At 55.0% G+C, this 138,909-nt stretch overlaps 4 protein-coding genes, 1 long non-coding RNA gene and 1 pseudogene across 13 annotated transcripts in view; 4 read left to right on the forward strand and 2 right to left on the reverse strand.

Annotated features, from left to right (window-relative positions):
• Positions 1–11,607: 11,607 nt before the first annotated feature.
• LOC137458108 (zinc finger protein 721-like) lies at positions 11,608–40,442 on the reverse strand. 2 transcript variants are annotated; one of them, XM_068169784.1, is made up of 2 exons: positions 31,296–36,390; positions 11,608–12,813 (listed from the first exon to the last, which is right to left on the reverse strand). In XM_068169784.1, exons 1-2 carry the CDS (start codon positions 34,499–34,501, stop codon positions 11,700–11,702), a joined length of 4,320 nt encoding a protein of 1,439 aa, XP_068025885.1. In that variant the 5' UTR covers positions 34,502–36,390; the 3' UTR covers positions 11,608–11,699. The 2 variants fall into 2 exon arrangements, with proteins under 2 accessions (XP_068025885.1, XP_068025884.1); XM_068169783.1 differs by lacking the exon at positions 11,608–12,813 and adding an exon at positions 40,345–40,442 and having other exon boundaries at positions 30,805–35,068.
• A 3,181-nt stretch (positions 40,443–43,623) lies between these two features.
• LOC137458114 (zinc finger protein 91-like) lies at positions 43,624–69,122 on the forward strand (annotated as a pseudogene).
• A 7,994-nt stretch (positions 69,123–77,116) lies between these two features.
• Positions 77,117–112,836, forward strand: LOC137458109 (zinc finger protein 850-like). Of its 7 annotated transcripts, none has more exons than XM_068169792.1 (4): positions 77,117–77,241; positions 83,014–83,257; positions 86,841–90,040; positions 108,317–112,835. In XM_068169792.1, the coding sequence occupies exons 3-4, from the start codon at positions 87,537–87,539 to the stop codon at positions 110,568–110,570; spliced, it is 4,758 nt and encodes a 1,585-aa protein (XP_068025893.1). In that variant the 5' UTR covers positions 77,117–77,241; positions 83,014–83,257; positions 86,841–87,536; the 3' UTR covers positions 110,571–112,835. The 7 variants fall into 7 exon arrangements, with proteins under 7 accessions (XP_068025893.1, XP_068025892.1, XP_068025891.1 ...); XM_068169790.1 differs by lacking the exon at positions 108,317–112,835 and having other exon boundaries at positions 77,118–77,241; positions 86,841–87,094; positions 87,455–91,339; XM_068169789.1 differs by lacking the exon at positions 108,317–112,835 and having other exon boundaries at positions 77,118–77,241; positions 86,841–86,928; positions 87,455–91,339.
• A 7,833-nt stretch (positions 112,837–120,669) lies between these two features.
• LOC137458111 (zinc finger protein 160-like) lies at positions 120,670–123,790 on the forward strand. The gene has a single exon (XM_068169794.1). It carries the CDS (start codon positions 120,670–120,672, stop codon positions 122,539–122,541), a length of 1,872 nt encoding a protein of 623 aa, XP_068025895.1. The 3' UTR covers positions 122,542–123,790.
• An 87-nt stretch (positions 123,791–123,877) lies between these two features.
• LOC137458115 (uncharacterized) lies at positions 123,878–137,340 on the reverse strand. 2 transcript variants are annotated; one of them, XR_010991572.1, is made up of 4 exons: positions 137,201–137,340; positions 131,828–131,977; positions 125,214–125,333; positions 123,878–124,031 (listed from the first exon to the last, which is right to left on the reverse strand). It is a non-coding gene; the product is annotated as an uncharacterized lncRNA (long non-coding RNA). The 2 variants fall into 2 exon arrangements; XR_010991573.1 differs by lacking the exon at positions 125,214–125,333.
• Positions 137,341–138,184: 844 nt separating this feature from the next.
• IER3 (immediate early response 3) overlaps positions 138,185–138,909 on the forward strand; it is a 1,953-nt gene continuing 1,228 nt past the window's right edge. The window contains exon 1 of the mRNA XM_068169796.1: positions 138,185–138,663. Coding sequence (XP_068025897.1) covers positions 138,400–138,663 — 264 coding nt within the window. The 5' untranslated portion in view covers positions 138,185–138,399. The remainder of the gene's footprint in view (positions 138,664–138,909) is intronic.

Below are 138,909 nucleotides of genomic sequence, written 5' to 3' on the forward strand. Positions count from 1 at the left end.
TCTCTCTCTTTCTGTTCCTTTGCTTTTTTATTTGTTTTTGTTTTCTCACACTCCCCTCCCCCCCCAATCCCCTCCCCCCCATCCCCTCCCCCCAATCCCCTCCCCCCCAATCCCCTCCCCCCAATCCCCTCCCCCCAAATCCCCTCCCCCCCATCCCCCTCCCCCCCATCCCCTCCCCCCAATCCCCTCCCCCAATCCCCTCCCCCAATCCCCTCCCCCAATCCCCTCCCCCCAATCCCCTCCCCCCTTTGCCCCACCCCCCTTTGCCCCTCCCCCTCTTCAGGCTCTCAGGGGACCCCCCCACCGCCCCCCCCCGACCCCCAACCCCCTGGGACCTTGGTGTGACCCCCGCCCCTCCCCCGCCACTCTCCTCCCTTTTTCTGGGTGGGGGTCTCAAGGTTTTTAGGGGGGGGAGGTCCCTGGTTTGTTGCAGGGGGGGGGTCCGTGGTTTGGGGTGGGGGGTCCCTGATGTGTTGGGGGGGGGTCCGTGGTCCGGTGGGGGGAGTCCCAGCCCCACATTTCCTCCCTCCCTCTCCCCCTGCTTCTAGCAGCTCCTGGTGAGTGGCTGGATTTGGGGGGGGGGCCTCAATGCGGGGGGGGAGGGGAAGGGTTTCAATACAAACCCTGCAGCCAGTCCCTGCCTGGAGCCTTTTTGGGGCTGGGGGAGAGGGGGCTGGGGGGGGGGGGGGGGGCTCTATAGAGCCCTGGAGAGAGTCTGTTTGGGGCCGGGTGGAGGGGGCTCTGGGGTTGGGGGGGGGGGTCTGTAGGGGTCTGGGGAGGGGTCTGTGGGGGAGGGGGGGTCTGGGGAGGGGGGTATGTGGGGTCGGGGGGGGGGTCTGTAGGGGTTCTGGGGAGGAGTCTGTGGGGGAGGGGGGGGTCTGGGGAGGGGGTATGTGGGGGTCGGGGAGGGGGTCTGTGGGGCCGGGGGGGGTCTGTGGGGGTCGGGGGGGGGTCTGTAGGGGTCTGAGGAGGGCTCTGTAGGGGTCTGTGGGGCCGGGGGGGGGGTCTGGAGGGGGTCTGGGGAGGGGGTCTGTGGGGTCTGTGGGGGTCTGTAGGGGTCTGGGGAGGGGTCTGTGGGGTCGGGGGGGGTCTGTAGGGGTCTGGGGAGGGGTCTGTGGGGCCGGGGGGGGTCTGTGGGGGTCTGGGGAGGGGTCTGTGGGGCCGGGGGGGGGTCTGTAGGGGTCTGGGGAGGGGTCTGTGGGGGCCGGGGGGGGGTCTGTGGGGGTCTGGGGGAGTTCCCAGCCCTCGAGAGCAGAGCTGTGGCTGCTGGACAGGGCCCCTAGGCCCCGCCCACTGGGTACCAGCTCCGCCCCCAGCTCCGCCCCCGGCCGCTGCCGATTGGTTCAGAGTGGGGGGGGGGCGTGCTCCCTATTGGCTGCGAGTTGCAGAACGACGGCGATTGGCTGCGCCCCCTAGCCCCGCCCCCGGGCCCGGCTCCCCCCGCGGCGGCAGTTGGGGGCCGGGGGACATCCGCAGAAGGGCAGTCCCAGAGCCGGGGGGGGCTCGGATCCCCCAGGTGACTCCCCCCAGGGGTCTGCACCCCCACAGAAGTGACCCAGAGCTTGGGCTCACCCCTAGGGGGGGTCTCAAATCCCTGTACTGAGGACCCTCCCCCTGCGGGGGGGGGAGGCTGGAGACCCCTGCCCCACGGAGAGCCTGGACCCCCCCGAAGGGACCACAGACCCTTGGGGGTGGGGAAGGACCCAGCGCTGGAGTCACCCTGGGGCGGGGGGGGTGGTCCCATAGCCCCAGGAGGGGTCTGCAAATCCTTGGGGGGGACACTCAGACACCCCCAAATGCTGCCTCCCCCCCACCCCAGCCCAGGAACCTCCCCCAGGGGTCTGCACCCCCCCCGGGAGGGGACCCAGGGCTGGGCTCCCCCTTGGGGGGGGTCTCAAATCCCCGAGCACACTCCTGCCGGGGTGTCTGAAGGCTCCCCTCAAAACCTGGACCCCCCCCAGCAGAGACCCCACACCCTTTGGGGGTGGGGAAGGATCCAGCCCTGGGGAGGGTCTCTGATCCCTGAGGGGGGTCCCATAGCCCCAGCAAGGGGGCATCAAATTCCTTGGGGGGGGGGGGGGGGCTTGGCTCAGACACCCCCTAGTGGACCCTTCCCCAGGGACCCTTCCCCTGGAGGGGGGGCCTCAAATTCCTCTGCTGAGACCCCCTCGGAACTTGGGACCCCCCCAGCAGGGACCCCAGACCCTTTGTGGTGAGGAAGGACCCAGACTGGGGGTCACCCTGGGGGGGGGGTCTCATAGCCCGGGGGGGGGTCACACAGTGCTGAGGGGGCTCCCAGTGGCAGAGACCCCCTGCCACCCCAGAAGGAGTCTGCACCCCCCAGAATCACCCAGAACCCCCCTTGGGGGTGGGGAGGGGCCTCGGTGCTGGCGTTGGGTCTTACACCTGGGGGAGTCCCATAACCTGGGGGGGCCTCCCAGTGACCCCCCCCTTGCTCCCCCACCCACCTCCCCCCCTCCTGGAGGGGGTCTGCACCCCCCCTGGAAGGAGCTCAGGATTCAGCACTGGGGGGCACCCTCGGGTGGGATTCACCCCTGGGTGGGGGGTCCCAGCACCCTGTGGGGGGCTTCAAATCCCTTCCCCTCCCCTCCAGAGTTTTGAGGGACCCCCCCCTCCCCAAAACCTGCACCCCCCCAAAAGGGGACCCCAGACCCAGCTCTGAGCCCATGGGACAGGTCCGAGGGGGGCAGGAGGGTGCCACCAAGGTGGTGTCCCTGTGGTGTCCCCAAGAGTGCCACTTGCAGCTGTGTCCTCTGCAAGGCCCTCGGTGTCCCCCCCCAGCCCTCCCATTGCCCCTCGCAGTGTTCTGGGTGCTCTGTGTGCAGTCTGTGCGCAGCTGGGGAGGGGTCTCTGGTGTTGGAGGTGGTCTGGGCAGGTCTGGGGGTGGGTGTCTGTGATTCTGGCAAACCTCTGTTGGGCTGTGGGTAGCTTGGAGGGGGGTCTCTGTTGTTGGAGGTGGTCTGGGCAGTTTGGGGGGGGGTCTGGGGTGGCTCTAGGGGGTGGCTGTGGGGCACAGGGGAGGTGCGTAGGGTCAGTGGGTGGTGTCTGCGCTGTTGTGGGAGGGGTCTGTGCGGTTCTGGGGCCATCGGTGGGACACAGGAGGGGTGGGTGTGTTTGGAGGTTGCTTGTGCTGCTGAATCCCCCTGCTAGGGGCAGCTGCAGGCCCCCCTGGCTGCTGCTCTGTTAGCAACCGGAGCCATTGGTGCCCTGCAGGGCCTGGCCCGGCCCCAGCCCCCTCTGCTGGCTGCATCAATCCCTGTGTGCCCTCCAATCTCTTTTGGTATAAATACTCCCTAATGGTTTCCTGACTCATTTCCAATTCCTCTCAGGGTTTGCTGAACACAGAAAGGCTCAGGGCAGGAGGAGCTTTTGCTCTCTGCCTGCAGGCTGAGAGCTGTGCAGAGCTTTTGTCAGCTCTGCTGGCAGGAAGCAAGGGTCAGAAGTAGACTGCTCTGCTTCAGCTGCTCTGACTCTGGAGAAATGCTTGCTGGAAGGAAAGCAAATCAGGCTGAGACGTTCAGTGTCTGCTTCTGGCTGAGGAACTGCACTGTATTGGACTGAAAGGTTTGAATTACCCCACCTGGAGTACTGCCTCCAGTTCTGGAGCCCCTATTACAAGAGGGATGTGGAGGTGCTGGAAGGTGTCCAGAGAAGGGCCACAAGGATGATCAGAGGGCTGGAGCACCTCTCCTATGAGGGACAGACTGAAGGAGTTGGGGCTGTTCAGTCTGCAGAAGAGAAGGCTCCGAGGTGACCTAATTGTGGCCTTCCAGTATCTGAAGGGGGCTACAGGAAGGCTGGGGAGGGACTGCTCAGGATCTCAGGTAGTGACAGGACTAGGGGGAATGGAATGAAGCTGGAGGTGGGGAGATTCAGGCTGGAGGTGAGGAGGAAGTTCTTCCCTATGAGAGTGGTGAGACCCCTGGAATGGGTTGTCCAGGGAGGTGGTTGAGGCCCTGTCCCTGGAGGTGTTTAAGGCCAGGCTGGATGAGGCTCTGTCCAGCCTGATCTAGTGTGGGGTTGTCCCTGCCCATGGCAGGGGGGGGTTGGAACTAGATGATCCTTGTGGTCCCTTCCAACCCTGAATGAAACTATGAAACTATGAATTTCACTGAGAAGTCCTGGGGGAAGGAGCTCAGAGAAGCGAAACCCTGCAGGGTCCTGTCTTGTGTTGAACACAGGGAGCACAGCTCCTCATGCCTGCAGTCTCTGGGTCACACCAGACAGGCCAAGACTGCATCAGAAATGGTCTTGAATGATGACATGTCTGTGGTGTGGTTGGTGGACACTACCCCCCAGCTAATTGGAATTTACCCCTGGAGTAAATTGCCAACAAAAAAACCAAACCCAACCCCCAAACTCAGAACTTGGAAGCAAACTGAAAGTTCTACTTCCAAGGGGTAAGCAAAATGCTAGAAGTATAAAATGCAGTGAAGATGTACAAAATGACCCCAACCTGGGGGCAGGAGTTGACCTGTTAGAGGGCAGGAGAGCTCTGCAGAGGGACCTTGCCAGGCTGGGCAGATGGGCAGAGTCCAACAGGATGGCATTCAGTAAGTCCAAGTGCCAGGTGCTGCACTTAGGCCACATCAACCCCATGCAGTGCTACAGGCTGGGGTCAGAGTGGCTGAGAGCAGCCAGGCAGAGAGGGACCTGGGGATAGTGGTTGATAGTAGGCTGAACATCAGCCAGCAGTGTGCCCACGTGGCCAAGGCAGCCAGTGGCATCCTGGCCTGCATCAGGAAGAGTGTGGCCAGCAGGAGCAGGGAGGTCATTGTGCCCTGTGCTCAGCACTGGTTAGGCCACACCTTGAGTCCTGTGTCCAGTTCTGGGCCCCTCAGTTTAAGAAGGACATTGAGAGACTTGAAGGTGTCCAGAGAAGGGCAACAAAGCTGGGGAGAGGCCTTGAGCACAGCCCTGTGAGGAGAGGCTGAGGGAGCTGGGGTTGCTTAGCCTGGAGATGAGGAAGCTCAGGAGAGACCTCATTGCTCTCTACAACTCCCTGAAGGGAGGTTGTAGCCAGGTCGGGGTTGGTCTCTTCTCCCAGGCACCCAGCACCAGAACAAGAGGTCACAGTCTCAAGCTGTGCCAGGGATGGTTTAGGCTGGATGCTCGGAAGAAGTTCTTCCCAGCAAGAGAGATTGGCCATTGGGATGTGCTGCCCAGGGAGGTGGTGGAGTCACCATCCCTGGAGGTGTTTAGGAAGAGACTGGATGAGGCACTTGGTGCCATGGTTTAGTTGCTCAGATGGTGCTGGGTGAGAGGTTGGACTGGATGAGCTCAAAGGTCTTTTCCAACCTGGTTCATTCTGTTCTGTTCTAAAATTAAAAAGTATCTATTCAACAATTCAGAAACACGTTGGAACAAGATTTTGCAGTATTTGGGGCATAATTCTGGGCATGTGGTGCCTTCAGCACCTTTCTCCCAAGCATTCCCAGTCAAGCTTATCTCAGCCTCCAGTATAGGCAACTCCTGGGACCCTCCAGTAGCTCCTGATACGGTTATGGGTTCTGCCCCTGTACAATTCCAGGCTATCAGACTCTGTTGTCTCTGTTGTCCCTCTCCCCTGCCTGGCTGGAGGCAGGGCCCCTCTAATTCTGAGCACAATGTCTGCACCTTTCACACAGACCTGAGTTATTGGCAGTTTCCCTGGGAAACTGAGGCAGCCACTCTCCTGGGAGAATTTCCTCTGTGTCTGCTACCTTGCTGTTCCCATACTCTTGCCAAGTGGGCAGAACTGGGCTGGCCATGCCACTCGTCCGTGTTCTCACCTTGGTCATGCAGAATTCTCCACAGAGCCCCCTGTGATTGCTCCTGCCTAGCTTGAGCTGGACTCCTGGGAGGATGTCTGTTTCTGGTGGCTGAAGCATGGCTCCACCCAGAAGGGAGAGGGCAGGTCTTATTCCCCTTCTCCAATCTGGACACGGATGTCTTAAGATCCTTTGCCTCTCCTGCCAACTCTTTTATATCTTCAGCCAGAGTTTCAGTCTTCTCCAGCTTCTTCATGTTTTCAGCCATAGCTTCCATGGCTGAGACCAATGCCTCATGAGGGAGACTGTGTGTGAATTGCCTCATTTGGTTAGCAAATTCACTGACAGGGGGAGGAGGCCCCCCCCCCCCCATCTCCTCCTCCCATGACTCTACCTGCCAATGTAGGAGCATTAGGATGGAGGAGCAAGCTGAGTCAGCTTCTTTAAGAGAGACCTCTCCACAGGTACCTCACAAGGGTCCAAAGTATGGACATCTCCACAAAGTATTTCTCTCACTGCCATCTCTCACAAACACTTAATACCCTGCTCTGTGCTGCCTCACCTTGGTGGATGCCACGCAAGATCATCTCTGCAAGGATACAGAAACTAAGAGACATTGCCAGAGGGGATGGACCCCTCCATCAAGTCTTCCTAGAGTCTTATCCCCTCATGTTTGGATAGGGATCCCAACTGCTGAGCCTCCCTGCCCGAGATTTCGAGGGTATTTGTGCCACCATCCCAACATCTGACTTACAAAGTCATTAAAGTTTCCCTGCCCTTACGGGCAGAATCCTGCAGAATATGCACCGAGTCCTTCCCAGGCACAGCTTGGCTCGCTCTCTGTGCACCAGCGCCACCTGCTGGCTCTGAAAAGTGCCTGGCAATGTGCCCTCGCCCTCTGTCCACAGCTGGAGGCCAGGCAGATCCTCTCTTGACTCCCACTGGGGCAGAAAAATGAGACTCACACAAATGGATTGCAGAAGTGATGGAAAATTTAAATGGAAAAGCAGTAAAGTGTTTTACAGAAGCTACATCACAGTGACAAACCCAAAGCATGCTGAGTCCCTTACAGCATACCCAGAAGCCTCCCAGCATTTCCCTTTCTCCCACCCCAAGGGTACACCCAAAATCCCCAGGGCTCGCTCTTCCCCCCCCCCTCCACTGCTAGGCTAATCTCAGCTGGACAGATCTGAGACTGCCCCTCCCTTTTCTCCTCCTGGCATTAGGCCTAGCCAGGCCCAAGAGGCCTTGAGGTAACTGCCCTTCCGTTACCAGATAGGGAGCATCTCCCACGGGAGCAGCAAGGGAAGAAAGAGGAAGTGTGAGACCTTGCAGATGGATTTATAGGGAGCAGGATATTATGGGTATGAAACACACAGCTCCCCATGTCCACCCACTGGGCTGGACCCTTGGGGCACTGGAGATGTATCTTGTGTGGCAGCAACAGGAGGCACCCAGCCTAAACTGCCATACCCTCCCTGCCTCCTGTAGGAACGCCTTCCTTGCCCTTCTCATCATCTGCAATGGTGTTTTGGTCTCGTTTCCTGCCTCTGACTGGAGCAAGGCAGACTACGACCGAAGCGGATACAGCAAAAGGCAGGTCCAGCCGGCGTGCGCGGGGCCGGACCCGCTGCAGGATGGGTGCTGCTCGCCAAGACGTGGGCACAGGTGCACTGCCCACACAAGCTGCGGTCACAGACAGCTGCCTCAGTGTCTTCATTTTTAGAAGTGAGACAGCTGCCCCTGCCCCCTTCCCACAGGAGCAAAGGAAACTCCACACTGGATTGGAAAGAATTGGAAGTTTCAATGGAAGTATTACTCACAGCTCCATACAGCAGTACAAAAGCAAGTCAAATGCACAAATTGTAAGTCCATCTTGGCCATGGTACTCAAAAAAACCCACCTTAGGCCAAAGCTTTCCACACTCTCATTCCAATCCTGGCTAAAAAAAAAAAGGCCTCAAATGAACCCCAACCATGTCTCTCTACCCACCCCCATAACAAACCCAAGTGATGCAGTGGAAAATAACTTCCAGGCAGCAAAGCCTCCTCCATGTTGCAAGCCAAAGGGAAAGCTACGTGCCTGGAGCAGACAGCTGACCGGAATGTCTGCTCCTTATATCATAGTATCATAGTATCATTCAGGGTTGGAAGGGACCACAAGGATCATCTAGTTCCAACCCCCCTGCCATGGGCAGGGACACCCCACACTAGATCAGGCTGGCCAGAGCCTCATCCAGCCTGGTCTTAAACACCCCCAGGGACGGGGCCTCGACCACCTCCCTGGACAACCCATTCCAGGGTCTCACCACTCTCATGGTGAAGAACCTCCTCCTCACATCTAGCCTGAATCTCCCCACCTCCAGCTTCATTCCATTCCCCCTAGTCCTATCACTACCTGAGATCCTGAGAAGTCCTTCCCCAGCCTTCCTGTAGGCCCCCTTCAGATACTGGAAGGCCACAATTAGGTCACCTCGGAGCCTTCTCTTCTGCAGACTGAACAGCCCCAACTCCTTCAGTCTGTCCTCACAGGAGAGGTGCTCCAGCCCTCTGCTCATCCTTGTGGCCCTTCCCTGGACACGTTCCAGCACCTCCACATCCCTCTTGTAATAGGGGCTCCAGAACTGGACACAGTACTCCAGGTGGGGTCTCACCAGGGCTGAGCAGAGGGGGAGGATCACCTCCCTTGACCTGCTGGCCACACTTCTCCTGATGCAGCCCAGGATCTGATTGGCTTTGCGGGCTGCAAGTGCACATTGAGAGCTCATGTTGAGCTTTTCGTCCACCAGCACCCCCAAGTCTCTCTCCTCAGGGCTACAATCCAGCCAGTCACTGCCCAGCCTGTATTGGTGCCTGGGATTGCCTTGACCCAGATGCAGGACCCTACACTTGCTCTTATTGAACTTCATGAGGTAGGGATAATGCAGGAAAGGGAATGGGATAACATATTGCAATATCCTCTGCCTCCCACTTGGCACCTTCTAGTCCCTCGGGGGAGTTCCATCTCTGTGATAGAACAGTTAATCCCTAACCTACAACACTGTCAGAGGTCCTCCACCTGACTTGCCTCTAGCTCACAGGCAGCCTTGACCTCTCCCAGGTCAACGTGTCCAGAGAAGGGCAACAAAGCTGGGGAGGGGTTTGGAGCACAGCCCTGTAAGGAGAGGCTGAGGGAGCTGGGGTTGCTTAGCCTGGAGAAGGGGAGGCTCAGGGGAGACCTTCTTGCTCTCTACAGCTACCTGAAGGGAGGTTGTAGCCAGGTGGGGGTTGGTCTCTTCTCCCAGGCAACCACCAACACGAGGACACAGTCTCAAGCTGTGCCAGGGGAGGTTCAGACTCTTCACAACAAGAGGGATTGGCCATTGGAATGTGCTGCCCAGGGAGGTGGTGGAGTCACCATCACTAGAGGTGTTTGGGAAGAGCCTGGATGAAGCACTTGGTGCCATGGTTTAGTTGATTAGATGGTGTTGGGTGATAGGTTGGACTCGATGATCTCAAAGGTCTTTTCCAACCTGGCTAATTCTATCCTATCCTATCCTATCCTATCCTATCCTATCCTATCCTATCCTATCCCTAATATTCCCTAGCTCTGGCAGTGCCACAGTTCATCAGGTCATCCCAAGGGAACTCCAGAACACCAATCAGATCATAGTGTGGTGTCAATAGAACCATCCCTGAGCCACTCAGCTCTCTGACAAACAGCACCCAGAGCAGGAGCTGTCACAGTGACCTCCTGCCAGGGGCCTGCCTGCTCATTCACAGGCAATCAACCTCAGATCAGTTCTGTTGGTCTCAATTCAGCAGGGCAGTCATCATGAAAAGGCTTAGGTCAGGAGTTAGCCTTCATTTGGCTGTGGTGTTCCTAGTGGTGTTTCACCTCTGCATTGATTCCTGCTTTGGCAGCTGAGGTGTTTTCAGTACAGAGTCATAGAACTGAGCTTTCCAGGTCATGACAGGGCTAGACTTTCCTTGCTGCTATCCACTGAGGACCTGTAGGTGATAAAACACAAGCACATCCCTTTCCTACACTAAAAAAACTCCTGGCCTTTCCTAGGCCAAAGCTCTCCCTGGGATGCACCAGAGAATTCCACTCCTTCTCTTCTCATTTTGCCCCCAGCATAATCCTTATCTTAAAGCACTATTACTAATACAAAGAAAAGACCAAAACCATTCTGTAATACACTTGTTCTAAATCCTAGACTTAAGCTAACACCAAAAAACAATGTTAAAATCAAACTGGGAGTTTTAGGCTATGCCTTTAAATTTTTTTCATAGATCTTGAGCAGAAAGTAGTAAAAAGGTCAATAAATCATTATTGGGTGTAAAAAGGAAAAGCATGATTATTCCAAACAATTCCATTGGAGAGATATCTACCATAAGATTTTGGTTCCCCAAAAAATTTATCTTTTCACTTCTTTGCTTGGGGAAATATTAACTTGCTTCTACTTAACCTTGGCTGCATTATTTTGGCTAACCCTAATATCTCTGCTTCTGTCTCTTGTCCCTTGATACAGGGTGTAGGAGAGGAGGCAGGGAAGGGAGAAGCTGTTGCAGGGTGCTAGTGCTGTTGGTCAATTGTAAATACTTGTAAATATTGTCAATGCTGTCCATTTGTACATAGTCCTTGCATCCCATTGTAGACTGTAGATTTGCTTGTAAATACAGCTTTCATTTGCTTCCAAATTGAGCTGGCCTAGCAAAGTTAATGTGGGGGGGGGGGGCAGAATTTGCAAGCCACCACAAACCATTGAATTAACCTCTGGAGAAAAGCAAGAAAGAGTTTATGTTACACAGAGCTCTTCTGAAATGTCTGCACACAGAAAAAGTCCCAAATCATTCAAATGGGAAGAGAACCACTGACCTCTGAACTTCCAAACACCTTCTTCAAAGGAAAATGCCTCCAAACTTCTTTTATTACAATTCCTCCACCCTGATAACTTCTTATTTGTTCAGTACCAGTACCACTATTTCACTCTGATCAGCTGCTATCACCTTTATTATTGCCAGGACCACTCCTGGCACTATTGCCATTACCTACTCTTATGATTAAAAGCATTTATCCTGTATTATCCACTCCACCCCATATCACTCCTTCCAGGATTTATTACTTAGATCTCATTATAATTATTAATTACCATACTGTATGCTAATTAATGACCAATTACCCTATTCTATCATAATTACTGTCTGCTTATAACATTTGATTAGAATTACTTATTACTTAAAATATTTTATTATAATGAACTAACAAATGCCCCCAGCATTTGGGCTTGTCTGAAACAAAAGCAAACAATACAGGAGTTTGGGAACTTTGGTTGTTTATTGACTCAGCTGGGCAATGGACAGGTTTTTGTTTAGCCCAGGGAGACCCAAAGCATTGGGGAAGAGACAAACCCTGGCAAAGCTCAGCCCAGCTCCAATGGCAGTTCTGGCAGTGCCAACTCATCACTGTAATTATTCTTATCACCACTAACTGGTATTTAGAAGGGCAGGAGGGTTTTGTTCCTGCTGGAGCCCCCAGACTTGGATAAATTCAGTCAAGAAAAGGAGATTTTGGTTCAGACTGTTGCAAAGCCCCTCTCAGAAGTCACGACTGCCCCAACAGAATGAGTGTGGCACTATTTGTGCCTGTCCCCCAGTGTGGGCCTGTCACTGGCATGAGTACAGCAGTGCTTGGTAAGATTACACTTCTGGGTGAACCTCTTGCCGCAGTCACGGCAGGTGAAGGGCTTCTCACCAGTGTAGGTGCGGTGGTGAATGCTCAGGTTGCTGCTTGTGGTGAGGCTCTTGCCACAGTCGGCACAGGGGAACAGCCTCTCTCCAGTATGGATGTGGCAGTGAATGTTCAGGTTGGATCTGCTGTTGGAACTCTTGCCGCAGTCGGCACAGCTGTACGGCTTCTCTGAAGTGTGGATGTGGCGGTGAATGTTCAGCTTGGAACTCCATTTGAAACTCTTGCCGCAGGTGGTGCAGGGGAACAGCCTCCCGCCAGTGTGGATACGACAGTGAATGTTAAGCTTGGAGCTGCTGTTGAAACTATTGCCACAGTCGGCGCAGGAGAACAGACTATCACCGGTGTGGATATGACAGTGAATGTTAAGCTTGGAGCTGCTGTTGAAACTCTTGCCGCAGTCGGCCCAGCTGTACGGTTTCCACTGCTGTGCTCGAGTTGGTGCTGGATGAGTCTGGATCTGTGAAAGAAACCCTTGCCACAGTTGGCACAGCTGTACGGTTTCTCTCCGGTGTGGATACGGCGGTGAGCATTCAGGCTGGAGCGGCTGTTGAAAGTCTTGCCGCAGTCGGCACAGCCGTACGGCTTCTCACCGCTGTGGATGAGTTGATGATGGATGAACTGGTAGCTTGTGGTGAAGCTCTTGCCACAGTCAGCACAGGGGAACAAGTTCTCTCCAGTGTGGATACGGCGGTGGATGGCAAGGGTGGAGCTGTGCTTGAAGCTCTTGCCACAGTCGGTGCAGGGGAACAGCCTCTCACCAGTGTGAGTACGGCGGTGAACGTTCAGTTCAGACCTGTAGATGAAGGTCTTGCCACAGTCGGCACAGCTGTACGGCACCTCTCCATTGTGCACACGACGGTGACTATACAGGGAGGTCCTGTAGATGAAACTCTTGCCACAGTCGGCGCAGCTGTACGGCGCCTCTCCATTGTGCACACGACGGTGACTATTCAGGGAGGTCATGTAGATGAAACTCTTGCCACAGTCAGCACAGCTGTATGGCTCCCCTCCAGCGTGGATGCGGCGGTGACACTTCAGGCCGGAACTGCTGTTGAAACTCTTACCGCAGTCGGCACAGCTGTACGGCTTCTCTCCAGTGTGGATGCGGCGGTGAACATTCAGGTGGGAGCTGTGGTTGAAAGTCTTGCCGCAGTCGGCACAGCTGAATGGCTTCTCACCACTGTGGATGAGTTGGTGACGGATGAATTGGGAGCTTGTGGTGAAGCTCTTGCCACACTCTGCACAGGGGAACAGCTTCTCTCCGGTGTGGATACGGCGGTGGATGGTGAGGGCGGAGCTGGTTTTAAAGCTCTTGCCACAATCACCACAGATGAGGGGCCAGGTGCCAGGGTGGGGGCAGTAATGCTGCAGTGGCTCTGAGCCAGATGGGAAGCTCTGCCCACACTCCGGGCACTGATTCAGCTGCTTGGGTGGCACTGATGGGGCTGCAGGTGTTTTCTCCTCATATACCTTCTCCTCCTCCTCTTTGTCATCCTGGTCATTTTCATTTTCATGCCCATCATCATCATCGTTGTCATAGTCATTGTCCTCATAGGCATCATCCTCCATCTTGTCCTCCTCCTCCTCTTCCTTGGGGCTAAGATATGGCTGCTCCATTTTGGTCTCTGGGTTGTTCTCCTCTCAGCTCTTGTCTGGGTCCTTCTCTGAGGCTATGCTGGTTGGGGAAGAGGTCACTTCCCTAGGGAAGATGGAAGCACCTGACTGCAGGAGCTCAAACCCTGAGATCCTGCCCTGCTCAGAACAGCCCTCAACAGTCAACACCTCCCAGCACCCAGTATTTGGCTATGGCAAGCAATAGACAGGAACACTGAAGGCCCAGCCCCAGCTATGGTGGGGGAGTCAAACCTCTACTACCTGTGCTGAGACCCTGGCTTCCCGGGCTGGGAGTGATGAGACACCCCAGGACATACACAGCAGTCTCATCCTCCCTGTTCCCAAGCCTGCTAGCACTGGCAGAGTGGTTTCTGGCCCAGACTGTGCCTTTCAATCTCTCCTGCTTCAGACAACAGAGGCAGCAGTGCTGACCCTCACAGCAGACCCTGCTCAGCCTGGTGGTGCTCCAGACTCCCATCACAGCTGACATCAGTCAGAGCTCCCAGTGAGTGAGATGTGGTAGGTAGAAAGCTCTGGAGGAGGTTGGGAGGTGCCACAGGAGTCAGTCGGGGGCTGGGGTCCCTCTGTTGTCCCAGTCTGAGTTGTTTTACCTGCTGGGCTGTCCCAAGGAGCAGATCTGCAAACTCTGCTGTTGCCCAGCCCAGAGGTGCACATGTGATGGACAGAAGGACACTGACCCTGTAAGAGAGAAGCAAAGGGCTCAGAGAAGAAGATTGACCTCCAAGGGATGGCTCAGCACTGCCCGTGGCCGGAGCTGGGCCTTGCTGAGGGCGCAGATGGACAGGACTTCAGGCCAGACTCAGCTCCTTGCCCAGCACACAGAAATCTGCAGGGTGGCACCACAAGAGAGCTGCCTCCAGCCAGCCACTCCCAGGCCTCTGCTGCAGCTGTGTCTTACAGCAGCTCTTGATTTGGACTCAGCTCTCCTTTGTGGCCCTGACCACAGACCCCACTCCAGCCCACTCTGTATTTGGTTCTGCCCTGCAGGCACCTCCTGCCACCAGGACCCTGTCCAGGGCCACCTCTGTGCTGACCACTCCTCAACAGAAGGTCAGTGAAGCCCTGAGGACATGTCGTGGGGTGGGAAGGGTAAGGCCAAGAAGTCTCTTCCCTCCCCTCGTAAAGTAAAGGGAAAGAAAATTGAAGGGAAAGGGAAAAAAAAAGGTCACAGCTGAATTAGCAAAGCAGTGGAGCTGTGTATTTACAAAGCAATGTAGGATATGCAGGGGAATATATACAAATTTACAATATTTACAATATATACAAAGATATACAATAAAGTAACACAGAAATGAGAGTTCCCCCCTGGCAGAGGTGTTTCCCCCGCTCCACTCTCCCCTCTCTCCCCCCCCTTTCCCCAGAGTAGGTCAGAAAAGAGAGAGAAAGAGAAAGAAAGAAGTTAAAAGCAGTTTTGTGTTAATTGGAAAGCAGTTAATACAGGCCTTATATCTTATCGGTTTCAAGGCCGAAGTCTTGGCAGAAAGCCCAGCACAGAAAGCTGCTGCCCAAAGAAGAGGCGGAAGCAAGACTGAAGAAAAGTGCTGGAGAGCCCAGGATACTCCTCCTGCACTCCCAGTTCAGGAAGGTGCTTCCTCACACTTCACCAATGAAATAGTTTAGATCCGTTCTTTTCGTTTATCAACTTCCGTCCACCATATTCCCTTTCTTAAAGGCACAGCCTCAAACGGTCACAGGACACAAAGAAAGGGATGTTCATGATTCCTGCAGGTGCAGGAAAGGGGAAAGGACTTGGTCAGCTTCTTGCTCAGCCCTCACTGTGATGCAGGAGGAGTCTCCTTTTATCTCCTGAAATACTGCCTGATTCTGGTATTTCCTGCACACATTCACCACGTGGGCCCTTGATCCTGCCCCTTTCTGTGGGGGACAAGGCCTTGTGGCACATTAAAGGCCAATCCCCACAAAGCCTAATTCCTGCCTGACCATTCCCAGCCCATCCATGTCCCTGGTGGCTTTGCCATCCCATGGCCCTGTGTCCCACAGCTCCACTGCCACTGCAGCTGGAAGGGTGGAGTGGAGAATGTTGTGGCTGAGGAAGCATCTAAAGAAGTGGACTGAAAGCAGGAGAATGGAAGGTCCCTGAGACTAAAGGCTGGAATGAGCTGGAGGACTGAAAGAACATCAAGCCCAGGGGGAAGGGTTACAGAACAGGGGTGGGTAGGGACCCTGCAGCCACCTCATGCAGGAATTGTTGAAATGGGACAAGAGAGAGAGACCTCAGGTGACTCCTGACATGGGGTATGGGGTGGGGTGTCTGGGTAAGATCCCCAAGTGCCTGCTTGCGCTGTGCTGGATGTCAGGAGACTGTCCTGATCCAGGCAGGATTTGGGGTGTTTCAGCTTCCAGGATCAGCTGCTGCCAGTACCATTGTAGGGAGGAGTCAGGCAGAGCCTCGCAGCTGCTGAACTAATCCCTCCCACCCCCCCTGCTGACTTCAAACTCTATCTGTCCATCTGCTCCATCTACACTCAGATTGTGTCCTCTGAGAGGCCCCAAAGCCCCACCAAGGGACACAAAAATGATCAGGGGGTTGGAACAGCCCTGCTACAAGGACAAGCTGAGGGAGCTGGTGGGTGTTCAGCCTGGAGAAGAGAAGGCTCTGGGGAGACCTAATAGTGACCTTCCAGTACCTGAAGGGACTACAAGAAGGATGGAGAGAGACTGTTTCCAAAGGCCTGCAGGGACAGGACCAGGGCCAATGGCTTCAAAGAGAGCAGAGCACATTGAGATTGGATGTGAGGAGCAAGTTCTGCACCAGGAGGCTGCTGGAACACTGCAACAAGTTGCCCAGGGAGGTGGTTGTGGCCCCACCCCTGGAGATCTTCAAGGTGAGGCTGGACAGAGCTCAGGGCAACCTGATCTAGTGGACGATGTCACTGCTGAGTGCAGGGGGGCTTGGAGTGGATGAACATTGGAGGTCACTTCCAACCCAAACCAGTGTGATTCTAGGAGGAGGAGGAGCTGCCCCAGCCCCCTGGCAATCTGAGCCTTCAAACTGTGCAGTGTAGGGGAATCCACCACTGCCCTTGGGAGTTACAAAATGAAGACAGAACTTGGGAAGCACAGAGGGGGCCACCATTACTTCATCCTCCTCCTCATACTCCTTCACCTTCTCCTCTTCCTCAGCGTGGTCATCTTCGTTTTCATCCTACTCCACCTCATACTCATCATTGTCATAGTAATCATTGTCACAGTCATCACGCTCCATACTGTCCTCTTTCTCCTCCTCTTCCTTAGGGCAACTATATGGCTGCTCCAATTTGTTCTCTGGGTGCTGCTTCTCTTCCCAGCTCTTGTCTGGGTCTTTCTCTGAGGCTATGCTGGTGGGGGAAGAGGTCACTGCTGTGGCCAATGGAAAATGGAAGCACCTGACTGCAGGAGCTCAAACCTGGAGATCCTGCCCTGCTTAGGACAGCCCCAACAGCCAACACCTCCCAACACCCAATTTTTGGCTACAACAAGGAATGAGGAGGGACCCTCAATGCCCCACTTACTGCCATGGTGGTGCAGTCAGACCTCTACTACCTGTGCTGAGATCCTGGGTTCCTGTACTAGGGCTGCTGACACCCCAGCACTTACAGAGCAGTCTCATCCCCCTTGTCCCAAGCCTGGCAGCACTGGTAGAGTGGTTCCTGGCCCAGGCTGTGCCTTTCAATCTCTCCTGCTTCAGACAGAGACAGGAGTGCAGGCCCTCACAAACGACCCTCACCTGCCTGGGGGGTGGGGGCAGACTCCAAGAACTGCTGATGTCATTCAGACTTCCCAGAGTGAAACATGGTAGGCAGAAGGCTCTGGAAGAGATTGGGAGGTGCCACAGGAGTCAGTGGGGGACTGGGGTCCGACTGTTGCCCCAGTCTGAGTATTTTATCTGCTGGGCTGTCCAAAGGGGCAGATCTGCAAATTGCGTTTCCTCAGCCCAGAGGTGCAGATGTGATGGAGAGAGGACACCAGCCCTGCAAGAGAGAAGCAAAGGGCTCAGGAGAGCACTGACTCAGCACTGCCCATGTCCCCACACCAAAGCTGGGCTCTGATAGGGGCACAGCAGATGGACAGGGCTTCAGGAGATGGGAGAGGTTCAGGAGAAGGATCCTTAAAAAGGTTTAAAACTGCTTGAGAAAAAGTCATCAAAATCCCTTCAAAAGTCATCAAAACCTCTGCCAAATTCATTGAAAGCTCATAAAGCTCTGAAGAGTTCATCCTAAAGAGAGATGAGTGAGTTTCTAGGCTTAGCTGTGTCTTTGGCACTCTTCAAAAATGCTTAAGGTGGTATTCAACTGCCCTAAAAACCATCAACACAGCTCTGTCAGCACAGAATGCCAGGCTGGAAGGGACCACAAGGGTCATCTGCTCCAACCTTTCTAGGTGACAGTGGAGTTGAGATGAGCTGCCCCAAACCCCTGGCAAGCTGAGCCTTCAAACTGTGCAGTGCAGGGGAATCCACCACTGCCCTATGGAGATACAAAATGAAGACAGAATAAATGCTCTCTTCTAACAAATCATAGTTGATATCAGAGAGAAAATTCACCTGCACCAGAGCACCTCTGGGACTACAAACTGTGGATTAGACTCAACCATCACAGCTCTGAAATTAACTTACAGAAACCCCATGTTAGTTAGTGTGGGGTTTAAACCTGTGAAAATATGCTGTCCTCCTTAGACTGACTTGAGGGCACCCTCAGCCAGTTTGCCAACAACACCAGGCTGTGTGGGGCAGCAGACACACTGGAGAGAAGGGATCCATCCAGAGGGACCTGGACAGGCTGCCCAGCTGGGCCCAAGCCAACCTCATGACGTTCAACAAGACCAAGTGCAAGGTCCTGCAGCTGGGTCAGGGCAATCCCAGGCACTGATATAGGCTGGGCAGGGACTGGCTGGATAGCAGCCCTGAAGAAAAGGACCTGGAGGTGCTGCTGGAAGAGAAGCTCAACAGGAGCCAGCAGTGAGCACTTGCAGCCCAGACAGCCAATCACAGCCTGGGCTGCAGCCAGAGAAGGGTGGCCAGCAGCGCCAGGGAGGTGATTCTGCCCCTCTGCCCCACTCTGGTGAGACCACACCTGGAGCTCTGTGTCCAGTTCTGGAGCCCCAAAGCAGTTTCACAGCTTTGCTTATTTCAAGTTTCATTCATTGAAGCTCTGCTAAGTGTGCAAATCCAAGAATTCAGAGAATGGTTTGGGCTGGAAGGGACCCCAAACATCAGCCAGCTCCACCCCCCTGCCATGGGCAGGGACACCTTCCACCAGACCAAGCTGCTCAAGGCCTCATCCAACCTGCCCCTCAACACCTCCAGGGAGGGGGCAGCCAGCACCTCCCTGGGCAACCTGCTCCAGGGTCTCACCACCCCCACTCCAAACAATTTCCTCTCAAGCTCCACTCCAAATCTGCCCTCCTCAAGCTTCAATCCATTCCCCCTTGTCCCATCACTACAAGCCCCTGACAAAAGTCCCTCCCCAGCTCTCCCACAGCCCCCAGCAGGTACCACAAGGCTGCTCCAAGCTCTCCCAGGAGCCTTCTCCTCTCCAGTCTCAACAGCCACAACTCTTCCAGCCCACCCCTAGAGGGGAGGTGCCCCAGCCCTCCCACCACCCCTGTGGCCTCCTCTGAATTCCCTCCAACAGCTCAAAATCTTGGGGGCACCAGAACTGGACACAGCACTCCAGGAGGGAACACAGAATGCTGGCAGGAGAGAAACCATTGGAGCAAAAGCTTCAAAGTGTGGTCAGATTCTGAAACTCAAGGGTGAAAAGAGGAAGGACCAAACTGATCCAGGAGACAGAGGCAACACCTGGGGCTGCACAAAACAACCATCAGGACCTTCAAGCAACAGCAGACCTGGAGCTGGGCTGCAAAGCTCTAGAGAAGAACACCAGCCCAGAGGGTGCCCAGTGCCCCAGGGATTGAAAAGCCCAGGCTGTCACTCTCCTACTGCAGAAGGAAAGGCTGAGTTGGCCACAAGAAGACAAACATTTCCCCCCACAAATCCATGCACAGGAGTTGAGTTTTAACCTACTTGAAACCCTCTTCTGGGAGCAGGAGTTCCTCTCTCCACATCTCCATCAAGAGAACAAGGCCCTGAAGGCTCTCCTACACTCCACAGCTCGGATCCACACCCAGACAGCTTTGCCACCCAGGAGCCCTGAAGCTTCCTTCTCAGCACTTCTCTTTCCAAGTCTCACCTCCGTTGTGCGCTCTCAGGACACCGCAAACTAACCCAAAAAGGCTCCATGTGACAGCACTGCTGGGAGTAATCCCAGGGAATTCCAAGTGAAAGCTATAACCCCAGAGGGGAAAAGCCCTCTCAACAGGACTCTCTCCCATTTGTAGCAGGGGAGAATTAATTGGGGTTTCATTAGAAACAGCCAGCTGCCAAGGGCTGCCTGGGAACAATTGGTGTTTGTGCCCCGCTGCCCAGGGGTGCCAGGCAACGCTTGGTGGGAGCCCAGAAGCTCCCAGCTGCATGCTAAGGGGAAGGGACAACCTCTGTCTGTAGCCCCTTTGGCTATGAAACCGAGGGGGGACAGGAAGGTGTTGACATCCTGGGATGGTCGCAAAAGACCTTCAAGCTCTCGCTGGACCGCTAACAGAGCTGAGGGAGATGAAGTTGAGGAAGGCTATTGCTGGGCAGGGGGCGTGCGAGCCCCTGAGCGGGGTGTGTGCATGGGCAGCAGGGGGAGGAGTTACAGAACACGACTGAGAAATAGGGGAGGGGCTCTGGGTCCACGCCCCAGGCTGCTGCGACGCCCTGGCCCCACGGCTTCTGACCTTGCTTCCTGCCAGCAGAGCTGACAAAAGCTCTGCACAGCTCTCAGCCTGCAGGCAGAGAGCAAAAGCTGCTCCTGCCCTGAGCCTTTCTGTGTTCAGCAAACCCTGAGAGGAATTGGAAATGAGTCAGGAAACCATTAGGGAGTATTTATGCCAAAAGAGATTGGAGGGCACACAGGGGTTTGAAGCAGCCAGCAGAGGGGGTCGGGGCCGGGGCCAGGCCCTGCAGGGCACCAATGGCTCCGGTTGCTAACAGAGCAGCAGCCATAGGGGGCCTGCAGCTGCCCCTAGCAGCACAGACACCAGCCACCGACCCTACACACCTCCCCTGTGCCCCACAGCCACCCCTACAGCCACCCAGACCTCTCCCGAACTGCCCAGACCACCTCCAACACCAGAGACCCCCTCCCCAGCTACCCACAGCCCAACAGAGGTTGCCTGAATCACACAGACCCCTCCAGACCTGCACAGAGCCCCTCTCGGAAGCCCAGGACTCCCCACTCCAAACCTCATGCCCCCTCCCCACACAACAGCCACACAGAGGCTCCCCCAGCACCACCAGCTCCTACTGCTACAGGCATTGGATCACATAGGTAAGCCTATGCACATGGCTAGGCATTAGGAGGAGGAGAGGTGTAGGAAAGCAGAAAGTATCTATGGAAGGTTTCAGGACAAGAAAGAACAACAGGCCACTGATACTGGAAGGATGGCTTGATGATAAAGAAGAGCTGACCGTGGTAAACAACCTGATGTGCCAGACAAGAGGATGCTTGTCTCCATGCTGGAGAAGACCAACCTGATATGGGATGAAGATAACAATGGACAGCTGCATATCAAAGGAGAAAACCCAATTAGCAGCAGTGGTGCAAGAATGTCAGGGAATTGCTTACCCCGCTCGATTTTTCCTATATAAGCTGCTTGTTCTGTACCAATAAACGATTCCTGCCTCACCAACATGGGAGTCCGTGCATGCTTTCCGAAAGAGAGGTACCAGGTATATGTATCAGAGTCAGTGTGAGGAGCCAAGTGTGTACTGCAGAACAGAGCAGCAAAGTCATTTCTGAACCTGACCTTGCAGCTCTGGTAAACTCTTCCAAGCATTTCAGAACCGGCAGCAGTAGGCCAGAGGAAGCAGCTCATCATCAGGATGATAAAGGAGCTCCTTAGCAAGCACCACATAAAGGAAAGAATCTGTTCAAGGCTAGGGCCTATGACACCTGGCAAGAAGGCAACTGAAGGCCAAGCAGCCAAAGCAGTTCAGAGGTACAAGGTGAAGAGCACAGCTGTGAGGAAGACAACTTGCTTCGTCCCAGCACCCCTACTCCCCACCACCAGATGGCTTCCCGCAGGCACAGAAGGAAGGAACGCTGGGGAGGGACAATGCAAATGGCTTCTGAGAACTAATTGTCCTAACCCCCCATTGAGTGGGATGGGAATGACCCTGTGTGGTTGGCTGGACACTACACAAACCCCTCAGTGGCACTGCACGGTGTGCAGGCTCGGGGCAGCAATGCCTCAGCCCCCCAGGGCCCCCATCCCCCCCTCAGGATCCCCCCTCAGCCAGACACACTCCCTCACCCCCCGGCAGCCGGCACCAAGGGGACACAGAGCAAGAGGAGAGCTCGGGGCAGCCCCTGGGGCTTGGCTCAGGAGCTGCTGGGGTACAGCAGTGCTCCATGAGGCTATGGGATGGGGGCTGGGATAGGGGAGGGGAAGGTCGTGGGGCAGGGGAGGGGCAGTCTGGAGGGGCTCTGCTGGGGGCTGTGGGGTTGGGATCCCTTGGGGCTGGGGGTTGCAGTCAGGACCCTTTGGGGCTCAGGGGGGAAATCCTGTGGCAGGGGCTGGGGGGGTCTGGAGCATTTGGGGCTTGCATGGGGCCTGGCTGACCCTGGCACTCTGGGTGGGGCAGGAGCCACCCGGGCACCACAGGCCCCTGATGTGTCCCCAGCTGTGCCCCCACCCAGCAGCAGCTGCAGGAGGGGCTGGGGGTGCATCCTCCCCCTCCAGCCAGGACAACAAAGGCTCAAGGCCGAGGGAGAGAAGCAGAAGCTGGCAGCCAGCAAAGACAGGCTGGGGGGGCTGGGAGGGGGACTCGGGGGGGGCTGTGGGTCTGGGGTGAGGCTGACACCTCCTTAACCTCCCTGCCCAGCTCTGCAGAAGGCCCAGCACGAGGGGCAGGTACAGTGCTGCCAGCCCAAGGGCTGAGGCAGGAGCACCCCTGGCTGCTGGCCCAGCACAGCCAGCTGCAGGCACTGGCAGGCTGGGGGGGGATAAAGCCCTGAGCCCCCCGGACAGCCTCCCCCAACTCCCTGTGCCCCCCCAGGCAGCCCACGCTGCACCCTGCCACAAGCAGGAGGAGCCAGGGCCCAGCACAAAATGCCCCCAGGGAAGGCACAGCAGCAGCCTGAGAGCTCCAAATGCCTCCCTGGGACCCTCAGTTACCCTCCTGCACCCCAAGACTATCCCCAAGGAACCCAGGATGTCCCCAGAGGAGTCCCCAGGTGGAGCTGAGGGAAGAACAGGAGGCTACTAAAACGCTGCTGCCCCATCTCTCTTCCTCACCCCTAGACAGGAAGGGCTCAAAACAGTGCTGCTATGGCCCTGCTGCTCAGAACCCCTCCAGACCCCCCCGGCCTGGGCTGGGGTCCTTTCCCACCAGCTACAGCTTGGAGACCATTTTCAGTGCCTCTGGGACACTTTTGGGGTGCCAGGAGTATACCTGAGGGTCCCAGGCAGCATTTTGGGGTCCTAGGCTGGTTCTGGTTCCCGGGAGGGCAGCTCAGGCTCCTGGCTTCTCACTTTGCTGTGCTGGGGGAACATTCTGAGCTGCAGGGGGCATTCTGGGCTGTGCCTTTGCTCCTCCTGCTTGGGGCAGGGGCCAGCCTGGGCTGCCCAGGGGGGCACAGGGGGTGCGGGGAGGCTGTTCGGGGCTTCAGGGCCGGAACTCCCCCCACACTCTCCCGCTCCCCGCAGCTGGCCGTGCTGGGGCAGCAGGGAAAGCAGCAAAGTCTCCGGGAGCCTGCCCGGGGCCTGCTTGCTGCCCTCCATGCAGCGCCCCCGGGGGGGGCCTGGCCGCGCCCTGCCGCCTGCTGCCCGAGGCCTGGCCGGAGGCGCCCAGCGCGGCCTGCGGCCACACAGCCTCAGCAGCGCCGCAGGAGGCTGCGGCAGCCAGGGGCAGCCGGGCCCCACCGACCCCCACCCGGCCCCAGGGGATCCTGAGCCCGGCCACAGCTTTCCCCCGAGCGTCCCAAAGCATCCAGGCTGCAGCCCTCAGCCCCAGGGGATCGCAACCCCGAGCCCAGACTGCCTGCCTCCGCCCCAGGGCTGCCCCCCGCCCCGGGCAGACAAAGGCGACGCAGAGCAGGAGGCCGAGGGACGGCTCGCAGCTCAGGAAGCTGCCGACCGCCGGCCCCGGCAGGCTCCCGGGGCCCGGGCCAGCAGAGGCCGCAGCGGCCGAGGCTCCCCCCCGGCCCCCACAAGGCTCCAAGGCCTCAGCTCCCGCCGCGGCCCCGGGGCTCAACCATCTCGCAGCGCGCTCCGGGGCCCGCCCAGCCCCTGCCCCTGCCCCTGCCCCGCGCCGCTCCGCTCCCGCCGCCCTCAGCGCTCCCCGGCCCCTGCCGCAGCTCACCAGCCGGCAGCTGCCGCTCGCCCGCCAGCACCTCCGGCGCTTCTCCCGCGCTGCGGCACCGCTGCCGCTCCCCACGGGGCAGCACCAATGGCGGCCGCGGCCGGCAGCGGCAGCTCCTCGCTGTGCCTCGGCAGCGCCCAGGGGGAGGAGCTGCCGCGCTCCCGGCGCCTCCGATTGGCTGTTGCGCCCAGCTGTGGGCGGAACTTCCTGACACGCGGCCGCCGCATGCGGAACGGCCGGCCCGGGGGCTCCAGCGCAGCGCTCTCTGCTCGCCCAGGCCCCAGGAGCCTGCCCGGGCCGGCGCTCGGCAGCTTCCTCTGCTCCCAGCTCGGCTTCGGCCTCCTGCTCTGCGTCCCCGTTGTCTCGGCTGCCAGCTGGGGTGGGGTGAGGGGAGGTGAGGGAGTCTCTGGGGCTGAGCTGCGGATCCTGGGGGTGCAGTGGGGATTGCCTGGGGCTGGCGCGGGGCTCCTTGAGTTGGGATCGAGATCCCCTGGAGCTGAGGAGGGGATCCCGAGGTGGGGATCGGAATGGCCGGGGGCTGAGGGTTGTGTCGCGGCGTGGGGATCAGGGAGCGGGGTGTGCGGGCTCGGGCTGGTGAAGGGTTTGTGGGGTAGGGGTGGGTGGGGCTCGGGGGAGCCTCTGTGGGGTTCCAGGGGGAATCATCGGTGGGGGTTGGCCTGGGGGCTCCTGGGGACATGCGAGGGGCTGTGTGGGGCACGGGGGAGGTGTGTAGGGGGAGTGGGTGGCGTCTGTGCTGTTGTGGGAGGGGTGTGCGCGGCTGTGGGGCCATCGGTGGGGCTGGGGAGGGCCGGGTGTGTTTGGGGGTTCCTTGTGCTGCTGTGCTGCTGAATCCCCCTGCTAGGGGCAGCTGCAGGCCCCCTTTGGCTGCTGCTGTGTTGCAGGCGGAGCCAGTGGTGGGCTGCAGGGGGCTGGCCCTGTGTCCCTCTGCTCCCTGCTGCCCTAGCAGCAGAGCTGAGCTGCAGCGGCGCTGTGGGGGCTGCTGTGGCCAGGAGAGGTGGTGGGCAGCGTGGGGGCTGGCTCGCAGCAGAGGCTCCCGTGGGGGGGTGTGGGGGAGCCCTGGGGGCTTGGAGCCTTTGTGCCGGCAGCTGCCGCGCGGCTGCTGTGCTCCAGGGCAGCGCCTTGCTTCCCTGCAGGAGCTGCTGCAGCAGCTGGCAGAATTGCAGCAGCTGCTGGCCTGGCTCCTCCTGCCCCATAGCCCCTGCCTCCTCACCTCTGTGCCTGCACACAAGTTGTACACAGTTAGTGCACACTCAGCTGCTCCATCCTCATTCTGGTTCCTGCTCGTTTACATTCAGCTGCTCTTGTCCACACCTGGCAGTGTCTTCTGGCAGTAGGCTTGGGAGGCTCTTCCTCGTGGTTGCATTCTTCCTTTCCACCTCTGCTCTACTGGTTGTTGTTTTCCTGTTCCTCTGCTCTCACCTGCAGGAAGGAGCTGGGCTGCCCCTGGCCTGTTTCCTGTTATGTGTACATGGTCTTAGATAAACATTGCCTGCCCCTCAGCATTGCATCGTCCCCTCTTTCAGTTCACAATTGAGAAGCACATCTGGATCCAAGCCCTGTACCTGAGATCTCTTGGTTTCCATAAATTCCTTTAGTTCCTGGTACTGTGGCTCCCCTCCCTGGGTTCAGTTCCTGTCGTGCTGCTTCCCTCCCTTGGTTCAGTTCCTGTCGTGCTGCTTCCCTCCCTTGGTTCAGTTCCTGTCGTGCTGCTTCCCTCCCTTGGTTCAGTTCCTGTGGTGCTGCTTCCCTCCCTTGGTTCAGTGCCTGTCGTGCTGCTTCCCTCCCTTGGTTCAGCTGCTGTGGTGCTGCTTCCCTCCCTTGTTTCAGCTGCTGTGGTGCTGCTTCCCTCCCTTGGTTCAGTTCCTGTTGGGCTGCTTCCCTCCCTTGGTTCAGTTCCTGTTGGGCTGCTTCCCTCCCTTGGTTCAGTTCCTGTTGGGCTGCTTCCCTCCCTTGGTTCAGTTCCTGTTGTGCTGTTTCCCTCCCTTGGTTCATCTGCTGTGGTGCTGCTTCCCTCCCTTGGTTCAGCTGCCCAAGGAGGTGCTGCTTCCCTCCCTTGGTTCAGCTGCCCAAGGAGGTGCTGCTTCCCTTCCTTGGTTCAGCTGCCCAAGGAGGTGCTGATTCCCTCCCTTGATTCTTTTCCTGTCCTGATCAGTGCACCAGAATGCCATTGAATTATCAGGAATCTGAGCATATAACTATTCTGGGAGTCACTGGTGGATCTCAAGAGTTAGCTAAGGTAGAAGATGATACAAGTTTAACCGATAAACAGTGGCAGAAGCCTCCTGTGGTGACCAGACCTGACACACCTTGTATTTTGGGAATTGATTTTCTGAGAGAAGGGCATTTCAAAGACCCTAATGGTTACTAATGGGCTTTGGGAGTAGCTTCTGTAGAAATTGATGGACAAAACCTGAAGCTATCTGCTAGACCTGAGCTTTCTGATGAATCTGCAGTTGTGGGACAACACAAGATAACAGACATTAAATTGCCGGTTGCTTCTCAGACTGTGCATCACAGAGAATACAGAACCAACCGTGACTCTTTGTTGCCCATTCAGAATCTGATTCATCAGTTGGAGAGTCAGAAAGTCGTCAGCAAAACTCATTCACCTTTCAACAGTCCAGTGTGGCCTGTGTGGAAGCAGAATGGAGACTGGCGTCTGATGGTAGACTACCGAGCCCTGAATGAAGTGACACCACCTATGAGTGCAGCAGTACCAGACATGATGGAGCTACAGTATGAGCTGGAATCCAAAGAGGCCAAGTGGTGTGCTACCAGAGACATTGCTAATGCATTTTTCTCTATTCCCATAGCAGAGGAATGCAGGCCTCAGTTTGCTTTCACCTGGAGAGGAATCCAGTACACCTTCAACAGATTGCCAGTGGGCTGGATCCACAGCTCCAGCATCTGTCATGCAGTGATCCACGATGCTCTGGAGAAAGGCGGTGCTCCAGAACACATCCAGTTCATCGATGATATCATCGTCTGGGGTAAAACTGCTGAGGAAGTCTTCGAGAAAGGTAACAAAATCATTGACATTCTTCTGAATGCAGGTTTTGCCATCAAGTGAGACAAGGTGAAAGGACCTACCACAGAGATTCAGTTTCTGGGAGTGAAGTGGCAGGATGGACGCCGACACATTCCAGTGGATGTGGTAAATAGAGTCCCTACCATGGCAAATCCCTCAAACAAGCAAGAGACCCTACGGTTCTTGGGGATAGTGGGATTTTGGAGACTGCACATTCCTGGATACAGTCAGATTGGGAAACCTCTGTATGATGTGACTTGAAAGAGAAACCATTTCCACTGGGGACCTGAACAACAAGCAGCCTTTGACCAGATAAAGCAAGAGGTGATTCAGGCAATGGGTCTGGGACCTGTCCGAGATGGTCCAGACATTAGGAACATTTTGTACATGGCTGCAAGTGACAATGGTCCAACCTGGTGCTTGTGGCAAAGAGCTCCAGGTGAGACACGTGGACGACCTCTTGGTTTCTGGAGTCGAGGTTACAGAGGTTCAGAGGCTAATTATACTCCAACAGAGAAAGAGATACTAGCTGCCTATGAAGCAGTAAAAGCATCTTCTGAAGTGATTGGAACTGAATCACAACTTCTCTTAGCTCCCAGACTACCAGTTTTGAATTGGATGTTCAAAGGCAAAGGCTCCACACCACATCATGCCACAGACTCAACATGGTCTAAGTGGATGACTCTGATAACACAGAGAGCTCGAATGGGAAATCTCGAAAGACCTGGTCTAGTGGAGGTGATCTCAAGTTGGCCTGAAGGTATCAACTGTGCTAAACCTCCAGAGGAGAAAGTAACTCATGCTGAGGAAGCTCCTCCTTACAATGACCTTTCTGATGATGAAAAGAAATATGCTTTGTTCACAGACGGTTCCTGTCGTCTTGTTGGAAACAAGCGAAGGTGGAAGTCTGCAGTGTGGAGTCCAACACGCCGAGTTGCAGAGGCGAAAGATGGAGAAGGAGAATCCAGTCAGTTCGCAGAGGTAAAAGCTGTCCAGCTAGCTCTCGACATGGCTGAACGTGAGAGATGGCCAAAGCTTTATCTCTGCACTGACTCATGGATGGTAGCCAATGCTCTATGGGGTTGGCTAAAGAACTGGAAGAAGAGTGGTTGGCAGAGAAAAGGAAAACCCATTTGGGCAGCCAACCTGTGGCAGGACATTGCTGATCGAATCGAGAGAATTCCAGTGAAAGTGAGACACATCGATGCTCACATTCCTAAGAGCAAAGCTACTGAGGAACAGCAACACAACCATCAGGCAGATCTAGCTGCAAGAGTTTCTCAAGTAGACATGGACTCTGTTCTTGATCTCGACTGGAAACACCGAGGTGAGATATTCTTAGCTCGGTGGGCTCATGATTCGTCAGGACATCAAGGCAGAGATGCAACCTACCAATGGGCTCGTGACAGATCCATAGACATTTCCATGGATGCTATCACACAAGTCATCCATGAATGTGACATTTGTGCTGCTATTAAGCAGGCAAAGCAAATGAAGCCCTTGTGGTATGGTGACAGATGGTCCAAGTATAAGTATGGTGAAGCTTGGCAGATTGACTACATCACTCTACCACGTTCTCGTTCTGGTAAGCAATACGTGCTTACTATGGTAGAGGCAAACAATGGATGGTTGGAATCTTATACAGTTCCACATGCAACTGCACGCAACACCATTCTTGGTCTGGAGAGACAAATCCTGTGGAGACACGGAACTCCAGAGAGGATTGAGTCAGACAATGGAAATAATTTCAAAATCAATCTTGTAAAGAACTGGGCCATAGAGCATGGCATGAGTGGATATTCCATATCCCTACTATGCACCAGTTGCAGGGAAAATTGAATGCTACAATGGTTTGTTGAAGACCACTCTTAAAGCCATGGGGGGTGGATCTTTGAAAAACTGGGAAAAACATTTAGCCCAAGCAACCTGGCTGGTAAATAGTAGAGGTTCAGTGAATCGAGCTGGACCTGCACACTCAGATCTGCTACAAAAAGTAGAAGGTGATAGAGTTCGTGTTGTTAGAGAAAAGAATCTGTTAGGTAAAACTGTTTGGGTATTTTCTCCCTCAGGAGAGGCTAAACCTGTCCGAGGGGTGGTTTCAGCTGAAGGTCCGGGTCACACTTATTGGGTAACACAAGAGAATGGTGAAATTCAGTGCATTCCACAAAGAAATTTAACTTTAGCTGAGAGAGTTTAATTTCAGAGTGTTGTACAGATACATCGTGCCCAAAGGAAGAATCCATGAGGAATCTACGGCACACGAACCCTGAGAAACCTGAGAGCAGCCCTGAGTCAGCTGAGAGTCCCTGATTCCTTTCTTCACTTCATCTGCGAGGAGACAGACTGTTTTCTGGTTTCTTGTTTCCTAATTTTCTTGGACTTCTGAATCATCTACATCTGAGGATAGCCGGAATGGGCTACGAACTTTACTTATGAATTGCAGATATTGTTTTAAATTAGATGGACAGTGCTAACAGCCAGTGAAATTGTTTAAAAGGGGTGGATTGTGACAGTTTTAGGCTGTGCCTTTAAGAGAAAGGACAGCTACAGACGTCTGTAGATGAAATGTTTAGATGAAAAAAGGAAAACAAAGATAATTCTAAACAAATTTCATTGGCAGATCTGTAGCCTGTAACTTTTAAGAACTTACAGTCTGTGTTCAGTCTTCCGAGTTGGGTCTGGTTGCCTCTCCCCTCTCTCTCTCATTTCTCTTCTAAACATCTCAGCAGAGCATGGAGCTAGATGATACTGATGCAGGTGCCTTGCACCTCCCACTCTGAGTATAAGGTTCTGGTGCCTTCTGGGAAACTGTTGCAAGCTTTTGGAGCTCAACCTGTGGGGCAGGTTACATGAAAAAGGCTTCCTGCTTGGGGGAGAAGTCTTGCTGCCACGGTTAACAGGGCACGGCAAAATGCCTTCTCTGTGAGGCAGGAGTGTGACTAGCTCTGAGGCTCACAAGGTTCAGCCACGATGGCTGCTGGTCTGGATGAAGCGATGTCCCCACTCAGGGGCTGTAGCAGCCCAGGACAGGTGGTCTACATGGGCTACATCGATTCCCTCATTAGGCGACAGGTCACGTGATGGCTGGCTCTGTCCTTGGGACATGGGGTATGGTTTGTGGGGCTGTCACACAGTGTGGCATCGTCCATAGCTAGGCAATAGCTATGTGCCAGGCAAGTGGCAGCAGTCGGCAGCAAAGCGCTCGGGAACGCTGGTTCTAGCCCTGAGCAAAGCAGGCCTTTGGCAACACAGTGCATGGGGCAAACACGAGCATGAATATGGGACGTGGGCACAGGCACTTGCTTACCAAAACAACCCCTACTGAACATTTGCTACAATGAATACTGGTTCATTGAACAACTTTGTAAACAGAGTAATTAACCAATGGTGTGGTGTTTTACAAAACACAGTATAAGCATGCGTTGTGAACGAGGCAAGCACGAGTAAATCGTGTGAACTTTGTTTACCACAGAGCTGGCAAACGTGCCCAGGCAGGTTGTTTATCTGGACTCACGGTTACCATGTCCTGTTGTTAATTTGGCACCAAAATCCCCTCACTCCAGAAGGGAGGGCGAAGAGGAGGTTTGAGCAGACATGTAATGACAATACTGGGGACATAATTTTGGACATAAGCATCATTCACCACACCAGTTCAGGACAGGACTTGACATTCCCTGCTGCTATCCGCTGAGGATCCATAGGTGATAAAACACAACCACATCCCTTTCCTACACTTACAAATCTCCTGGCCTTTCATAGGCCAAAGCTCTCTCTGGGATACACCAGAAAATTATCCAACCTCTTTTGGATTTTCCTGGAACATAATCCTTATCTTAAAGCACTATTACTAACACAAAGACCAAAAGCATTCTGCAGTATACTTGTTCTAAATTTTTATGCTAACACCCAGAACCTATGTTCAAATCAAGCCATTGAATTAACCTCTGAAGAAAAGCAAGAATGAGTTTATGTTACACAGAGCTCTTCTGAAATGTCTACACACAGAAAAAGTGCCAAATCATTCAAATGAGAAGAGAACCATTGATCTCTGAACTTCCAAACAACTTTGAAGGAAGATGTCTCCAAACTTCTTTTATTACAATTCCTCCACCCCGATATAATTATTAATTACCATATTGTATGCTAATTAATGACCAATTACCCTATTCTATCATAATTACTGCCTGCTTATAACATTTGATTAGAATTACTTATTGCTTAAAATATTTTATTATAATTAAGTAACAAATGCCCCCAGCATTTGGGCTTGTCTGAAACAAAAGCAAACAGTACAGGAGTTTGGGAACTTTGGTTGCTTATTGACTCAACTGGGCAATGGACAGGCTTTTGTTCAGCCCAGGGAGACCCAAAGCATTAGGGAAGAGACAGACAAACCCTGGCAAAGCTCAGCCCAGCTCCAGTAGCAGTTCTGGCAGTGCCAACTCATCACTGTAATTATCCTCATCACCACTAAATGGTGTTTAGAAGGGCAGGAGGTTTTGGTTCCTGCTGGAGCCTCCAGACTTGGAGAAATTCAGTCAAGAAAAGGGAGATTTTGGTTCAGTCTGTTGTAAAGGCCCTCTCAGGGGTCACGACTGCCCCAACAGAATGAGTGTGGCACTATTTGCGCCTGTCCTCCAGTGTGGGCCTGTCACTGGCATGAGTACGGCAGTGCTTGGTAAGATGAGACTTCTGGGTGAACCTCTTGCCACAGTCACAGCAGGTGAAGGGCTTCTCACCAGTGTGGGTGCGGCGGTGCACAGCCAGGTTGGAGCTTGTGTGGAAACTCTTGCCACAGTCGGCACAGCCATATGGCTTCTCACCACTGTGGATGAGTTGGTGCTTGATGAGTCTGGATCTCTGGGTGAAGCTCTTGCCACACTCTGCACAAGGGAACAGTTTCTCTCCGGTGTGGATACGGCGATGGATGATGAGGGTAGAGCTGTTTTTGAAGTTCTTGCCGCAGTCATCACAAGTGAAGGCTTTCTTGCTGGTGCAGGCACGACGGTGCCTTGTGAGGGAGGACCTGGCAGCAAATCTCTTCTCGAAGTCCCCACGCACAAAGCGTTTCTCTCCAGTATGAGTCTGGCGGTGCTTGTTCAGGGAGGAGCAGAAGCTAAAACTCTTGCCACAGTCAGCACAGGAGAAGGGCTTCTCTCCAGTATGGACACGGCGGTGAATGTTCAGGTTGGAGCTGTGGTTGAAGGTCTTGCCACAGATGGCACAGCTGTACGGTTTCTCTCCAGTGTGGATGAGGCGGTGACTGATGAGAGCAGAGCTGAAGCTGAAGCTCTTGCCACAGTCAGCACAGGGGAACAACTTCTCTCCAGTGTGGATACGGCGATGGATGGCGAGGGTGGAGCTGCTTTTGTAGCTCTTGCCGCAGTCGTCACAGCTGTAGGGCTTCTCACTACTGTGGATGAGTTGGTGACGGATGAGAGTGGAGCTGAAGATGAACCTCTTGCCACACTCTGCACAGGTGAAGAGCTTCTCACCAGTGTGGATGCGGCGGTGAATATTCAGGTTGGAGCTGCGATTGAAACTCTTGCCGCAGTCAGCACAGCTGTATGGTTTCTCACTGCTATGGATGAGTTTGTGCCGGATAAATGTGGAGCTTGTGGTGAAGCTCTTGCCGCACTCTGCACAGGGGAACAGCTTCTCTCCAGTATGGATACGGCGATGAATGTTCAGGTTGGAGCTGCGGTTGAAGGTCTTGCCACAGTCGGCGCAGCTGTATGGCTTCTCACCGCTGTGGATGAGGCGGTGACGGATGAGAGTGGAGGTGAAGCTGAAGCTCTTGCCGCAATCAGCACAGGGGAACAACTTCTCTCCTGTGTGGATACGACGGTGGATGGCGAGGGTGGAGCTGCGTTTGTAGCTCTTGCCACAGTCGGCACAGCTGTATGGCTTCTCACTGCTGTGGATGAGTTGATGCTGTATGAATGTGGAGCGCTGGGTAAAGCTCTTTCCGCACTCTGCACAGGGAAACAACTTCTCTCTGGTGTGGACATGGTGGTCCTCAGTGAAGCTAGAACTGTATTTGAAGCTCTTGCCACAGGCATCAGAAGTGAAGAGCTTCTCACCAGTGTGCACACGAAGATGCATCCTGAGAGACGACTTGGCTGCAAATCTCTTATTGCAGTCACCACACACAAAGGGCTTCTCTCCACTGTGGGTGCGGCGGTGCAGTGACAGGTTGGAGCTTGTGTGGAAGTTCTTGCCACAGTCGGCACAGCTGTACGGCTTCTCACCACTGTGGATGAGTTGATGTTGGATGAATTGAGAGCTTGTGGTGAAACTCTTGCTACACTCTGCACAAGGGAACAGTTTCTCTTCGGTGTGGATACGGCGGTGGATGGCAAGGGTGGACTTGTTTTTAAAGCTCTTGCCACAGTCGTTACAAGTGAAGGGCTTCTCGCTGGTGTGCACACGAAGGTGCTTCCTGAGAGAGGACTTGTCAACAAATCTCTTATTGCAATCACCACACACAAAGGGCTTCTCACCAGTGTGGATACGGCGGTGGATGGTGAGGGTGGAGCTGCTTTTGTAGCTGTTTCCACAGTCGGCGCAGCTGTATGGCTTCTCACCAGTGTGGATGAGGCGATGACGGATGAGAGCGGAGCTGAAGCTGAAGCTCTTTCCACAGTCAGTACATGGGAAAAACTTCTCTCCAGTGTGGATACGGCGGTGGATGTCGAGGGTGGAGCTGCTTTTGTAGCTCTTGCCACAGTCAGCACAGCTGTACGGCTTCTCACTGCTGTGGATGAGTTGGTGACGGATGAATGTGGAGCGCTGGTTGAAGCTCTTGCTACAGTCAGTGCAGCTGTACGGCTTCTCACCAGTGTGGATGAAGCGATGACGGATGAGAGCAGACCTGAAGCAGAAGCTCTGGCCACAATCAGCACAGGGGAACAACATCTCTCCAGTGTGGATACGGCGGTGGATGGCAAGGGTGGAGCTGCTTTTATAGCTCTTGCCACAGTCAGCACAGCTGTACGGCTTCTCACTGCTGTGGATGAGTTGGTGCCGGGTGAATGTGGAGTGCTGGGTAAAACTCTTACCACACTCTGAACAGGGGAACAACTTCTCTCTGGTGTGGACATTGGCACCCTTGGTGAAGCTAGAGCTGCATTTGAAACTCCTGCCACAGGCATCAGAAGTGAAGAGCTTCTCACCAGTGTGCACACGAAGATGCATCCTCAGAGATGACTTGGCTGCAAATCGCTTATTGCAGTCACCACACACAAAGGGCTTCTCTCCACTGTGGGTGCGGTGGTGCCGGGCAAGATGAGCTCTCTGGGTGAAACTCTTGCCGCAGTCGGCACAGCCGTATGGCTTCTCACCACTGTGGATGAGTTGGTGCTGGATGAATTGGGAGCTTGTGGTGAAGCTCTTGCCGCACTCTGCACAGGGGAACAGATTCTCTCCGGTGTGGATACGGCGGTGGATGGTGAGGGTGGAGCTGGTTTTGAAGCTCTTGCCACAATCACCACAGATGAGGGGCCAGGTGCCAGGGTGGGGGCAGCAGTGCTGCACTGGCTCTGAGCCAGATGGGAAGCTCTGCCCACACTCTGGGCACTGATTCAGCTGCTTGGGTGGCACTGATGGGGCTGCAGGTGTTTTCTCCTCATATACTTTCTCCTCCTCCTCTTTGTCATCCTGGTCATTTTCATTTTCATGCCCATCATCATCATCATTGTCATTGCCCTCATAGGCATCATCCTCGATCTTGTTCTCTTCCTCCTCTTCCTTGAGGATGCGATATGGCTGCTCCATTTTGATCTCTGGGTTGTTCTTCTCCTCCCAGCTCTTGTCTGGGTCTTTCTCTGAGACTATGCTGGTTGGGGAAGAGGTCACTTCCCTAGGGAAGATGGAAGCACCTGACTGCAGGAGCTCAAACCCTGACATCCTGCCCTGCTCAGAACAGCCCTCAACAGTCAACACCTCCCAGCACCCAATATTTGGCTATGGCAAGCAATAGACAGGAACACTGAAGGCCCAACCCCAGCCATGGTGGGGGAGTCAGACCTCTACTACCTGTACTGAGACCCTGGCTTCCCGGGCTGGGAGTGATGAGACACCCCAGGACTTACACAGCAGTCTCATCCTCCCTGTTCCCAAGCCTGCTAGCACTGGCAGAGTGGTTTCTGGCCCAGGCTGTGCCTTTCAATCTCTCCTGCTTCAGACAACAGAGGCAGCAGTGCTGACTCTCACAACAGACCCTGCTCAGCCTGGTGGGGCTCCAGACTCCCACCACAGCTGACATCAGTCAGAGCTCCCAGTGAGTGAGATGTGGTAGGTAGAAAGCTCTGGAGGAGGTTGGGAGGTGCCACAGGAGTCAGTCGGGGGCTGGGGTCCCTCTGTTGTCCCAGTCTGAGTTGTTTTACCTGCTGGGCTGTCCCAAGGAGCAGATCTGCAAACTCTGCTGTTGCCCAGCCCAGAGGTGCAGATGTGATGGACAGAAGGACACTGACCCTGTAAGAGAGAAGCAAAGGGCTCAGAGAAGAAGATTGACCTCCAAGGGATGGCTCAGCACTGCCCGTGGCCGGAGCTGGGCCTTGCTGAGGGCACAGATGGACTGGACTTCAGGCCAGACTCAGCTCCTTGCCCAGCACACAGAAATCTGCAGGGCGGCACCACAAGAGAGCTGCCTCCAGCCAGCCACTCCCAGGCCTCTGCTGCAGCTGTGTCTTACAGCAGCTCTTGCTTTGGACTCAGCTCTCCTTCCTGGCCCTGACCACAGACCCCACTCCAGCCCACTCTGTATTTGGTTCTGCCCTGCAGGCACCTCCTGCCACCAGGACCCTGTCCAGGGCCACCTCTGTGCTGACCACTCCTCAACAGAAGGTCAGTGAAGCCCTGAGGACACAAAGAAAGGGATGTTCATGATTCCTGCAGCTGCAGGAAAGGGGAAAGGACTTGGTCAGCTTCTTGCAAAATCTGCTCAGCCCTCACTGTGATGCAGGAGGAGTCTCCTTTTATCTCCTGAAATGCTGCCTGATTCTGGTATTTCCTGCACACATTCACCACGTGGGCCCTTGATCCTGCCCCTTTCTGTGGGGGACAAGGCCTTGTGGCACATTAAAGGCCAATCCCCACAAGGCCTAATTCCTGCCTGACCATTCCCAGCCCATCCATGTCCCCGGTGGCTTTGCCATCCCATGGCCCTGTGTCCCACAGCTCCACTGCCACTGCAGCTGGAAGGGTGGAGTGGAAAATGTTGTGGCTGAGGAAGCATCTAAAGAAGTGGACTGAAAGCAGGAGAATGGAAGGTCCCTGAGACTAAAGGCTGGAATGAGCTGGAGGACTGAAAGAACATCAAGCCCGGGGGAAGGGTTACAGAACAGGGGTGGGTAGGGACCCTGCAGCCACCTCATGCAGGAATTGTTGAAATGGGACAAGAGAGAGAGACCTCAGGTGACTCCTGACATGGGGTATGGGGCGGGGTGTCTGGGTAAGATCCCCAAGTGCCTGCTTGCGCTGTGCTGGATGTCAGGAGACTGTCCTGATCCAGGCAGGATTTGGGGTGTTTCAGCTTCCAGGATCAGCTGCTGCCAGTACCATTGTAGGGAGGAGTCAGGCAGAGCCTCGCAGCAGCTGAACTAATCCCTCCCTCACACCTGCTGACTTCAAACTCTATCTGTCCATCTGCCCCACCAAGGGACACAAAAATGATCGGGGGGTTGTGAGGAACAAGTTCTGCACCAGGAGGCTGCTGGAACACTGCAACAAGTTGCCCAGGGAGGTGGTTGTGGGCCCACCCCTGGAGATCTTCAAGGTGAGGCTGGACAGGGCTCTGGGCAACCTTGTGGCAATGCCAGCGACGAGCAGTGTGAGCAATCTGGCAGTGCAGGCCTAGAGCCTGACATGATGGCAGGCCATGCTCAGCATAAATGCCGAGTCAGCTAGCAGTGGAGCGAAACAGTGCTGTGCCTGCAGCATGTAACTAAAACAAGACACTGGTAGCTATAAACATGGATAGTTATCTTGGGACAACAAGACATGCACCTGCATCAACAACCTCATTGTGTCATTAGTAGTTGGACCAATAATCCGTAATAGCGCAATGTGTGGTCACTCATATGGAACCAATGGAGCTGTGCCAACGAGGCATTCCGAGCTTATATAAGCTGTAGCAGTTGCCTTGCTACGCACTTCTTCTGCCTTTCCTGTCTCCTGTTTCTTCTACACTTTACAGTGCTATACTTGCACTACAGGCCTACTCCATAGGCCTGCACCTCAGGCCTGCACCATAGGCCTGCAACACTGGAACGATAAAGGAACAATACTCGATCACATTGGTCAGCCGTATTGATTCCCAATCTCCGTCGTCTACACAACCTGATCTAGTGGATGATGTCCCTGATGAGTGCAGGGGGGCTTGGAGTGGATGAACTTTGGAGATCACTTCCAACCCAAACCAGTGTGATTCTAGGAGGAGGAGGAGCTGCCCCAGCCCCCTGGCAAGCTGAGCCTTCAAACTGCAGTATAGGGGAATCACCACTGCCCTTGGGAGTTACAAAATGAAGACAGAACAAAATGCTCTCTTCTAACAAATCATAGTTGATATCAGAGACAAAAGTCACCTGTACCAGAACACCTTTGGGACATACAAACTGTGGATTAGACTCAACCATCACAGCTCTAATATTAACTTACAGAAACCCCATGTTGGTTAGTGTGGGTTTTAAACCTGTGAAAATATGCTGTCCTTCCTAGACTGACTTGAGGGCACCCTCAGCCAGTTTACCACAGAAATAAGGGAGGGGCTTTGGCTCCATGCCCCAGGCTTCTGCGACGCCCTGGCCCCACGGCTTCTGACCTTGCTTCCTGCCAGCAGAGCTGACGAAAGCTCTGCACAGCTCTCAGCCTGCAGGCAGAGAGCAAAAGCTCCTCCTGCCCTGAGCCTTTCTGTGTTCAGGGAACCCTGAGAGGAATTGGAAATGAGTCAGGAAACCATTAGGGAGTATTTATGCCAAAAGAGATTGGAGGGCACACAGGGGTTTGATGCAGCCAGCAGAGGGGGTCGGGGCCGGGGCCAGGCCCTGCAGGGCACCAATGGCTGCGGTTGCTAACAGAGCAGCAGCCGGGGGGCCTGCAGCTGCCCCTAGCAGGGGGATTCAGCAGCACAAGCAACCTCGAAACACACCCACCCCTCCTGTGCCCCACCAATGGCCCCAGAACCATACAGACCCCTCCCACAACAGCGCAGACACCACCCACAGACCCTACGCACCTCCCCTGTGCCCCACAGCCACCCCTAGAGCCACCCAGACCCCCCCCAAACTGTCCAGACCACCTCCAACAACAGAGACCCCCTCCCCAGCTACCCACAGCCCAACAGAGGTTGCCAGAATCACACAGAGCCATCCAGACCTGCACAGAGCCCCTCTCAGAAGCCCAGGACTCCCCACTCCAAACCTCATGCCCCCTCCCCACACAACAGCCACACAGAGGCTCCCCCAGCACCACCAACTCCTACTGCTACAGGCATTGGATCACATAGGTAAGTCTATGGACAAGACTAGGCATTAGGAGGAGGAGAGGTACCAGGTATATGTATCAGAGTCAGTGTGAGGAGCCAAGTGTGTACTGCAGAACAGAGCAGCAAAGTCATTTTGAACCTGACCTTGCAGCTCTGGTAAACTCTTCCAAGCATTTCAGAACAGGCAGCAGTAGGCCAGAGGAAGCAGCTCATCATCAGGATGATAAAGGAGCTCCTTAGCAAGCACCACATAAAGGAAAGAATCTGTTCAAGGCTAGGGCCTATGACACCTGCCAAGAAGGCAACTGAAGGCCAAGCAGCCAAAGCAGTTCAGAGGTACAAGGTGAAGAGCACAGCTATGAGGAAGACAACTTGCTTCGTCCCAGCACCCCTACTCCCCACCACCAGATGGCTTCCCGCAGGCACAGAAGGAAGGAACGCTGGGGAGGGACAATGCAAATGGCTTCTGAGAACTAATTGTCCTAACCAACATTGAGTGGGATGGGAATGACCCTGTGTGGTTGGTTGGACACTACACAAACCCCTCAGTGGCACTGCGCGGTGTGCAGGCTCGGGGCAGCAATGCCTGAGCTCCCAGGGACCCCCATCCCCCCCTCAGGATCCCCCCTCAGCCAGACACACTCCCTCACCCCCCGGCAGCCGGCACCAAGGGGACACAGAGCAGGAGGAGAGCTCGGGGCAGCCCCTGGGGCTTGGCTCAGGAGCTGCTGGGGTACAGCAGTGCTCCATGAGGCTATGGGATGGGGGCTGGGATAGGGGAGGGGAAGGTTGTGGGGCTGGGGAGGGGCAGTCTGGGGGGGCTCTGCTGGGGGCTGTGGGGTTGGGATCCCTTGGGGCTGGGGGTTGCAGTCAGGATCCTTTGGGGCTCAGGGGGGAAACCCTGTGGCAGGGGCTGGGGGGGTCTGGAGCATTTGGGGCCTCCCCCAACTCCCTGTGGCCCCCCCAGGCAGCCCACGCTGGAGCCTGCCACAAGCAGGAGGAGCCAGGGCCCAGCCCAAAATGCCCCCAGGGAAAGCACACCAGCAGCCTGAGAGCTCCAAATCCTCCCTGGGACCCTCAGTTACCCTCCTGCACCCCAAAACTATCCCCAAGGAACCCAGGATGTCCCCAGAGGAGTCCCCAGGTGGAGCTGAGGGAAGAACAGGAGGCTACTAAAACGCTGCTGCCCCATCTCTCTTCCTCACCCCTAGACAGGAAGGGCTCAAAACAGTGCTGCTATGGCCCTGCTGCTCAGAACCCCTCCAGACCCCCCCGGCCTGGGCTGGGGTCCTTTCCCACCAGCTGCAGCTTGGAGACCATTTTCAGTGCCTCTGGGACACTTTTGGGGTGCCAGGGGTGCGCCTGAGGGTCCCAGGCAGCATTTTGGGGTCCTAGGCTGGTTCTGGTTCCCGGGAGGGCAGCTCAGGCTCCTGGCTTCTCACTTTGCTGTGCTGGGGGAACATTCTGAGCTGCAGGGGGCATTCTGGGCTGTGCCTTTGCTCCTCCTGCTTGGGGCAGGGGCCAGCCTGGGCTGCCCAGGGGGGCACAGGGGGTGCGGGGAGGCTGTTCGGGGCTTCAGGGCCGGAACTCCCCCCACACTCTCCCGCTCCCCGCAGCTGGCCGTGCTGGGGCAGCAGGGAAAGCAGCAAAGTCTCCTGGAGCCTGCCCGGGGCCTGCTTGCTGCCCTCCATGCAGCGCCCCCGGGGGGGGGCCTGGCCGCGCCCTGCCGCCTGCTGCCCGAGGCCTGGCCGGAGGCGCCCAGCGCGGCCTGCGGCCACACAGCCTCAGCAGCGCCGCAGGAGGCTGCGGCAGCCAGGGGCAGCCGGGCCCCACCGACCCCCACCCGGCCCCAGGGGATCCTGAGCCCGGCCACAGCTTTCCCCCGAGCGTCCCAAAGCATCCAGGCTGCAGCCCTCAGCCCCAGGGGATCGCAACCCCGAGCCCAGGCTGCCTGCCTCCGCCCCAGGGCTGCCCCCCGCCCCGGGCAGACAAAGGCGACGCAGAGCAGGAGGCCGAGGGACGGCTCGCAGCTCAGGAAGCTGCCGACCGCCGGCCCCGGCAGGCTCCCGGGGCCCGGGCCAGCAGAGGCCGCAGCGGCCGACGCTCCCCCCCGGCCCCCACAAGGCTCCAAGGCCTCAGCTCCCGCCGCGGCCCCGGGGCTCAACCATCTCGCAGCGCGCTCCGGGGCCCGCCCAGCCCCTGCCCCTGCCCCGCGCCGCTCCGCTCCCGCCGCCCTCAGCGCTCCCCGGCCCCTGCCGCAGCTCACCAGCCGGCAGCTGCCGCTCGCCCGCCAGCACCTCCGGCGCTTCTCCCGCGCTGCGGCACCGCTGCCGCTCCCCACGGGGCAGCACCAATGGCGGCCGCGGCCGGCAGCGGCAGCTCCTCGCTGTGCCTCGGCAGCGCCCAGGGGGAGGAGCTGCCGCGCTCCCGGCGCCTCCGATTGGCTGTTGCGCCCAGCTGTGGGCGGAACTTCCTGACACGCGGCCGCCGCATGCGGAACGGCCGGCCCGGGGGCTCCAGCGCAGCGCTCTCTGCTCGCCCAGGCCCCAGGAGCCTGCCCGGGCCGGCGCTCGGCAGCTTCCTCTGCTCCCAGCTCGGCTTCGGCCTCCTGCTCTGCGTCCCCGTTGTCTCGGCTGCCAGCTGGGGTGGGGTGAGGGGAGGTGAGGGAGTCTCTGGGGCTGAGCTGCGGATCCTGGGGGTGCAGTGGGGATTGCCTGGGGCTGGCTCGGGGCTCCTTGAGTTGGGATCGAGATCCCCTGGAGCTGAGGAGGGGATCCCGAGGTGGGGATCGGAATGGCCGGGGGCTGAGGGCTGTGTCGCGGCGTGGGGATCAGGGAGCGGGGTGTGCGGGCTCGGGCTGGTGAAGGGTTTGTGGGGTAGGGGTCGGTGGGGCTCGGGGGAGCCTCTGTGGGGTTCCAGGGGGAATCATCGGTGGGGGTTGGCCTGGGGGCTCCTGGGGACATGCGAGGGGCTGTGTGGGGCACGGGGGAGGTGTGTAGGGGGAGTGGGTGGCGTCTGTGCTGTTGTGGGAGGGGTGTACGCGGCTGTGGGGCCATCTGTGGGGCTGGGGAGGGCTGGGTGTGTTTGGGGGTTCCTTGTGCTGCTGTGCTGCTGAATCCCCCTGCTAGGGGCAGCTGCAGGCCCCCTTTGGCTGCTGCTGTGTTGCAGGCGGAGCCAGTGGTGGGCTGCAGGGGGCTGGCCCTGTGTCCCTCTGCTCCCTGCTGCCCTGGCAGCAGAGCTGAGCTGCAGCGGCGCTGTGGGGGCTGCTGTGGCCAGGAGAGGTGGTGGGCAGCGTGGGGGCTGGCTCGCAGCAGAGGCTCCCGTGGGGGGGTGTGGGGGAGCCCTGGGGGCTTGGAGCCTTTGTGCCGGCAGCTGCTGGCCTCGGCCTTAGCCTGTGAGCAGGGCTGGAGGTGCCCCCTGGGCACAGCCCCGTGTGGGGCAGGCTGGAGGTGCAGCAGTGCTGGGGGGAGGGGCAGGCTGCAGGCTGCTGTGCTCTGGCACAGCCTTTGCCCCATCTGGGCGCTGCCCCAGCCAGGATTGGTCCCTTTTGCTGTCCTGGCAGAGGAGAGGGCCCCAGTGGCAGCCTGCAGCAGAGCAGAGAGGGTTCAGGGGGTGCTGGGTGGGCTCTGGCAGCACCAGGCCTGGCTCCTCCTGCCCCACAGCCCCTGCCAGAGCTGTGCCCATGCACAGAAGGGCTCTGCTCAGGTGCCCTCCCCTGTGCAGGTGAAGTCCTTTGCGAGGGCTTGGCTGTGCCAGTCCTTGTGCCAGGGCTTCCTCGGCCTGCCCTCAGGCAAAGGGCTGGGCACAGCTCTTTGCAGGTCTCTGTGTGCCCAGCTGGGGTCTGGCTTTGTCCCTGCCCTCGGGAAGCCCAAGCCCTGTGCCTAGCTTGCCCTGAGCACCGCAGTGCCCTTTTCGTTCCTTGGGGATAGTCTTGGGGTGCAGGAGGGTAACTGAGGGTCCCAGGGAGGCATTTGGAGCTCTCAGGCTGCTGCTGTGCCTTCCCTGGGGGCATTTTGGGCTGGGCCCTGGCTCCTCCTGCTTGTGGCAGGATCCAGCGTGGGCTGCCTGGGGGAGCACAGGGAGTTGGGGGAGGCTGTCCGGGGGGCTCAGGGCTTTATCCCCCCCCAGCCTGCCAGTGCCTGCAGCTGGCTGTGCTGGGCCAGCAGCCAGGGGTGCTCCTGCCTCAGCCCTTGGGCTGGCAGCACTGTACCTGCCCCTGGTGCTGGGCCTTCTGCAGAGCTGAGCAGGGAGGTTAAGGAGGTGTCAGCCTCACCCCAAACCCACAGCCCCCCCTGAGCTCCCAGCCCCCCCAGCCTGACTTTGCTGGCTGCCAGCTTCTGCTTCTCTTCCTTGGCCTTGAGCCTTTGTTGTCCTGGCTGGAGGGGGAGGATGCACCCCCAGCCCCTCCTGCAGCTGCTGCTGGGTGGGGGCACAGCTGGGGACACATCAAGGGCCTGTGGTGCCCGGGTGGCTCCTGCCCCACCCAGAGTGCCAGGGTCAGCCAGGCCCCATGCAAGCCCCAAATGCTCCAGACCCCCCCAGCCCCTGCCACAGGATTTCCCCCCTGAGCCCCAAAGGATCCTGACTGCAACCCCCAGCCCTCAGCAGACCCCCCAGGCTCGAGCAGGGCAGGGCAGTGTCTGGGCAACCCCCGGGGCATGCTGAGAGCCTTTCCCTGCTGGGCCCCAGGGCTACTTGGGGTACTGCCAGGAGGTGGAGTTCGCCAGGGTAGTGCCAGCTTGGCTCTGGCTGCAGGGCAGGGCCAGGGCTTGGACAAAGAACTCCTTAAAATCTCTTCCCAGTGAGCTTTTGAGAGCTTTCAAGAGATCTTGAGGACTTTTGCAAAGTCTTTAACAGGCTTTGCGGAATGTGAAAAGGTTTTGATGATTTTTCAGGGATCTTGGAAGAGCTTTGGGAACCCTAAGTGATGAAAGACTCTGCAGTAACATCAGGGAAGAGATCTGAATGCATCTTGGGGTGGTTGGAGGAAGTTGTAAGAGTTGTGAATGGTTTTGATGAGTTTGTTGAAGGCTGGGAGAGTTTTAAAGAGGTGCTGATGATTTGTAAGGCTGTTTGAATGCTCTTGAAGTGGTTTTGAAGCCTGCCAACTAGATCAGTCAGCCGAGAGACTCACTGAGATCTCTCCAGAATTAGTTGTTGAGAGTTTGTCAGAGATTTTCATGGTGAGGAAGGCTCAAAGAAGCTCAGAGAGTCGTTAAAATCTCCACACAATGAGTAGTCTCAGAATTTAATGACTTTTGGAGAGTATTTGAAGAGGTTTTGGTGAATTTTTTTTCAGGTCGTTGTGAGACTTGTGCAGCATTTTTAAAAAGTGTGGAACACCTAAAGTAGTCTGTGGGCAGGGCCAAGGAAGAGACCTGGGCCTACAGTGAGAGTGCTGTAAGAGAGAGCTGCAGTAGAAGCCTGGGAGTGGCTGGCTGGAGGCAGCTCTCTTGTGATGCTGCCCTGCAGATTTCTGTGTGCTGGGGAAGGAGCTGAGTCTGGCCTGAAGCCCTCCCATCTCCAGGAGCCCTGTCCATCTACTGTGCCCTCATCAAGGCCCAGCTCTGGTGTAGGGCCATGGTGATGATCCATCCCTCGGAGGTCAGTCTTCTGCTCTGAGCCCTTTGCTTCTCTCTTGCAGGGTCCATGTCATTTTCTCTCCATCACATCTGCACCCCTGGGCTGGGCAACATCAGAGTTTGCACATCTGCTCCTTGGGACAGCCCAGCAGGTGAAAAACTCAGACCGGGACAATAGCGGGACCCCGGCCCCCAAGTGACTCCTCTGGCACCTCCCAACCTCCTCCAGAGCCTCCTGCCCAACACATTTCAGCCTTCTAGGGACCCTGAGTGCCATCATCTGTGGTGGGAGTCTAGGGCCTCCCAGGCAGGTGAGGTTTGTTTGTGAGAGTCAGCACTGCTGCCTCTGTTGTCTGAAGCAGGAGAGATTGAAAGGCACAGCCTGGGCCAGGAACCACACTGCCAGTGCTGCCAGGCCTGGGAACAGGGAGGATGAGACTAATCTGTTAGTCCCAGGGTGTCTCAGCACCCCCAGCCCAGGAAACCAGGGTCTCAGCCTAGGTAGTAGAGGTTTGACTCCCCCACCATGGCAATAACTGTGGCTTTAAAGGTCCCTCCTCATTGCATGTCATAGCCAAAACCTGAGTGTTGGGAGGTGTTTGCTGTTGGGGGCTGTTATGAGCAGGGCAGGATCTCAGCACCTGAGCTCTTGGGCTGAAGTGTTTCCATCTTCCATAGGGCACTGAGGTGATTCCTTTGCCCACCAGCATGGCCTCACAGAAGGACCCAGACAAAAGTTGAGAAGAGAAGCAGCACCCAGAAAACAAGATGGAGCAGACATATGGCAGCCCTGAGGAAGAGGAGAAGGAGAAAGAGAACAACATGGAGGGTGATGAGGGGAATGATGACTATGATGATGAGTGTGTGGAGAATGACTATGAAGATGACCAGGATGAGGGAGAGGAAGAGGAGGATGAAGCCATGGCATCCCACTCTGTGCTACCCAAGCAGCTGAATCAGTGCCCTGAGTGTGGGCAGAGCTTCCCACCTGGCTCAGAGCCAGGGAAGCACCACTGCCCTCACCCTGGCACCTGGTCCTTCATCTGTTGTGACTGTGGCCAGAGCTTCAGCTGGAGCTCAAACCTCACCAGGCACAATTTGATCCACACTGGTGAGAAGTCTTTCACCTGCAGTGACTGCAACCAGAGTGTTAACAGCAGCTCCACCCTAACCAACCACCCCCACACCCACACTTGTGAGAAGTCCTTTGTGTGTGGTGACTGTAATAAGAGATTTCCTGACAAATCCTCTCTCAGGAAGCACCTGCACATGCACAACAGTGAGAAGTCCTTCACTTGTGATGACTGTGGCAAAAGCTTCAAATCCAGCTCCACCCTCACCATCCACCGCCGTATCCACACTGGAGAGAAACTGTTCCCCTGTGCAGAGTGCGGCAAGAGCTTCACCAACAGCTCCACATTTATCCGTCACCAACTCATCCACAGCGGTGAGAAGCCGTACGGCTGTGCCAACTGTGGCAAGAGTTTCAACCGCAGCACTCACCTTGCCCGGCACCACCGCACCCACAGTGGAGAGAAGCCCTTTGAGTGTGGTGACTGCAATAAGAGATTCGCTGACAAGTCGTCTCTCAGGATGCATCTTCGTGTGCACACTGGTGAGAAGCTCTTCACTTCTGATGCCTGTGGCAAGAGTTTCAAACGCAGCTCCAGCTTCACCGAGGGTGCCCATGTCCACAACAGAGAGAAGCTGTTCCCCTGTGCAGAGTGTGGTAAGAGTTTTACCCAGCGCTCCACATTCATCCGGCACCAACTCATCCACAGCAGTGAGAAGCCGTACAGCTGTGCCGACTGTGGCAAGAGCTACAAAAGCAGCTCCACCCTCGCCATCCATCACCGTATCCACACTGGAGAGAAGTTGTTCCCCTGTGCTGACTGTGGCAAGAGCTTCAGCTTCAGCTCCACTCTCATCCGTCACCGCCTCATCCACACTGGAGAGAAGCCGTACAGCTGCGCTGACTGTGGCAAGACCTTCAACCGCAGCTCCAACCTGAACATTCACCGCCGTATCCATACTGGAGAGAAGCCCTTCACCTGTGCTGACTGTGGCAAGAGCTTCAGCTTCAGCTCCACCCTGAACAACCACCGCCGCACTCATACTGGAGAGAAACGTTTTGTGCGTGGGGACTTCAAGAAAAGATTTGCTGCTGGGTCCTCCCTCACAAGGCACCGTCGTGTCTGCACCAGCAAGAAAGCCTTCACTTGTGATGACTGTGGCAAGAACTTCAAAAACAGCTCTACCCTCACCATCCACCGGCGTATCCACACTGGAGAGAAGCTGTTCCCTTGTGCAGAGTGTGGCAAGAGCTTCACCACAAGCTCCCAATTCATCCAGCACCAACTCATCCACAGTGGTGAGAAGCCGTATGGCTGTGCCAACTGTGGCAAGAGTTTCCACACAAGCTCCAACCTGACCAGGCATCACCGCACCCACACTGGCGAGAAGCCCTTCACCTGCTGTGACTGCGGCAAGAGGTTCACCCAGAAGTCTCATCTTACCAAGCACTGCCGTACTCATGCCAGTGACAGGCCCACACTGGAGGACAGGCACAAATAGTGCCACACTCATTCTGTTGGGGCAGTCATGACCCCCGAGAGGGGCTTTGCAACAGACTGAACCAAAATCTCCCTTTTCTTGACTGAATTTCTCCAAGGCTGGGGGCTCCAGCAGGAACAAAAACCTCCTGCCCTTCTAAACACCAGTTAGTGGTGATGAGAATAATTACAGTGATGAGTTGGCACTGCCAGAACTGCCACTGGAGCTGGGCTGAGTTTTGCCAGGGTTTGTCTGTCTCTTCCCCAATGCTTTGGGTCTCCCTGGGCTAAACAAAAGCCTGTCCATTGCCCAGTTGAGTCAATAAGCAACCAAAATTCCCAAACTCCTGTATTGTTTGCTTTTGTTTCAGACAAGCCCAAATGCTGGGGGCATTTGTTAGTTCATTATAATAAAATATTTTAAGTAATAAGTAATTCTAATCAGATGTTATAAGCAGGCAGTAATTATGATAGAATAAGGTAATTGGTCATTAATTAGCATACAATATGGTAACTAATAATTATAATGAGATCTAAGTAATAATAAATCCTGAAAGGAGTGATATGGGGTGGAGTGGATAATACATGATAAATGCTTTAAAGTCATAAGAGTAGATAATGGCAATAGTGCCAGGAGTGATCCTGGCAACAATAAAGGTGATAGCAGCTGATCAGAGTGAAATAGTGGTACTGGTGGTACTGGACAAATAAGAAGTTATCAGGGAGGAGGAATTGTAATAAAAGAAGTTTGGAGACATCTTCCTTCAAAGTTGTTTGGAAGTTCAGAGGTCAGTGGTTCTCTTCTCATTTGAATGATTTGGGACTTTTTCTGTGTGCAGACATTTCAGAAGAGCTCTGTGTAACATAAACATAAATGAGAAGCTGTATTTTACAAGCAGAATGAAATGCAATGAATATATACACAATATGCAGTATTTACAGTATATACACAAACATACAGGAAAGAACGTAACACAGATTCTCCTGTGGAGAATCGCCCCCCCCAGGTTCCTCCAAAACCCCTCTCTCCCCCCCTTACTTGTTAAGCTAATGTGGTAGGTTAACACCTTTTTCTGATTACAAAAGAACAAAGCAGGCTGGAGGGCTTGTGGGTACTTTACCCTCCCTGCAGGGCGTTTCCCCTGGGAAAGCTGAATCTGTTCCACTCCCCCCTCCCTGCCCAGCTAGGGTATAAAAAGCAGGACATCATAGCTGTTGGATCTCCTTTTGGCTCCTGCTTCTGCTGGATGAGAGCTACTGCAGCTCGCCTCCTGCTCCTCAGCCACGTGGCAGGACCTCATCCTTTTCCCTACTTCCTCTGCGCCTCCTGAGAGAAAGACTGGTTTTGTATTATTCATTTCTGTCCCATTCCCATCCACTCTTGTTGCTTGCCTTTGTGAGCTTTTCCTGTTATTGTCATATATATATATATAATTTAAAGAAAAAATTTTTGCCTCTCTATTTCCAAACTGACTCCAGATTGTTGTTTAGTGGATTTGCTCCTTACCCCGTTTTCTTTCCCTCTCTGTTTGGAAGGAGGAGGTGGGGGGAGAGGGAGTGGGGAAGAGATTGTCAGCCTTTTCCCAATTTGGGCTTTTAATGCCCAGGTAAGACTCAAACCACTACAGCTAACTAGACAGAAAAACGGGGGAAGAAAGAAATGGGTATTAAGGGAAATTTTGTTAGTGCAAAGCTTTGTTAGGGAAGTTAGGTTCTTATCTCATCGGTCCAAGGTCAGCGACATGCACTCCAGCCAAGAACAGAAGAAAAAGACTGAACACAGACTGTAAGTTCTTAAAAGTTACAGGCTACAGATCTGCCAATGAAATTTGTTTAGAATTATCTTTGTTTTCCTTTTTACACCTAAAGATTTCAGCTACAGAATTCTGTAGCTGTCCTTTTTCTTAAAGGCACAGCCTAAAACTGTCACAATCCACCCCTTCTAAACAATTTCATTGGCTGTTAGCACTGTCCATCTAATTGAAAGCAATATCTGCAATTCATAAGTAAACTTCGTAGCCCGTTCCGGCTATCCTCAGATGTACATGATTCAGAAGTCCAAGAAAATTAGGAAACAAGAAACGAGAAAACAGTTTGTCTCCTCGCAGATGAAGTGAAGAAAGGAATCAGGGACTCTCAGCTGACTCAGGTTTCTCAGGGTTCGTGTGCCGTAGATTCCTCATGGATTCTTCCTTTGGGCACAATGTATCTGTACAACACTCTGAAATTAAACTCTCTCAGCTAAAGTTAAATTTCTTTGTGGAATGCACTGAATTTCACCATTCTCTTGCGTTACCCAATAAGTGTGACCCGGACCTTCAGCTGAAACCACCCCTCGGACAGGTTTAGCCTCTCCTGAGGGAGAAAATACCCAAACAGTTTTACCTAACAGATTCTTTTCTCTGACAACACGAACTCTATCACCTTCTACATTCTGTAGCAGATCTGAGTGTGCAGGTCCAGCTCGATTCACTGAACCTCTACTATTTACCAGCCAGGTTGCTTGGGCTAAATGTTTTTCCCAGTTTTTCAAAGATCCACCCCCCATGGCTTTAAGAGTGGTCTTCAACAAACCATTGTAGCATTCAATCTTCTCTGCAGCTGGTGCATAGTAGGGATATGGAATATCCACTCAATACCATGCTCTATGGCCCAGTTCTTTACAAGGTTGATTTTGAAATTATTTCCATTGTCTGACTCAATCCTCTCTGGAGTTCCATGTCTCCACAGGATTTGTCTCTCCAGACCAAGAATGGTGTTGCGTGCAGTTGCATGTGGAACTGGATAAGATTCCAACCATCGTTTGCCTCTACCATAGTAAGCACGTATTGCTTACCAGAACGAGAACGTGGTAGAGTGATGTAGTCAATCTGCCAAGCTTCACCATACTTGTACTTGGACCATCTGTCACCATACCACAAGGGCTTCATTTGCTTTGCCTGCTTAATAGCAGCACAAATGTCACAGTCATGGATGACTTGTGTGATAGCATCCATGGAAATGTCTATGGATCTGTCACGAGCCCGTTGGTATGTTGCAACTCTGCCTTGATGTCCTGACGAATCATGAGCCCACTGAGCTAAAAATATCTCACCTCGGTGTTTCCAGTTGAGATCAAGAACAGAGTCCATGTCTACTTGAGAAACTCTTGCAGCTAGATCTGCCTGATGGTTGTGTTGTTATTCCTCAGTAGCTTTGCTCTTAGGAATGTGAGCATCGATGTCTCACCTTCACTGCAATTCTCTCAACTCCATCAGCAATGTCCTGCCACAGGTCAGCTACCCGAATCAGTTTCCTTTTCTCTGCCAACCATTCTTTTTCCAGTTCTTTAGCCAACCCCACAGAGCATTGGCTACCATCCATGAGTCGGTGTAGAGATAAAGCTTTCGCCATCTCTCACATTCAGCTACGTCGAGCTAGCTGGACAGCTTTTACCTCTGCGAACTGACTGGATTCTCCTTCTCCATCTTTCGCCTCTGCAACTCGGCGTGTTGGACTCCACACTGCAGACTTCCACCTTCGCTTGTTTCCAACAAGACGACAGGAACCGTCTGTGAACAAAGCATATTCCTTTTCATCATCAGAAAGGTTGTTGTAAGGAGGAGCTTCCTCAGCACGAGTTACTCTCTCCTCTGGAGGTTTAGCACAGTTGGTACCTTCAGGCCAACTTGAGATCACCTCCACCAGACCAGGTCTCTCAAAATTTCCCATTTCAGCTCTCTGTGTTATCAGAGTCATCCGCTTGGCCCAGGTGGAATCTGTGGCATGATGTAGTGTGGAACATTTGCCTTTGAACATCCAATTCAAAACTGGTAGTCTGGGAGCTAAGAGAAATTGTGATTCAGTTCCAATCACTTCAGAAGCTGCTTTTACTCCTTCATAGGCAGCTGGAATCTCTTTCTCTCTTGGAGTATAATTAGCCTCTGAATCTCTGTAACCTCGACTCCAGAAACCAAGAGGTCATCCACGTGTCTCACCTGGAGCTCTTTGCCACAAGCACCACGTTGGACCATTGTCACTTGCAGCCATGTACAAAATGTTCTTAATGTCTGGACCATCTCGGACAGGTCCCAGACCCATTGCTTGAATCGCCTCTTGCTTTATCTGGTGAAAGGCTGCTTGTGGTTCAGGTCCCCGCTGGAAACTGTTTCTCTTTCAAGTCACATCATACAGAGGTTTCCCAATCTGACTGTATCCAGGAATGTGCAGTCTCCAAAATCCCACTATCCCCAAGAAATGTAGGGTCTCTTGCTTGTTCGTGGGATTTGCCATGGTAGGGACTCTATTTACCACATCCACTGGAATGTGTCAGCATCCATCCTGCCGCCGCACTGCCAGAAACTGAATTTCTGTGGTAGGTCCTTTCACCTTGTCTCACTTGATGGCAAAACCTGCATTCAGAAGAATGTCAATGATTTTGTTACTTTTCTCGAAGACTTCCTCAGCAGTTTTATCCCAGACGATATCATCGATGAACTGGATGTGTTCTGGAGCACCACCTTTCTCCAGAGCATCATGGATTACTGCATGACAGATGCTTGAGCTGTGGATCCAGCCCACTGGCAGTCTGTTGAAGGTGTACTGGATTCCTCTCCAGGTGAAGTCAAACTGAGGCCTGCATTCCTCTGCTATGGGAATAGAGAAAAATGCATTAGCAATGTTTATGGTAGCATACCACTTGGCCTCTTTGGATTCCAGCTCATACTGTAGTTCCATCATGTCTGGTATTGCTGCACTCATAGGCGGAGTTACTTCATTCAGGGCTCGGAAATCGACTGTCAGACGCCAGTCTCCATTCTGCTTTTGCACAGGCCACACTGGACTGTTGAAAGGTGAATGAGTTTTGCTGACGACTTTCTGACTCTCCAACTGACGAATCAGATTCTGAATGGGCAACAAAGAGTCACGGTTGGTTCTGTATTGTCTGTGATGCACAGTCTGAGAAGCAACCGGCAATTTAATGTCTGTTATCTTGTGTTGTCCCACAACTGCAGATTCATCAGAAAGCTCAGGTCTAGCAGATAGCTTCAGGTTTTGTCCATCAATTTCTACAGAAGCTACTCCCAAAGCCCATTGGTAACCATTAGGGTCTTTGAAACGCCCTTCTCTCAGAAAATCAATTCCCAAAATACAAGGTGTGTCAGGTCTGGTCACCACAGGAGGCTTCTGCCACTGTTTATCAGTTAAACTTGTATCATCTTCTACCTTAGCTAACTCTTGAGATCCACCAGTGACTCTCAGAATAGTTATATGCTCAGATCCCTGATAATTCAATGGCATTCTGGTGCACTGAGCAGGACAGGAAAAGAATCAAGGGAGGGAAGCAGCACCTCCTTGGGCAGCTGAACCAAGGGAGGGAAGCAGCACCTCCTTGGGCAGCTGAACCAAGGGAGGGAAGCAGCACAATAGGAACTGAACCAAGGGAGGGAAGCAGCACAATAGGAGCTGAACCAAGGGAGGGAAGCAGCACCACAGCACCTGAACAATGGGAGGGAAGCAGCACCACAGCAACTGAACCAAGGGAGGGAAGCAGCACCACAGCAGCTGAAACAAGGGAGGGAAGCTGTAGACGACAGTGATAGGAATCAATACGGCTGACCAATGTGATCGAGTATTGTTCCTTTATTGTTCCAGTGTTGCAGGCCGATGGTGCAGGCCTGAGGTGCAGGCCTATGGAGCAGGCCTGTAGTGCAAGTATAGCACTGTAAAGTGTAGAAGAAACAGGAGACAGGAAAGGCAGAAGAAGTGCGTAGCAAGGCAACTGCTACAACTTATATAAGCTCGGAATGCCTCGTTGGCACAGCTCCATTGGTTCCTGTGAGTGACCACACATTGCACTATTACAGATTATTGATCCAACTACTAATGACACAACGAGGTTGTTGATGCAGGTGCATATCCTGTTGTCCCAAGATAACTGTCCATGTTTATAGCTACCAGTGTCTTGTTTTAGTTACATGCTGCAGGCACAGCACTGTTTTGCTACACTGCTAGCTAACTCTGCATTTATGGCCTACCACCATGTCAGGCTCTAGGCCTGCACTGCCAGATTACTCACACTGCTCGCCGCTGGCATTGCCACAGGAAGCAGCACCACAGCAGCTGAACCATGGGAGGGAAGCAGCACCACAGCAGCTGAACCAAGGGAGGGAAGCAGCACCACAGCAGCTGAACCAAGGGAGGGAAGCAGCACCACAGCAGCTGAACCAAGGGAGGGAAGCAGCACCACAGCAGCTGAAACAAGGGAGGGAAGCAGCACCACAGCAGCTGAACCAAGGGAGGGAAGCAGCACCACAGGAACTGAACCAAGGGAGGGAAGCAGCACCACAGGAACTGAACCAAGGGAGGGAAGCAGCATGATAGGAACTGAACCCAGGGAGGGGAGCCACAGTACCAGGAACTAAAGGAATTTAAGGAAACCAAGAGATCTCAGGTACAGGGCTTGGATCCAGATGTGCTTCTCAATTGTGAACTGAAAGAGGGGACAATGCAATGCTGAGGGGCAGGCAATGCTTATCTAAGACCAAGTACACATAACAGGAAACAGGCCAGGGGCAGCCCAGCTCCTTCCTGCAGGTGAGAGCAGAAGAACAGGAAAACAACAACCAGAAGAGCAGAGGTGGAAAGGAAGAATGCAACCACGAGGAAGAGCCTCCCAAGCCTACTGCCAGAAGACACTGCCAGGTGTGGACAAGAGCAGCTGAATGTAAACGAGCAGGAACCAGCATGAGGATGGAGCAGCTCAGTGTGCACTAACTGTGTACAACTTGTGTGCAGGCACAGAGGTGAGGAGGCAGGGACTGTGGGGCAGGAGGAGCCAGGCCAGCAGCTGCTGCAATTCTGCCAGCTGCTGCAGCAGCTCCTGCAGGGAAGCAAGGCGCTGCCCTGGAGCACAGCAGCCGCCCGGCAGCTGCCGGCACAAAGGCTCCAAGCCCCCAGGGCTCCCCCACACCCCCCCACGGGAGCCTCTGCTGCGAGCCAGCCCCCACGCTGCCCACCACCTCTCCTGGCCACAGCAGGAACCCCCAAACACACCCAGCCCTCCCCAGCCCCACCGATGGCCCCACAGCCGCGCACACCCCTCCCACAACAGCACAGACGCCACCCACTCCCCCTACACACCTCCCCCGTGCCCCACACAGCCCCTCGCATGTCCCCAGGAGCCCCCAGGCCAACCCCCACCGATGATTCCCCCTGGAACCCCACAGAGGCTCCCCCGAGCCCCACCCACCCCTACCCCACAAACCCTTCACCAGCCCGAGCCCGCACACCCCGCTCCCTGATCCCCACGCCGCGACACAACCCTCAGCCCCCGGCCATTCCGATCCCCACCTCGGGATCCCCTCCTCAGCTCCAGGGGATCTCGATCCCAACTCAAGGAGCCCCGCGCCAGCCCCAGGCAATCCCCACCGCCCCCCCAGGATCCGCAGCTCAGCCCCAGAGACTCCCTCCCCTCACCCCACCCCAGCTGGCAGCCGAGACAACGGGGACGCAGAGCAGGAGGCTGAAACCGAGCTGGGAGCAGAGGAAGCTGCCGAGCGCCGGCCCGGGCAGGCTCCTGGGGCCTGGGCGAGCAGAGAGCGCTGCGCTGGAGCCCCCGGGCCGGCCGTTCCGCATGCGGCGGCCGCGTGTCAGGAAGTTCCGCCCACAGCTGGGCGCAACAGCCAATCGGAGGCGCCGGGAGCGCGGCAGCTCCTCCCCCTGGGCGCTGCCGAGGCACAGCGAGGAGCTGCCGCTGCCGGCCGCGGCCGCCATTGGTGCTGCCCCGTGGGGAGCGGCAGCGGTGCCGCAGCGCGGGAGAAGCGCCGGAGGTGCTGGCGGGCGAGCGGCAGCTGCCGGCTGGTGAGCTGCGGCAGGGGCCGGGGAGCGCTGAGGGCGGCGGGAGCGGAGCGGGGCAGGGGCAGGGGCAGGGGCTGGGCGGGCCCCGGAGCACGCTGCGAGATGGTTGAGCCCCGGGGCCGCGGCGGGAGCTGAGGCCTTGGAGCCTTGTGGGGGCCGGGGGGGAGCGTCGGCCGCTGCGGCCTCTGCTGGCCCGGGCCCCGGGAGCCTGCCGGGGCCGGCGGTCGGCAGCTTCCTGAGCTGCGAGCCGTCCCTCGGCCTCCTGCTCTGCGTCGCCTTTGTCTGCCCGGGGCGGGGGGCAGCCCTGGGGCGGAGGCAGGCAGCCTGGGCTCGGGGTTGCGATCCCCTGGGGCTGAGGGCTGCAGCCTGGATGCTTTGGGACGCTCAGGGGAAAGCTGTGGCCGGGCTCAGGATCCCCTGGGGCCGGGTGGGGGTCGGTGGGGCCCGGCTGCCCCTGGCTGCCGCAGCCTCCTGCGGCGCTGCTGAGGCTGTGTGGCCGCAGGCCGCGCTGGGCGCCTCCGGCCAGGCCTCGGGCAGCAGGCGGCAGGGCGCGGCCAGGCCCCCCCCGGGGGCGCTGCATGGAGGGCAGCAAGCAGGCCCCGGGCAGGCTCCAGGAGACTTTGCTGCTTTCCCTGCTGCCCCAGCACGGCCAGCTGCGGGGAGCGGGAGAGTGTGGGGGGAGTTCCGGCCCTGAAGCCCCGAACAGCCTCCCCGCACCCCCTGTGCCCCCCTGGGCAGCCCAGGCTGGCCCCTGCCCCAAGCAGGAGGAGCAAAGGCACAGCCCAGAATGCCCCCTGCAGCTCAGAATGTTCCCCCAGCACAGCAAAGTGAGAAGCCAGGAGCCTGAGCTGCCCTCCCGGGAACCAGAACCAGCCTAGGACCCCAAAATGCTGCCTGGGACCCTCAGGTGCACCCCTGGCACCCCAAAAGTGTCCCAGAGGCACTGAAAATGGTCTCCGAGCTCCAGCTGGTGGGAAAGGACCCCAGCCCAGGCCGGGGGGGTCTGGAGGGGTTCTGAGCAGCAGGGCCATAGCAGCACTGTTTTGAGCCCTTCCTGTCTAGGGGTGAGGAAGAGAGATGGGGAGCAGCGTTTTAGTAGCCTCCTGTTCTTCCCTCAGCTCCACCTGGGGACTCCTCTGGGGACATTCTGGTTTCCTTGGGGATAGTTTTGGGGTGCAGGAGGGTAACTGAGGGTCCCAGGGAGGCATTTGGCTGGGCCTTCTGCAGAGCTGGGCAGGGAGGTTAAGGAGATGTCAGCCTCACCCCAGACCCACAGCCCCTCCTGAGCTCCCAGCCCCCCCAGCCTGTCTTTGCTGGCTGCCAGCTTCTGCTTCTCTCTCTTGGCCTTGAGCCTTTGTTGTCCTGGCTGGAGGGGGAGGATGCACCCCCAGCCCCTTCTGCAGCTGCTGCTGGGTGGGGGCACAGCTGGGGACACATCAGGGGCCTGTGGTGCCTGGGTGGCTCCTGCCCCACCCAGAGTGCCAGGGTCAGCCAGGCCACATGCAAGCCCCAAATGCTCCAGACCCCCCCAGCCCCTGCCACAGGATTTCCCCCCTGAGCCCCAAAGGGTCCTGACTGCAACCCCCAGCCCCAAGGGATCCCAACCCCACAGCCCCCAGCAGAGCCCCTCCAGACTGCCCCTCCCCAGCCCCAGGACCTTCCCCTCCCCTATCCCAGCCCCCATCCCATAGCCTCATGGAGCACTGCTGTACCCCAGCAGCTCCTGAGCCAAGCCCCAGGGGCTGCCCCGAGCTCTCCTCCTGCTCTGTGTCCCCTTGGTGCCGGCTGCCGGGGGGTGAGGGAGTGTGTCTGGCTGAGGGGGGATCCTGAGGGGGGGATGGGGGCCCTGGGGGGCTGAGCCATTGCTGCCCCGAGCCTGCACACCGCGCAGTGCCACTGAGGGGTTTGTGTAGTGTCCAGCCAACCACACAGGGTCATTCCCATCCCACTCAATGGGGGGTTAGGACAATTAGTTCTCAGAAGCCATCTGGTGGTGGGGAGTAAGGGTGCTGGGACGAAGCAAGTTGTCTTCCTCACAGCTGTGCTTTTCACCTTGTACCTCTGAACTGCTTTGGCTGCTTGGCCTTCAGTTGCCTTCTTGGCAGGTGTCATAGCCCCTAGCCTTGAACAGATTCTTTCCTTTATGTGGTGCTTGCTAAGGAGCTCCTTTATCATCCTGATGATGAGCTGCTTCCTCTGGCCTACTGCTGCCTGTTCTGAAATGCTTGGAAGAGTTTACCAGAGCTGCAAGGTCAGGTTCAGGAATGACTTTGCTGCTCTGTTCTGCAGTACACACTTGGCTCCTCACACTGACTCTGATACATACACCTAGCACCTCTCCTCCTCCTAATAGCTAGCCTTGTCCATAGACTTACCTATGTGATCCAATGCCTGTAGCAGTAGGAGTTGGTGGTGCTGGGGGAGCCTCTGTGTGGCTGTTGTGTGGGGAGGGGGCATGATGGATGGAGTGGGGAGTCCTGGGCTTCCAAGAGGGGCTCTGTGCAGGTCTGGAGGGGTCTGTGTGATTCTGGCAACCTCTGTTGGGCTGTGGGTAGCTGGGGAGAGGGTCTCTGTTGTTGGAGGTGGTCTGGGCAGTTCGGGGGAGGTCTGGGTGGCTGTGGGGCACAGGGGAGGTGTGTAGGGTCGGTGGCTGGTGTCTGTGCTGCTAGGGGCAGCTGCAGGCCCCCTCTGGCTGCTGCTCTGTTAGCAACCGGAGCCATTGGTGCCCTGCAGGGCCTGGCCCCGGCCCCCTCTGCTGGCTGCTTCAAACCCCTGTGTGCCCTCCAATCTCTTTTGGCATAAATACTCCCTAATGGTTTCCTGACTCATTTCCAATTCCTCTCAGGGTTTGCTGAACACAGAAAGGCTCAGGGCAGGAGGAGCTTTTGCTCTCTGCCTGCAGGCTGAGAGCTGTGCAGAGCTTTTGTCAGCTCTGCTGGCAGGAAGCAAGGTCAGAAGCTGTGGGGCCAGGGCGTCGCAGGAGCCTGGGGTGTGGAGCCAAAGCCCCTCCCCTATTTCTCAGTCGTGTTCTGTAACTCCTCCCCCTGCTGCCCATGCACACACCCCGCTCAGGGGCTCGCACGCCCCCTGCCCAGCAATAGCCTTCCTCATCTTCATCTCCCTCAGCTCTGTTAGCGGTCCAGCGAGAGCTTGAAGGTCTTTTGCGGCCATCCCAGGATGTCAACACCTTCCTGTCCCCCCTCGGTTTCATAGCCAAAGGGGCTACAGACAGAGGTTGTCCCTTCCCCTTAGCATGCAGCTGGGAGCTTCTGGGCTCCCACCAAGCGTTGCCTGGCACCCCTGGGCAGCGGGGCACAAACACCAATTGTTCCCAGGCAGCCCTTGGCAGCTGGCTGTTTCTAATCAAACCCCAGTTAATTCTCCCCTGCTACAAATGGGAGAGAGTCCTGTTGAGAGGGTTTTTCCCCTCTGGGGTTATAGCTTTCACTTGGAATTCCCTGGGATTACTCCCAGCAGTGCTGTCACATGGAGCCTTTTTGGGTTAGTTTGCGGTGTCCTGAGAGCGCACAACGGAGGTGAGACTTGGAAAGAGAAGTGCTGAGAAGGAAGCTTCAGGGCTCCTGGGTGGTAAAGCTGTCTGGGTGTGGATCTGAGCTGTGGAGTGTAGGAGAGCCTTCAGGGCCTTGTTCTCTTGATGGAGATGTGGAGAGAGGAACTCCTGCTCCCAGAAGAGGGTTTCAAGTAGGTTAAAACTCAACTCCTGTGCATGGATTTGTGGGGGGAAGTGTTTGTCTTCTTGTGGCCAACTCAGCCTTTCCTTCTGCAGTAGGAGAGTGACAGCCTGGGCTTTTCAATCCCTGGGGCACTGGGCACCCTCTGGGCTGGTGTTCTTCTCTAGAGCTTTGCAGCCCAGCTCCAGGTCTGCTGTTGCTTGAAGGTCCTGATGGTTGTTTTGTGCAGCCCCAGGTGTTGGCTCTGTCTCCTGGATCACTTTGGTCCTTCCTCTTTTCACCCTTCAGTTTCAGAATCTGACCACACTTTGAAGCTTTTGCTCCAATGGTTTCTCTCCTGCCAGCATTCTGTGTTCCTTCCTGGAGTGCTGTGTCCAGTTCTGGTGCCCCCAAGATTTTGAGCTGTTGGAGGGAATTCAGAGGAGGCCACAGGGGTGGTGGGAGGGCTGGGGCACCTCCCCTCTAGGGGTGGGCTGGAAGAGTTGTGGCTGTTGAGACTGGAGAGGAGAAGGCTCCTGGGAGAGTTTGGAGCAGCCTTGTGGTACCTGCTGGGGGCTGTGGGAGAGCTGGGGAGGGACTTTTGTCAGGGGCTTGTAGTGATGGGACAAGGGGGAATGGATTGAAGCTTGAGGAGGGCAGATTTGGAGTGGAGCTTGGGAGGAAATTGTTTGGAGTGGGGGTGGTGAGACCCTGGAGCAGGTTGCCCAGGGAGGTGCTGGCTGCCCCCTCCCTGGAGGTGTTGAGGGGCAGGTTGGATGAGGCCTTGAGCAGCTTGGTCTGGTGGAAGGTGTCCCGGCCCATGGAGGGGGGGGTGGAGCTGGCTGATGTTTGGGGTCCCTTCCAGCCCAAACTATTCTCTGAATCCTTGGATTTGCACACTTAGCAGAGCTTCAATGAATGAAACTTGAAATAAGCAAAGCTGTGAAACTGCTTTGGGGCTCCAGAACTGGACACAGAGCTCCAGGTGTGGTCTCACCAGAGTGGGGCAGAGGGGCAGAATCACCTCCCTGGCGCTGCTGGCCACCCTTCTCTGGCTGCAGCCCAGGATGTGATTGGCTGTCTGGGCTGCAAGTGCTCACTGCTGGCTCCTGTTGAGCTTCTCTTCCAGCAGCACCTCCAGGTCCTTTTCTTCAGGGCTGCTATCCAGCCAGTCCCTGCCCAGCCTATATCAGTGCCTGGGATTGCCCTGACCCAGCTGCAGGACCTTGCACTTGGTCTTGTTGAACGTCATGAGGTTGGCTTGGGCCCAGCTGGGCAGCCTGTCCAGGTCCCTCTGGATGGATCCCTTCTCTCCAGTGTGTCTGCTGCCCCACACAGCCTGGTGTCGTTGGCAAACTGGCTGAGGGTGCCCTCAAGTCAGTCTGAGAAGGACAGCATATTTTCACAGGTTTAAACCCCACACTAACCAACATGGGGTTTCTGTAAGTTAATTTTAGAGCTGTGATGGTTGAGTCTAATCCACAGTTTGTATGTCCCAGAGGTGTTCTGGTGCAGGTGAATTTTCTCTCTGATATCAACTATGATTTGTTAGAAGAGAGCATTTATTCTGTCTTCATTTTGTAACTCCCAAGGGCAGTGGTGGATTCCCCTGCACTGGGGCAGCTCCTCCTCCTCCTCCTAGAATCACACTGGTTTGGGTTGGAAGTGACCTGCAAAGTTCATCCACTCCAAGCCCCCGTGCACTCAGCAGGGACATCGTCCACTAGATCAGGTTGCCCTGAGCTCTGTCCAGCCTCACCTTGAAGATCTCCAGGGGTGGGGCCACAACCACCTCCCTGGGCAACTTGTTGCAGTGTTCCAGCAGCCTCCTGGTGCAGAACTTGCTCCTCACATCCAATCTCAATGTGCTCTGCTCTCTTTGAAGCCATTGGCCCTGGTCCTGTCCCTGCAGGCCTTTTGAAACAGTCTCTGTCCATCCTTCTTGTAGTCCCTTCAGGTACTGGAAGGTCACTATTAGGTCTCCCCAGAGCCTTCTCTTCTCCAGGCTGAACACCCACCAGCTCCCTCAGCCTGCCCTTGTAGCAGGGCTGTTCCAACCCCCTGATCATTTTTGTGTCCCTTGGTGGGGCTTTGGGGCCTCTCAGAGGACACAATCTGAGTGTCGATGGAGCAGATGGACAGATGGAGTTCGAAGTCAGCAGGGGGGGTGGGAGGGATTAGTTCAGCAGCCGCGTGGCTCTGCCTGAGTCCTCCCTACAATGGTACTGGCAGCAGCTGATCCTGGAAGCTGAAACACCCCAAATCCTGCCTGGATCAGTATGGGACGCAGAGTGGAGTCAATAAGGCTGATCGAGTATTGTTCCTTTACTGTTCCACTCTTGCAGGCCTATGGTGCAGGCCTGTGTTGTGAGTATAGCACAGTAAAGTAAAGCTACGAAGAAGAAGAGAAAGGAAAGGCAGAAGTGCGTAGCAAGAGAACTTGGCAGGGCTTCATTGATTTCCTCCGAGTGAGCACACATTGCACTGTTACAGATTATTGGTCCAACTCCTAATGACACGCAAGGTTTGTTGATGCAGGTGCATGTCCTGTTGTCCCAAGATAGCTTTCTATGTTTATAGATACCGGTGTCCTGTTTTAGTTACATGCTGCAGGCACAGCACTGTTTTGCTAAACTGCTAGCTGGCTCTTATGCTGAGCATGGCCTACCACTATGTCAGGCTCTAGGCCTGCACTGCCAGATTGCTCACAGTGCTCGTTGCTGGCATTGCCACAAATCCCCCTTTCTGTTTTTGTGAGCAATCTGGTCATGGGAGTTGTTCTCATCCCATACAAGATGCTACTGCAAACACAGAAGCAAGCAAGGTAATGCTGAGCTGTATAGCAAAAGCAAGAGTTCTGTAGTGCAGCTTGTCTAACAGACTGATGTAGCCCATACAAGGCACGAAGCTTAAGTTGAACTACTTACAATGCTCTACAGAGCTGGCATAATACATGGTCAAAGATAACAGACATTGTAAAGAAGAACTTAGATATTAATAGTTCTGATCTTTACATTTCACTCCTCTTATTGACAGAGAAGATTTGATTATGCCTGAATGCATTACACACAGAGATTGAGGCACAAATGCAGTCCTTAGCACTGTCTTTTACAGTCTGCTTTAGGATTATGTTGCATCTTTATTTTCTCTAGGATGGTCAAAAGTCATGAATTGTTTAATGGTAGCAAGCTTTCTTTAATCTGTAAAGGTAGATCTGGCCAGGCTCTAGCTTCACAGACAGAACACTTGCAGGCAAGCAGCAAGAGCAAAAAGAGCTTCATTGCTTTGCCCAATATAAAACTACACGTGATAATGTGTTTTTGCTCAGCCTAGTAATTCTGATCTCTTAATGCCCACACAACAGTTAAGCAGTCACGACACTCAGTGATAAGTTAGATGCTTTCTGTTGACATCTTGGTTTATCGTGACGGTCGTTGCAGTCAGTGCTAAGCAGGTTTGCTGATTGTCATTTTCATGACAGTTGTGCCGTGTTCGTGCTGTCTTGTGCTGAGAGGGTTGCAGCACTTTGCAAAGTTGATGTTTCTAGGGTTGATGTCCCTAGGATTACAGCATTTCTAGGGTTACCATGAGCTAATTTTTTTGCTCTGGAGTATTCTCTCTTTTCCCCCTTTTTTTGGTTAATAATCTCTACTAAACACAATGTAAAGATGAAACTTTATCCTCTAGGATGTCTACATTCAGAGGCACATTTCATTAAGAAGAGAGAATACAAAGTTACCAAGCAACCATAATATTCAGTCCTAATTCACATCTTCTGATTGATGCTTGTGATCCCAGATTATCATAACAGTTATCGTGATCGATGTTCGACTGCATGGGAAATGCTGCTTCCTCATGGTCTTGATTCTTCTGCCATTGTTTATTGCGATGATTGCAGTTGGCAGAAAAGAAGGCTCGAGGTGACCTGATGGTGGCCACCCAGTATCTGAAGAGAGCCTACGTTCGTCATTGGAATGGGTTGCCCAGGGAGGTGGTTGAGTCATCGACCCTGGAGGCGTTCAAGAGGAGATTGGATGTGGCACTTGGTGCCATGGTCTAGTCATGGGGTCTGTGTTGATAGGTTGGACTCGATGATCCTCGAGGTCCTTTCCAACCTAAGTGATACTGTGATACAAGAATGCTGGAGAGGGACTTCCTAGCATGTCAGGAAATGACAGCACTAGGAAGAATGGAACAAGGCTGGGGATGGGAAGATTCAGGCTGGATGTGAGGAAGAATTTCTTCACTGTGAAAGTGGTGTGGTGAAGCCCTGGCATGGGTTGTCCAGGGAGGTGGCCGAGGCCCCATGCCTGCAGGTGTTTAAGACCAGGCTGGATGAGGCTCTAGCCTGCCTGATCCAGTGTGAGGTGTCCCTGCCCATGGCAGTGGTTGGAACCAAATGATCCTTGAGGTCTTTTCCAACCCTGACTCATTCCATGAGTCTATAATTCCACAGATTTTGTAACTAGTTTTGACTGGGTTTTGTTTGGTTTTAATGTGAGCTATTTTAAAATTTTTAATTAATTTTCTGTTTCATTTTTTAATATTTTTAAAATCTACTTTTAATAGATCTGTTTCATTTTGTTTCGATTTTGTGATATATATATGGGTTTGATGGGTGGACCACTAGATGGATAAGGAACTGGCTTGATGTCCGCACCCAAAGAGTGGCTGTCAATGGGTCCACGTCCCAGTGGAGGCCAGTGACAAGCGGAGTCCCTCAGGGATCAGTCCTGGGACCTGTCTTATTCAACATCTTTGTCAGTGACATGGACAGTGGCATTGAGTGCACCCTCAGCAAGTTTGCTGATGACACCAAGCTGTGTGGTGCAGCAGACACGCTGGAGGGAAGGGAGGCCATCCAGAGGGACCTTGACAGGCTGGAGAGGTGGGCACAAGCCAACCTCATGAAGTTCAATAAGAGCAAGTGCAGGGTCCTGCATCTGGGTCGAGGCAATCCCAGGCACAAATACAGGCTGGGCATTGACTGGCTGGAAAGTAGCCCTGAGGAGAGAGACTTGGGGGTGCTGGTGGACAAAAAGCTCAACATGAGCTCTCAATGTGCTCTTGCAGCCCGCAAAGCCAATCAGATCCTGGGCTGCATCAGGAGAAGTGTGGCCAGCAGGTCGAGGGAGGTGATCCTCCCCCTCTACTCAGCCCTGGTGAGACCCCACCTGGAGTACTGTGTCCAGTTCTGGAGCCCCTATTACAAGAGGGATGTGGAGGTGCTGGAAGGTGTCCAGAGAAGGGCCACAAGGATGATCAGAGGGCTGGAGCACCTCTCCTATGAGGACAGACTGAAGGAGTTGGGGCTGTTCAGTCTGCAGAAGAGAAGGCTCCGAGGTGACCTAATTGTGGCCTTCCAGTATCTGAAGGGGGCCTACAGGAAGGCTGGGGAAGGACTTCTCAGGATCTCAGGTAGTGATAGGACTAGGGGGAATGGAATGAAGCTGGAGGTGGGGAGATTCAGGCTGGATGTGAGGAGGAGGTTCTTCACCATGAGAGTGGTGAGACCCTGGAATGGGTTGTCCAGGGAGGTGGTCGAGGCCCCGTCCCTGGGGGTGTTTAAGAGCAGGCTGGCTGAGGCTCTGTCCAGCCTGATCTAGTGTGGGGTGTCCCTGCCCATGGCAGGGGGGTTGGAACTAGATGATCCTTGTGGTCCCTTCCAACCCTGAATGATACTATGAAACTATATCTTTCTAAGTTTAATTTTTTTTCACTATTTTTACATGTTTCCAATTGTATTTGTTTAATTTTTTAAAGTTATTTCCATTTTTTTTGGTAACTTATTTTTATATTTTTTTCTTTTTAAGTCTACTTTGAGTAGTTTCATTTTTTTATTTTATTTTGAATTTAATTTCTTGTTTCTTCTTTTTTTCTTTTCTGTTGTTTTTCATTTTTTAGTTATGATTTTCTATCCTGAATTTACTAATTATTTGTATATGTTTAATGTTATTACTTTTATTCTATATTTTTTGTTGACTCTCTAATTCATTTTTTCATTTTGGGGTTTTAAGTAGTTTTTATGCCATTTTAATGTACAGATTTTTTTCCTTCCTTGCATTTTACTTTTTTCATCTGCATTTTTTTATTATTTTTTTGTTAACTTTTTTGTTTGTTTGTTAATTTTAATCTAATTTTGGTTGGGTTTTTTCCCTAATTTTTTGTTCTTTTTGTATTTTATTTTAATTCTTTAAAATTTTATTATTTTTTTCTAACTTACTTTTTGTCTTTTTTTAATTTACCTTCTTTATCATAATTTTTATTTTGTTATTGTCATTTTTTAATCTGTATTATAATTTGTTCTAATCAATTTTTTGGGGGGTCAGAGTGGCTGGAGAGCGGCCAGGCAGAGAGGGACCTGGGGGTGCTGGTTGATGGTAGGATGAACATGAGCCTGCAGTGTGCCCAATGGCCAATGGCATCCTGGCCTGCCTTAAGAACAGTGTGGCCAGCAGGAGCAGGGAGGTCATTGTGCCCCTGTACACTGCACTGGTTAGGCCACACCTCGAGTACTGTGTCCAGTTCTGGGCCCCTCAGTGTAGGAAGGACGTTGACTTGCTGGAACGAGTCCAGAGAAGGGCAACGAAGTTGGTGAGGGGCTTGGAACACAAGTCCTATGAGAAGAGGCTGAAGGAGCTGGGGTTGCTTAGCCTGGAGAAGAGGAGGCTCAGGGGTGACCTTATTGCTCTCTACAACTACCTGAAGGGGGTTTGTAGACAGGCAGAGGTTGGTCTCTTCTCCCAGGCAGCCAGCACCAGAACAAGAGGACACAGTCTCAGGCTGCGCCAGGGAGGTTCAGGCTGGAGGTCAGGAGGAAGTTTTACACAGAGAGAGTGATTGCCCATTGGAATGGACTGCCCGGGGAGGTGGTGGAGTCGCTGTCACTGGAGGTGTTCAGGAGGAGACTTGACAGGGTGCTTGGTGCCATGGGTTAGTAGATTAGGTGGTGTTGGATGATAGGTTGGATGCGATGCTCTTGAAGGTCTCTTCCAACCTGGTTTCTTCTATTCTATTCTATTTTTTATTTTCAATTTCTTTTTCTATTTTTGTAATTTCTATTTTTTATCTACTGTTTAACCTTTTATTTTTTGATCATATATTCTTTATTGTAATTATTCTTTATTTTGCATGTTTAGTTTATTTAACCTATTTTCTCTTTTAATTTTGATTTTTGCTTTCTTCTTCTATTTTTTAACCTTTTCCATTAATTGTTTTCTTATTATCATTTTTCATTTTAATTTTCTTGATTTTTTTCTTTCTGTAGATTTTTTCTTTGTTTTAATCTAGTAGTCTTGATAATCCTTACTTTTATTTTTTGCTAACAATTCTTATGGTTTTTGTTAATAGCTATTCTGTGTTAGTAATCCTTATGATTTTTTTAGTGTGTCATATTTTGTTTTTAATATTTTGTTTTTATTGTTGCTCTTCTTTTTTTATTATTCTGCTATTTAGTACTCCATCTTTTGTATCCAGAGGTTTTGCACTTTTTGTTACATATTTCTATATTTAATTTTTTTTTCTTTGCACTTGTTACCTTTTTGTTTACCTTTTTTTTTTTCTATGTTTTGTGGTGTTTTTTTCTAGCCTATGTCTAAGAAGGAAATATAAAGACATTACCTTAGCTCAGGAATACTTTTTTAAATGAATACCTATTTACTACAAACCTTAACTATATTAGATCAGGACAGTCTCCTGACATCCAGCACAGCACAAGCAGGAACTTGGGGATCTTACCCAGACACCCCACCCCATACCCCATGTTAGGAGTCACCTGAGGTCTCTCTCTCTTGTCCCATTTCAACAATTCCTGCATGAGGTGGCTGCAGGGTCCCTACCCACCCCTGTTCTGTAACCCTTCCCCCGGAGATAAAAGGAGACTCCTCCTGCATCACAGTGAGGGCTGAGCAGATTTTGCAAGAAGCTGACCAAGTCCTTTCCCCTTTCCTGCAGCTGCAAGAATCATGAACATCCCTTTCTTTGTGTCCTCAGGGCTTCACTGACCTTCTGTTGAGGAGTGGTCAGCACAGAGGTGGCCCTGGACAGGGTCCTGGTGGCAGGAGGTGCCTGCAGAGCAGAACCAAATACAGAGTGGGCTGGAGTGGGGTCTGTGGTCAGGGCCAGGAAGGAGAGCTGAGTCCAAAGCAAGAGCTGAGTCCAAATAAAGAGCTGCTGTAAGACACAGATGCAGCAGTGACCTGGGAGTGGCTGGCTGGAGGCAGCTCTCTTGTGGTGCCACCCTGCAGATTTCTGTGTGCTGGGCAAGGAGCTGAGTCTGGCCTGAAGTCCTGTCCATCTGCGCCCTCAGCAAGGCCCAGCTCTGGCCACGGGCAGTGCTGAGCCATCCCTTGGAGGTCAATCTTCTTCTCTGAGCCCTTTGCTTCTTTCTTACAGGGTCAGTGTCCTTCTGTCCATCACATCTGCACCTCTGGGCTGAGCAACAGCAGAGTTTGCAGATCTGCTCCTTGGGACAGCCCAGCAGGTAAAACAACTCAGACTGGGACAACAGAGGGACCCCAGCCCCTGACTGACTCCTGTGGCACCTCCCAACCTCCTCCAGAGCTTTCTACCTACCACATCTCACTCACTGGGAGCTCTGACTGATGTCAGCTGTGGTGGGAGTCTGGAGCTCCACCAGGCTGATGAGGGTCTGTTGTGAGAGTCAGCAATGCTGCCTCTGTTGTCTGAAGCAGGAGAGATTGAAAGGTACAGCCTGGGCCAGAAACCACTCTGCCAGTGCTAGCAGGCTTGGGAACAGGGAGGATGAGACTGCTGTGTAAGTCCTGGGGTGTCTCATCACTCCCAGCCCGGGAAGCCAGGGTCTCAGCACAGATAGTAGAGGTTTGACTCCCCCACCATAGCTGGGGCTGGGGCTTTGGTGTTCCTGTCTATTGCTTGCCATAGCCAAATACTGGGTGCTGGGAGGTGTTGACTGTTGAGGGCTGTTCTGAGCAGGGCAGGATCTCAGGGTTTGAGCTCCTGCAGTCAGGTGCTTCCATCTTCCCTAGGGAAGTGACCTCTTCCCCAACCAGCATAGCCTCAGAGAAGGTCCCAGACAAGAGCTGGGAGGAGAAGAACAACCCAGAGACCAAAATGGAGCAGCCATATTGCATCCCCAATGAAAGGGAGGAAGAGGACAAGATGGAGGATGATGACTATGAGGGCAATCACTATGACAACAATGATGATGATGGGCCTGAAAATCAAAATGACCAGGATGACAAAGAGGAGGAGGAGAAGGTATATGAGGAGAAAGCACCTGCAGCCCCATCAGTGCCACCCAAGCAGCTGAATCAGTGCCCAGATTGTGGGCAGAGCTTCCCATCTGGCTCAGAGCCAGTGCAGCACTACTGCCCACACCCTCGCACTTGGCCCCTCATCTGTGGTGATTGTGGCAAGAGCTTCAAAACCAGCTCCAACCTCACCATCCACCGCCGTATCCACACCGGAGAGAAGCTGTTCCCCTGTGCAGAGTGTGGCAAGAGCTTCACCAAAAGCTCCCTATACATCCGTCACCACCACATCCACAGCAGTGAGAAGCCGTTCAGCTGTGCCGACTGCGGCAAGAGTTTCAACTGCAGCTCCAATCTGAACATTCACCGCCGTATCCACACCGGAGAGAACTTGTTCCCCTGTACTGACTGTGGCAAGAGCTTCACCACACGCTCTCAATTAATCCAGCATCAACTCATCCACAGCGGTGAGAAGCCGTACGGCTGTGCCGACTGCGGTAAGAGCTTCAAAACCAGCTCCACTCTCATCCGTCACCGCCTCATCCACAGCAGTGAGAAGCCGTTCAGCTGTGCCGACTGTGGCAAGAATTTCAACCGCAACTCCACCCTGAATGTTCACCGCCGCATCCACACTGGAGAGAAGCCGTACAGCTGTGCCTACTGCGGTAAGAGTTTCAACACCAGCTCCAGCCTGAATTGTCACCGCCGCATCCACACTGGAGGGGAGCCATACAGCTGTGCTGTCTGTGGCAAGAGTTTCAACTACAGGACCTCCCTGTACAGTCACCGTCGTGTGCACAATGGAGAGGCGCCGTACAGCTGCGCCGACTGTGGCAAGACCTTCAACGACAGGAGGTCCCTGAATATTCACCGTTGTATGCACAATGGAGAGGCGCTGTACAGCTGTGCCGACTGTGGCAAGACCTTTGTCTACAGGTCTGAACTGAACGTTCACTGCCGTACTCACACTGGTGAGAGGCTGTTCCCCTGCACCGACTGTGGCAAGAGCTTCAAGCACAGCTCCACCCTTGCCATCCACCGCCGTATCCACACTGGAGAGAACTTGTTCCCCTGTGCTGACTGTGGCAAGAGCTTCACCACAAGCTACCAATTCATCCAGCATCAACTCACCCACAGCGGTGAGAAGCCGTACGGCTGTGCTGACTGTGGCAAGACTTTCAACAGCAGCTCCAGCCTGAATGCTCACCGCCGTATCCACACCGGAGAGAAACCCTTTACCTGTGCCAACTGTGGCAAGAGTTTCACCCACAGATCCTCACTCATCCAGCACCAACTCAAGCACAGTGGTGAGGAACCATACCGCTGTGCCAACTGCGGCAAGAGTTTCAACAGCAGCTCCAAGCTGAACATTCACCACTGCATCCACACTTGAGAGAAGCCGTACAGCTGTGCCGACTGCGGCAAGAGTTTCAACAGCAGCTCCAACCTGAGCATTCAACGCCACATCCACACTTCAGAGAAGCCATACAGCTGTGCCGACTGCTGCAAGAGTTTCAACAGCAGCTCCAACCGGAACATTCACCACCGTATCCACACTGGTGAGAGGCTGTTCCCCTGCGCCGACTGTGGCAAGAGCTTCACCATGAGCAGCAACCTGAGCATTCACCGCCGCACCTACACTGGTGAGAAGCCCTTCACCTGCCGTGACTGCGGGAAGAGGTTCACCCAGAAGTGTAATCTTACCAAGCACTGCCGTAGTCATGCCAGTGATAGGCCCACACTGGGGGACAGGCGCAAATAGTGCCACACTCATTCTGTTGGGGCTGTCGTGACTTCTGAGAGGGGCTTTGCAATAGTCTGAACCAAAATCTCCTTTTCTTGACTGAATTTCTCCAAGTCTGGTGGCTCCAGCAGGAACAAAAACCTCCTGCCCTTCTAAACACCAGTTAGTGGTGATGAGAATAATTACAGTGATGAGTTGGCACTGCCAGAACTGCCACTGGAGCTGGGCTGAGCTTTGCCAGGGTTTGTCTGTCTCTTCCCCAATGCTTTGGATCTCCCTGGGCTAAACAAAAACCTGCCCATTGCCCTGTTGAGTCAATAAGCAACCAAAGTTCCCAAACTCCTGTATTGTTTGCTTTTGTTTCAGACAAGCCCAAATGCTGGGGGCATTTGTTAGTTCATTATAATAAAATATTTTAAGTAATAGTTAATTCTAATCAAATGTTATAAGCAGGCAGTAATTATGATAGAATAGGGTAATTGGCCATTAATTAGCATACAATATGGTAACTAATAATTATAATGAGATCTAAGTAATAATAAATCCTGAAAGGAGTGATATGGTGTGGAGTGGATAATACAGGATAAATGCTTTAAAGTCATAAAAGTAGATAATGGCAATAGCGCCAGGACTGGTCCTGGCAATAATAAAGGTGATAGCAACTGATGAGAGTGAAATAGTTGTACTGGTGGTACTGAACAAATAAGAAGTTATTGGGGTGGAGGAATTGTAATAAAAGAAGTTTGGAGACATCTTGCTTCAAAGTTGTTTGGAAGTTCAGAGGTCAATGGTTCTCTTCTCATTTGAATGATTTGGGACTTTCTCTGTGTGTAGGCATTTCAGAAGAGCTCTGTGTAACATAAACTCGTTCTTGCTTTTCTTCAGAGGTTAATTCAATGGCTTGATTTGAACATAGGTTTTGGGTGTTAGCATAAGAATTCAGTACAAGTATACTGCAGAATGGTTTTGGTTTTTGTGTTATTAATAGTGCTTTAAGATAAGGATCATGTTCAGGGAAAGACCAAAAGGCGTTGGATAATTTTCTGGTGCATCCCAGAGAGAGCTTTGGCCTAGGAAAGGCAAGGAGATTTCTAAGTGTAGGAAAGGGATGTGCTTGTGTTTTATCACCTATGGATCCTCAGTGGATAGCAGCAGGGAAAGTCAAGCCCTGTCCTGAACTGGTGTGGTGAATGATGCTTATGTCCAAAATTATGTCCCCAGTATTGTCATTACATGTCTGCTCAAACCTCCTCTTCCCCCTCCCTTCTGGAGTGAGGGGATTTTGGTGCCAAATTAACAACAGCACATGGTAACCGTGAGTCCAGGTAAACAACCTGCCTGGGTATGTTTGCCAGCTCTGTGGTAAACAAAGTTCACACGATTTACTCGTGCTTGCCTCGTTCACAACGCATGCTTATACTGTGTTTTGTAAAACACCACACCATTGGTTAATTACTCTGTTTACAAAGTTGCTCAATGGACCAGTATTCATTGTGGCAAATGTTCAGTAGGGGTTGTTTTGGTAAGCAAGTGCCCGTGTTCGTGCCTGTGCCCACGTCCCATATTCATGCTCGTGTTTGCCCCATGCAGTGTGTTGCCAAAGGCCTGCTTTGCTCAGGGCTAGAACCAGCGTTCCCGAGTGCTTTGCTGCCAACCGCTGCCACTTGCCTGGCACATAGCTACTGCCTAGCTATGGATGATGCCACACTGTGTGCCAGCCCCACAAACCATACCCCATGTCTCAAGGACAGAGCCAGCCATCACCTGACCCGTTGCCGAATGAGGGAATTGATGTAGCCTGTGTAGACCACCTGTCCTGGGCTGCTACAGCCCCTGAGTGGGGACATCGCTTCGTCCAGACCAGCAGCCATCGTGGCTGAACCTTGTGAGCCTCAGAGCTAGTCACACTCCTGCCTCCCAGAGAAGGCATTTTGCCGTGCCCTGTTAACCTTTGCAGCAAGACTTCTCCCCCAAGCAGGAAGCCTTTCTCATGTAACCTGCCCCACAGGTTGAGCTCCAAAAGTTTCTTAGAAGGCACCAGAACCTTATACTCAGAGTGGGAGGTGCAAGGCACCTGCATCAGTACCATCTAGCTCCATGCTCTGCTGAGATGTTTAGAAGAGAAATGAGAGAGAGAGAGGGGAGAGGCAACCAGACCCAACTCGGAAGACTGAACACAGACTGTAAGTTCTTAAAAGTTACAGGCTACAGATCTGCCAATGAAATTCATTTAGAATTATCTTTGTTTTCCTTTTTTTCACCTAAACATTTCAGCTACAGAATTCTGTAGCTGTCCTTTTTCTTAAAGGCACAGCCTAAAATTGTCACATTCCACTCCTCCTAAACAATTTCACTGGCTGTTAGCACTGTCCATCTAATTGAAAGCAATATCTGCAATTCATAAGTTAAGTTCGTAGCCCATTCCGGCTATCCTCAGATGTAGATGATTCAGAAGTCCAAGAAAATTAGGAAACAAGAAACCAGAAAACAGTTTGTCTTCTCGCAGATGAAGTGAAGAAAGGAATCAGGGACTCTCAGCTGACTCAGGGCTCTCAGGGTTCGTGCGCCGTAGATTCCTCATGGATTCTTCCTTTGGGCACAATGTATCTGTACAACACTCTGAAATTAAACTCTCTCAGCTAAAGTTAAATTCCTTTGTGGAATACACTGAATTTCACCATTCTCTTGCATTACCCAATAAGTGTGACCCGGACCTTCAGCTGAAACCACCCCTCGGACAGGTTTAGCCTCTCCTGGGGGAGAAAATACCCAAACAGTTTTACCTAACAGATTCTTTTCTCTAACAACAGGAACTCTATCACCTTCTACTTTCCGTAGCAGATCTGAATGTGCAGGTCCAGCTCGGTTCACTGAACCTCTACTATTTACCAGCTAGGTTGCTTGTGCTAAATGTTTTTCCCAGTTTTTCAAAGATCCACCCCCCATGGCTTTAAGAGTGGTCTTCAACAAACCATTGTAGCATTCAATCTTCCCTGCAGCTGGTGCATAGTAGGGAATATGGAATATCCACTCAATACCGTGTTCTGTGGCCTAGTTCTTTACAAGATTGGTTTTGAAATTATTTCCATTGACTCAATCCTCTCTGGAGTTCCATATCTCCACAGGGTTTGTCTCTCCAGACTGAGAATGGTGTTAGGTGCTGTTGAATGTAGAACTGGATAAGTTTCGAACCATCCAGTGTTTGCCTCTACCATAGTAAGCACATATTGCTTACCAGAAAGACAACGTGGTAGAGTGATGTAGTCAATCTGCCAAGCTTCACCATACTTGTACTTGGACCATCTGTCACCATACCACAAGGGCTTCATTTGCTTTGCCTGCTTAATAGCAGCACAAATGTCACAGTCATGGATGACTTGTGTGATAGCATCCATGGAAATGTCTATGGATCTGTCACAAGCCCATTGGTATGTTGCATCTCTGCCTTGATGTCCTGATGAATCATGAGCCCATCGAGCTAAGAATATCTCACCTCAGTGTTTCCAGTTGAGATCAAGATCAGAGTCCATGTCTACTTGAGAAACTCTTGCAGCTAGATCTGCCTGATGGTTGTGTTGCTGTTCCTCAGTAGCTTTGCTCTTAGGAATGTGAGCATCGATGTGTCTCACCTTCACTGCAATTCTCTCAACTCCATCAGCAATGTCCTGCCACAGGTCAGCTGCCCGAATCAGTTTCCTTTTCTCTGCCAACCATTCTTTTTCCAGTTCTTTAGCCAACCCTACAGAGCATTGGCTACCATCCATGAGTCAGTGTAGAGATAAAGCTTTGGCCATCTCTCACGTTCAGCTACGTCGAGAGCTAGCTGGACAGCTTTTACTTCTGCGAACTGACTGGATTCTCCTTCTCCATCCTTCTCCTCTGCAACTCGGCGTGTTGGACTCCACACTGCAGACTTCCACCTTCACTTGTTTCCAACAAGACGACAGGAACCGTCTGTGAACAAAGCATATTTCTTTTCATCATCAGAAAGGTCGTTGTAAGGAGAAGCTTCCTCAGCACGAGTTACTCTCTCGGCATGATGTGGTGTGGAACCTTTGCCTTTGAACATCCAATTCAAAACTGGTAGTCTGGGAGCCAAGAGAAACTGTGATTCAGTTCCAATCACTTCAGAAGCTGCTTTTACTCCTTCATAGGCAGCTGGAATCTCTTTCTCTCTTGGAGTATAATTAGCCTCTGAACCTCTGTAACCTCGACTCCAGAAACCAAGAGGTCGTCCTCGTGTCTCACCTGGAGCTCTTTGCCACAAGCACCAGGTTGGACCATTGTCACTTGTAGCCGTGTACAAAATGTTCTTAATGTCTGGACCATCTCGGACAGGTCCCAGTCCCATTGCTTGAACTATCTCTTGCTTTATCTGGTCAAAGGCTGCTTGTGGTTCAGGTCCCCAGTGGAAACTGTTTCTCTTTCGAGTCACATCATACAGAGGTTTCCCAATCTGACTGTATCCAGGAATGTGCAGTCTCCAAAATCCCACTATCCCCAAGAACCGTAGGGTTTCTTGCTTGTTCGTGGGATTTGCCATGGTAGGGACTCTATTTACCACATCCACTGGAATGTGTCGGCGTCCATCCTGCCACCGCACTCCCAGAAACTGAATCTCTGTGGTAGGTCCTTTCACCTTGTCTCACTTGATGGCAAAACCATAATTCAGAAGAATATCAATGATTTTGTTACCTTTCTCGAAGACTTCCTCAGCAGTTTTACCCCAGATGATGATATAATTGATGAACTGGATGTGTTCTGGAGCACCAACTTCCTCCGGAGCATTATGGATTACTGCATGACAGATGCTGGAGATGTGGATCTAGCCCACTAGCAATCTGTTGAAGGTGTATTGGATTCCTCTCCAGGTGAAGGTAAACTGAGGCCTGCATTCCTCTGCTATGGGAATAGAGAAAAATGCATTAGCAATGTCTCTGGTAGCATACCACTGGGCCTCTTTGGATGCCAGCTCATACTGTAGCTCCATCATGTCTGGTACTGCTGCACTCATAGGTGGTGTCACTTCATTCAGGGCTTGGAAGTTGACTGTCAGACGCCAGTCTGCATTCTGCTTTCGCACAGGCCACACTGGACTGTTGAAAGGTGAATGAGTTTTGCTAATAACTTTCTGACTCTCCAGCTGACAAATCAGATTCTGAATGGGCAACAAAGAGTCACGGTTGGATCTGTATTCTCTGTGATGCACTAGCAACTAGCAATTTAATGTCTGTTAACTTGTGTTGTCCCACAACTGCAGATTCATCAGAAAGCTCAGGTCAAACAGACAGCTTCAGGTTTTGTCCATCAATTTCTACAGAAGCTACTCCCAAAGCCCATTGATAACCCTTAGGGTCTTTGAAACGCCCTTCTTTCAGAAAATCAATTCCCAAAATACAAGGTGTGTCAGGTCTGCTCACTACAGGAGGCTTCTGCCACCATTTATCAGTTAAACTTGTATCAACTTCTACCTTAGCCTCCTCTTGAGATCCACCAGTGACTCCCAGAATAGTTATATGCTCAGATTCCTGGTAATTCAATGGCATTATGGTGCACTGAGCAGGACAGGAAAAGAACCATGGGAGGGAAGCAGTACCTCCTTGGGCAGCTGAACCAAGGGAGGGAAGCAGCACCACAGCAGCTGAACCAAGGGAGGGAAGCAGCACCACAGCAGTTGAACCAAGGGAGGGAAGCAGCACCACAGCAGCTGATCCAAGGGAGGGGAGCCACAGTACCAGGAACTAAAGGAATTTATGGAAACCAAGAGATCTGAGGTACAGGGCTTGGATCCAGATGTGCTTCTCAATTGTGAACTGAAAGAGGGGACAATGCAATGCTGAGGAGCAGGCAGTGTTTATCTAAGACCATGTGCACATAACAGGAAACAGGCCAGGGGCAGCTCAGCTCCTTCCTGCAGGTGAGAGCAGAAGAAATGGAAAACGACAACCACAAGAGCAGAGGTGGAAAGGAAAAATGCAACCACGAGGAAGAGCTTCCCAAGCCTACTGCCAGAAGACACTGCCAGGTGTGGACAAGAGCAGCTGAATGTAAAAGAGCAGGAACCAGCATGAGGATGGAGCAGCTCAGTGTGCACTAACTGTGTACAACTTGTGTGCAGGCACAGAGCTGAGGAGGAAATCTTCCCCCGTGTCCAGGGCTGCTCACAAACTGTTACAGAAGGCAACTGAGCAGTCTGGGCTGCTGAGCTTGTCTATTCCTTTGTATCATTCAAGAGCCAATAAATCCCTTCAGAACTGTTCAAAACCTCTGGAGCTATCATGAAAATCTCTGACAAACTCTCAACAACTAATTCTGGAGAGATCTCAGTGAGTCTCTCGGCTGACTGATCCAGTTGGCAGGCTTCAAAACCACTTCAAGAGCTTTCAAACAGCCTTACAAATCATCAGCACCTCTTTAAAACTCTCCCAGCCTTCAACAAACTCATCAAAACCATTCACAACTCTTACAACTTCCTCCAACCACCCCAAGATGCATTCAGATCTCTTCCCTGATGTTACTGCAGAGTCTTTCATCACTTAGGGTTCCCAAAGCTCTTCCAAGATCCCTGAAAAATCATCAAAACCTTTCCACATTCCGCAAAGCCTCTTGAAGACTTTGCAAAAGTCCTCAAGATCTCTTTAAAGCTCTCAAAAAGCTCACTGGGAAGAGATTTTGAGGATTACTTAGATGTCATTGTAATTATTAATTACCATATTGTATGCTAATCAATGACCAATTACCCTATTCTGTCATAATTACTGCTTGCTTATAACATTTGATTAGAATTACTTATGACTTAAAATATTTTATTATAATTAACTAACAAATGCCTGATGAGGGCAAGCTGGGCACAGGGCTTGGGCTTCCTGAGGGCAGGGACAAAGGCTGACCCCAGCTGTTCACACAGAGACCTGCAGAGATCTGTGCCCAGCCCTGGCATAAGCCCTCGCAAAGGGCTTCACCTGCACAGGGGAGGGCACCTGAGCAGAGCCCTTCTCTGCATGGGCACAGCTCTGGCAGGGGCTGTGGGGCAGGAGGAACCAGGCCTGGTGCTGCCAGAGCCCACCCAGCACCCCCTGAACCCTCTCTCCTCTGCTGCAGGCTGCCACTGGGGCCCTCTCCTCTGCCAGGACAGCAACAGGGACCAATCCTGGCTGGGGGCAGCGCCCAGCTGGGGCAAAGGCTGTGCCAGAGCACAGCAGGCTGCAGCCTGCCCCTCCCCCCAGCACTGCTGCACCTCCAGCCTGCCCCACACGGGGCTGTGCCCAGGGGGCACCTCCAGCCCTGCTCACAGGCTAAGGCCAAGGCCAGCACAGGGCGGCAGGGGCAGGCCCTGGCCCTTCCCACACCAGCAGCTGCTGCAATTCTGCCAGCTGCTGCAGCAGCTCCTGCAGGGAAGCAAGGCGCTGCCCTGGAGCACAGCAGCCGCCCGGCAGCTGCCGGCACAAAGGCTCCAAGCCCCCAGGGCTCCCCCACACCCCCCCACGGGAGCCTCTGCTGCGAGCCAGCCCCCACGCTGCCCACCACCTCTCCTGGCCACAGCAGCCCCCACAGCGCCGCTGCAGCTCAGCTCTGCTGCCAGGGCAGCAGGGAGCAGAGGGACACAGGGCCAGCCCCCTGCAGCCCACCACTGGCTCCGCCTGCAACACAGCAGCAGCCAAAGGGGGCCTGCAGCTGCCCCTAGCAGGGGGATTCAGCAGCACAGCAGCACAAGGAACCCCCAAACACACCCGGCCCTCCCCAGCCCCACCGATGGCCCCACAGCCGCGCACACCCCTCCCACAACAGCACAGACGCCACCCACTCCCCCTACACACCTCCCCCGTGCCCCACACAGCCCCTCGCATGTCCCCAGGAGCCCCCAGGCCAACCCCCACCGATGATTCCCCCTGGAACCCCACAGAGGCTCCCCCGAGCCCCACCCACCCCTACCCCACAAACCCTTCACCAGCCCGAGCCCGCACACCCCGCTCCCTGATCCCCACGCCGCGACACAGCCCTCAGCCCCCGGCCATTCCGATCCCCACCTCGGGATCCCCTCCTCAGCTCCAGGGGATCTCGATCCCAACTCAAGGACCCCCGAGCCAGCCCCAGGCAATCCCCACCGCCCCCCCAGGATCCGCAGCTCAGCCCCAGAGACTCCCTCCCCTCCCCTCACCCCACCCCAGCTGGCAGCCGAGACAACGGGGACGCAGAGCAGGAGGCCGAAGCCGAGCTGGGAGCAGAGGAAGCTGCCGAGCGCCGGCCCGGGCAGGCTCCTGGGGCCTGGGCGAGCAGAGAGCGCTGCGCTGGAGCCCCCGGGCCGGCCGTTCCGCATGCGGCGGCCGCGTGTCAGGAAGTTCCGCCCACAGCTGGGCGCAACAGCCAATCGGAGGCGCCGGGAGCGCGGCAGCTCCTCCCCCTGGGCGCTGCCGAGGCACAGCGAGGAGCTGCCGCTGCCGGCCGCGGCCGCCATTGGTGCTGCCCCGTGGGGAGCGGCAGCGGTGCCGCAGCGCGGGAGAAGCGCCGGAGGTGCTGGCGGGCGAGCGGCAGCTGCCGGCTGGTGAGCTGCGGCAGGGGCCGGGGAGCGCTGAGGGCGGCGGGAGCGGAGCGGCGCGGGGCAGGGGCAGGGGCAGGGGCAGGGGCTGGGCGGGCCCCGGAGCACGCTGCGAGATGGTTGAGCCCCGGGGCCGCGGCGGGAGCTGAGGCCTTGGAGCCTTGTGGGGGCCGGGGGGGAGCCTCGGCCGCTGCGGCCTCTGCTGGCCCGGGCCCCGGGAGCCTGCCGGGGCCGGCGGTCGGCAGCTTCCTGAGCTGCGAGCCGTCCCTCGGCCTCCTGCTCTGCGTCGCCTTTGTCTGCCCGGGGCGGGGGGCAGCCCTGGGGCGGAGGCAGGCAGCCTGGGCTCGGGGTTGCGATCCCCTGGGGCTGAGGGCTGCAGCCTGGATGCTTTGGGACGCTCAGGGGAAAGCTGTGGCCGGGCTCAGGATCCCCTGGGGCCGGGTGGGGGTCGGTGGGGCCCGGCTGCCCCTGGCTGCCGCAGCCTCCTGCGGCGCTGCTGAGGCTGTGTGGCCGCAGGCCGCGCTGGGCGCCTCCGGCCAGGCCTCGGGCAGCAGGCGGCAGGGCGCGGCCAGGCCCCCCCCGGGGGCGCTGCATGGAGGGCAGCAAGCAGGCCCCGGGCAGGCTCCCGGAGACTTTGCTGCTTTCCCTGCTGCCCCAGCACGGCCAGCTGCGGGGAGCGGGAGAGTGTGGGGGGAGTTCCGGCCCTGAAGCCCCGAACAGCCTCCCCGCACCCCCTGTGCCCCCCTGGGCAGCCCAGGCTGGCCCCTGCCCCAAGCAGGAGGAGCAAAGGCACAGCCCAGAATGCCCCCTGCAGCTCAGAATGTTCCCCCAGCACAGCAAAGTGAGAAGCCAGGAGCCTGAGCTGCCCTCCCGGGAACCAGAACCAGCCTAGGACCCCAAAATGCTGCCTGGGACCCTCAGGTGCACCCCTGGCACCCCAAAAGTGTCCCAGAGGCACTGAAAATGGTCTCCAAGCTGCAGCTGGTGGGAAAGGACCCCAGCCCAGGCCGGGGGGGTCTGGAGGGGTTCTGAGCAGCAGGGCCATAGCAGCACTGTTTTGAGCCCTTCCTGTCTAGGGGTGAGGAAGAGAGATGGGGCAGCAGCGTTTTAGTAGCCTCCTGTTCTTCCCTCAGCTCCACCTGGGGACTCCTCTGGGGACATCCTGGGTTCCTTGGGGATAGTTTTGGGGTGCAGGAGGGTAACTGAGGGTCCCAGGGAGGCATTTGGCTGGGCCTTCTGCAGAGCTGGGCAGGGAGGTTAAGGAGGTGTCAGCCTCACCCCAGACCCACAGCCCCCCCCCGAGCTCCCAGCCCCCCCAGCCTGTCTTTGCTGGCTGCCAGCTTCTGCTTCTCTTCCTTGGCCTTGAGCCTTTGTTGTCCTGGCTGGAGGGGGAGGATGCACCCCCAGCCCCTCCTGCAGCTGCTGCTGGGTGGGGGCACAGCTGGGGACACATCAGGGGCCTGTGGTGCCCGGGTGGCTCCTGCCGCACCCAGAGTGCCAGGGTCAGCCAGGCCCCATGCAAGCCCCAAATGCTCCAGACCCCCCCAGCCCCTGCCACAGGATTTCCCCCTTGAGCCCTAAAGGGTCCTGACTGCAACCCCCAGCCCCAAGGGATCCCAACCCCACAGCCCCCAGCAGAGCCCCCCCAGACTGCCCCTCCCCAGCCCCAGGACCTTCCCCTCCCCTATCCCAGCCCCCATCCCATAGCCTCATGGAGCACTGCTGTACCCCAGCAGCTCCTGAGCCAAGCCCCAGGGGCTGCCCCGAGCTCTGCTCCTGCTCTGTGTCCCCTTGGTGCCGGCTGCTGGGGGGTGAGGGAGTGTGTCTGGCTGAGGGGGGATCCTGAGGGGGGGATGGGGGCCCTGGGGGGCTGAGCCATTGCTGCCCCGAGCCTGCACACCGCGCAGTGCCACTGAGGGGTTTGTGTAGTGTCCAGCCAACCACACAGGGTCATTCCCATCCCACTCAATGGGGGGTTAGGACAATTAGTTCTCAGAAGCCATTTGCATTGTCCCTCCCCAGCGTTCCTTCCTTCTGTGCCTGCGGGAAGCCATCTGGTGGTGGGGAGTAGGGGTGCTGGGACGAAGCAAGTTGTCTTCCTCACAGCTGTGCTTTTCACCTTGTACCTCTGAACTGCTTTGGCTGCTTGGCCTTCAGTTGCCTTCTTGCCAGGTGTCATAGGCCCTAGCCTTGAACAGATTCTTTCCTTTATGTGGTGCTTGCTAAGGAGCTCCTTTATCATCCTGATGATGAGCTGCTTCCTCTGGCCTGCTGCTGCCTGTTCTGAAATGCTTGGAAGAGTTTACCAGAGCTGCAAGGTCAGGTTCAGAAATGACTTTGCTGCTCTGTTCTGCAGTACACACTTGGCTCCTCACACTGACTCTGATACATATACCTGGTACCTCTCCTCCTCCTAATGCCTAGTCTTGTCCATAGACTTACCTATGTGATCCAATGCCTGTAGCAGTAGGAGTTGGTGGTGCTGGGGGAGCCTCTGTGTGGCTGTTGTGTGGGGAGGGGGCATGAGGTTTGGAGTGGGGAGTCCTGGGCTTCCGAGAGGGGCTCTGTGCAGGTCTGGATGGCTCTGTGTGATTCTGGCAACCTCTGTTGGGCTGTGGGTAGCCGAGGGGGGGTCTCTGTTGTTGGAGGTGGTCTGGGCAGTTCTGGGGGGGGAGTCTGGGTGGCTCTAGGGGTGGCTGTGGGGCACTTGGGGAGGGGTGTAGGGTCAGTGGGTGGTGTCTGCGCTGTTGTGGGTGGGCTCTGTGCGGTTCTGGGGCCATCGGTGGGGCATAGGAGGGGTGGGTGTGTTTGGAGGTTGCTTGTGCAACTCCCTAATGGTTTCCTGACTCATTTCCAATTCCTCTCAGGGTTGGCTGAACACAGAAAGGCTCAGGGCAGGAGCAGCTTTTGCTCTCTGCCTGCAGGCTGAGAGGTGTGCAGAGCTTTTGTCAGCTCTGCTGGCAGGAAGCAAGGTCAGAAGCCGTGGGGCCAGGGTGTCGCAGGAGCCTGGGACGTGGAGCCAAAGCCCCTCCCCTATTTCTCAGTCGTGTTCTGTAACTCCTCCCCCTGCTGCCCATGCACACAGCCCGCTCAGGGGCTCGCACGCCCCCTGCCCAGCAACAGCCTTCCTCATCTTCATCTCCCTCAGCTCTGTTAGCGGTCCAGCGAGAGCTTGAAGGTCTTTTGCGGCCATCCCAGGATGTCAACACCTTCCTGTCCCCCCTCGGTTTCATAGCCAAAGGGGCTACAGACAGAGGTTGTCCCTTCCCCTTAGCATGCAGCTGGGAGCTTCTGGGCTCCCACCAAGCGTTGCCTGGCACCCCTGGGCAGCGGGGCACAAACACCAATTGTTCCCAGGCAGCCCTTGGCAGCTGGCTGTTTCTAATCAAACCCCAGTTAATTCTCCCCTGCTACAAATGGGAGAGAGTCCTGTTGAGAGGGATTTTCCCCTCTGGGGTTATAGCTTTCACTTGGAATTCCCTGGGATTACTCCCAGCAGTGCTGTCACATGGAGCCTTTTTGGGTTAGTTTGTGGTGTCCTGAGAGCACACAACGGAGGTGAGACTTGGAAAGAGAAGTGCTGAGAAGGAAGCTTCAGGGCTCCTGGGTGGCAAAGCTGTCTGGGTGTGGATCCGAGCTGTGGAGTGTAGGAGAGCCTTCAGGGCCTTGTTCTCTTGATGGAGATGTGGAGAGAGGAACTCCTGCTCCCAGAAGAGGGTTTCAAGTAGGTTAAAACTCAACTCCTGTGCATGGATTTGTGGGGGGAAATGTTTGTCTTCTTGTGGCCAACTCAGCCTTTCCCTCTGCAGTAGGAGAGTGACAGCCTGGGCTTTTCAATCCCTGGGGCACTGGGCACCCTCTGGGCTGGTGTTCTTGTCTAGAGCTTTGCAGCCCAGCTCCAGGTCTGCTGTTGCTTGAAGGTCCTGATGGTTGTTTTGTGCAGCCCCAGGTGTTGGCTCGGTCTCCTGGATCAGTTTGGTCCTTCCTCTTTTCACCCTTCAGTTTCAGAATCTGACCACACTTTGAAGCTTTTGCTCCAATGGTTTCTCTCCTGCCAGCATTCTGTGTTCCCTCCTGGAGTGCTGTGTCCAGTTCTGGTGCCCCCAAGATTTTGAGCTGTTGGAGGGAATTCAGAGGGAACACAGGGGTGGTGGGAGGGCTGGGGCACCTCCCCTCTAGGGGTGGGCTGGAAGAGTTGTGGCTGTTGAGACTGGAGAGGAGAAGGCTCCTGGGAGAGCTTGGAGCAGCCTTGTGGTACCTGCTGGGGGCTGTGGGAGAGCTGGGGAGGGACTTTTGTCAGGGGCTTGTAGTGATGGGACAAGGGGGAATGGATTGAAGCTTGAGGAGGGCAGATTTGGAGTGGAGCTTGGGAGGAAATTGTTTGGAGTGGGGGTGGTGAGACCCTGGAGCAGGTTGCCCAGGGAGGTGCTGGCTGCCCCCTCCCTGGAGGTGTTGAGGGGCAGGTTGGATGAGGCCTTGAGCAGCCTGGTCTGGTGGAAGGTGTCCCTGCCCATGGCAGGGGGGTGGAGCTGGCTGATGTTTGGGGTCCCTTCCAGCCCAAACTATTCTCTGAATCCTTGGATTTGCACACTTAGCAGAGCTTCAATGAATGAAACTTGAAATAAGCAAAGCTGTGAAACTGCTTTGGGGCTCCAGAACTGGACACAGAGCTGCAGGTGTGGTCTCACCAGAGTGGGGCAGAGGGGCAGAATCACCTCCCTGGCACTGCTGGCCACACTTCTCTGGCTGCAGCCCAGGATGTGATTGGCTGTCTGGGATGTAAGTGCTCACTGCTGGCTCCTGTTGAGCTTCTCTTCCAGCAGCACCTCCAGGTCCTTTTCTTCAGGGCTGCTATCCAGCCAGTCCCTGCCCAGCCTATATCAGTGCCTGGGATTGCCCTGACCCAGCTGCAGGACCTTGCACTTGGTCTTGTTGAACATCATGAGGTTGGCTTGGGCCCAGCTGGGCAGCCTGTCCAGGTCCCTCTGGATGGATCCCTTCTCTCCAGTGTGTCTGCTGCCCCACACAGCCTGGTGTCGTTGGCAAACTGGCTGAGGGTGCCCTCAAGTCAGTCTAAGAAGGACAGCATATTTTCACAGGTTTAAACCCCACACTAACCAACATGGGGTTTCTGTAAGTTAATTTTAGAGCTGTGATGGTTGAGTCTAATCCACAGTTTGTATGTCCCAGAGGTGTTCTGGTGCAGGTGAATTTTCTCTCTGATATCAACTATGATTTGTTAGAAGAGAGCATTTATTCTGTCTTCATTTTGTATCTACATAGGGCAGTGGTGGATTCCCCTGCACTGCACAATTTGAAGGCTCAGCTTGCCAGGGGGTTGGGGCAGCTCATCTCAACTCCACTGTCACCTAGAAAGGTTGGAGCAGATGACCCTTGTGGTCCCTTCCAGCCTGGCATTCTGTGCTGACAGAGCTGTGTTGATGGTTTTTAGGGCAGTTGAATACCACCTTAAGCATTTTTGAAGAGTGCCAAGGACACAGCTAAGCCTAGAAACTCACTCATCTCTCTTTAGGATGAACTCTTCAGAGCTTTATGAGCTTTCACTGAATTTGGCAGAGGTTTTGATGACTTTTGAAGGGATTTTGATGACTTTTTCTCGAGCAGTTTTAAACCTTTTTAAGGATCCTTCTCCTGAACCTCTCCCATCTCCTGAAGCCCTGTCCATCTGCTGTGCCCCTATCAGAGCCCAGCTTTGGTGTGGGGACATGGGCAGTGCTGAGTCAGTGCTCTCCTGAGCCCTTTGCTTCTCTCTTGCAGGGCTGGTGTCCTCTCTCCATCACATCTGCACCTCTGGGCTGAGGAAACGCAATTTGCAGATCTGCCCCTTTGGACAGCCCAGCAGATAAAATACTCAGACTGGGGCAACAGTCGGACCCCAGTCCCCCACTGACTCCTGTGGCACCTTCCAATCTCCTCCAGAGCCTTCTGCCTACCACATTTCACTCTGGGAAGTCTGAATGACATCAGCAGTTCTTGGAGTCTGCCCCCACCCCCCAGGCAGGTGAGGGTCGTTTGTGAGGGCCTGCACTCCTGTCTCTGTTGTCTGAAGCAGGAGAGATTGAAAGGCACAGCCTGGGCCAGGAACCACTCTACCAGCGCTGCCAGGCTTGGGAAAAGGGGGATGAGGCTGCTCTGTAAGTGCTGGGGTGTCAACAGCCCTAGAACAGGAACCCAGGATCTCAGCACAGGTAGTAGAGGTCTGACTGCACCACCATGGCAGTAAGTGGGGCTTTGAGGGTCCCTCCTCATTCCTTGTTGTAGCCAAAAATTGGGTGTTGGGAGGTGTTGGCTGTTGGGGCTGTCCTAAGCAGGGCAGGATCTCCGGGTTTGAGCTCCTGCAGTCAGGTGCTTCCATTTTCCATTGGCCACAGCAGTGACCTCTTCCCCCACCAGCATAGCCTCAGAGAAAGACCCAGACGAGCTGGGAAGAGAAGCAGCACCCAGAGAACAAATAGGAGCAGCCATATAGTTGCCCTAAGGAAGAGGAAGAGAAAGAGGACAATATGGAGAGTATGCCTATGACAATGATGAGTATGAGGTGGAGGAGGATGAAAATGAAGATGACCAGGCTGAGGAGGAGGTGAAGGAGTATAGAATAGAATAGAATAAACCAGGTTGGAAGAGACCTTGAAGATCATCGCGTCCAACCTATCACCCAACACTGCCTAATCAACTAACCCGTGTAACCAAGCACCCTGTCAAGTCTCCTCCTGAACACCTCCAGTGACGGCGACTCCACCACCTCCCCGGGCAGTCCATTCCAATGGGCAATCACTCTCTCTGTGTAAAACTTCCTCCTGACCTCCAGCCTGAACCTCCCCTGGCGCAGCCTGAGACTGTGTCCTCTTGTTCTGGTGCTGGCTGCCTGGGAGAAGAGACCAACCTCTGCCTGTTTACAACCTCCCTTCAGGTAGTTGTAGAGAGTAATAAGGTCACCCCTGAGCCTCCTCTTCTCCAGGCTAAGCAGCCCCAGCTCCCTCAGTCTCTCCTCATAGGGCTTGTGTTCCAAGCCCCTCACTAACTTCGTTGCCTTTCTCTGGACTCGTTCCAGCAAGTCAACCTCCTTCCTAAACTGAGGGGCCCAGAACTGGACACAGTACTCGAGGTGCGGCCTAACCAGTGCAGTGTACAGGGGCAGAATGACCTCCCTGCTCCTGCTGGCCACACTGTTCTTAAGGCAGGCCAGGATGCCATTGGCCCTCCTGTCCACCTGGGCACACTGCAGGCTCATGTTCATCCTACCATCAACCAGCACCCCCAGGTCCCTCTCTGCCTGGCTGCTCTCCAGCCACTCTGACCCCAGCCTGTAGCACTGCATGGGGTTGTTGTGGCCAATGTGCAGAACCCGGCACTTGGATGTGTTAAATCTCATGCTGTTGGACTCTGCCCATCTGTCCAGCCTGTTGAGGTCTCTCTGCAAAGCCTCTCTACCCTCTAGCAGATCAAGTCCTGTCCCCAGCTTGGTGTCATCAGCAAATTTACTGATGATGGACTCAATGTCCTCATCCAGATCATCAATAAAGATGTTAAAGAGGATGGGGCCCAGCACTGATCCCTGGGGGACTCCACTACTGACTGGCCACCAGCTGGATGTGGCATCATTCACCACCACTCTCTGGGTTCGGCCATCCAGCCAGTTCCTAACCCAGCTCAGAGTGCTGCTGTCCAAGCCATGGGCTGACAGCTTGGCCAGGAGTTTGCTATGGGGGACAGTGTCAAAGGCCTTGCTTAAGTCCAGGTAAACTACATCCACAGGCCTCCCCACATCTACCAGATGGAGGAGGATGAAGTAATGGCGGCCCCCTCTGTGCTTCCCAAGTTCTGTCTTCATTTTGTAACTCCCAAGGGCAGTGGTGAATTCCCCTACACTGCACAGTTTGAAGGCTCAGCTTCCTAGGGGGCTGGGGCAGCTCCTCCTCCTCCTAGAATCACACTGGTTTGGGTTGGAAGTGACCTGCAAAGTTCATCCACTCCAAGCCCCCCTGCACTCAGCAGGGACATCATCCACTAGATCAGGTTGCCCAGAGCCCTGTCCAGCCTCACCTTGAAGATCTCCAGGGGTGGGGCCACAACCACCTTCCTGGGCAACTTGTTGCAGTGTTCCAGCAGCCTCCTGGTGCAGAATGTGCTCCTCACATCCAATCTCAATGTGCTCTGCTCTCTTTGAAGCCATTGGCCCTGGTCCTGTCCCTGCAGGCCTTTGGAAACAGTCTCTCTCCATCCTTCTTGTAGTCCCTTCAGGTACTGGAAGGTCACTATTAGGTCTCCCCAGAGCCTTCTCTTCTCCAGGCTGAACACCCACCAGCTCCCTCAGTTTGTCCTTGTAGCAGGGCTGTTCCAACCCCCTGATCATTTTTGTGTCCCTTGGTGGGGCTTTGGGGCCTCTCAGAGGACACAATCTGAGTGTAGATGGAGCAGCTGGACAGATAGAGTTTGAAGTCAGCAGGGGGGGTGGCAGGGATTAGTTCAGCAGCCGCGTGGCTCTGCCTGAGTCCTCCCTACAATGGTACTGGCAGCAGCTGATCCTGGAAGCTGAAACACCCCAAAGCCTGCCTGGATCAGGACAGTCTCCTGACATCCACCACAGCGCAAGCAGGCACTTGGGGATCTTACCCAGACACCCCACCCCATACCCCATGTCAGGAGTCACCTGAGGTCTCTCTCTCTTGTCCCATTTCAACAATTCCTGCATGAGGTGGCTGCACGGTCCCTACCCACCCCTGTTCTGTAACCCTTCCCCCTGGGCTTGATGTTCTTTCAGTCTTCTAGCTCATTCCAGCCTTTAGTCTCAGGGACCTTCCATTCTCCTGCTTTCAGTTCACTTCTTTAGATGCTTCCTCAGCCACAACATTCTCCACTCCACCCTTCCAGCTGCAGTGGCAGTGGAGCTGTGGGACACAGGGCCATGGGATGGCAAAGCCACCAGGGACATGGATGGGCTGGGAATGGTCAGGGAGGAATTAGGCCTTGTGGGGATTGGCCTTTAATGTGCCACAAGGCCTTGTCCCCCACAGAAAGGGGCAGGATCAAGGGCCCACGTGGTGAATGTGTGCAGGAAATACCAGAATCAGGCAGCATTTCAGGAGATAAAAGGAGACGACTCCTGCATCACAGTGAGGGCTGAGCAAGAAGCTGACCAAGTCCTTTCCCCTTTCCTGCAGCTGCAGGAATCATGAACATCCCTTTCTTTGTGTCCTCAGGGCTTCACTGACCTTCTGTTGAGGAGTGATCAGCACAGAGGTGGCCCTGGACAGGGTCCTGGTGGCAGGAGGTGCCTGCAGAGCAGAACCAAATACAGAGTGGGCTGGAGTGGGGTCTGTGGTCAGGGCCAGGAAGGAGAGCTGAGTCCAAAGCAAGAGCTGCTGTAAGACACAGCTGCAGCAGAGGCCTGGGAGTGGCTGGCTGGAGGCAGCTCTCTTGTGGTGCCACCCTGCAGATTTCTGTGTGCTGGGCAAGGAGCTGAGTCTGGCCTGAAGTCCTGTCCATCTGCACCCTCAGCAAGGCCCAGCTCCGGCCACGGGCAGTGCTGAGCCATCCCTTGGAGGTCAATCTTCTTCTCTGAGCCCTTTGCTTCTCTCTTACAGGGTCAGTGTCCTTCTGTCCATCACATCTGCGCCTCTGGGCTGAGCAACAGCAGAGTTTGCAGATCTGCTCCTTGGGACAGCCCAGCAGGTAAAACAACTCAGACTGGGACAACAGAGGGACCCCAGCCCCCGACTGACTCCTGTGGCACCTCCCAACCTCCTCCAGAGCTTTCTACCTACCACATCTCACTCACTGGGAGCTCTGACTGATGTCAGCTGTGGTGGGAGTCTGGAGCTCCACCAGGCTGATGAAGGTCTGTTGTGAGAGTCAGCACTGCTGCCTCTGTTGTCTGAAGCAGGAGAGATTGAAAGGCACAGCCTGGGCCAGAAACCACTCTGCCAGTGCTAGCAGGCTTGGGAACAGGGAGGATGAGACTGCTGTGTAAGTCCTGGGGTGTCTCATCACTCCCAGCCCAGGAAGCCAGGGTCTCAGCACAGATGGTAGAGGTTTGACTCCCCCACCATGGCTGGGGCTGGGGCTTTGGTGTTCCTGTCTATTCCTTGTCATAGCCAAATATTGGGTGCTGGGAGGTGTTGACTGTTGAGGGCTGTTCTGAGCAGGGCAGGATCTCAGGGTTTGAGCTCCTGCAGTCAGGTGCTTCCATCTTCCCTAGGGAAGTGACCTCTTCTCCAACCAGCATAGCCTCAGAGAAGGACCCAGACAAGAGCTGGGAGAAGAACAACCCAGAGACCAAAATGGAGCAGCCATATTGCATCCCCAAGGAAGAGGAGGAAGAGAACAAGATGGAGGGTGATGACTATAAGGACAATCACTATGACAAAAATGATGATGATGGGCCTGAAAATGAAAATGACCAGGATGACAAAGAGGAGGAGGAGAAGGTATATGAGAAGAAAGCACCTGCAGCCCCGTCAGTGCCACCCAAGCAGCTGAATCAGTGCCCAGAGTGTGGGCAGAGCTTCCCACCTGGCTCAGAGCCAGTGCAGCACTGCTGCCCCCACCCTGGCACCTGGCCCCTCATCTGTGGTGATTGTGGCAAGACCTTTAAAACCAGCTCCACCCTCAACATCCACCGCCGTATCCACACCGGAGAGAAGCTGTTCCCCTGTGCAGAGTGTGGCAAGAGCTTCACCACAAGCTACCAATTCATCCAGCACCAATTCATCCACAGTGGTGAGAAGCCATATGGCTGTGCCGACTGCGGCAAGACTTTCAACCGCAGCTCCCACCTGAGTGCTCATCGCCGTATCCACACCGGAGAGAATCTGTTCCTCTGTGCAGAGTGTGGCAAGAGCTTCACCACAAGCTACCAATTCAGCCAGCATCAACTCATCCACAGTGGTGAGAAGCCATACGGCTGTGCCGACTGTGGCAAGTGTTTCAACCGCAAGTACAACCTGAACATTCACCGCCGTATCCACACCGGAGAGAAGCCCTTCACCTGTGCCAACTGTGGCAAGAGTTTCAACGACAGGAGCTCCCTGAATAGTCACCATCGTATGCACAATGGTGAGGCGCCGTACAGCTGCGCCGACTGTGGCAAGACCTTTAACTACAGGAGTTCCCTGAATAGTCACCGTCGTATGCACAATGGAGAGGCGCCGTACAGCTGCACCGACTGTGGCAAGACCTTCAACTACAAGAGCTCCCTGAATAGTCACCGTCGTATGCACAATGGAGAGCCACCGTACAGCTGCGCCGACTGTAGCAATACCTTCAACTACAGGTCTGACCTGAACATTCACCGCCGTATCCACACAGGAGAGAGGCTGTTCCCCTGTGCCGACTGTGACAAGTGCTTCACCAAGAGCACCAGCCTGAGCATTCACCGCCTTGTCCACACTGGTGAGAGGCTGTTCCCCTGCGCCGACTGTGGCAAGAGCTTCAAGCACAGCTCCACACTTGCGGTCCACCGCCGTATCCACACTGGAGAGAAGTTGTTCCCCTGTGCTGACTGTGGCAAGAGCTTCACCACAAGTTACCAATTCATCCAGCACCAACTCATCCACAGCGGTGAGAAGCTGTACGGCTGTGCTGACTGCGGCAAGACCTTCAACCGTAGCTCCACACTCGCCATCCACCGCCGTATCCACACCAGAGAGAAGTTGTTCCCCTGTGCAGAGTGCGGCAAGAGCTTCACCACAAGCTCCCAATTCATCCGGCACCAACTCATCCACAGCGGTGACAAGCCGTACAGCTGTACTGACTGCAGCAAGACTTTCAACTGCAGCTCCCACCTGAATACTCATCGCCGTATTCACACTGGAGAGAAGCCGTACAGCTGTGCAAAGTGCGGCAAGAGCTTCACCACGAGGTCAGCATTTATGCGTCACCAACGCATCCACAGCTGTGAGAAGCTGTACAGCTGTGCTGACTGTGGCAAGAGCTTCAGAGTCAGCTCTGCTCTCATCCGTCACCGCCACCTCCACACTGGTGAGAAGCCGTACAGCTGCGCTGACTGTGGCAAGACCTTCAACCGTATCTCCGAGCTGAACATTCACCGCCGTATCCACACTGGAGAGAATCTGTTCCCCTGTGCAGAGTGCGGCAAGAGCTTCAACACAAGCTACCAATTCATCCAGCACCAACTCATCCATAGTGGTGAGAAGCCATACGGCTGTGCTGACTGCGGCAAGACTTTCAACCGCAGCTCCCACCTGAATACTCATCGCCGCATCCACACTGGAGAGAAGCCCTTCACCTGTGCAGAGTGCGGCAAGAGCTTCACCACGAGGTCATCATTTATCCGTCACCAACCCATCCACAGCAGTGAGAAGCTGTACAAGTGTGCCGACTGCGGCAAGAGTTACAATAGCAGCTCGTACCTGAATATTCACCGCCGCATCCACACTAGAGAGAAGCTGTACAGCTGTGCCGACTGCGGAAAGAGTTTCAACAGCCGCTCATACCTGAATATTCACCGCCGCATCCACACTGGAGAGAAGCCGTACAGCTGTGCTGACTGCGGCAAGAGTTTCAACAGCAGATCCAACCTGAACATTCACCGCCGTATCCACACTGGTGAGAGGCTGTTCCCCTGTGCCGACTGCGGCAAGAGTTTCAAATGCAGCTACTACCTGAACATTCACCGCCGTATCCACACTGGAAAAAGGCTGTTTCCCTGCACTGACTGTGGCAAGATCTTCACTATGAGCAGCAACCTGAGCATTCACCGCCGAACCCACACTGGTGAGAAGCCCTTCACCTGCCGTGACTGTGGCAGGAGCTTCACCCAGAAGTGTAATCTTACCAAGCACTGCCGTACTCATGCCAGAGACAAGCCAACACTGGGGGACAGACACAAATAGTGCCACACTCATTCTGTTGGGGCAGTCGTGACTCTCGAGAGGAGCTTTGCAACAGACAACCAAAATCTCCTTTCTTTCACTGAATTTATCCAAGTCTGGGGGCTCCAGCAGGAACAAAAACCTGCCCTTCTAAACAATTAGTGGTGATGAGAATAATTACAGTGACGAGTTGGCACTGCCAGAACTGCCACTGGAGCTGGGCTGAGCTTTGCCAAGGTTTGTCTGTCTCTTCCCCAATGCTTTGGGTCTCCCTGGCTACTCAGAGGCGGAAGACTGTGCTCTCTGCACCCACCAAAATGGTGTGGCAGTGTGAAGGTTTAATTCTCCCACCACATAAAGCACAGCTAGACTCAGTCGGAGAACCCAATGAGAAGCCCCCCAGGTTCCTCCAAAACCCCTCTCCCCTCCTTACTTGTTAAGCAAACTAGACAGAAAAATGGGGAAAGAAAGAAATGGCTATTAAGGGAAATTTCATTAGTTCAAAGCTTTGTTAGGGTAGTTAGGTTCTTATCTCATCGGTCCAAGATCAGCGACATGCACTCCGGCCAAGAACAGAAGAAAAAGACTGAACACAGACTGTAAGTTCTTAAAAGTTACAGGCTACAGATCTGCCAATTAAATCCATTTAGAATTATCTTTGTTTTCCTTTTTACACCTAAACATTTCAGCTACAGAATTCTGTAGCTGTCCTTTTTCTTAAAAACACAGCCTAAAACTGTCACAATCCACCCCTTCTAAACAATTTCATTAGCTGTTAGCACTGTCCATCTAATTGAAAGCAATATCTGCAATTCATAAGTTAAGTTCGTAGCCCATTCCGGCTATCCTCAGATGTAGATGATTCAGAAGTCCAAGAAAATTAGGAAACAAGAAACCAGAAAACAGTTTGTCTCCTCGCAGATGAAGTGAAGAAAGGAATCAGGGACTCAGCTGACTCAGGGCTCTCAGGGTTCTCAGGGTTTGTGCACCGTAGATTCCTCATGGATTCTTCCTTTGGGCACAGTGTATCTGTACAACACTCTGAAACTAAACTCTCTCAGCTAAAGTTAAATTTCTTTGTGGAATACACTGAATTTCACCATTCTCTTGCGTTACCCAATAAGTGTGACCCGGACCTTCAGCTGAAACCACCCCTCGGACAGGTTTAGCCTCTCCTGAGGGAGAAAATACCCAAACAGTTTTACCTAACAGATTCTTTTCTCTAACAACACGAACTCTATCACCTTCTATTTTCTGTAGCATATCTGAATGTGCAGGTCCAGCTCGGTTCACTGAACCTCTACTATTTACCAGCCAGGCTGCTTGTGCTAAATGTTTTTCCCAGTTTTTCAAAGATCCAACCCCATGGCTTTGAGAGTGGTCTTCAACAAACCACTGTAGCATTCAATCTTCTCTGAAGCTGGTGCATAGTAGGGAATATGGAATATCCACTCAATACCATGCTCTGTGGCCCAGTTCTTTACAAGATTGGTTTTGAAATTATTTCCATTGACTCAATCCTCTCTGGAGTTCCATATCTCCACAGGGTTTGTCTCTCCAGACTGAGAATGGTGTTAGGTGCTGTTGAATGTGGAACTGGATAAGTTTCGAACCATCCAGTGTTTGCCTCTACCATAGTAAGCACGTATTGCTTACCAGAACAAGAACGTGGTAGAGTGATGTAGTCAATCTGCCAAGCTTCACCATACTTGATCTGTCACCATACCACAAGGGCTTCATTTGCTTTGCCTGCTTAATAGCAGCACAAATGTCACAGTCATGGATGACTTGTGCGATAGCATCCATGGAAATGTCTATTAATCTGTCACGAGCCCATTGGTATGTTGCATCTCTGCCTTGATGTCCTGACGAATCATGAGCCCACTGAGCTAAGAATATCTCACCTCAGTGTTTACAGTTGAGATCAAGATCAGAGTCCATGTCTACTTGAGAAACTCTTTCAGCTAGATCTGCCTGATGGTTGTGTTGCTCTTCCTCAGTAGCTTTGCTCTTAGGAATGTGAGCGTCAATGTGTCTCATCTTCATTGCAATTCTCTCAACTCCATCAGCAATGTCCTGCCACAGGTCAGCTGCCCAAATCAGTTTCCTTTTCTCTGCCAACCATTCTTTTTCCAGTTCTTTAGCCAACCCCACAGAGCATTGGCTACCATCCATGAGTCGGTGTAGAGATAAAGCTTTGGCCATCTCTCATGTTCAGCCACGTTGAGAGCTAGCTGGACAGCTTTTACCTCTGCAAACTGACTGGATTCTCCTTCTCCATCCTTCTCCTCTGCAACTCGGCGTGTTGGACTCCACACTGCAGACTTCCACCTTCGCTTGTTTCCAACAAGACGACAGGAACCGTCTGTGAACAAAGCATATTTCTTTTCATCATCAGAAAGGTCGTTGTAAGGAGGAGCTTCCTCAGCACGAGTTACTCTCTCCTCTGGAGGTTTAGCACAGTTGGTACCTTCAGGCCAACTTGAGATCACCTCCACCAGACCAGGTCTCTCAAAATTTCCCATTTCAGCTCTCTGTGTTATCAGAGCAATCCGCTTGGACCAGGTGGAATATGTGGCATGATGTGGTGTGGAGCCTTTGCCTTTGAACATCCAATTCAAAACTGGTAATCTGGGAGCTAAGAGAAGTTGTGATTCAGTTCCAATCACTTCAGAAGCTGCTTTTACTCCTTCATAGGCAGCTGGAATCTCTTTCTCTGTTGGAGTATAATTAGCCTCTGAACCTCTGTAACCTCAACTCCAGAAACCAAGAGGTCGTCCACGTGTCTCACCTGGAGCTTTTTGCCACAAGCACCAGGTTGGACCATTGTCACTTGCAGCCATGTACAAAATGTTCTTAATGTCTGGACCATCTCGGACAGGTCCCAGACCCATTGCTTGAACTACCTCTTGCTTTATATGGTGAAAGGCTGCTTGTGGTTCAGGTCCCCAGTGGAAACTGTTTCTCTTTTGAGTCACATCATACAGAGATTTCCCAATCTGACTGTATCCAGGAATGTGCAGTCTCCAAAATCCCACTATCCCCAAGAAACGTAGGGTCTCTTTCTTGTTCATGGGATTTGCCATGGTAGAGACTCTATTTACCACATCCACTGGAATGTGTCGGTGTCCATCCTGCCACCGTACTCCCAGAAACTGAATCTCTGTGGTAGGTCCTTTCACCTTGTCTCATTTGATGGCAAAACCTGCATTCAGAAGAATGTCAATGATTTTGTTACCTTTCTCGAAGACTTCCTCAGCAGTTTTACCCCAGACGATGATATCATCGATGAACTGGATGTGTTCTGGAGCACCGCCTTTCTCCAGAGCATTGTGGATTACTGCATGACAGATGCTGGAGCTGCGGATCCAGCCCACTGGCAATCTGTTGATGGTGTACTGGATTCCTCTCCAGGTGAAGGCAAACTGAGGCCTGCATTCCTCTGCTATGGGAATAGAGAAAAATGCATTAGCAATGTTTATGGTAGCATACCACTTGGCCTCTTTGGATTCCAGCTCATACTGTAGCTCCATCATGTCTGGTACTGCTGCACTCATAGGCGGAGTTACTTCATTCAGGGCTCGGTAGTCTACTGTCAGACGCCAGTCTCCATTCTGCTTCCGCACAGGCCACACTGGACTGTTGAAAGGTGAATGAGTTTTGCTGACGACTTTCTGACTCTCCAACTGACGAATCAGATTCTGAATGGGCAACAAAGAGTCACGGTTGGTTCTGTATTCTCTGTGATGCACAGTCTGAGAAGCAACCGGCAACTTAATGTCCTGTATCTTGGGTTGTTCCACAACTGCAGATTCATCAGAAAGCTCAGGTCTAACAGATAGCTTCAGGTTTTGTCCATCAATTTCTACAGAAGCTACTCCCAAAGCCCATTATTAACCATTAGGGTCTTTGAAATGCTCTTCTCTCAGAAAATCAATTCCCAAAATACAAGGTGTGTCAGGTCTGGTCACCACAGGAGGCTTCTGCCACTGTTTATCAGTTAAACTTGTATCAACTTCTACCTTAGCTAACTCTTGAGATGCACCAGTGACTCCCAGAATAGTTATATGCTCAGATCCCTGATAATTCAATGGCATTCTGGTGCACTGAGCAGGACAGGAAAAGAATCAAGGGAGGGAAGCAGCACCACAGGAACTGAACAAAGGGAGGGAAGCAGCACCACAGCAACTGAACCAAGGGAGGGAAGCAGCACAACAGGAACTGAACCAAGGGAGGGAAGCAGCACAACAGCAACTGAACCAAGGCAGGGAAGCAGCACAACAGCAACTGAACCAAGGCAGGGAAGCAGCACAACAGCAACTGAACCAAGGCAGGGAAGCAGCACAACAGCAACTGAACCAAGGCAGGGAAGCAGCACAACAGCAACTGAACCAAGGCAGGGAAGCAGCACAACAGCAACTGAACCAAGGCAGGGAAGCAGCACCACAGCAACTGAACCAAGGGAGGGAAGCAGCACAACAGCAACTGAACCAGGGGAGGGGAGCCACAGTACCAGAAGAACAGGAGAACAACAACCAGAAGAGCAGAGGTGAAAAGGAAGAATGCAACCACGAGGAAGAGCCTCCCAAGCCTACTGCCAGGTGTGGACAAGAGCAGCTGAATGTAAAAGAGCAGGAACCAGCATGAGGATGGAGCAGCTCAGTGTGCACTAACTGTGTACAACTTGTGTGCAGGCACAGAGCTGAGGAGGAAATCTTCCCCCGTGTCCAGGTCTGCTTACAAACTGTTACAGAAGGCAACTGAGCAGTCTGAGCTGCTGAGCTTGTCTTTTTCTTTGTATCATTCAAGAGCCAATAAATCCCTTCAGAACTGTTCAAAACCTCTGGAGCTATCATGAAAATCTCTGACAAACTCTCAACAAATAATTCTGGAGAGATCTTAGTGAGTCTCTCGGCTGACTGATCTAGTTGGCAGGCTTCAAAACTACTTCAAGAGCTTTCAAACAGCCTTACAAATCATCAGCACCTCTTTAAAACTCTCCCAGCCTTCAACAAACTCATCAAAACCATTCACAACTCTTACAACTTCCTCCAACCACCCCAAGATGCATTCAGATCTCTTCCCTGATGTTACTGCAGAGTCTTTCATCACTTAGGGTTCCCAAAGCTCTTCCAAGATCCCTGAAAAATCATCAAAACCTTTCCACATTCCGCAAAGCCTCTTGAAGACTTTGCAAAAGTCCTCAAGATCTCTTTAAAGCTCTCAAAAGCTCACTGGGAAGAGATTTTGAGGATTACTTAGATCTCATTGTAATTATTAATTACCATATTGTATGCTAATCAATGACCAATTACCCTATTCTGTCATAATTACTGCTTGCTTATAACATTTGATTAGAATTACTTATGACTTAAAATATTTTATTATAATTAACTAACAAATGCCTGCTGAGGGCAAGCTGGGCACAGGGCTTGGGCTTCCTGAGGGCAGGGACAAAGCCTGACCCCAGCTGTGCACACAGAGACCTGCAGAGACCTGTGCCCAGCCCTGGCATAAGGCCTGGCACAGCCAAGCCCTCACAAAGGACTTCACCTGCACAGGGGAGGGCACCTGAGCAGAGCCCTTCTCTGCATGGGCACAGCTCTGGCAGGGGCTGTGGGGCAGGAGGAGCCAGGCCTGGTGCTGCCAGAGCCCACCCAGCATCCCCTGAACACTCTCTCCTCTGCTGCAGGCTGCCACTGGGGCCCTCTCCTCTGCCAGGACAGCAACAGGGACCAATCCTGGCTGGGGCAGCGCCCAGCTGGGGCAAAGGCTGTGCCAGAGCACAGCAGGCTGCAGCCTGCCCCTCCCCCCAGCACTGCTGCACCTCCAGCCTGCCCCACACGGGGCTGTGCCCAGGGGGCACCTCCAGCCCTGCTCACAGGCTAAGGCCAAGGCCAGCACAGGGCGGCAGGGGCAGGCCCTGGCCCTTCCCACACCAGCAGCTGCTGCAATTCTGCCAGCTGCTGCAGCAGCTCCTGCAGGGCAGCAAGGCCGCGCACACCCCTCCCACAACAGCACAGACGCCACCCACTCCCCCTACACACCTCCCCCGTGCCCCACACAGCCCCTCGCATGTCCCCAGGAGCCCCCAGGACAACCCCCACCGATGATTCCCCCTGGAACCCCACAGAGGCTCCCCCGAGCCCCACCCACCCCTACCCCACAAACCCTTCACCAGCCCGAGCCCGCACACCCCGCTCCCTGATCCCCACGCCGCGACACAACCCTCAGCCCCCGGCCATTCCGATCCCCACCTCGGGATCCCCTCCTCAGCTCCAGGGGATCTCGATCCCAACTCAAGCACCCCCGCGGGAGCCCCAGGCAATCCCCACCGCCCCCCCAGGATCCGCAGCTCAGCCCCAGAGACTCCCTCCCCTCCCCTCACCCCACCCCAGCTGGCAGCCGAGACAACGGGGACGCAGAGCAGGAGGCCGAAGCCGAGCTGGGAGCAGAGGAAGCTGCCGAGCGCCGGCCCGGGCAGGCTCCTGGGGCCTGGGCGAGCAGAGAGCGCTGCGCTGGAGCCCCCGGGCCGGCCGTTCCGCATGCGGCGGCCGCGTGTCAGGAAGTTCCGCCCACAGCTGGGCGCAACAGCCAATCGGAGGCGCCGGGAGCGCGGCAGCTCCTCCCCCTGGGCGCTGCCGAGGCACAGCGAGGAGCTGCCGCTGCCGGCCGCGGCCGCCATTGGTGCTGCCCCGTGGGGAGCGGCAGCGGTGCCGCAGCGCGGGAGAAGCGCCGGAGGTGCTGGCGGGCGAGCGGCAGCTGCCGGCTGGTGAGCTGCGGCAGGGGCCGGGGAGCGCTGAGGGCGGCGGGAGCGGAGCGGCGCGGGGCAGGGGCAGGGGCAGGGGCTGGGCGGGCCCCGGAGCGCGCTGCGAGATGGTTGAGCCCCGGGGCCGCGGCGGGAGCTGAGGCCTTGGAGCCTTGTGGGGGCCGGGGGGGAGCCTCGGCCGCTGCGGCCTCTGCTGGCCCGGGCCCCGGGAGCCTGCCGGGGCCGGCGGTCGGCAGCTTCCTGAGCTGCGAGCCGTCCCTCGGCCTCCTGCTCTGCGTCGCCTTTGTCTGCCCGGGGCGGGGGGCAGCCCTGGGGCGGAGGCAGGCAGCCTGGGCTCGGGGTTGCGATCCCCTGGGGCTGAGGGCTGCAGCCTGGATGCTTTGGGACGCTCGGGGGAAAGCTGTGGCCGGGCTCAGGATCCCCTGGGGCCGGGTGGGGGTCGGTGGGGCCCGGCTGCCCCTGGCTGCCGCAGCCTCCTGCGGCGCTGCTGAGGCTGTGTGGCCGCAGGCCGCGCTGGGCGCCTCCGGCCAGGCCTCGGGCAGCAGGCGGCAGGGCGCGGCCAGGCCCCCCCCGGGGGCGCTGCATGGAGGGCAGCAAGCAGGCCCCGGGCAGGCTCCCGGAGACTTTGCTGCTTTCCCTGCTGCCCCAGCACGGCCAGCTGCGGGGAGCGGGAGAGTGTGGGGGGAGTTCCGGCCCTGAAGCCCCGAACAGCCTCCCCGCACCCCCTGTGCCCCCCTGGGCAGCCCAGGCTGGCCCCTGCCCCAAGCAGGAGGAGCAAAGGCACAGCCCAGAATGCCCCCTGCAGCTCAGAATGTTCCCCCAGCACAGCAAAGTGAGAAGCCAGGAGCCTGAGCTGCCCTCCCGGGAACCAGAACCAGCCTAGGACCCCAAAATGCTGCCTGGGACCCTCAGGTGCACCCCTGGCACCCCAAAAGTGTCCCAGAGGCACTGAAAATGGTCTCCGAGCTCCAGCTGGTGGGAAAGGACCCCAGCCCAGGCCGGGGGGGTCTGGAGGGGTTCTGAGCAGCAGGGCCATAGCAGCACTGTTTTGAGCCCTTCCTGTCTAGGGGTGAGGAAGAGAGATGGGGCAGCAGCGTTTTAGTAGCCTCCTGTTCTTCCCTCAGCTCCACCTGGGGACTCCTCTGGGGACATCCTGGGTTCCTTGGGGATGGTTTTGGGGTGCAGGAGGGTAACTGAGGGTTCCAGGGAGGCATTTTGCTGGGCCTTCTGCAGAGCTGGGCAGGGAGGTTAAGGAGGTGTCAGCCTCACCCCAGACCCACAGCCCCCCCTGAGCTCCCAGCCCCCCCAGCCTGTCTTTGCTGGCTGCCAGCTTCTGCTTCTCTCCCTTGGCCTTGAGCCTTTGTTGTCCTGGCTGGAGGGGGAGGATGCACCCCCAGCCCCTCCTGCAGCTGCTGCTGGGTGGGGGCACAGCTGGGGACACATCAGGGGCCTGTGGTGCCCGGGTGGCTCCTGCCCCACCCAGAGTGCCAGGGTCAGCCAGGCCCCATGCAAGCCCCAAATGCTCCAGACCCCCCCAGCCCCTGCCACAGGATTTCCCCCTTGAGCCCCAAAGGGTCCTGACTGCAACCCCCAGCCCCAAGGGATCCCAACCCCACAGCCCCCAGCAGAGCCCCCCCAGACTGCCCCTCCCCAGCCCCACGACCTTCCCCTCCCCTATCCCAGCCCCCATCCCATAGCCTCAGGGAGCACTGCTGTACCCCAGCAGCTCCTGAGCCAAGCCCCAGGGGCTGCCCCGAGCTCTGCTCCTGCTCTGTGTCCCCTTGGTGCCGGCTGCCGGGGGGTGAGGGAGTGTGTCTGGCTGAGGGGGGATCCTGAGGGGGGGATGGGGGCCCTGGGAGCTCAGGCATTGCTGCCCTGAGCCTGCACACCGTGCAGTGCCACTGAGGGGTTTGTGTAGTGTCCAGCCAACCACACAGGGTCATTCCCATCCCACTCAATGGGGGGTTAGGACAATTAGTTCTCAGAAGCCATTTGCATTGTCCCTCCCCAGCGTTCCTTCCTTCTGTGCCTGCGGGAAGCCATCTGGTGGTGGGGAGTAGGGGTGCTGGGATGAGGCAAGTTGTCTTCCTCACAGCTGTGCTTTTCACCTTGTACCTCTGAACTGCTTTGGCTGCTTGGCCTTCAGTTGCCTTCTTGCCAGGTGTCATAGGCCCTAGCCTTGAACAGATTCTTTCCTTTATGTGGTGCTTGCTAAGGAGCTCCTTTATCATCCTGATGATGAGCTGCTTCCTCTGGCCTGCTGCTGCCTGTTCTGAAATGCTTGGAAGAGTTTACCAGAGCTGCAAGGTCAGGTTCAGAAATGACTTTGCTGCTCTGTTCTGCAGTACACACTTGGCTCCTCATACTGACTCTGATACATACACCTAGTACCTCTCCTCCTCCTAATACCTAGCCTTGTCCATAGACTTACCTATGTGATCCAATGCCTGTAGCAGTAGGAGTTGGTGGTGCTGGGGGAGCCTCTGTGTGGCTGTTGTGTGGGGAGGGGGCATGAGGTTTGGAGTGGGGAGTCCTGGGCTTCCGAGAGGGGCTCTGTGCAGGTCTTTATTAGAATAAAACTTGATTAAAATAAACCAAACCAGGTTGGAAGAGACCTTCAAGATCATCGTGTCCAACCCATCAACCAATCCAACCCACCCAAACAGCTAACCCATGGCACCAAGCACCCCATGAATTCTCCTTCTGAACACCTTCAATGACGGCGACCTCACCACCTCCCCGGGCAACCCATTCCATAGTGGAATCACTCTTTCTGTATAGAACTTCTTCCTAACATCCAACCTGAACCTCCCCTGGCGCAGCCTGAGAATGTGTCCTCTTGTTCTGGTACTGGGTGCCTGGGAGAAGAGACCATCATCCGCCTGTTTACAACCTCCCTTCAGGTAGTTGTAGAGAGTGATAAGGTCACCCCTGAATCTCCTCTTCTCCAGGCTGAGCAACCCCAGCTCCCTCAGCCTCTCCTCATAGGGCTTGTGTTCCAAACCCCTCACCAACTTTGTTGCCCTTCCCTGGACTCATTCCAGCAAGTCAACATCCTTCCTAAACTGAGGGGCCCAGAACTGGACACAGTACTCGAGGTGTGGCCTAACCAGTGCAGTATACAGGGGCAGAATGACCTCCCTGCTCCTGCTGGCCACACTGTTCCTGATGCAGGCCAGGATGCCATTGGCCCTCTTGGCTGCCTGGGCACACTGCAGGCTCATGTTCATCCTACCATCAACCAGCACCCCCAGGTCCCTCTCTGCCTGGCTGCTCTCCAGCCACTCTGACCCCAGCCTGTAGCACTGCATGGGGTTGTTGAGGCCAATGTGCAGAACCCGGCACTTGGATGTGTTCAATCTCATGCCGTTGGATTCTGCCCATCTGTCCAGCCTGTCCAGGTCCCTCTGCAGAGCCTCTCTACCCTCCAGCAGATCAAGTCCTGTCCCCAGCTTGGTGTCGTCAGCAAATTTACTGATGATGGACTCAATGCCCTCATCCAGATCATCAATAAAGATGTTAAAGAGCACTGGGCCCAGCACTGATCCTTGGGGCACACCACTAGTGACTGGCTGCCAGCTGGATGTGGCATCATTCACCACCACTCTCTGGGCTCGGCCATCCAGCCAGTTCCTAACCCATCGCAGTGTGCTCCCGTCCAAGCCATGGGCTGACAGCTTGGCCAGGAGTTTGCTATGGGGGACGGTGTCAAAGGCCTTGCTGAAGTCCAGGTAAACTACATCCACAGGCCTCCCCCCATCCACCAGGCGGGTCACCTGATCATAGAAGGAGATCAGTTTGGTCAGGCAGGACCTGCCTTTCCTAAATCCTTGCTGGCTGGGCCTGATCCCTTGGCCATCCTGTAAGTGTTGTGTTATTGCACTCAGGATGACCTGTTCCATGATCTTGCCTGGCACTGAGGTCAGGCTGACAGGCCTGTAATTCCCTGGCTCATCCAACCGGCCCTTCTTATGGATGGGCACCACGTTGGCCAGCTTCCAGTCCTCTGGGACCTTGCCTGTGAGCCAGGACTGCTGGAAAATTATGGAGAGTGGCTTGGCCAGCTCATCTGCCAGCTCTCTCAGCACCCTAGGATGAATCCCATCTGGTCCCATGGACTTGTGGGGATCCAAGCTGCTAAGGAGAGTTCCAACCACCTCCTCATGGAACATAGGGAAACTGTGCAGCTCCCTGGCTCCTTCTGCCAGCTCTGCAGGCCAGCTGTCAGGAAGACGTTCTGCCCTTCTAGTAAAAATTGAGGCAAAGAAGTTGTTAAGTATCTCTGCCTTTTCCTCATCCTTTGTTGCAATGTTCCCCTCTGTATCCACCAAAGAGTGGAGGTTGTCCTTCCCCTTCCTCTTACTATTAATGTATTTATAGAAGGACTTTTTCTTGTGCTTCACAGTAGAGGCCAGTTTAAGCTCCAAGTGTGCTTTTGCCTCCCTAATTTTCTTCCTACAAGACCTTACAACATCCTTAAACATTCTGTGGGTTGCCTCCCCTCTCTTCCAAAGGTGATGCACCCTCTTTTTTTCCCTCAGTTCCATTAAAAGTTCATGAACCATCCAGGCTGGCCGTCTGCCCCGGCGGCTCATCTTCCGGCACATTGGCACAGCTTGTCCCTGAGCCTTCAACAATTCTTCATTGAAGTAGGTCCAGCTCTCCTGGACCCCTTTGTTTTTAAGGGCTTTATCCCAAGGAACCCTCTGAATTAGTTCCTTGAGTAACCCAAAGTCTGCCCTCCGGAAGTCCAGAGTGGAGGTCTTCTTGCCGCCCCTCTTGGCTTGACCAAAAACCGAGAATTCAATTATCTCGTGGTCACTGGACCCCAAACACCCTCCAACCACCACATCGCCCACCAGTCCCTCCCTGTTGGTGAAGAGGAGGTCAAGCATAGCCTTGCCCCTGGTAGGCTCTCACAGCACCTGGGATAAGAAGCTGTCCTCCATGCATTCTAAGAACCTTCTAGACTGTCTCCTCTCTGCCGTGTTGAGTTCCCAGCAGATGTCAGGCAGGTTGAAGTCGCCCATGAGAACAAGGTCTGGAGATCTTGAGACAGCCCTAAGCTGCCTATAGAATGCTTCGTCAACATCTTCCTCCTGGTTGGGTGGTCTCTAACAGACTCCAACCAGGGTGTCTGCCCTGCTGGTCTTCCCTCTAATTCTTATCCACAAGCATTCAACCCGATTGTCCCTAATCTCCATCTCAATGGCATCTAGTGCCTTCCTGATGTAAAGGGCCACCCCTCCACCCCTTCTTCCTCGCCTGTCTCTCCTGAAGAGCTTGTAACCGTCAATTGCAGCGCTCCAGTCATGTGAGTCGTCCCACCACATCTCTGTGATGGCAACTACATCATAATTTTCCTGCTGCATCAAGGCTTCCAGCTCCTCCTGTTTGTTACCCATGCTTCGTGCATTAGTGTACATGCACTTCAGCTGGGCTGCTGGTTTCACCTCCGACTCTAGCTTGTTGCCCCCAGACTCTTGTCTGAGAGGATTATTTTCAGCCCCTTCCCCTTTTGAAACTAGTTTAAAGCCCTGTCGATGAGACCCGCCAATTCCCTACCCAGGATCTTTTTACCTTTAGGGGACAGTCCGTTCTCATATACAGTGATCTTTCCCCTTCTCTGGGACAGATGTACTCTGTCTGTTGCCAGCTGGCCTGGTGCAGTAGAAAGTTTCCCAATATCAAAAAAACCAAAATTCTTTTGACTGCACCAGTCTCTAAGCCACTTGTTAACTATAGCTGCTGACCTGTTCCTTACTGTATTCCCTCCTGCAGTTAAGGGTATTGGTGAAAAAATTATTTGTGCCCCTGACCCCTCAACCAGGTCTGGAGGGGTCTGTGTGATTCTGGCAACCTCTGTTGGGCTGTGGGTAGCTGGGGAGGGGGTCTCTGGTGTTGGAGGTGGTTTGGGCAGTTTGGGGGGGGTCTGGGTGGCTCTAGGGGTGGCTGTGGGGCACAGGGGAGGTGTGTAGGGTCAGTGGGTGGTGTCTGCGCTGTTGTGGGAGGGGTCTGTGCGGTTCTGGGGCCATCGGTGGGACACAGGAGGGGTGGGTGTGTTTGGAGGTTGCTTGTGCTGCTGAATCCCCCTGCTAGGGGCAGCTGCAGGCCCCCCTGGCTGCTGCTCTGTTAGCAACCGCAGCCATTGGTGCCCTGCAGGGTCTGGCCCCGGCCCCAGCCCCCTCTGCTGGCTGCTTCAAACCCCTGTGTGCCCTCCAATCTCTTTTGGTATAAATACTCCCTAATGGTTTCCTGACTCATTTCCAATTCCTCTCAGGGTTTGCTGAACACAGAAAGGCTCAGGGCAGGAGGAGCTTTTGCTCTCTGCCTGCAGGCTGAGAGCTGTGCAGAGCTTTTGTCAGCTCTGCTGGCAGGAAGCAAGGTCAGAAGCTGTGGGGCCAGGGCGTCGCAGGAGCCTGGGGTGTGGAGCCAAAGCCCCTCCCCTATTTCTCAGTCGTGTTCTGTAACTCCTCCCCCTGCTGCCCATGCACACAGCCCGCTCAGGGGCTCGCACGCCCCCTGCCCAGCAATAGCCTTCCTCATCTTCATCTCCCTCAGCTCTGTTAGCGGTCCAGCGAGAGCTTGAAGGTCTTTTGCGGCCATCCCAGGATGTCAACACCTTCCTGTCCCCCCTCGGTTTCATAGCCAAAGGGGCTACAGACAGAGGTTGTCCCTTCCCCTTAGCATGCAGCTGGGAGCTTCTGGGCTCCCACCAAGCGTTGCCTGGCACCCCTGGGCAGCGGGGCACAAACACCAATTGTTCCCAGGCAGCCCTTGGCAGCTGGCTGTTTCTAATCAAACCCCAATTAATTCTCCCCTGCTACAAATGGGAGAGAGTCCTGTTGAGAGGGTTTTTCCCTTCTGGGGTTATAGCTTTCACTTGGAATTCCCTGGGATTACTCCCAGCAGTGCTGTCACATGGAGCCTTTTTGGGTTAGTTTGCGGTGTCCTGAGAGCGCACAATGGAGGTGAGACTTGGAAAGAGAAGTGCTGAGAAGGAAGCTTCAGGGCTCCTGGGTGGCAAAGCTGTCTGGGTGTGGATCCGAGCTGTGGAGTGTAGGAGAGCCTTCAGGGCCTTGTTCTCTTGATGGAGATGTGGACAGAGGAACTCCTGCTCCCAGAAGAGGGTTTCAAGTAGGTTAAAACTCAACTCCTGTGCATGGATTTGTGGGGGGAAATGTTTGTCTTCTTGTGGCCAACTCAGCCTTTCCCTCTGCAGTAGGAGAGTGACAGCCTGGGCTTTTCAATCCCTGGGGCACTGGGCACCCTCTGGGCTGGTGTTCTTCTCTAGAGCTTTGCAGCCCAGCTCCAGGTCTGCTGTTGCTTGAAAGTCCTGATGGTTGTTTTGTGCAGCCCCAGGTGTTGGCTCTGTCTCCTGGATCAGTTTGGTCCTTCCTCTTTTCACCCTTCAGTTTCAGAATCTGACCACACTTTGAAGCTTTTGCTCCAATGGTTTCTCTCCTGCCAGCATTCTGTGTTCCTTCCTGGAGTGCTGTGTCCAGTTCTGGTGCCCCCAAGATTTTGAGCTGTTGGAGGGAATTCAGAGGAGGCCACAGGGGTGGTGGGAGGGCTGGGGCACCTCCCCTCTGGGGGTGGGCTGGAAGAGTTGTGGCTGTTGAGACTGGAGAGGAGAAGGCTCCTGGGAAGCTTGGAGCAGCCTTGTGGTACCTGCTGGGGGCTGTGGGAGAGCTGGGGAGGGACTTTTGTCAGGGGCTTGTAGTGATGAGACAAGGGGGAATGGATTGAAGCTTGAGGAGGGCAGATTTGGAGTGGAGCTTGAGAGGAAATTGTTTGGAGTGGGGGTGGTGAGACCCTGGAGCAGGTTGCCCAGGGAGGTGCTGGCTGCCCCCTCCCTGGAGGTGTTGAGGGGCAGGTTGGATGAGGGCTTGAGCAGCTTGGTCTGGTGGAAGGTGTCCCTGCCCATGGCAGGGGGGTGGAGCTGGCTGATCTTTGGGGTCCCTTCCAGCCCAAACCATTCTCTGAATCCTTGGATTTGCACACTTAGCAGAGCTTCAATGAATGAAACTCGAAATAAGCAAAACTGTGAAACTGCTTTGGGGCTCCAGAACTGGACACAGAGCTCCAGGTGTGGTCTCACCAGAGTGGGGCAGAGGGGCAGAATCACCTCCCTGGCGCTGCTGGCCACCCTTCTCTGGCTGCAGCCCAGGATGTGATTGGCTGTCTGGGCTGCAAGTGCTCACTGCTGGCTCCTGTTGAGCTTCTCTTCCAGCAGCACCTCCAGGTCATTTCCTTCAGGGCTGCTATCCAGCCAGTCCCTGTCCAGCCTATATCCGTGCCTGGGATTGCCCTGACCCAGCTGCAGGACCTTGCACTTGGTCTGGTTGAACATCATGAGGTTGGCTTGGGCCCAGCTGGGCAGCCTGTCCAGGTCCCTCTGGATGGATCCCTTCTCTCCAGTGTGTCTGCTGCCCCACACAGCCTGGTGTCGTTGGCAAACTGGCTGAGGGTGCCCTCAAGTCAGTCTAAGGAGGACAGCATATTTTCACAGGTTTAAACCCCACACTAACCAACATGGGGTTTCTGTAAGTTAATTTTAGAGCTGTGATGGTTGAGTCTAATCCACAGTTTGTATGTCCCAGAGGTGTTCTGGTGCAGGTGACTTTTCTCTCTGATATCAACTATGATTTGTTAGAAGAGAGCGTTTTGTTCTGTCTTCATTTTGTAACTCCCAAGGACAGTGGTGGATTCCCCTACACTGCACAGTTTGAAGGCTCAGCTTGCCAGGGGGCTGGGGCAGCTCCTCCTCCTCCTAGAATCACACTGGTTTGGGTTGGAAGTGACCTGCAAAGTTCATCCACTCCAAGCCCCCGTGCACTCAGCAGGGACATCATCCACTAGATCAGGTTGCCCTGAGCTCTGTCCAGCCTCACCTTGAAGATCTCCAGGGGTGGGGCCACAACCACCTCCCTGGGCAACTTGTTGCAGTGTTCCAGCAGCCTCCTGGTGCAGAACTTGCTCCTCACATCCAATCTCTATGTGCTCTGCTCTCTTTGAAGCCATTGGCCCTGGTCCTGTCCCTGCAGGCCCTTGGAAACAGTCTCTCTCCATCCTTCTTGTAGTCCCTTCAGGTACTGGAAGGTCACTATTAGGTCTCCCCAGAGCCTTCTCTTCTCCAGGCTGAACACCCACCAGCTCCCTCAGCTTGTCCTTGTAGCAGAGCTGTTCCAACCCCCTGATCATTTTTGTGTCCCTTGGTGGGGCTTTGGGGCCTCTCAGAGGACACAATCTGAGTGTAGATGGAGCAGATGGACAGATAGAGTTTGAAGTCAGCAGGGGGGGTGGGAGGGATTAGTTCAGCAGCCGCGTGGCTCTGCCTGACTCCTCCCTACAATGGTACTGGCAGCAGCTGATCCTGGAAGCTGAAACACCCCAAAGCCTGCCTGGATCAGGACAGTCTCCTGACATCCAGCACAGCGCAAGCAGGCACTTGGGGATCTTACCCAGACACCCCACCCCATACCCCATGTCAGGAGTCACCTGAGGTCTCTCTCTCTTGTCCCATTTCAACAATTCCTGCATGAGGTGGCTGCAGGGTCCCTACCCACCCCTGTTCTGTAACCCTTCCCCCGGGCTTGATGTTCTTTCAGTCCTCCAGCTCATTCCAGCCTTTAGTCTCAGGGACCTTCCATTCTCCTGCTTTCAGTCCACTTCTTTAGATGCTTCCTCAGCCACAACATTCTCCACTCCACCCTTCCAGCTGCAGTGGCAGTGGAGCTGTGGGACACAGGGCCATGGGACGGCAAAGCCACCGGGGACATGGATGGGCTGGGAATGGTCAGGCAGGAATTAGGCCTTGTGGGGATTGGCCTTTAATGTGCCACAAGGCCTTGTCCCCCACAGAAAGGGGCAGGATCAAGGGCCCACGTGGTGAATGTGTGCAGGAAATACCAGAATCAGGCAGCATTTCAGGAGATAAAAGGAGACTCCTCCTGCATCACAGTGAGGGCTGAGCAGATTTTGCAAGAAGCTGACCAAGTCCTTTCCCCTTTCCTGCAGCTGCAGGAATCATGAACATCCCTTTCTTTGTGTCCTCAGGGCTTCACTGACCTTCTGTGGAGGAGTGGTCAGCACAGAGGTGGCCCTGGACAGGGTCCTGGTGGCAGGAGGTGCCTGCAGAGCAGAACCAAATACAGAGTGGGCTGGAGTGGGGTCTGTGGTCAGGGCCAGGAAGGAGAGCTGAGTCCAAAGCAAGAGCTGCTGTAAGACACAGCTGCAGCAGAGGCCTGGGAGTGGCTGGCTGGAGGCAGCTCTCTTGTGGTGCCGCCCTGCAGATTTCTGTGTGCTGGGCAAGGAGCTGAGTCTGGCCTGAAGTCCTGTCCATCTGCACCCTCAGCAAGGCCCAGCTCCGGCCACGGGCAGTGCTGAGCCATCCCTTGGAGGTCAATCTTCTTCTCTGAGCCCTTTGCTTCTCTCTTACAGGGTCAGTGTCCTTCTGTCCATCACATCTGCGCCTCTGGGCTGGGCAACAGCAGAGTTTGCAGATCTGCTCCTTGGGACAGCCCAGCAGGTAAAACAACTCAGACTGGGACAACAGAGGGACCCCAGCCCCCGACTGACTCCTGTGGCACCTCCCAACCTCCTCCAGAGCTTTCTACCTACCACATCTCACTCACTGGGAGCTCTGACTGATGTCAGCTGTGGTGGGAGTCTGGAGCTCCACCAGGCTGATGAGGGTCTGTTGTGAGGTCAGCAATGCTGCCTCTATTGTCTGAAGCAGGAGAGATTGAAAGGTACAGCCTGGGCCAGAAACCACTCTGCCAGTGCTAGCAGGCTTGGGAACAGGGAGGATGAGACTGCTGTGTAAGTCCTGGGGTGTCTCATCACTCCCAGCCCAGGAAGCCAGGGTCTCAGCACAGGTAGTAGAGGTTTGACTCCCCCACCATGGCTGGGGCTGGGGCTTTGGTGTTCCTGTCTATTCCTTGTCATAGCCAAATATTGGGTGCTGGGAGGTGTTGACTGTTGAGGGCTGTTCTGAGCAGGGCAGGATCTCAGGGTTTGAGCTCCTGCAGTCAGGTGCTTCCATCTTCCCTAGGGAAGTGACCTCTTCCCCAACCAGCATAGCCTCAGAGAAGGACCCAGACAAGAGCTGGGAGAAGAACAACCCAGAGACCAAAATGGAGCAGCTCTATCGCATCCCCAAGGAAGAGGAGGAAGAGGACAAGATGGAGGGCGATGACTATGAGGACAATCACTATGACAGCGATGATGATGATGGGCATGAAAATGAAAATGACCAGGATGACAAAGAGGAGGGGGAGAAGGTATATGAGGAGAAAGCACCTGCAGCCCCATCAGTGCCACCCAAGCAGCTGAATCAGTGCCCAGAGTGTGGGCAGAGCTTCTCATCTGGCTCAGAGCCAGTGCAGCACTACTGCCCCCACCCTGGCACCTGGCCCCTCATCTGTGGTGATTGTGGCAAGAGCTTTATAACCAGCTCCACCCTCAACATCCACCGCCGTATCCACACTGGAGAGAAGCTTTTCCCCTGTGCAGAGTGCGGCAAGAGCTTCACCACAAGCTCCCAATTCATCCAGCACCAACTCATCCACAGTGGTGAGAAGCCGTACAGCTGTGCCGATTGCGGCAAGACTTTCAGCCACAGCACCCACCTGAATGCTCATCGCCGTATCCACACCGGAGACAAGCTGTTCCCCTGTGCAGGGTGCGGCAAGAACTTCACCAAGAGGACCAGCTTGAGCATTCACCGCCTTGTCCACACTGCTGAGAGGCTGTTCCCATGTGCCAACTGTGGGAAGAGCTTCAAGCACAGCTCCACCCTTGCCATCCACCGCCGTATCCACACTGGAGAGAAGTTGTTCCCCTGTGCAGTGTGCGGCAAGAACTTCACCAAGAGGACCAGCTTGAGCATTCACCGCCTTGTCCACACTGCTGAGAGGCTGTTCCCATGTGCCAACTGTGGCAAGAGCTTCAAGCACAGCTCCACCCTTGCCATCCACCACCGTATCCACACTGGAGAGAAGCTTTTCCCCTGTGCAGAGTGTGGCAAGAGCTTCACCACAAGCTCCCAATTCATCCAGCACCAACTCATCCACAGTGGTGAGAAGCCGTACGGCTGTGCCGACTGCGGCAAGACTTTCAACCGCAGCACCCACCTGAATGCTCATCGCCATATCCACACCGGAGACAAGCTGTTCCCCTGTGCAGAGTGCGGCAAGAGCTTCACCAAGAGGACCAGCCTGAGCATTCACCGCCTTGTCCACACTGCTGAGAGGCTGTTCCAATGTGCCAACTGTGGGAAGAGCTTCAAGCACAGCTCCACCCTTGCCATCCACCGCCGTATCCACACTGGAGAGAAGTTGTTCCCCTGTGCAGAGTGCGGCAAGAGCTTCACCACAAGCTCCCAATTCATCCGGCACCAACTCATCCACAGCGGTGAGAAGCCGTATGGCTGTGCTGACTGTGGCAAGACCTTCAACCGTAGCTCCACACTCGCCATCCACCGCCGTATCCACACCGGAGAGAATCTGTTCCCCTGTGCAGAGTGCGGCAAGAGCTTCACCACAAGCTCCCAATTCATCCGGCACCAACTCATCCACAGCGGTGAGAAGCCATATGGCTGTGCTGACTGCAGCAAGACATTCAACTGCAGCTCCCACCTGAATGCTCATCGCCGTATTCACACTGGAGAGAAGCCCTTCACCTGTGCAGAGTGCGGCAAGGGCTTCACCACGAGGTCAGCATTTATGCGTCACCAACGCATCCACATCTGTGAGAAGCTGTACAGCTGTGCTGACTGTGGCAAGAGCTTCAGGGTCAGCTCTGCTCTCATCCGCCACCGCCACATCCACACTGGTGAGAAGCCGTACAGCTGCGCTGACTGTGGCAATACCTTCAACTGTATCGCCAAGCTGAACATTCACCGCCGTATCCACACCGGAGAGAATCTGTTCCCCTGTGCAGAGTGTGGCAAGAGCTTCACCACAAGCTACCAATTCATCCAGCACCAACTCATCCATAGCGGTGAGAAGCTGTACGGCTGTGGTGACTGTGGCAAGACTTTCAACCGCAGCTCCCACCTGAATACTCATCGCCGCATCCACACTGGAGAGAAGCCCTTCACCTGTGCACAGTGTGGCAAGAGCTTCACCACGAGGTCATCATTTATCCGTCACCAACCCATCCACAGCAGTGAGAAGCCGTACAGGTGTGCTGACTGTGGCAAGAGTTTCAATAGCAGCTCGTACCTGAATATTCACCGCCGCATCCACAGTGGTGAGAAGCTGTACAGCTGTGCCGATTGCGGCAAGAGTTTCAACACCCGCTCGTACCTGAGTATTCACCACCGCATCCACACTGGAGAGAAGCCGTACAGCTGTGCCGACTGCGGCAAGAGTTTCAAAAGCAGATCCAACCTGAACAGTCACCGCCGTATCCACAGTGGTGAGAGGCTGTTCCCCTGTGCCGACTGCGGCAAGATTTTCAAATGCAGCTACTACCTGAACATTCATCGCCGTATCCACACTGGAGAGAGCCTCTTCCCCTGCGCCGAGTGTGGCAAGATCTTCACTATGAGCAGCAACCTGAGCAATCACCGCCGCAGTCACACTGGTGAGAAGCCCTTCACCTGCCGTGACTGCGGCAAGAGGTTCACCCAGAAGTGTAATCTTACCAAGCACTGCCGCAGTCATGCCAGTGATAGGCCCACACTGGAGGACAGGTACAAATAGTGCTAGTGCCACACTCATTCTGTTGGGGCAGTCGCGACTCCCGAGAGGGGCTATGCAACAGACAACCAAAATCTCCCTTCTTTCACTGAATTTCTCCAAGGCTGGCGGCTCCAGCAGGAACAAAAGCCTCCTGCCCTTCTAAACAGCAATTCATGGTGATGAGAATAATTACAGTGATGAGTTGGGACTGCCAGAACTGCCACTGGAGCTTTGGGTCTCCCTGGCTACCCGGAGGTGGATGACTGTGCCTTCTGTACTGTGGTGGGTTTGGAAGGGGTAAGGCCAAGAAGCCTCTTCCCTTCCCCCTTGTAAAGTAAAAGGGAAAAAATATTGAAGGGAAAGGAAAAAAAAAACTCGCAAGCTGAATTAGCAAAGCAGTGGAGCTATATTTACAAAGCGATGTAGGGTTTTGCAGGGAAATATTTACAAATTTACAATATTTACAATATATACAAAGATATACAACAGAGTAACACAGAAATGAGAGTAACCCCTCTCGGCAGAGAGGGGTCCCCCACCTCCGCTCTCCCCCCTTTCCCCAGATTAGGTTAGAAGAGAGAGAGAACGAAAGAAAGAAGTTAAAAGCAGTTTTGTGTTAATTGGAAAGGAGTTAATACAGGCCTTATCAGTTTTTCTCTCAAGGCCGGAGCCTTGGCAGAAAGCCCAGCACAGGGACAGAGAGCAGCCGCACCGTAGAAAGGCGGAAGCAAGACTGACTGAGAAGTGCTGGAAATGTCCAGTATAGTCCCAGCTCAGAAGTGCTTCCTCCCACTCGTCCAATGAAATTAGTTTAGACTATTCCTTCCGTTTACCAACTTCCGTCCACCATATTCCCTTTCTTAAGGGGGCAACGTCAACCGGCCACATGTACCCACCAAAATGATGTGGCAGTGTGAAGGTTTAATCCTCCCACCACATAAAGCACAGATAGACTCAGTCAGAAAAGCCAATGAGAAGCTGGATTTTACAAGCAGAATGAAATGCAATAAAAATATACACTATGCAGTATTTACAGTATATACACAAACATACAGACGACACTGCCAGGTGTGGACAAGAGCAGCTGAATGTAAATGAGCAGGAACCAGCATGAGGATGGAGCAGCTCAGTGTGCACTGTGTACAACTTCTGTGCAGGCACAGAGGTGAGGAGGCAGGGGCTGTGGGGCAGGAGGAGCCATGTCTGGTACTGCCAGAGCCCACCCAGCACCCCCTGAACCCTCTCTGCTGCAGGATGCCACTGGGGTCCTCTCCTCTGCCAGGACAGCAACAGGGACCAATCCTGGCTGGGGCAGCACCCAGCTGGGGCAAAGGCTGTGCCAGAGCACAGCAGGCTGCAGCCTGCCCCTCCCCCCAGCACTGCTGCACCTCCAGCCTGCCCCACATGGGGCTGTGCCCAGGGGGCACCTCCAGCCCTGCTCACAGGCTAAGGCCAAGGCCAGCACAGGGCGGCAGGGGCAGGCCCTCCACCAGCAGTGGTGCAATAGCAGCTCCTGCAGGGAAGCAAGGCGCTGCCCTTGAGCACAGCATCCGCCCGGCAGCTGCCAGCACAAAGGCTCCAAGCCCCCAAAGCTCCCCCACACCCCCCCACGGGAGCCTCTGCTGCGAGCCAGCCCCCACGCTGCCCACCACCTCTCCTGGCCACAGCAGCCGCCACAGTGCTGCTCCAGCTCAGCTCTGCTGCCAGGGCAGCAGGGAGCAGAGGGACACAGGGCCAGCCCCCTGCAGCCCACCACTGGCTCCGCCTGCAACACAGCAGCAGCCAAAGGGGGCCTGCAGCTGCCCCTAGCAGGGGGATTCAGCAGCACAGCAGCACAAGGAACCCCCAAGCACACCCAGCCCTCCCCAGCCCCACCGATGGCCCCACAGCCGCGCACACCCCTCCCACAACAGCACAGACGCTACCCACTCCCCCTACACACCTCCCCCGTGCCCCACACAGCCCCTCGCATGTCCCCAGGAGCCCCCAGGCCAACCCCCACCGATGATTCCCCCTGGAACCCCACAGAGGCTCCCCCGAGCCCCACCGACCCCTACCCCACAAACCCTTCACCAGCCCGAGCCCGCACACCCCGCTCCCTGATCCCCACGCCGCGACACAACCCTCAGCCCCCGGCCATTCCGATCCCCACCTCGGGATCCCCTCCTCAGCTCCAGGGGATCTCGATCCCAACTCAAGGAGCCCCGCGCCAGCCCCAGGCAATCCCCACCGCCCCCCCAGGATCCGCAGCTCAGCCCCAGAGACTCCCTCACCCCACCCCACCCCAGCTGGCAGCCGAGACAACAGGGATGCAGAGCAGAAGGCTGAAGCCGAGCTGGAAGCAGAGGAAGCTGCCGAGCGCCGGCCCGGGCAGGCTCCTGGGGCCTGGGCGAGCAGAGAGCGCTGCGCTGGAGCCCCTGGCCCGGCCCTTCCACGTGCAGCGGCCACGTGTCAGGAAGTTCCGCCCACAGCTGGGCGCAACAGCCAATCGGAGGCACCGGGAGCGCGGCAGCTCCTCCCCCTGGGCGCTGCCGAGGCACAGCGAGGAGCTGCCGCTGCCGGCTGCGGCCACCATTGGTGCTGCCCCGTGGGGAGCGGCAGCGGTGCCGCAGCGCGGGAGAAGCGCCGGAGGTGCTGGCGGGTGAGCGGCAGCTGCTGGCTGGTGAGCTGCAGCAGGGGCCGGGGAGCGCTGAGGGCGGCGGGAGCGGGGCGGCGCGGGGCAGGGGCAGGGGCTGGGCGGGCCCCGGAGCGCGCTGCGAGATGGTTGAGCCCCGGGGCCGCGGCGGGAGCTGAGGCCTTGGAGCCTTGTGGGGGCCGGGGGGAAACCTCGGCCGCTGCGGCCTCTGCTGGCCCAGGCCCCGGGAGCCTGCCGGGGCCAGTGGTCGGCAGCTTCCTGAGCTGCGAGCCATCCCTCGGCCTCCTGCTCTGCGTCGCCTTTGTCTGCCCGGGGCGGGGGTCAGCCCTGGGGCGGAGGCAGGCAGCCTGGGCTCGGGGTTGCGATCCCCTGGGGCTGAGGGCTGCAGCCTGGATGCTTTGGGACGCTCGGGGGAAAGCTGTGGCCGGGCTCAGGATCCCCTGGGGCCGGGTGGGGGTCGGTGGGGCCCGGCTGCCCCTGGCTGCCGCAGCCTCCTGCGGCGCTGCTGAGGCTGTGTGGCCGCAGGCCGCACTGGGCGCCTCCAGCCAGGCCTCGGGCAGCAGGCGGCAGGGCGCGGCCAGGCCCCCCCCCGGGGGCGCTGCATGGAGGGCAGCAAGCAGGCCCCGGGCAGGCTCCAGGAGACTTTGCTGCTTTCCCTGCTGCCCCAGCACGGCCAGCTGCGGGGAGCGGGAGAGTGTGGGGGGATTTCCAGCCCTGAAGCCCCGAACAGCCTCCCCGCACCCCCTGTGCCCCCCTGGGCAGCCCAGGCTGGCCCCTGCCCCAAGCAGGAGGAGCAAAGGCACAGCCCAGAATGCCCCCTGCAGCTCAGAATGTTCCCCCAGCACAGCAAAGTGAGAAGCCAGGAGCCTGAGCTGCCCTCCCAGGAACCAGAACCAGCCTAGGACCCCAAAATGCTGCCTGGGACCCTCAGGTATACTCCTGGCACCCCAAAAGTGTCCCAGAGGCACTGAAAATCGTTTCCAAGCTCCAGCTGGTGGGAAAGGACCCCACCCCAGGACAGGGGGGTCTGGAGGGATTCTGAGCAGCAGGGCCATAGCAGCACTGTTTTGAGCCTTTCCTGACTAGGGGAGCCGCCCTCCCAGCCCCCCCAGCCTGTCTTTGCTGACTGCCAGCTTCTGCTTCTCTCCCTTGGCCTTCAGCCTTTGTTGTCCTGGCTGGAGGGAGAGGATGCACCCACAGCCCCTTCTGCAGCTGCTGCTGTGTGGGGGCACAGCTGGGGACACATCAGGGGCCTGTGGTGCCCGGGTGGCTCCTGCCCCACCCAGAGTGCCAGGGTCAGCCAGGCCCCATGCAAGCCCCAAATGCTCCAGACCCCCCCAGCCCCTGCCACAGGATTTCCCCCCTGAGCCCCAAAGGATCCTGACTGCAACCCCCAGCCCCAAGTGATCCCAACCCCACAGCCCCCAGCAGAGCCCCTCCAGATTGCCCCTCCCCAACCCCACAGACCAGCCCCAGCCCCACGACCTTCCCCTCCCCTATCCCAGCCCCCATCCCATAGCGTCAGGGAGCACTGCTGTACCCCCGCAGCTCCTGAGCCAAGCCCCAGGGGCTGCCCCGAGCTCTCCTCCTGCTCTGTGTCCCCTTGGTGCCGGCTGCCGGGGGGTGAGGGAGTGTGTCTGGCTGAGGGGGGATCCTGAGGGGGGGATGGAGGTCCCTGGGAGCTCAGGCATTGCTGCCCCGAGCCTGCACACCGCGCAGTGCCACTGAGGGGTTTGTGTAGTGTCCAACCAACCACACAGGGTCATTCCCATCCCACTCAATGGGGGGTTAGGACAATTAGTTCTCAGAAGCCATTTGCATTGTCCCTCCCCAGCGTTCCTTCCTTCTGTGCCTGCGGGAAGCCATCTGGTGGTGGGGAGTAGGGGTGCTGGGACAAAGCAAGTTGTTATCCTCACAGCTGTGCTCTTCACCTTGTACCTCTGAACTGCTTTGGCTGCTTGGCCTTCAGTTGCCTTCTTGGCAGGTGTCATAGGCCCTAGCCTTGAACAGATTCTTTCCTTTATGTGGTGCTTGCTAAGGAGCTCCTTTATCATCCTGATGATGAGCTGCTTCCTCTGGCCTACTGCTGCCTGTTCTGAAATGCTTGGAAGAGTTTACCAGAGCTGCAAGGTCAGGTTCAGAAATGATTGCTGCTCTGTTCTGCAGTACACACTTGGCTCCTCATACTGACTCTGATACATATACCTAGCACCTCTTCTCCTCTTAATACCTAGCCTTGCCCATGGACTTACCTATGTGATCCAATGCCTGTAGCAGTAGGAGTTGGTGGTTCTGGGGGAGCCTCTGTGTGGCTGTTGTGTGGGGAGGGAGCATGAGGTTTGGAGTGGGGATCCTGGGCTTCCGAGAGGGGCTCTGTGCAGGTCTGGATGGCTCTGTGTGATTCTGGCAACCTCTGTTGGGCTGTGGGTAGCTGGGGAGGGGGTCTCTGTTGTTGGAGGTGGTCTGGGCAGTTTGGGGGGGGTCTGGGTGGCTCTAGGGGTGGCTGTGGGGCACGGGGGAGGTGTGTAGGGCCTCCCCTATTTCTCAGTCATGTTCTGTAACTCCTCCCCCTGCTGCCCATGCACACAGCCCGCTCAGGGGCTCGCATGCCCCCTGCCCAGCAATAGCCTTCCTCAACTTCATCTCCCTCAGCTCTGTTAGCAGTCCTGCAAGAGCTTGAAGGTCTTTTGCGGCCATCCCAGGTTGTCAACACCTTCCTGTCCCCCCTCGGTTTCATAGCCAAAGGGGCTACAGACAGAGGTTGTCCCTTCCCCTTAGCATGCAGCTGGGAGCTTCTGGGCTCCCACCAAGCGTTGCCTGGCACCCCTGGGCAGCGGGGCACAAACACCAATTGTTCCCAGGCAGCCCTTGGCAGCTGGCTGTTTCTAATCAAACCCCAATTAATTCTCCCCTGCTACAAATGGGAGAGAGTCCTGTTGAGAGGGTTTTTCCCCTCTGGGATTATAGCTTTCACTTGGAATTCCCTGGGATTACTCCCAGCAGTGCTGTCACATGGAGCCTTTTTGGGTTAGTTTGCGGTGTCCTGAGAGCGCACAACGGAGGTGAGACTTGGAAAGAGAAGTGCTGAGAAGGAAGCTTCAGGGCTCCTGGGTGGCAAAGCTGTCTGGCTGTGGATCCGAGCTGTGGAGTGTAGGAGAGCCTTCAGGGCCTTGTTCTCTTGATGGAGATGTGGACAGAGGAACTCCTGCTCCCAGAAGAGGGTTTCAAGTAGGTTAAAACTCAACTCCTGTGCATGGATTTGTGGGGGGAAATGTTTGTCTTCTTGTGGCCAACTCAGCCTTTCCCTCTGCAGTAGGAGAGTGACAGCCTGGGCTTTTCAATCCCTGGGGCACTGGGCACCCTCTGGGCTGGTGTTCTTCTCTAGATCTTTGCAGCCCAGCTCCAGGTCTGCTGTTGCTTGAAGGTCCTGATGGTTGTTTTGTGCAGCCCCAGGTGTTACTTGGTCTCTTGGATCACTTTGGTCCTTCCTCTTTTCACCTTTCAGTTTCAGAATCTGACCACACTTTGAAGCTTTTGCTCCAATGGTTTCTCTCCTGCCAGCATTCTGTGTTCCCTCCTGGAGTGCTGTGTCCATTTCTGGTGCCCCCAAGATTTTGAGCTGTTGGAGGGAATTCAGAGGAGGCCACAGGGGTGGTGGGAGGGCTGGGGCACCTCCCCTCTGGGGGTGGGCTGGAAGAGTTGTGGCTGTTGAGACTGGAGAGGAGAAGGCTCCTGGGAGAGCTTGGAGCAGCCTTGTGGTACCTGCTGGGGGCTGTGGGAGAGCTGGGGAGGGACTTTTGTCAGGGGCTTGTAGTGATGGGACAAGGGGGAATGGATTGAAGCTTGAGGAGGGCAGATTTGGAGTGGAGCTTGAGAGGAAATTGTTTGGAGTGGGGGTGGTGAGACCCTGGAGCAGGTTGCCCAGGGAGGTGCTGGCTGCCCCCTCCCTGGAGGTGTTGAGGGGCAGGTTGGATGAGGGCTTGAGCAGCTTGGTCTGGTGGAAGGTGTCCCTGCCCATGGAGGGGGGGGTGGAGCTGGCTGATCTTTGGGGTCCCTTCCAGCCCAAACCATTCTCTGAATCCTTGGATTTGCACACTTAGCAGAGCTTCAATGAATGAAACTCGAAATAAGCAAAACTGTGAAACTGCTTTGGGGCTCCAGAACTGGACACAGAGCTCCAGGTGTGGTCTCACCAGAGTGGGGCAGAGGGGCAGAATCACCTCCCTGGCGCTGCTGGCCACACTTCTCTGGCTGCAGCCCAGGATGTGATTGGCTGTCTGGGCTGCAAGTGCTCACTGCTGGCTCCTGTTGAGCTTCTCTTCCAGCAGCACCTCCAGGTCCTTTCCTTCAGGGCTGCTATCCAGCCAGTCCCTGTCCAGCCTATATCCGTGCCTGGGATTGCCCTGACCCAGCTGCAGGTCCTTGCACTTGGTCTTGTTGAACATCATGAGGTTGGCTTGGGCCCAGCTGGGCAGCCTGTCCAGGTCCCTCTGGATGGATCCCTTCTCTCCAGTGTGTCTGCTGCCCCACACAGCCTGGTGTCGTTGGCAAACTGGCTGAGGGTGCCCTCAAGTCAGTCTAAGAAGGACAGCATATTTTCACAGGTTTAAACCCCACACTAACCAACATGGGGTTTCTGTAAGTTAATTTCAGAGCTGTGATGGTTGAGTCTAATCCACAGTTTATATGTCCCAGAGGTGTTCTGGTGCAGGTGAATTTTCTCTCTGATATCAACTATGATTTGTTAGAAGAGAGCATTTTGTTCTGTCTTCATTTTGTATCTCCAAAGGGCAGTGGTGGATTCCCCTACACTGCACAGTTTGAAGGCTCAGCTTGCCAGGGGGCTCCGGCAGCTCATCTGGGGCAGCAGTCCCCACAGACTGGAAAAGGGGAAACATTGCCCCCATCTTCAAAAAGGGCAAGAAGGAGGAACCAGGGAACTACAGGCCAGTCAGTCTCACCTCTGTGCCTGGAAAGATCATGGAGCAGATCCTCCTGGAGTCACTACTCGCTCAAAAGAATAGTGAAGAAGTGATTGGGAACAGTCAGCATGGCTTCGCCAAGGGCAAATCCTGCCTGACCAACCTGGTGGCCTTCTATGAGCAGGTGACAAAATTAACAGATGAGGGGCGAGCAACTGATGTCATTTACCTGGACCTGAGCAAAGCCTTCGACACTGTCCCGCACCACATCCTGGTCTCCAAACTGGTGACACATGGGTGTGATGGGTGGACCACTAGATGGATAAGGAACTGGCTTGATGGCTGCACCCAAAGAGTGGCTGTCAATGGCTCCATGTCCCAGTGGAGGCCAGTGACAAGCGGAGTCCCTCAGGGATCAGTCCTGGGACCTATCTTATTCAACATCTTTGTCAGTGACATGGACAGTGGCATTGAGTGCACCCTCAGCAAGTTTGCTGATGACACCAAGCTGTGTGGTGCAGCAGACACGCTGGAGGGAAGGGAGGCCATCCAGAGGGACCTTGACAGGCTGGAGAGGTGGGCACAAGCCAACCTCATGAAGTTCAATAAGAGCAAGTGCAGGGTCCTGCATCTGGGTCGAGGCAATCCCAGGCACAAATACAGGCTGGGCATTGACTGGCTGGAAAGTAGCCCTGAGGAGAGAGACTTGGGGGTGCTGGTGGACAAAAAGCTCAACATGAGCTCTCAATGTGCTCTTGCAGCCCACAAAGCCAATCAGATCGTGGGCTGCATCAGGAGAAGTGTGGCTAGCAGGTCGAGGGAGGTGATCCTCCCCCTCTACTCAGCCCTGGTGAGACCCCACCTGGAGTACTGTGTCCAGTTCTGGAGCCCCTATTACAAGAGGGATGTGGAGGTGCTGGAACGTGTCCAGAGAAGGGCCACAAGGATGATCAGAGGGTTGGAGCACCTCTCCTATGAGGGCAGACTGAAGGAGTTGGGGCTGTTCAGTCTGGAGAAGAGAAGGCTCTGAGGTGACCTAATTGTGGCCTTCCAGTATCTGAAGGGGGCCTACAGGAAGGCTGGGGAAGGACTTCTCAGGATCTCAGGTAGTGATAGGACTAGGGGGAATGGAATGAAGCTGGAGGTGGGGAGATTCAGGCTAGATGTGAGGAGGAGGTTCTTCACCATGAGAGTGGTGAGACCCTGGAATGGGTTGTCCAGGGAGGTGGTCGAGGCCCCGTCCCTGGGGGTGTTTAAGAGCAGGCTGGCTGAGGCTCTGTCCAGCCTGATCTAGTGTAGGGTGTCCCTGCCCATGGCAGGGGGGTTGGAACTAGATGATCCTTGTGGTCCCTTCCAACCCTAAATGAAACTATGAAACTATGAAACTATCTCAACTCCACTGTCACCTAGAAAGGTTGGAGCAGATGACCGTTGGGGTCCCTTCCAGCCTGGCATTCTGTGCTGACAGAGCTGTGTTGATGGTTTTTAGGGCAGTTGAATACCACCTTAAGCATTTTTGAAGAGTGCCAAGGACACAGCTAAGCCTAGAAACTCACTCATCTCTCTTTAGGATGAACTCTTCAGAGCTTTATGAGCTTTCAATGAATTTGGCAGAGGTTTTGATGACTTTTGAAGGGATTTTGGTGACTTTTTCTCAAGCAGTTTTAAACCTTTTTAAGGATTCTTCTCCTGAACCTCTCCCATCTCCTGAAGCCCTGTCCATCTGCTGTGCCCCTATCAGAGCCCAGCTTTGGTGTGGGGACATGGGCAGTGCTGAGTCAGTGCTCTCCTGAGCCCTTTGCTTCTCTCTTGCAGGGCTGGTGTCCTCTCTCCATCACATCTGCACCTCTGGGCTGAGGAAACGCAATTTGCAGATCTGCCCCTTTGGACAGCCCAGCAGATAAAATACTCAGACTGGGGCAACAGTCGGACCCCAGTCCCCCACTGACTCCTGTGGCACCTCCCAATCTCTTCCAGAGCCTTCTGCCTACCATGTTTCACTCTGGGAAGTCTGAATGACATCAGCAGTTCTTGGAGTCTGCCCCCACCCCCCAGGCAGGTGAGGGTCGTTTGTGAGGGCCTGCACTCCTGTCTCTGTTGTCTGAAGCAGGAGAGATTGAAAGGCACAGCCTGGGCCAGGAACCACTCTACCAGCGCTGCCAGGCTTGGGACAAGGGGGATGAGGCTGCTCTGTAAGTGCTGGGGTGTCAGCAGCCCTAGTACAGGAACCCAGGATCTCAGCACAGGTAGTAGAGGTCTGACTGCACCACCATGGCAGTAAGTGGGGCATTGAGGGTCCCTCCTCATTCCTTGTTGTAGCCAAAAATTGGGTGTTGGGAGGTGTTGGCTGTTGGGGCTGTCCTAAGCAGGGCAGGATCTCCAGGTTTGAGCTCCTGCAGTCAGGTGCTTCCGTTTTCCATTGGCCACAGCAGTGACCTCTTCCCCCACCAGCATAGCCTCAGAGAAAGACCCAGACAAGAGCTGGGAAGAGAAGCAGCACCCAGAGAACAAATTGGAGCAGCCATATAGTTGCCCTAAGGAAGAGGAGGAGAAAGAGGACAGTATGAAGAGTGATGACTGTGACAATGATGACTATGAGGTGCAGGAGGATGAAAACAAAGATGACCAGGCTGAGGAAGAGGAGGAAGTGAAGGACTATGAGGAGGAGGATGAAGTAATGGCAGCCCCCTCTGTGCTTCCCAAGCGACTGAAACAATGCCCAGACTGTGGGCAGAGCTTCCCCCCTGCCTCAGAGCCAGTGCAGCACCACTGCCCCCACCCTGGCAGCCAGCCCTTCGTCTGTGGTGACTGCGGCAAGAGATTCAAACACAGCTCCACCTTCACCATCCTCTGTCGTATCCACACTGGAGAGAAGCTGTTCCCTTGTGCAGAGTGTAGCAAGAGCTTCACCGACAGCTCCAAATTCATCCAGCACCAACTCATCCACAGTGGTGAGAAGCCATACGGCTGTGCCAACTGTGGCAACAGCTTCAACTCCAGCTCCACTCTGAGCAAGCACCGCCGCACTTATACTGGAGAGAAACCCTATGCATGTGGTGATTGCCATAACAGATTTGCTGCCAAGTCCTCTCTCAGTGTGCACCTGCATGTCCATACCAGTGAGAAGCCCTTCACTTGTGACAACTGTGGCAAGAGCTTCAAACACAGATCCACCCTCGCCATCCACCGCCGTATCCACACCGGAGAGAAGCTGTACCCCTGTGCAGAGTGCAGTAAGATCGTCACTTGGAGCTCCAAACTCATCCAACACCAACTCATCCACACTGGTGAGAAGCCATACAGCTGTGCTGACTGTGGCAAGAGCTTCAACTCCAGCTCCACCCTGAGCATGCACCACCACATTCACACTGGAGAGAAACCTTTTGAGTGTGGTGACTGCAATAGGAGATTCGTTGCCAAGTCCTCTCTCAGGATGCATCTTCGTGTGCACGCCAGTGAGAAGCCTTTCACTTGTGGTGACTGTGGCAAGAGATTCAAACACAGCTCCACCCTCACCATCCACCGCCGTATCCACACTGGAGAGAAGCTGTTCCCCTGTGAAGAGTGCGGCAAGATCTTCACCACGAGCTCCAGACTAATCCAGCACCAACTCATCCACAGCGGTGAAAAGCCATACAGCTGTGCCAACTGTGGCAAGAGCTTCACCTGCAGTGACGCCATGGTTATGCACCGCCGCATCCACACTGGTGAGAAGCCCCTTGTGTGTGGTGACTGCAATAAGAGATTTGCTGACAGATCCTCTCTCAGGGTGCACCTTCATGCCCACAGCTGTGAGAAGCCCTTCACTTGTGATGACTGTGGCAAGACCTTCAAACACAGCTCCACCCTGACTGTCCACCGCCGTATCCACACTGGAAAAAAGCTGTTCCCTTGCGCAGAGTGTGGCAAGAGTTTCACCGAGAGCTCAAGATTCATCCAGCACAGCCTCATTCACAATGGTGAGAAGCCGTACAGCTGTGCTGACTGTGGCAAGAGCTTCAACTGCAACTCGACGCTGACCAAGCACCGCCACACTCATACTGGAGAGAAACGCTTTGTGTGTGGTGACTGCAATAAGATATTTGCTGCCAAGTCCTCTCTCAGCATGCACCTTCATGTCCATACCAGTGAGAAGCCCTTCACTTGTGACGACTGTGGTAAGAGATTTAAAAACAGCCCCACCCTCACCATCCACCGCCGTATCCACACTGGAGAAAAGCTGTTCCCCTGTGCAGAGTGCGGCAAGAGCTTCACCCAGAGATCCAGACTCATCAAGCACCAACTCATCCACAGTGGTGAGAAGCCATATGGCTGTGCTGACTGCAGCAAGAGCGTCAGTGACAGCTCCAACCTGGCTGTGCACCTCAGCTGCCAAAGCAGGAATCAATGCAGAGGTGAAACACCACTACAAACACCACAGCCAAATGAAGGCTAACTCCTGACCTAAGCCTTTTCATGATGACTGCCCTGCTGAATTGAGACTTACAGAACTGACCTGAGCCTGATTGCCTGTGAATGAACCCAGAGGACATCTGAATTAGGACTGACTACCATGACTGCCCAGTTATTGTGTGATTAGGGAGGATGTTCCCAGGGGTGGTTGTGTTACCTCACCAGAATATCATAGTTAAGTAATAATCTGAAATGACTACATCTAAACAATTGGTTTAGTGGCTTAAGTTTCAGAGGGTGGATTTTTATAGCTGTAAGGAAAGTAACAACTTTGTTGCTTGCATCTATGTTATGAATCCTTTGGTTGATGATTACAAATATGCCAAAAGCAGGATGCATAAATCATCAGTGCCTTAATTGTCTAAGGTGTTGTACAAAAGAAAGAAAGGGGAGATGTTGCAGCCACTCTTCTGCAAGCAGGAGCTGGGACACATGCGGCATGCATAGGAGTGGGAAATACTTTCCAGCTGACCAATTACAGGCTGCAAAGAGCAAAACAAGGACAACATCCTGACATGTTGGCCCCTTTGATTGGAGCATGCTGTAGTTGGTACACATGGCTGGATGCTACTGGCTAGCTGGGTCAGTATGAGAGATGAAGGAAGGATATAACTCAGGTACTTGGGGCAGTAGATATTGGGTTAGGGAATTCGGTTAGGGATTTAGGCTGGGGCATCAGTTTAGGGATGCTGCTAAGGATATACTCAGGTCTTCTGCTAGCTGCTGTTAAGGGCTTCTGGGACTTCTGTAAGTGGGACTCTAAGTCTCTAATGCTGTGGATTCCACAAGGCCATAATAAAGGGCTACTGAGAGCACTTCAGAGAAAGACTGCTCTCTGCATTTCTAGAATCTCCATGGTTCTTGCTTTGCGAGCGCACACATGGAGGCTCTGGCTTGTAGATCTGCTGCCTCGTGGCTGCAGCAGACACTTAGAACTGCCAAAAGATTCAGGCAAGTTCTTTCCACAACTGGGTAGGCTTACCAACGGGGTTCAGTCCATTTAAGACATGGTGGCAACATGTTCCTACTGGCAGGACTGGAAATAGGACACTAAGTTGTAGTGAAGTGAAGCGAAGGAATCTTTGCAGGTTTCTGGGTAAACTGAGGCACACTTTCACTTCCCAGGTATCAGGCCTCTCTCTGGACTATAAACAAAGGCAGGGCACATGCACAAAGATAATATTTATAACATGCTCGAGGTTGGAGCTGGGTGTTCTGAGCAGCTGAGGAACCCTGGGGAACACCTGCAGGTTCCTGCAGGGAACACCTGTTGGTTCCTCTGTCAGGGAATGCTGGCTTTAAAGACAAAGCCACCTTTGAACTGGGCACCAGCTGCAGCTCTCAGCAGTGCCCAGCCACACAGCAAGGGCCTGCAGCTTCGTCCCGATCCAGGTGGAGAGAGAGCTGCCAGTAACACAGCTTCTCAGCTCTGGTTGTGGAATCCCCAGGTTCCAAGCACAGCCTCACCATCACCTGTGCACGAGGAACACAGCCCCCATCAGAATCTCCCAGGGTCAGGGGATAAACAATAGCATTCCACAAAGCAAACAAGGGAAGGCTCTTTGCCACCCCCATTATTCCTATCAGAGGCTTTCTGCTTATCTAACTGCTCTGTTGGAGTCTACACTGACAGAAACTTCAGCTCCTAGGGAAAAGCTGGGACTGAACAACTTCCTTTGCAGCCTCTCCCTTCTGACTGACAGAGATCAAACCCTGCCTGGAGCCTGCACAAGCCGAGCAGGAGATCCCCTGCCAGGCTGCAGGGTGAGGCTGCACCGTCGCCAGCATCCATGCTGAGGGAAGGCCCTGGGAGCACTAGGAAGGGAATTTGGAGTTTCTGGGAGCACTGTGACGGAGGTCACTGGGTATTACTGGGAGTACTGGGAGACACAGGGAGGACACCACGGTGTTACTGGGAGCGATTGTGGAGACACTGAGAGCGCTGGGAGGGACAGGGAGGACACTGGTAGTGCTGGGAAGCAGATTTGGGGGTTACTTGAAGTAGTGGGAGGAACTGGGAGTATTCTGGGGCCTTACTGGCATCACTGGGAGGAGTTGGGAAACACTGGGAGGGACTGGGAGGTCACGGGGAGCCCTGGGAAAGGATTTTGGAATTACTGGGAGCACAATTTGGGGGTATCTGAAAGTTTCTGGGGGCATGTAGAGGCATCTGGGGGCCTCTGGAGGGTCTCCTGTGGTCTCCCAGGGGCATCTTAGGAGGGTCCCAAATGAGTTGGGGGGTGTCTCAGTGTGGTTTTGGGGTCTCAGTGTGGTTCCCCCCCTCTTTATCCGGAATCTTCAGTGGAATTGTGGGGTCTTAGATGTTTAGGTCTTGCAGGATTTGGGGGCGGGAGGAGGTCTCACTCTGGTGTTCATTGTCCCCCCCACATGAGGAAATGGCCTCAAGTTGTATCAGGGGATGTTTAGGTTGGATATTAAAGTAGCTTCTTCACTGAAAGGTTCTCAAACACTGCAAGAGGTTCCCCAGGGAAGTGGTTGAATCCCCACCCCTGCAGATGCTTAAAAGACAGAGAGATGTAGTGCTGCAGGACAGGGTTTGGCACCAGACTTGGTAGAGTTTGTGAGCTGTTGGACTCCAGAATCTGAAAGGTCTTTTCCAACCCAAACAATTCTAGTATTTTATAGAACACTCACCTGGAGACAAGCTGATGAGCAACTTCCCTCTGATGAAAAGCTTCTGGAGAGGGTCAACACCCTCACTAAGTCAGCACAGGAAAACCAGGTCCCTGCTGAATGAGTGCTCCTGGAGCCTGGCTGGCATGGGCACAAAAATGCAGGCAGAGGTGAGCAAAACCACACCAATGTTACCAAGAAAAAGTGGCTCAGCTTGGTAGTGCATCAGACCCTTAATGGGAAGGTCGTGAGTTCAAGCCTGCAGTGGGCAGTAGTGTCTTCCCTACTCTAGTCATGTGGTCTGTGGTGACAGGTTGGACTTGATGATCTTTGAGGTCTCTTCCAACCTTAGGAATACTGAATTTCTTTCCCATTCAAAGCTTCCACCAGCAGGGAAGGAGCATTCCCAGTTCCCATTAAATGCAATCAGCCTCACCAAGCTTGTTCACCAGGGCAGAAATGAATTACAGTGCGGTGTGGTGTGACCGTTTGAGGCTGTGCCTTTAAGAAAGGGACAGTGCAGCTGGAATTTTTTCCTCAGTTCGTTCCTTTCCTTCTACCTTCCAGCTTGTCTGCTTCTGAGCTCCTAACCAGAACAACCTTGGACACCAGATAAGCAACTAATCCTACTAATAGGCCTACTAGAATTCTGCTTTATTAATAACTGCTTTTTTTTTGTTCCTTCTCTTTCTAACCCTCTTGTGGCAATGCCAGCGATGAGCAGTGTGAGCAATCTGGCAGTGCAGGCCTAGAGCCTGACATGGTGGCAGGCCATGCTCAGCATAAATGCAGAGCCAGCTAGCAGTGTAGCAAAACAGTGCTGTGCCTGCAGCATGTAACTAAAACAAGACACTGGTAGCTATAAACATGGACAGTTATCTTGGGACAACAGGACATGCACCTGCATCAACAACCTCGTTGTGTCATTAGTAGTTGGACCAGTAATCTGTAATAGTGCAATGTGTGGTCACTCATAGGGAACCAATGGAGCTATGCCAACAGGGCACTCCGAGTTTATATAAGTTGTAGCAGTTGTCTTGCTACGCACTTCTACCTTTCCTGTCTCCTGTAGGTAGCTAGGACCCAGTGTTCAGAAGATCTCGTGCTGTACGGGCAGATAGGGCCCCTCTCCTGATAGCCAATAGCGTTCAGTTTACGGTGCAAGCAGACGGAAGTGACGTAAACCTCAGTTATATAGTGCAGCGTTGTTCACTAATAAAGGCCATTTGCCGTCCACCACATTGGTGCCGATGGACCGAGCAGCCTAGGGTTGGCCGCCGTGCCATTCCTGAACCAGGTCGCCACGCCTACGACAGGCAACAAGTAGTGCCGAAACCCGGGAATTCGCCTGGAATCGGGTGAACGGCGGCCAGAGCGGCTGGACCAGCCCAGCGGGGAGGACGCTCCCGGACCAACAAGGAGGATGGAAGCCCTTGTGAAGGTCGTGTTGCAGTTACATAAGCAGTGGGGTATTGATCGTGAACCCGAAGATTTTATTCTCGCAGTTGCGAGGCTGTTGCAGCTTGGGGCCATAAGCCAGGCGGTGGACACTCTCCACCCAGAAATGTGGGACAAATGCACTGAAGCGCTAGCTGACAAGACAATGTCCTCAGGCTGTGGGAAGGATCTTAGGTCGTGGGGGAAAGTCCTGCGGGCTCTGCAGAGGGCCAGGCGGGAGAAGGGGATCTGGAGGGCGATAAAGGACTGTTTGTCGGCCATCCTGAGGTGGGGAGTCGGGGCAGCCACGCAGACTTTGCGCTCCCCAGACGATGGCAATTTTGCCGAGCCTGAGGAATTGCGGGAGGGCGATACGCCCCCCGAATCCCCGAGCCCCGACCCACTCGCGGAGGGACAGAGTCAAGCCAAATCCTTCTGGGGTGAGTTAGCCGAGGAGGCCTGGGGTGCCACGGGGAAATCGGAGTTTGAGGATGTCTGGGCCAGACCTCCGCCATATGCGCCCCAAGATGGCGCCAAACAAAAAGGGGAAGGGCGGGGCGAGTATGCCCCTGGTGGGAAGCTAGGAAGGGAGGAGTGGCCCGCCCGTGAGGGAAGTGGGCGGGGCCAGAGCGTGAGCAAGGGGTGGAAAGCCAATCAGAGTGACCATTTGGAAGAACACCCTCACAGGGCTAACCCCCCGCCGATCAGAAGGTGGAGAGAGCCAAGAGGGAGGGAACAGCCTGCCCACAAGGGAGGTGGGCGAGGCCAGGGCCCAACAAAAAAGTACTGGAATCCAAAAGCAGCCAGTCAGTCGAGTTCTGACTCTGGGTCAGACACTAGCCAGGCCGAGTGGCTCGCAACTGATTCAAACTCAGAGGAGGAGGAGGTGGGGGTAGACAGAGTCAAAAGCCAAAGTATCCCCATCCACTATAAAGAGGGACCACGAGGGGGAAAAATTCCTCTCACGGACTGGAGGAAAATAAAGATTGCATGTGCTGATTGGGCCCCAGCAGCCACGCTAGCGTTCCCAGTCCAGGTGACGGATGGGGGACAAAGGGTCCACACGCCAATAAATCCTAAGGATGTGCAAGCGATTGTTAAAGCAATTGCAGACAAAGGGCTTAATTCTGCCATGGTCTCCACCCTCATAGATGGGGTTTTCGGGGGAGATGACATGTTCCCGTTCGATATAAAGCAAACCTGTAGATTGATCTTTGACGGGGCAGGGATGATTGTGTTTAAACAAGAATGGGAGGACAACTGCACAAGGCAACTAGCTCAAGTAACTGGGGCAGATCACCCGCTCCACGGCTCCAGCCTGCAGCGGCTAATGGGTACAGACCCAATAATGATCACTCCCCAGGCACAGGCCCAAGGCCTGCAGGCCCATGAAGTTATGACAACTACTCGTGCAGCTAGAGAGGCCATTCGCACAGCCTCTAGAGTTATCGTCCAGCCGTCGCCATGGTCCACAATAAAGCAAAATGAAAGTGAGAGCTTTATGCAATTTGTGGATCGCCTCCAGGCAGCGGTCGACTCTTCGACCCTGCCTGCAGAAGCAAAAGGCCTGGTCCTTGCAGAGCACTTACGTCAGCAGTGTAATTCAAAAACCAAAGAAATCCTACGATCGCTGCCAGCGGGGTCAAGTCTCGCGGACATGATTAAGCATGTCGTAAATGAAGAGCATCTGGCCCCAATTCAGGTGGCTGTTTGCACTGCAATAGCTGACGTGATGGCATGTTTTAGATGTGGCCAGGCAGGCCACGTTGTGGCAAACTGCCCTCGGTTGGGGGATTCACCAACATTGTTCCCCCCGCGCCAAAATCAACCCAGAGGACCATGCTGGGTCTGTGGGAAGAAAGGACATTTTGCTAAGGAGTGCAGATTTAAAAACCAGGGAAACGGGGTGGGGAGAGGGCACCCGGGCTGCGCACGGCCCTCTCCCACTTGGGACATGAGGCGGCCCAACTATGCCAACCCCAGATGGGGCGAAGTGCTCCCAAACTCGCTGCCCCCTCGAGGAGCGACCAAGTTTATGGCCCAACCGATGGTCCAACCGAATCTGCCTCTATCTCAAGGACAGCAAGGACCATAGGGTGGCCCTGGCAGTAAAGTGTGACAACCCACCAGTGGTGTGGGGGATCTGTTCTCTCTATAGTGCCCCCCATGGCACCACCATTAATGTCCCCTTCTTGATTGACACTGGAGCAGATGTTACAGTTATTCCGCAGACAAATTGGCCTCCACGCTGGAAATTGGAAGATGCCCCCATGGCGGGTGGAGTTGGGGGATTGACCCGAGCTCGGAAGAGTGCTCAATTGGTAGCAATTACAATTCACAGTGAAACAGGACCGGAGAAAACCATCTCCCTTTTTCCATATGTCATGTCAGGAGTCCCACCCCTGTTGGGAAGGGATGCTCTAGCCCTATTAAAAGCCAGGGTGACAAATTTATTCTAAGGGCCACTGCCGCACACCCACTTCCACCAATTAAACTGACATGGAATAAAACTAATGAAAGCTGTGAGTTTCTCTTCACAGGAGCGGATCATCGGACACCCCGTGACCCATATACCCCAGTGGCAAAAGAAGATGACGAGCTGGCAAGTGTCCTGTCCAAGCCTGGGAGTTCCGCACTGGCAGAATCCAGAGAGCGGCGAAATAGCCTCCGCAGAGGGGGGCTGTGATGCCTTGAGCCGTCTAAAGAATGTTTACATTATGTTGGTAGAACACCAGCAACTGCTTTAAGAATGTATTTACTCAGTGTTATCCCCAGTTATCCTTAGTTACCTCAAGCTATCTCCCTAATCTCCACCTGTTCACTGTGCCTTACATTTTTTATTCAAGTTAATGATATATACTTTCAAAATTGTTATATTTCTCAGGATTCTTACATTTTAGCAAATTTGGTTATGCACAGGGAGGGGGGAATTGTAGGTAGCTAGGACCCAGCGTTCGGAAGATCTCGCGCTGTACGGGAAGATAGGGCCCCTCTCCTGATAGCCAATAGCGTTCAGTTTACGGTGCAAGCAGACAGAAGTGATGTAAACCTCAGTTATATAGTGCAGCGTCGTTCACTAATGAATGCCATTTGCCGTCTACCACATTGGTGTCTGCGAGCTGATGGACCGAGCGGCCTGGGGTTGGCCGCCGTGCCGTTCCTGAACCAGGTCGCCGCGCCTACGACAGGCAACAGTTTCTTCTTCACTTTACTGTGCTATACTTGCACCCAGGCCTGCACCATCAGCCTGCAACACTGGAACAATAAAGGAACAATACTCGATCATATTGGTCAGCCGTATTGATTCCTATCTCCGTCGTCTACACCCTCTTTGGGAAAAAAGGGAGGTAGGGGGAGAGAAGAGGGTACGGGGGGGGGGACCCTCCTCTGTCCAGAGGAGGGAATTTTGTTCCTGTATTCTTGGTTTCATAGTTTCATAGTTTCATTCAGGGTTGGAAGGGACCATAAGGATCATCTAGTTCCAACCCCCCTGCCATGGGCAGGGACACCCCACACTAGATCAGGCTGGACAGAGCCTCAGCCAGCCTGCTCTTAAACACCCCCAGGGACGGGGTCTCGACCACCTCCCTGGACAACCCATTCCAGGGTTTCACCACTCTCATGGTGAAGAACCTCCTCCTCACATCTAGCCTGAATCTCCCCACCTCCAGCTTCATTCCATTCCCCCTAGTCCTATCACCACCTGAGATCCTGAGAAGTCCTTCCCCAGCCTTCCTGTAGGCCCCCTTCAGATACTGGAAGGCCACAATTAGGTCACCTCGGAGCCTTCTCTTCTGCAGACTGAACAGCCCCAACTCCTTCAGTCTGCCCTCATAGGAGAGGTGCTCCAGCCCTCTGATCATCCTTGTGGCCCTTCTCTGGACACGTTCCAGCACCTCCACATCCCTCTTGTAATAGGGGCTCCAGAACTGGACACAGTACTCCAGGTGGGGTCTCACCAGGGCTGAGTAGAGGGGGAGGATCACCTCCCTTGACCTGCTGGCCACACTTCTCCTGATGCCGCCCAGGATCTGATTGGCTTTGTGGGCTGCAAGTGCACATTGAGAGCTCATGTTGAGCTTTTTGTCCACCAGCACCCCCAAGTCTCTCTGCTCAGGGCTACTTTCCAGCCAGTTACTGCCCAGCCTGTATTTGTGCCTGGGATTGCCTCGACCCAGATGCAGGACCCTGCACTTGCTCTTTGGTTTTTTACTTTGCTGTATATTTCTGTATATATGTTGTAAATACTGTATATTGTGTAGATAGCTTGCATTTCCCACATTGCTTGTAAAATGTAGCATTCCTTCTGCTTCTCCAGCTGAGTTAGCTGTGGGGTTATTTTCCCTTTGTAGGGGAGAGAAAGCTTAGGCCTTCTCTCTCAACCTACCACATCTGGCTTCAGGTGTCAACTATTTCTGTGTTGAACAAGGACACCTTAAACTCACAGAAGTCACTTAGTGGGTTGTGTGAGAGGTTCCTGCAGAGCTCAGGCCTCTGAGCCTTCTCTACAGCTGTGCTTAGCCCCAAATCAGAGAGTTTCACAGGACCCTAAAAACAAATTACAAAAAAATAAAATCAAGGAACACACTTCAGAAAGATTGTGCTTGGAAAAGAAGTTTAGCAACTGCACAGCCTTCTGAGGCTATGGCAGACTTGCACAGAGCTACTCAGAGCACCACTCCGCATGGCATCAGCTGCAGACCGTGGGGTTTCAAGCACAGGCACTTCAGAATCACAGAATCAACCTGGTTGGAAAAGACCTTTGAGATCATCAAGTCCAACCTCTCACCCAGCACCATCTGATCAACTAAACCATGGCACCAAGTGCCTCATCCAGGCTCTTCCTAAAGACCTCCAGGGATGGTGACTCCACCACCTCCCTGGGCAGCACATTCCAATGGGTAATCACTCTCTCTGTGTAGAATTTCTTCCTAACATCCAACCTGAACCTCCCCTGGTGCAGCTTGAGACTCTGTCCTCTTGTTCTGGTGCTGGTTGCCTGGGAGAAGAGACCAACCCCCACCTGGCTACAGCCTCCCTTCAGGTAGTTGTAGAGAGCAAGAAGGTCTCCCCTGAGCCTCCTCTTCTCCAGGCTAAGCAACCCCAGCTCCCTCAGCCTCTCCTCACAGGGCTGGGCTCCAGACCCCTCCCCAGCTCTGTTGCTCTTCTCTGGACACATTCACACACACACTACTTACCCTCACATCCAGCAGAAGGCTCTCTGACTTAATATCCCTGTGGATGACTCCCAGCTGGTGAACAGCATCTGTGCCCAACACAGTTTCAGGCCTGTAAAACTGTGTCTCCTCTTCTGATATCTTTCTTCATTAGTGAGGTCATCCTGTCACCTAAGCAGAGAGAAGAAAATGCAGCTGTGAAATCAGAACACTTGAATCAGAAGACTCATTCTGTGTGAAACCCCAGGAGAATCCAAACCTAACCTTGCAGCTGGCCTTAGAGCTCCTCTGCCAGCAGTGTGCCCAGGCAGCCAAGAGGGCCAATGGCATCTTGGCCTGCATCAGGAACAGTGTGGCCAGCAGGAGCAGGAAGGTCATTCTGTCCCTGTACACTGCACTGGTTAGGCCACACCTCGAGTCCTGTGTCCAGTTCTGGGCTTCTCAGTTTAGGAAGGATGTTGATTTACTGGAACATGTCCAGAAAAGGGCAACAAAGCTGGAGAGGGGTCTGGAGCCCAGCCCTGTGAGGAGTGGCTGAGGGAGCTGGGGTTGCTTAGCCTGGAGAAGAGGAGGCTCAGGGGAGACCTTCCTGCTCTCTACAACTCCCTGAAGGGAGGTTGTAGACAGGTGGGGGTTGGTCTCTTCTCCCAGGCAGCCAGTACCAGAACAAGAGGACACAGTCTCAAGCTGTGCCAGGGGAGTTTTAGGCTGGAGATTAGGAAGAAATTCTACACACAGAATTTTACACAGAGAGAGTGATTGCCCATTGGAATGAGCTGCCCAGGAAGGTGATGGAGTCACCATCATCAGAGGTGTTTAGAAGGAGACTGGATGGGGTGCTTGGTGCCATGGGTTAGTTGATTAGATGGTGTTGGATGATAGGTTGGACTTGATGATCTCAAAGGTCTCTTCCAACCTGGCCTATCCTATCCTACTCTACAACAGAGGAGATGCAGGGGGGTCATTTCAAAGTCTTTTAAACATATCAATTAATACAATCCTTCACTATCCAGATGAAAATGAGAGGTTTTTCTCCGGATCGCCTCACACTCATACTTACATTTTGAAAGATTTTCAGATCCCCACAGCTGCCCCCCGCTGCTTGCCCGCCAGACCCCGTCGCCCGCCGCCGCTTATCCGCCGGAGCGCGCTGTCCCCCGCCGCTTGCCCGCCCCGCGCCGCTTGCCCGCCCCCTCCCCGTCGCCCCCCCGCCCCTTTGCCGCTTCTCCCCACCGCTTGCCCGCCCCTTCCCCGCAGCCCCCCGCCGCCTGCCCGCCCCTTCCCCGCAGCCCCCCGCCGCTTGCCCGCCGCCGCTTATCCGCCGGAGCCCGCCGCCCCGCCCCGCGCCGCTTGCCCGCCCCCTCCCCGTCGCCCCCCGCCCCTTCCCCGTCGCCCCGCCGCTGCCGCTTGTCGCCGCCCCCCCACCGCGGATCCACGGCAGAGTCCTGCAGCTGCCACAGAACAAGTCCCGAGAGCAGCAGCGGCTGGCACTGACCTGGCGCGGAGCAGAGAGCGATGGCAGGCGCCACGCTGCTCACGGCGGACTCGGCGGGGGGAGGTCTTGGTCTCCCCAGACCCGTTTGCGTGTCCCCAGGCCCCCTTTACCACCCGTTAAACCCCTTTAGGTGCCCCCAGCTCGCCTTTAGACGCCAGAAGAGACATGGTGGGGGGTCCTGGGGCTGCAGGGACACCGAAAACCGGCGTGAGACCTCTCCAAATCCTGCCGGACCCCAAAACTTGAAACCCCACAGAGACCCCTAACCCTCACAGCCCCCCTGTCCCCCCAGCTCCTTCGGGACTCTCCAGAGACCCTCCAGAGGCTCCCAGACACCTCTAGATGCCCACAAAGCCCCTCTAGACGCCCCAGAATACCTTTCCCTGCCTCCAAAGCCCCCTCGGAGACCACTCACACGGTTAGCAGCAGGAGGCAGCAAGCAGTACCTGGCCGTGCCCACAAGGCGGCAGCAGTGAGCGGCAGAGTCCGCGGCGCTAGGGACGCTGACACCCCAGCAACGCCGCGCGGCAGCCCAGACGCTGCGGGGACCTGACACAGAGACCCCAAAACCACACTGAGACACACACCCCCAGCCCCCAACTCCTTCGGGGCCCTCCAGAGACCCCCCCGGGAGCCCCTAGGAGACCCTCCAGAGGCCCCCAGACACCTCTAGATGCCCCCAAATTCCCCTTTCATACCCCCAGACCCACTTTAGATGACAGCAGACCCCCAGCGCTCAGCAGGTCCGGGGCTTCTCCTGCCCCCGTGCCTGGGGAGCAGCTCAGCTGGGCTCCCTGCAGAGTTTTTTGTCCGTTCAAAGGGGAAAACAACACACCACAGACACACACGAAAGACAATCCCCTGTTTTGATTGAGAGAGACACAGCTGATACTCCTGTTTCTGGTTCAAACCCAGCGCCCCACCCATCCCCCGTGGCTCTGCTCAGGGTGTGCTTTTCTCTTCTGGAAGCCTTTCTAGATAACAGAGGAGATACAGGGTGGGTGGGGTGTCATGTCAAAGCCTTTCTGCACTCAAATCACTGCCACTCTGCACCCTCTCGATAAACAGCACAGCTTTTCCTCTGCTGGAACACCTCACACTCACACTTCTCCAGGGCTTTTCATCCCCTCCAAGAGCGTTCAGGCATTTCAAACGTGCAGGGCTGCAAGCAGCCTTCTGGGGAGGCTGCCGCTGCCCCCACCCCTCCCTCCCTGCTCCTCTGCTGCATCCTCACCCACCCCCACGTGGCATCACGGAAGGAAACACAGAGGCAGCTGAGGGGCTGCTCTCCTTTTCCTTTTATCACCCCCAGCCGGGGACAGCCTTCCAGGTAAGACCTGCAGCTTCAGCACGCTGCTGAGCTTTGCTCTCACCAGTTGAACCCTTCGGTGGGTTCAGGTTTCTGAGCCCGTGTCGGCACAAGTCCTTGTCGGGGCACGGCAAACAGAGACAAACCTTCCACCTTCCTCCTGCCCAAGAGGTCCGGGCTCAGGTAGTGATAGGACTAGGGGGAATGGAATGGAGCTGGAGGTGGGGAGGTTCAGGCTGGAGGTGAGAAGGAGGTTCTTCACCATGAGAGTGGTGAAGCCCTGGAATGGGTTGTCCAGGGAGGTGGTCGAGGCCCCGTCCCTGGAGGTGTTTAAGACCAGGCTGGATGAGGCTGTGGCCAGGCTGATCTAGTGTGGGGTGTCCCTGCCCATGGCAGGGGGGTTGGAACTAGATGATCCTTGTGGTCCCTTCCAACCCTGAATGATACTGTGATACTAAGCAAGCCCAGCTCCCTCAGCCGCTCCTCACAGGGCACCCCCGGCTCTGCGGAGGCTTCCCGCTTCAGCTCGACTCACCCAAGCGGCACAGGGCGCCGGGACGGGCAGCCCGGGCGATGGAGCTGGGCATGCAAAGCGGCGGCCGGAGCGGCCGCACGACCCCGCTTGCAGGGGGCCGGAGCCGCCGCGGGCATCGCAAAGCGGCCGGGATGCCAGGGCACTGACTTACAGGGCAGCCCTGGCCCCGAAGGCCCACGGAGGCTCCTCCTCTCCGCTGCAGGGGCATCTCGACCCATGCCCTGCCAGCGGGGTGGGCACCCCACACAGGCTGCCAGCTGAGCACAAAGGCACTCGGACCCCCACGAGGGTCCCTCCTTGAACCTCCTGCCGGGGGCAGCAGCACCCACCAAGGAATTTCCTCCCTGTTTAATGACGATCTCCACACTTCATTTCCCCATTTCAAACCCCTCTGTGGCTCTTGCTTTTTGTTCTTGAACCCCTTTACCCAGCACAGAGGAGATGCAGGGTGGGGGGCAGTTGAAAAGAACATAAATCTCTTTTTTACATCCAAATTAGGATCCAGATCAACCTGAGAGCTTTTGCTCTCTTGGAGCACTTCACTCGAGCCCACCTGGGGCTGCTCATTCTAACAGCAATGAGGGTCAGCTGCTTGTCCTTTACGAGGCTTTTATGGGCTTGGTTCCACCTTGCTGGAACATGAAGCTGACAGCCGACATCACTGCCGTGGCTGTGCAGCACCAGTGGGGCTGCAGGACTGGATCCACCCTCTAGAGACCCCTCCCGATCTCTGCAGATCCTTCCCAAGCCCAACAGACCCCTGCAGACCCCTCCCGATCTCTGCAGACCCTTCCCAAGCCCAACAGACCCCTGCAGCCCCCTCCCGATCTCTGCAGACCCTTCCCAAGCTCAACAGACCCCTGCCGACCCCTCCCGATCTCTGCAGACCCTTCCCAAGCTCAACAGACCCCTGCAGACCCCTCCCGATCTCTGCAGACCCTTCCCAAGCCCAACAGAACCCTGCCGACCCCTCCCGATCTCTGCAGACCCTTCCCAAGCCCAACAGAACCCTGCCGACCCCTCCCGATCTCTGCAGACCCTTCCCAAGCTCAACAGACCCCTGCCGACCCCTCCCGATCTCAGCAGACCCTTCCCAAGCCCAACAGACCCCTGCAGACCCCTCCCGACCCCTCCCGATCTCTGCAGACCCTTCCCAAGCTCAACAGACCCCTGCAGCCCCCTCCCGATCTCTGCAGACCCTTCCCAAGCCCAACAGACCCCTGCAGACCTCTCCCGATCTCTGCAGACCCTTCCCAAGCCCAACAGACCCCTGCAGACCTCTCCCGACCTCTGCAGACCCTTCCCAAGCCCAACAGACCCCTGCAGACCCCTCCCGACCCCTCCCGACCTCTGCAGACCCTTCCCAAGCCCAACAGACCCCTGCAGACCCCTCCCGACCCCTCCCGACCTCTGCAGACCCTTCCCAAGCCCAACAGACCCCTGCAGACCCCTCCCGACCTCTGCAGACCCTTCCCAAGCCCAACAGACCCCTGCAGACCCCTCCCGACCTCTGCAGACCCTTCCCAAGCCCAACAGACCCCTGCAGACCCCTCCCGACCCCTCCCGATCTCTGCAGACCCTTCCCAAGCTCAACAGACCCCTCCCGACCCCTCCCGATCTCTGCAGACCCTTCCCAAGCCCAAAACACCCCTCCCGACCCCTCCCGACCTCTGCAGACCCTTCCCAAGCCCAACAGACCCCTGCAGACCCCTCCCGATCTCTGCAGACCCTTCCCAAGCCCAACAGACCCCTGCAGACCCCTCCCGATCTCTGCAGACCCCTCCCAAGCCCAACAGACCCCTGCAGCTCCCTCCAGGCCCCCCCCACCTTGGGCTACTCGGACCCCTGAGATCCCCCCAATTTCATCGTGGGACCCCTGGGTGCCCTCCTACCCTGTGGGTGCTTGGACCCCTGAGGCACACCCCTCCAGTATCATCCTGGCACCACCCCCCCCATTCATCAAGGGTGCCTGGATCCCCAAGAACCCCCCCACTTTGGATGCCCAGCCCCCTAGGACCCCTCAATGTCAAGCTGGCACCTCTGGGTGCCCCTTACCCGTGGGGAGGTGCCTGGACCGCTGGATCCCCTTTTTTTGGGGGGGGCTGTCTGACATCGGGAGGGGTTCCCAAATCCCTGGATCCCTCTCCCCCATCCCCCACTTTTCGGCTGCGTGCGGAAAAGTTGGGGGTGGTGTCACAGTGACGTCATCACACCGCACATCCCCCCTCCCCCCCGGCCATGACTCAGAGCTAAGGAACCCAGCGGCCGCCCAAGCCCCGCCCCTCTCTTCTGCCCCGCCAAAGCGGACCCCAAGAATGAGGGGGGGCTCATCCTATAGCCTCCCCATCCATAAGTTCCGAGGGGTGCGTGGGTGTCCCCCTTTACCCCCCACAGATCCCCCCCCCCATGCCCTGGAGATTCCCTCCCGCCCTAAAAAGGCACCTGGGAGGTTCCGGGGTTGTGCAACGTGGGAAAAATCCCTGACGTCATCTAGGGGGAATGGGAGGGGGGGTGGGGGGAGGGGGAGGGGTGCTGGGGGAGAGGGGACAGGAAACTATAGGAGCCATAGGGGAAGGGGGGCTCTGGGAGGTGAGGAGGAGGGGTAGGTAGGGACCCCCCTTTTCAGCTCCCCCCACCCCCATTCCATAGACAAGATCTGAACAGCCCCTATAGAGGCCCTATAGGGAGCCTAGAGACCCCCTATAGCGCCCCATATGTCCCCCCTATAGCTCCCCATATGCCCCCCTATAGCTCCCTATAGCCCTCAATAACCCCCTCTCATGTCCCCATGTACCTCTATGCAGACCCTAGAGATTCCCTTGTAGACCACTTTACCCCCCTAGAGCGCCCCTGTGTCACCCTGTACCCCCCCCCATAGACCCCTATAGCTACCCATATATCCCCCTATAGCCACCTATAGACCTCTATGTCTCCATATACCTCACTATAGAGCTCCATATGGTTCCCTACACCCCGCCACAGCCCTCCTGTAGCCCCTTATACTGCCCCATATACCTCCAATACCCCCTATAGACCCCACAATCCCCCCCATAGGGCCCCCCAATCCCCCCCACAGACCCCTACACACCCGCACACAGCCCCTTACACCCCCTATACCCCCCTGTAGATCTCCTTGTAACCCCCATGCACTACCTCCCCAGCACCCCCCCACCCGCTCCTATGGGCGTAGCCATGCCGGCTAAGCCACGCCTCTTCCCAGTCTCAACCAATAGGAGTCGGGAGTAGGCGTGGCCATGCCCCGGTGGGCGGAGCCTCGGGGGCGCCCTTTAAAAGCGGGGCCGGGGGGGCGCCGCCTGTTTTCCGCTATGTCCTTAACCATGACCGCGGCGGCGGCGACGGCAGCGACGTGTCCGGCCCGGATTTGGGGTTCCCCTGAGGGGTTTCCCGTCGGAATCGTCCCCTCCCCACCTCGTCACTTCACCTTCGAACCCCTCGTAAAGTCCAAAGAGCCCCCCAGGCCCCGCCGCCGGCATCGCCGAGTTCTGTACCCCCCAGCTGTAAGTACCCAGCGACCCCGAGGGGGCTGTGAGCGAGGAGGGGGGGTCCCTCCCAAACACGAATCTGGGGCCCCTCTCGAACTTTAGGTGTCCCCTCCTTGAACTTCTGGGTCCCTCCTGGATGTCCCCCAAATTTGGATCCCCGCTGAGCTCTGGGTCCCCTCCTGGCTGTGCCCCCCTCCCAGATGGGGTCCCCCCCTGAACTCTGGGTCCCTTCCTGGGTGTGTGTGTCCGTCCCCCCTTCTC

Source organism: Melanerpes formicivorus, unplaced genomic scaffold (assembly GCF_026170545.1).
Source record: "Melanerpes formicivorus ecotype bairdi unplaced genomic scaffold, bMelFor1.0.p_v2 SCAF_224, whole genome shotgun sequence".
In the NCBI taxonomy this organism is placed as follows: Eukaryota; Metazoa; Chordata; class Aves; order Piciformes; family Picidae; genus Melanerpes; species Melanerpes formicivorus.

Bases quoted from the DNA above. Each gene is read 5' to 3' on its own strand.
- LOC137458108 (XM_068169784.1), bottom strand. From the start codon at position 34,501: ATGTCAGGGTTTGAGCTCCTGCAGTCAGGTGCTTCCATCTTCCCTAGG. The intron at 12,814-31,295 runs GTTCACCCAGAA...TTGTGGCAAGAG, and splicing joins TGCTGTGACTGTGGCAAGAG to CTTTAAAACCAGCTCCGCCC.
- LOC137458111 (XM_068169794.1), top strand. From the start codon at position 120,670: ATGAAGAGTGATGACTGTGACAATGATGACTATGAGGTGCAGGAGGAT.
- LOC137458109 (XM_068169792.1), top strand. From the start codon at position 87,537: ATGGAGCAGCCATATTGCATCCCCAAGGAAGAGGAGGAAGAGAACAAG. The intron at 90,041-108,316 runs GTGTAATCTTAC...CTTTATAACCAG, and splicing joins GGCAGGAGCTTCACCCAGAA to CTCCACCCTCAACATCCACC.